Below are 144,179 nucleotides of genomic sequence, written 5' to 3' on the forward strand. Positions count from 1 at the left end.
CTGTTTTTTAGCTGATCTAAAACTATTTTTGACATAAAGGGACACTTTTGGTTGCTATGGACAATCTACAGTTTGCAGGGAGAAAGAAACGTTTTTATTATATAAAATGACATGCATGACACAGGACAGACCACTAGGGACAAGGGGGGTGTGTTTTTTTTACATACAGTACTGTAATCTATAAGATTACAGTATACTGTATGTATAGTGTTTGTTTACTTTTTTGAATTTGGCGCCGTTCTCCGTCCCCGTGCGTCGTAACGTCGCAGGGAACGGAGATCAGCGTCACACGGAGGCACTGTGTGAATCGAGCGAGGTCCTGCTCGCTCACACAGCGCGGTGGCATCGCTGGATCCAGGGACAAGGTAAGTAAAACTCCCTGTACATCCAGCGAGGCGAGCCCGAGTCTGACTCGGGGTTACCGATCCTAGCCCAAAAATCTCACCCCGAGTCAGACTCGGGAACACCGCCCAGGAGGTTAAGGTATATGGTCTATACTCCAGGGACAATAAGAAGACAGGGGGGGTCTGGGGGGGGGGGGGGGGGGAGACCCGACCTAACTCGGCTCTGCTGAGCGCCTCACCGGACCCATGGGTTTCCTCCAACCGCTGCTGCAGACCATGAGCGTCCGGGCAATCTCAATAGGGACCGCGCTGTGCTTATACAGCATGTCCCCCTTAGAGTCTTCTGCTCAGCAATCTCCCAGCCGTGTAGGACTCCCTCTGACCGTGCCGCCGTTCAAATTTCCCGCACAGCGCGGCGCCTCACGTGGGGACGCCGAGTCACTGGCATATGTTGGGTTCTGGGCAGGGATGGATCACCCGCTCGATCCTCGCAGTACCCGGCCTCTCACTCCGGTGTCTGCGGGGCCTCGGAAGACCGCGTTGGAGCCTCGTTGCGGCGGGTGTCTCCTGGAGCCATGGAGCCATCCGGCACCTCCCACCTCACTCACGTCACGTCCTCCCCATCGGCCCACTACCTGTTTACTTTTGATCTTTTTCACCCCGTAGCAGAACTTCTCTTGTGGCTAGTAAAATAGTGCTTATAAGACTTCTAACTGCACTACTAGTGGGGATTTTCTGCTGACAACGCAAGTTGTTTGTTTGCTGTCCCACCTGTTGCCATATACTGCAGAGACACAACTATTGGAACTTTGGGCCTTGGTTGTTGTAATGCCCCTTTTACCGGACATGCTGAAGTCCTTTGATCAATGACCATTCTGGAAGTAGCCTTCATTTGGCATCGGCAAATTACAGGTGCTTTGGGGAGCACAGCAGTGAGTCCGCTTCAGGCCCTGAGGAAACTCCCAAGTTCCTCCAATTCTTTTTCAGAGAAAGGTCTAACACAGATGCTTTATGTGGCCTGTCTGATGAAAGCAGAATTATCTGTATTATTATGTTTACATATCGATATTATTATTCTAGCCATCCTGAACTCTGATATGCCTTTTCCTACCTCTTCTTTTAGGGCTGCAGATTGCAAAATTGCCCATTTATGAACTAAGGCAGCTATTCTGCTCTTGCCTTCCCAAGGCCTTGAACTTGGTACCAACTTTTTTTTTTTAATCTGCTGACTCAGTATTGGGGAAGGTCACAAACCCTCTGTTCACAGAGGCTTCAGCACTTTTCTGCCTTGCTCAACACTTCTTTCCAGCTTGCCAAATTGTGGCAAAGCCGGCACCTGGCAGGATCTTTAAAATGTATATGAAACGTTAATATAAAACATCAGAGTTCCCCAATGCTTGCACAATTCAGCCTACTAGGCCTTAATCATAGCTGCAGGAGCCGCAGCAATAGCAATAATGCTTTTCAGCCCGAATAGGCGCGTTGGGTAGAGCAGTGTTTTTCAACTCCAGTCCTCGCGGCACCCCAACAGGTCATGTTTTCAGGATTTCCCTCAGATAAAATGGCTGTGGTAATTACTAAGGCAGTGAAACTGATCAAATCACCTGTGCAAAATAATGGAAAGCCTGAAAACATGACCTGTTGGTGTGCCCTGAGGACTGGAGTTGGGAAACACTGGGGTAGAGTGCAGTGAGTCCATTTTCAGTGTATGGCTACAGACTTGCCCTGTGATTTCTTAATGCACCTAATTCCTGGATAGTCTCCACTTTGGTGCTTTCTGAATTTGATGTCCTCTTTCTTAAGCATGCACAACGCTTTCCCCCTGCTTTGCAGTTGTTCAATAAAAGCCGCTTTAGGTAGTGTGTTGATAGAGAACCTTGTTTTGACGTTTTTCCTTGTTCCTCCATCCTGCACCTCCTGCCTGGCACGGCTCACACTCGGTACCTTGAGTCTTAGTTTGACTTTGTTTACCCTATTCCTATTTCATTAGCCTTTGCACTCCCTGAGCACTTCATACTGGAGGTGGCTGTCCCTTGTGTCCTGCTGCAATCTTCCCTGCCCCTAGGGGGTTTGTGCAGGGTCTCTTAACCAGCAGAGCCCACTCTTCTTTTTTTTTTTTTTTTTTTTTCTTCTTCTCTCTCTTTCTGTTTTAAAGGACTGCTTCTTTCATGGGTTCCTTATAAAAATTAAACCTCTATCTCTCTATTACCTATGGTGAAGCACTGCCTTGGCTCCCTCGTTCTTTTGGGACTGGGCATCGTGGAAGACCGTTCTCCTTGCTTTCTCCATGTGCTTTTTTTTTTCCCCTCCACCTTTTTTGTGGAAATTCGTTTTTTTTAAACTACTTCAGCCCTGGAAGGATTTGTACCCTTAATGACCAGGGTATTTTTTATTTTTTTTTGCAATATGGCACTGTGTTGCTTTAACTGACAATCGCACGGTCATACGACGCTGTATCCAAACAAATTTACTTTTTTTTTCTTCACCCCACAAATAGAGCTTTTATATTTGTGGTTTTTGATCATCTCAGCGGGTTTATTTGTTTGTGGCATGAAAATTATATATTTCTTCTACATATTTTTAGTTTTTTTTAAACTAGTAATGGCCGGCGGACATGGGCCCGCTGTACAGCTATGGCTATTTATTTGTGCAGGAGAGCCGACCTGCTGCCATATAACGACGTCGGCAAGTGGTTCATGGAGCTTCTGCCTGAGCCCATTCACCCATTAAAATCAAGTAATTGGGCCCGATTATAATTTTTTTGTTCCAAGCCAGTTTCAGAGGTGGTTGTTTAAACCTCCACTTGCTGCTGTTTAACTGGTTGTTCAGTTCTGTTGACCCTTGTGTTTTCCTGTTGATGCTGGTTTGTTGCCCATTCCTTGATTTATTGCTGGCGTATGCCCCATGGTCTATAAATCAATACTTGTATACTGTACCATAAAAAGAATTGGAATTTTGACATGCATGTAAATGCCATATCGAAGTTCAGTTTTGGACACAAGTCTCTTTGTTTCTGTGATCTCCTTACTTTTGTGCTCTCTCTCAGGCCACCCCCCCATAAAAAAGGGGGGGGGGTCTGCATGGTTATATACACACACACACCTAGGGCCGACTTGGTGAAGATTTTGGCAGTGGCCAATCACTTGAAGGTAGTGTGAGCCCATCAACTAGCTGTGTATTGTACTCAAATATATGGAATTTGCAGGTATGTCAAAACTCCTCCTATTATACTCTAGTTTACATTTTAGCAAAGGATGACTAAGTTTGCAAATAAGGGTTAAACCTGCATTTATTAACTAAAAAATCCACCCAATAAAGCAGTATTAACGAGGATGTAAACCCTGATGGGTTTTACTTCCTCCGTTGTTTCCTGCAAAGTTAAAAACAATGCATACTAGCCCATTATGTGCCACTTACCTGCACACAAAAGCCCCCCTGATGGCTGTATCCATCTTCAGCCCTCTTCCTTCCAGGGCTGTGGAATCCGGCTCTGACTTTCCAGGGCAGCCAGTCGCCGGCACGGTCCCTTTAGAAATGGTGCCCTTTCTTCAGTGCGCAGGCCCCGATGATGCCAGTGCAAGTGTATATGGTAAATATCTCCTAAACCGTGTAGGTTTAGAAAATATTTCCAGTACCTACAGGTAAACCTTATCAGTACGTAAAAGTGGTCAGTAACTAGGTTTAAAACCACTTTAAAAAGAAAATGATTAATTGCAGGTTACCATTTCTTGTGTATGGTGGCTGCAGTAGTGGTGTATAATTTTTTTTTAGGCTTTTTTTTTTCCCCCCTTTTATCATCAACTGGTGCTCCTTTTCACCACAAAGCTGTCCAGACAAAGTAGAAGTAACTAACACTAATGGTGGTGCTTTCAGTAGTTCACATATTTATTTTTTTAGCCTTTAGAAAAAAAACTGCTGTAACTGCTTATAAAGTGTTAGTTGGAACCCAGCTTCTATTTGGTAGTCAAATCCATCTAACACTACTCTTCCCCCTCTGAGTGACGATACTGCTGTCCAAAGGTGTCTGCTTTACTACATCATTCAGGATGCAGACACCCTAAGACAGGAAGGGTGTTGCTGGCTGGATCACCAGGTGAAATAAAGGGGGGGGGGGACAAATAATGCAGCCACCACATTTAAGGATTAGTAAGCTGTATTACTGTATATTAAATACCTCCGGGAAGATTTAGCAAGCCATTTTCAGACATCTGACTGATGCTGTCAGAAGCCATGCACAACTTTAAAAAATAAATAAAAAAATGTGTCGCCTTTATTCCTATTACAAGGAATGTAAACATCCCTTGTAATAGAAAAAAACCATGACAGGACCTCCTTAAACATGAGATCTGGGGTCAAAAAGACCTCCGATCTCATATTTACACTAAAATGCAATAAAAAAAATTTATACTTTTTTTTTTTTTTTTTTCCCCCCCATTTAAAAAAAATAAGAATAAATGGCCATTTCAGAGCTATGGGCGGAAGTGACATTTTGATGCTGCTTCTGCCGCCCCCCCCCCCCCTGCAATGAAATGGGGGGGGGGGGGCATTTTCCGCCTCATTTGTCTCCATACCAAGCAGGAAGACGGATCTTATCGCCTCCGCTGCTACAGACGTCTCCGGTAAGGGGTGGAGGGCATCTTCAGATGCAATCGACTTAGTTTAATTTTCAGTGTTTTCCTGCAGTCTGAATAATGAGAATCACTATAAAGGAAGGGGGGGGGGGGGGGGTGCATGTCTTTCTGATGGCTAGTGAGACCAGCTATCCCATTGTTAGCCAATACGAAGGAGTGGTATATTTTATGTATACACAATCGCAACCTTAATTTTACCTGGCGGTGTTAGCTTACCCTTCCCTAAACCAAAGCCTTTGTTAACTTACTAATTACTGTTATTTTAATATTCCATAATAATACAAAGAGCAAAAAGAAACTGAAAAAAGGTGCTGAATATTTATTGATCCCTGCTACCATTACAAAACAACACAGTTGCACCAAATTTTTGTATTGTTTAATTACTATTTCTGGCTTCTGTGAGTGCTCCCCCTGCTGGATGACTTGTAGCTGCGAGCAGATGATGCACTTGAAGGAGGAGACGCCATAGGTATCCCAAGCTCAACCACTTTAACACGTGAGGAGGGGCCTGAGCTGGTTGATATTCTAGAAGAACTTGAACTATAAATAAAGAAATATGATTTAAAAGAGTGCAGACCCAACATTGGAATAGCATAAAGTTACTTTACCACCACACTGATTATTAGACAGTACGCAACATTGGTAGCACACTGTAAAACCTCCAGGCACTAGAGCCATACAACTGAAAAATTATATTCAGTTGTGTATATTTTCAGCACATTGTTAAAATGTTATTACAGATACTTAAACTAGAAGTGCAAGCTAGAGCTTACTATACTTCAAACTGCTTCCACCCACATTTTAATGCCTAAAATAACTACCCTATAAAAGGAAGAGGTATAGAATTGCCTATTTTCAGAGCGCTTCTGTGCTAGTGGCCAGCTTCTGTCGAGAGGAGAAGAGCACAAACAGATGGAATGGCTGGGTGGTGACGTCACCCATAGGCTTACTATGGGGAATATGTTATCAGCTGTCCCTTCTCTCGCCTGAAGCTGGCTTCTGGGAGACAATCAAGTGAGCGGACCAGAGTACCCTGAGAAATGGGTAAATAAAGCATCTTTCTTCTACAGGGTAGTTGGTATAGCCCATGTACCCTTGAAAAACCTAGTGGTGGACCATACATAAGCCTAGTATTGGCAAGAAAGAGATGGCCAGTAAGCATCTTAGTGTGTGCGCACATACAGCCCATGATGGGGTCCATTTAAAAATGTTTACATGCAAGATTCACACCTTTTTACAATTGGTTTCAACTAAAAAAAAAATGGTGTGAAGGTTGTGTGAATCTTAGGTGAAAACGTCTAATTATTGATTCCAGTGAGTTTAATGTTCTATTTATTATGTTACTCTATTGCCAATACCTAAACCTTAAATGCATGCAAATGTTTTTTTTTTTTTTTGCCATTTATGATCAGAATGTCTATTATTTGTAGTTCTCTAACTGCAGCTCTTATTGCAGGCAGATAATGGTTTCCTGAGATGTGTGGGATTTCTTTTTTAAGCACAATCCAGGTTTCAGCAAGAGGACGCATTCTATACGAATGGCTACAGACTGGTGTTGTGTGTTTGTTTGTTTTTTTGGCATCTAAATGTACAATTTTTTTATGTTCCTAACATTTTTGCTCTGCAAATTTGCTTTGTTTTGTGTGGCATCTGTCCAGTTACTATTATGTGCACACTTCATAAACAGGCACACTAAAATCCATACGTTCTCGAATGTTGATCCCAAGGTCCTTGCCACCTGTATAGACTACATTTGATTCTAGCTCAAAGCTGTGCCGTACATAAAGAGCTGGACATCAGTGGTATAGTACCTTAAAAAAATTAAAGCTATTTAGAATTTTGGTTTTGTTCAGACCTTAACACATCCTACTTAATAGAAAAAATAAATCAAAAGGTTTGCTTTCCTTACCGTACAGATGCAATGGAACTTCGGGAAGAACCTGAACGTGAGCTTCCAGGAGTTGAGGAAGATGGAATTTCTAAACCAAACTGAAACAAATATTTCATGTTGATTAAACTCAGTAAGGTACTAAAAATATGAGCGATATACAGGTAGATATATTGTTTTTTGGGTCAGCATAACAGCCATCACACCGGCACTGGAATGGGATTTTACGCATGAGCCTTACTGCTAACGGCTATAACCGCAGGCAGTGATCACATGCCAAGAATCAGACTTTGATTGACTATAGTAGTACAACCAGTCTTGCCCTATACCTGGTTTGAATCTAGTCCCTCCTGAAATGACCAAGATTTGATCCATGTATGGCTGACTTAAATGATTCAACAGTGCTTAGCTGAGAGACGTACACACTGAAAAAAACCTGTCATGAAAATAAACATGTCGGCTACCTTTTGCTGATCTTTCTGAAATACATTTTTTTTTCTAATCTATCGAGGAACATAGGAAGTCTTATACTGTCAACTACAGGAGAATTGGACAATGGCAAACCAAAAAAATATAGGCCATATGAAACAAAAAAAAAAAATATAGGCCAGTCTAGGATAACCCCTTTTACTCCCAGAAAACTTCAGTTTTCTTTCCTACTGTACTAGCTTTTATGTTAGATTATTTTTTTAAGACCGCTACATCACTGCTTAAAGGGTCACTAAAGGAAAAAAACATTTTTTGCTGAAATGACTATTTACAGGGTATAGAGACATAAAAGTTAACTGATTCCTTTTAAAAATAGATTAAATTCAATCGTATAATGTACCTGCAGTTTCACTTTAGTTTTTAAACTGGTTTCATGTTTCTGTGAAGTAAAGAGACCCACAGAACAAAAACAAACAAATCCAGGGCAGTGTTTTGTTTTTAAAATGAATCTGATTGGTTCTGAGGAGTTTTAGACACACAGCTTGGACCACAGTGAAAAGCTGCCATGAGATTTTTCATAAGTGAGTAACTTGTATAGCGCAGCAAATGCGAACTTAATCGCCTCAAGGCGCTTGGCATCCAGAGTTGTACAGATCTTTCAGAAGAGGTGGGTCTTTAGCTTTTTCCTGAATGCCCGATGGTTTTCTTCCAAGCGGATGGTCGTGGGTAGAGCATTCCAGAGCCGTGGTCCTTGGACCGAGAATCTTCGTTCTCCTTTCGATTTGTAGCGGGATTTAGGAATTTGGAGAAGGTTTTGGTTGGTTGATCGGAGCATGCGCTTGGTGACGTACGGTTTTATTTTCTCGCTTAAGTATTGAGGAGCTATTCCCTGTGTACATTTGTGGGTGAGGCAGAGCGTCTTGAATGTCACCCGGTCCTGTACGGACAGCCAGTGGAGGGACCTCAAGACTGGGGAGACTGATTCCCACGGCTTTTTACCTGTTACCAGTCTGGCTGCCGTGTTCTGGACGACTTGTAGACGTGCCATCTGGTATTTTGGTAGTCCTAAGTAGAGGGAGTTTGCGTAGTCGAGTCGTGAATTGATGATAAGGAGCCAGACAAGCAGGAAGTGTGGAGATCACAGCAGAATTACAGCAACTTCAAAGCAAAAACGAACAATGAGAATATGAAACCAGGACTGCAGTAAGGTAAAGGAAGCTATTTAGCTAAAAAAAAAAAAAATTCCTTTAGTGATCCTTTAAGCTGATCTCTACATGGCACCTATCCCGTTGGCCTTGGAGTGCTGTACTTGGACCCCGCTGGGCTAACCTAGAAGTGACTTTTGGACCTTGGGTCTCATGTCGGGTGCTTTCAAAAACCTTTCGGATCTGCCTTGGATGCCATCATTTAGGATGCCACAGGAAGCAAGAGGAGCCCTCTTCAGATAACACAAGGTTAAAGTCTTTGAATGCCAATTCCTCACAGACGCTCAAAAAAAATGGTTTTCTCTTCCGTTCATGGACGGACACAGCAGCATCTTGACATATGGGTATTATCCTCCTGTTAGGAGATTGACTAGGCAGACAAAACAGCATGTTAAGTGTTAAAACACATCACACAGTACAGTGCCGCCCATCCCCTTCTCCCTGCATCTTGCAGCTCGGTTTTTTTCTGCCTAGCACAGGAGAATGACATGGCTCCCTGTGGATCCATGTGACCTGGGGATTTTTAATTGTTTTTATTTTATTTTACTTTTTTTTTATCCTGAGATCTACAATCAACTGCCGACTGGGTGACAGGCTCGATCCTTGTAGTCCCACCAGTTTGGACATCGAGCATGTGCCGGCCTTTTTAGCTACGCGCTGGGTCGTCCACGACATGCCCCCGTTGCTCCAGGGCCGGTGAGCTATATGCTCCAGGGCACACATATGACTGGGCTATATATTCGTGTCACAGTGTTCCGGGCCGACAGCCATGCTGCTTTTCCTCTCTCCCTTTCTTCCTAGGTTCTGGGTAGCTGGGACAGCTGCGGTATGGGGGTCCACCTGGGGGGCTCCATCCTAGGCTGGGGGCTGTGTGGCGGGTCCGCTCTTCGGGGGTACTTTTTTTATTGCCGTATATGTGGGGGGGACTGCCTTGGGGGGTCCTAGGAGTTCGCTGCTGTGTTTTTCTGTGTCTGTACTGCACTCGCGGCCGCCATTTACATGTGTTGGCGGCCATTTTCTTGTAGCTTGCATGCTCTGTTTACAGAGCGGTAGGTCGGCGGCCATTTTGGGTGATGTATTTGCCTCTAGTGGCCAGAATATTGGCGCGAACGGCTCCAGCACACTTCCTGAGGGACGGCACTGGGGAGCATTCTAGGAGGTGGACGCAGCTGTACGGTACCTGGTCAGGGTGGGGGGTCCCCTGTCTCTCTGCGGCAGCCAGGAGGGTGGTCTGTGTGTCTTGCCTTACATCCCCTGGGGTGTCAAGGGGTGGGTCAGCATGGCGTCGGAACCGGACGCTTCTTCCCCAGACATGCCTGAATTGTCAATTCGTGCACCTGCGATTTCTGTGGACGCTATGGCGGCGGTCCTGGAGGCCTTTGTTGCCAGGGTGGAAGCGGCGCATGGACAAAAAGGGGGTAAAAAGCGCCCCCTCTCGGGGATGCCTCTGACGCGGAATCGGGCCCAGCTACTGCTCCTGGCCCTGGTTCCAATGTGTCAGAGGATGCTGACCTCGACCGCTCTAGCAGTGACAATGACTCTGTATCAGGGTGGGCGCATGATAAGGCGCTGTTAGGAGCACTTGTCTCCGCCGTATCCATTATTTTCAGAGTATCCCGCACCGCGGTGATATCAGAGATGTCGGTCCCTTTTGGATTCTGTAAGCCGACTCGCACTGCTAAGGTGTTTCCTTGTGTTCCTTATCTGGAAAAGATTTTGTACAAGGAATGGGATCGGCCGCAAAAGTTTTTTTCTGCCCCAAAATGTTTAGCGGCCCGTTATTCCTTTGAGGAGACATTCCTGAAAAAATTGACTTCTCCCCCCTCAGTGGACCCCCCCTGTGTCCAGACTGAACAGGGCGACCATGTAACCTGTGGAAGGGGCTCCCGCCTTCAAGGACCCCGCAGATAGGAGGGCTGAGGCAGTGGCCCGCTCCATGTTCACGGTGGTGGGGTCATTGGTGCGACCGGTCGTGGCCGGAGCTCTAGTGTCTCAGACACTTACTGAATGGGCTAAGATGTTGCGTCAGGGGTTGGAGGTGCATCAGGCTCCTCCGAACTGTGTGGCGCTTGCCGACCAGTTGGTACAGGGCCTTAAATTTGTCTGTGAGTCAGCCCTGGATACGCTTCCCTTGCTCTCTAGAGCCTTGGTCTATGCGGTGGTGTTGCGCCGCCTGATCTGTCTGAAGTGTTGGTCCGCGGACCAGTCTTCTAAGACGGCCTTGCCCTTTAAGGGTGAAAGGCTTTTTGGGGCCTCTCTGGATGACATTATTAAAGATGCCACGGGAGGTAAGAGCACTACTCCCACAATTCAGTAAGGGTAAAGAGCCTTGCCGTAGGCAGGGGCCCTCTTTTACCGCCCACAAGCATTTTTTCGCCTACCCGGTGCTGCAGGTAATCGCGCCCAAGCCGCTAAGATGTCTACGAAGGGCAGAAGCGCCCCTGGTTCCACAAGCCTGAGGACAAATCTGCGTCCGCATGAAGGTCTGCCCCTGCCCGTCACTCGGGTGGGGGGCCGAATTCGCGGGTCGGTGGACGTCGCTCCTTTCCGACCGGTGGGTTTGCGAAAGTAGTTTCCTCGGGGTACAAGGTAGAGTTTCTCTCTTGCCCACCGAACAGATTTTTTCCCTCCAACCTCCAGCTTCCCGGGTCGGCGGGAAGCTCTGTTTGGGGCAGTTCAGGATCTGCTGGTGAGGGGGGTGATTGTTTCTGTTCCATTACAGGACCGGTTTCAGGGGTTTTACAATCCAATCCTTGATCTCAAGTCAACTGCTCTGTCAGAGTGCAACGGTTCCATCCGGGGGATTTCCTGGCATCCTTGGATATCAAGGACACATACTTGCATATCCCCATATGCTCCAAGCATCAGAGATTTCTGTGCTTTGTGGTCGGGGAAGACCACTTTCAATTTGTGGCCCTTCCATTCGGCACCGAGGGTTTTTACCAAGGTGCTCGCCCCGATTCTGGCCCTGCTGCGACAGCGTGGAATCGCTATTGTGGGCTACCTGGACAACCTTCTTCTGAGAGCCTCTTCAAGCTCAGAATTAGAGGAAGATCACCTGCCAGACCTGGGAATTCGGTTGGGTGCTAAATGTTCAGAAGTCGGTGTTAGTACCGTCTCAACGCCTAGAATACCTGGGGCTAGTCCTGGATTCCTCGGAGGCGAGAGTTTTTCTTCCCATAGAGAAACTACAAATGCTGCGGGCTGCGGTTCAGCGGTTGATGACCAAAAAATGGTCGTCGCTACGTTTTTGCATGCGGTGGCCTCCTTCGAGGTGGTGCTGTATGCTCAATTTCACACTCGAGTGTTACAAAAAGAAATTCTGTCACATTGGGACAAGTGCCCCTCGTCTCTGGATTGTCAAATCCGGGTGAGCCGCCTGGTCAGGTCCTCCCTAGTGTGGTGGCTGACGTCTCCGGTTCTTCGGGCAGGGAATTTGTTCCTTCCGTGTCACTGGATGGTGGTCACAATGGACGCCAGCCTCACTGACTGGGGGGGGGGGAGTGTGGGAAGTTCAGTCGGCCCAGGGGCGCTGGACTCAGGAAGAATCCCACCTGCCGATCAATGTCCTGGAACTCCAAACGATCAGGCTGTGCCTCTCCAAGTGGTCTCTAAGGCTACAAGGCCGTCCAGTTGGACAACGCCACGGCTGTGGCATATGTCAATCATCAGGGGGGCACAAGAAGCTCGGCTGCAGCAGCGGAGGTTGCTCACATCCTCAGGTGGGCAGAACGGACCGTGCCAGCTCTATCGGCCGCATACATTCCGGGCGTACAGAACTGGCAGACGGACTACCTAAGTCGCCAAACGCTGGACCAAGGAGAGTGGCCGCTACACCCGAACGTGTTTCAGATCCCTTCCCGGCTAGGGCGCATTCGACCAGGGAAATTGGTGCCTCTTGGGCTTTCCGCCATCAAGCGTCTGTTTCTCAGGTGTGTAAGGCAGCGACCTGCTCGTCAGTCTACACTTACTCAAAGTTTTACAAGGTTGATGTGAGTGCATCTTTGGATGCTTCCTTCAGCCTCAAGGTTCTGCAGGCGGCTGTTTGAGGTTGCAACTCCTCCATTGAGGAGCTCTGGTTTGTTTGGGGTGAAGTTTGTTTACTGCTGTGTTTTTTCCCTCCCCTCGTTTTTTTGACACTGCTTGGGGACGTCCCATATGTTAAGATGCTGCTGTGTCCGTCCATGAATGGAAGAGAAAATAGGATTTTTGTACTCACCGTAAAATCAATTTCTCTGAGTTCATGGACGGACACAGCACCCACCCCTCTTTCTTTGTTTGTACTGCTTTTCTACGAACTGAGCTGCAAGATGAAGGGAGAAGGGGATGTACCCAGGTGGGCCGCCCCCTGGGCGGTACTGTACTGTACTTAACATGCTGTTTTTTTTCTGCCTAGTCAATCTCCTAACAGGAGGATAATACCCATATGTCAAGATGCTGCTGTGTCCGTCCATGAATTCAGAGAAATGGATTTTACGATGAGTACAAAAATCCTATTTTTGTTACTTCACAGGCTCACACTCCAAGCCCAGACCCGAAACAATACAATTTTCCATTTTACAGTTCCTAAACCTAAAGAGGGAAGCTACCCCATTTTGGATTTCAGCAACTTAAATGCCTGCATTTGGACCCAAAAATTCTCCATGGAATCCACCCGGCCTGAATACACCATTAGGCACCTGAAATACGTTTGCTTATGTGCACAAAAACAATAACATAAAAACACCTGAAATATCCTGAAAATTAGCTTAGTTGTGAATCCAGCCTACTGACTTCTTTCTTTTCTTCAACTGGACTTTCTTGCAATTTATATTTTGTGTTTGTATTATGTTACACTGATGTGTTTGTTGCTGAGATGAATTTTAACTATAAAAATTGGTTTCGCTTGGCTTTTGCAACATATTTTTTTTTCTTAATAGGTGCGTTTTACATTTATAAAAGTGCAACAACATATGGAATTTGATATACTGTATTTTTCCTTCCATAAGATGCACTTTTTTTCTTATGGAGCGAATACTGACCAGGACCACCCGCCTCCACCATGTTAGAGTACTGGACAGCCGTCTCCCACGAGCGCCGGGTGATCCTGTCTTTCTGAGCCTGTCAGACAGAAGACAGAGCAGGCCGAATGGAGTGCAGCGCTGGCTTGAGCTGCACTCCATGTGATGACATCCTCACCAGACACAGGTCAGTTTCAGGCTTTATTTTATGGCACAGGTAAATATTTTAGTACACCATTTGGTTCAGAATACTTTTTTTTTCTTCTTGTTTTCCTCCTCTAAAACCTAGGTGCGTCTTATAAAGCGAAAAATACTGATAATAATTTTGTATATACTATATGGTTAGAGGACCTCGCTATTGCTCTAACATAAGCACTGGTAAACTTTGAGCAAGTTATCCATCACACATGTTTAGGGGAGCAACAGATATGCCTCTGGCCAGCTGGATCACCCTATGACCATATAGTCCCACTTCTAAGAATGCATTCTGCCGCTGTCACTAGAGAAATTCTGTGCACTCAGATTAGAATCCTGTGCCCTATGGCGGATCTGCAAATGAAGAAAAGCGACATACAGACATTTAACTGCCAATTGATTCAGATGGTATAGGTGTAACCCTGCTAGGTCAGATGTTTTACAAAACGTACAAACCTGTTGAAAGTACATCTGCAGTGGCACTGCCAGCTCAGGATTTTGCTCCATTGCTTGAGCCAGCATCTTGTTGACAGATCTGTTGAATTCTCGCAGATCGCGTACAGTAATATCTTTTTCATGATCGGTTTCTCCTTTGCTTTTTTTGGCCAAACGAATTTCTTTCACCAGTTTGGAGCACTGTGAGCAAATATTGCAAGTTAATAAATGTTTGATAAAAAGCTTAGTTAAGATACTTAGCTCTTATCCTGCTTTAAAATCTACTGTTTACAAATTTTGTTTTGTCACTTTTCATCTCAGTTTCATACGATATACTCAAACTAAAAAAGGAATTGGGCAACTTCAGATAGCCTTCTGTCCTAATTGATATTAGGAAGGCCTATCCAACCTGTGACCAGAAAAAAGTTGGAGATCCAATTTTTCTTTTTTATCCATTTCAGCAATGTAAGATTGTCTTTTGCACAACATCCAGCCACAACACTGCAGCAAGATGCTGCAGGGCACTCCCAGCACACTGACCAAGCTATCACCGACAGTTCTCAGTCAAGGCTTCCGATTGGGAGTCAGCAAGACGGGCTTCTGATTATGTGACTGCTGTGAAAGCCAATGCCCTCCTGGGCAATGAAACCCACTCAAAGGGCCTAAGGGGTTAAACAACAATACACTTTGAAAGAGAAAAGGTATCTGGAATATTATTGTCAATATGTGCCATATGCCTCTGTAGGAACTCAAAGCTCTTTTCGGGTGCTAGCGGTGTGGATTTAATGAGGTCACGTGACAACTTAAAAAAAAGAGGAAAACTCCCATTTTGCAGCGCTTTCAAATAGTTTTTAAGGCGCTTTGGAAGCGCTGCCTATTTATTTCAATGGGCAGGGGCGTTTTGGGATGGGCTATTTATAGCGCTCCCAAGCCAACCCAAAGATGCTGCTTGCAGGACTTTTCCTAACGTCCTCAACAGGCACCGCCTGGGTGTGAAAGCACTCATTGCACCAAATGGGAGGCAGTTTTCAGGTGCTTTTTAGAGGCTATTTCTAGCGCTAAAATGCTTGAAAACTGCCTCGGTGTGAAAGGGGTCTAAGGCCGAGCTGACCCCAAAACTAGCACATACCATTCGAAGGCTTGCACTCTGTGCAGCTATGTTAGCCATTGAAGTTGCTGAGCATATGAAAAGTAAAATACTTTTTTCACTTTCATACAGACAGCAATATAGTGTTGGGGTACATACACAACCAAACTACAGTTATATGTATGTCAGTAACCTAGTAGAATGCATCAGAAGGTTCTCCAATCTCAATTATTGGCATTCTGTGCCTATAGTCCTTAAAGGGGTTGTAAAGGTTTGTTTTTTATTTTCTAAATAGGTTCCTTTAAGCTAGTGCATTGTGGGCTCGTGTATCTTTTCCTTCTAAATGTTTTTTTTTTTCTTTGTGTGAATTTCTCACTTCCTGTTTCTCCTCAGTAAGCTTTCCACCATCATCCGAGCCAATCTGGCTGGGGGTTAGTCAGCGTGCTCGTCCCCTCCCTTGGGACTACATCCCTGTAGCTAAAATGCTACTAACAGTTTTTTTTTTTTACCTTTTATTTTTTTTATCCTTTGATTCCATGCACACTATAACCTAGTAGCATTTTAGTAGCTTTAGAGCCCTTTCACACAGTTTTTTTTATCACTCAAAATAGCGCCTAAAAAATGCCTCCCATGTCGCTGAAATGTGAAAGCCTTAGTGCTTTCACACTTGGGCGATGCGCTTGCGGGACCTAAAAAACAAAAAAGTCCTGCAATCAGCATTGTTTGAGAGCGTTGTATACAGTTTTTTTGATCCCCTTTGGGGTAAAAAGCACTACTAAAAAGAGCGGCGCTTTACCTCTAAGGCACAGGTGGCCCCAGTGTGAAAGTACTCTTAGGAGCATTAGCATTTTATTGGCGTTTTTGCAGTACATGAAGGAAAAAGCTAAAGAAAAAAAAAAATTAGCGTTTAGGCTTAGCATATTTTTCTGCTGTAAAAAAAAAACGCTCTAAGAAACTCTATAAAAACAATTATTTTTCCTGGTCCTAGAAGCTGAAGCTCAAAAAATGCTAATAGCCTAACATAGTGTGCATGGACAGAAAGGATAACACTATTCAGCTACTAAAAGCAAAAAAAAAATATATGCTAATAACAACTTCTAGGCGCTTAAAAATACGCATGTACTGCTAAAATGCTACTAGAAGCTGGGAGAAAAAAATATCCTTTTTTGAGCTTATGAAAAACATTAGTGTGCATGTAGCAACTTGGTTTAAAAAATGGCCATACCTACTCCAATCCGATTTAAAAAATGTCAGCTAGCGGGAAAGCCTACCTATAAAAATAAAATATCATCATTGTTGGTAAATGGAAAAGATATTGTACAATCAGATTGTACCCTGTGTGGCCAGCTTAACACGAGTTGGTTCTCCATCTTGGAAAAAAAAAATAAAAAGTGAATCATTTACTTTGTGTTATAAAATAGAAATGGTATCAGATGTTTCAATAACAGCCACTGATGACTTCATAGAGTGATCCCGCTGCTCGGTGATTTTGTACATTTTTCTTGGAAAGATAAAGGTATGAAACCCATACAGCCTCACTGCTGTGAACATGGAAGGTGAAGAAACACAGCTTTGTGCTTTTGTGAACATAAAATCACTTGAAACAATAAAGCTCCTTATAAGACATAACAGCTATACTTTGTACAGAGCATAAAACATGTTTCCAGTGCACAACTGCAGACATTAACCTGTTTCGTGACTCTCTCCAACTTGATCTTTTGATCGTCAGTCTCTTTGTTAAGCTGTGTGATGCTGGGAAGCATTTCATTCACCTTCTCCTGGTACGAAGATTCCTCTTTCATCATGCTATCAAAAGTGTTTTTCATAATCTGGAATAAAGTAACGCTGCCTTTAGAGATCATATAGACAGTGTTTTCATAGTTTTCAAAGCATGGTTTGTCTTTTAGCACGGAGAAGACATTTCATCAGTGACATCTGTACAGTTGGATATAATCCTCTAATGAAAAATGCTCAAACATCATAATTTTGAAGTTTAATAAATTCCGTTTTCGCTGGCTGTATAGGCCGATAACTACCCGAAAAAAAACACGCCTGCCCTGGGAAGTTTAAACTACATCCAAAAAAAAAAAAAAGACTAAAGCATAAAGTGCACAATAAATGTTTAACTAGCCAGTAGCATAAGATTAACCCCCTGGTGACAGCACCATCTTATTTGCGCATCAGATAAACATCAATAAAATAAAAAATCATTACATACTAGACCAAGGCCCACATACACTCACTGGCCACTTTATTAGGTACACCTGTTTAATTGCTTGGTAACACAAATTGCTAATCAGCCAATCGTATGGCAGCAACTCAATGAATTTAGGCATCTAGACGTGATGATGACAACTCACTGAAGTTCAAACCGCATCAGAATGGGGAAGAAAGGGGATTTAAGTGACTTTGATCGTGTCATGGTTGTTGATGCCAGATGGAATGGTCTGAGTATTTCAAAAACTGCTGATCTACTTGGATTTTCATGCACAACCATCTCTAGGGTTTACAGAGAATGGTCTGAAATAAAATAAAGAGAATATGTAGTGAGTGGCAATTGTATGGAGCAAAATGCCTTGTTGAGGTCAGAGGAAAATGGGCAGACTAGTTCAAGATGATAGAAAGGCAACAGTAACTCAAATAACCACTCATTACAGCCAAGTTATGCAGAATACCATCTCTGAATGCACAACACATCGAACCTTGAAGCAGATGGGCTACCGTGACAGAAGACCACATCAGGGGCCACTCCTGTCAGCTAACAGGAAAGTGAGGGTACAGTTCGCACAGGCTCACCAAAACTGGACAATAGAAGACTGAAAAAACATTGCCTGGTCTAATGATTCTTGATTTCAGCTGCTACATTTAGATGGTAGGGTCAAAATTTGGTGTAAACAACCTGAAAGCATGGATCTATTCTGCCTTGTATCAATGGTTTAGGCTGGTGGTGGTGTAATTGTGTGGGGGAAATTTTCTTGGCACACTTCGGGCCCCCTGAGCATTATTTATACGCCACACAATACCTGGGTATTGTTGCTGCCCATGTCCATCCCTTTAGGACTACAGTTTACCCATCTTCTTCTGGTGGCCCCTTCCAGCAGCATAATGCACCATGTCACAAAGCTCAAATAATCTCACCACTGGTTTCTTGAACATGACAATAAGGGTCACTGTACTCCAACGGCCTCCACAGTCACCAGATCCCAATCCAAAAGCACACCCTTGGGATGTGGTGGAATGGAAGAGTTGCATCATGGATGTGCAGCTGACAAATCTGCAGTAACTGCATGATGCTATCATGTCACTATGGAACAAAAGCTCTGAGGAATGTTTCCAATACCTAGTTGATTCGATGCCATGAAGAATTAAGGCAGTTCTGAGTATATATGCACCATGTAGGACTCTATGGCAAAATTAGTATGTCCTAGAATGCTCCAGCCCCAAGTGTGGTTGATCTCACACACGACCTCCCAGAACCAGCCGAAGTCTTGCTGTCAAAGCAAAAAATGGTGACAGCATCTACTGCTTCAGTGATGCAAATGGTCCTTAGGTGTTTCCTGTGATCCCACTGAACTCCAATATTAGGCTGGACGATAGTAAACTTACTTTCAAGTATTCTCTTGAAGTAGTGTATTGAGCACCAGGGTAATGGCATGATGCACAGCTTATAGACACATGCCCTGAGGAAGCCCAAATGAGCAAAACATGTCGGAATTCTGCCAAGCATGCCAAACAGGAATTATATGAGATGACTTTTTAATGTGTATATATTTTTTTGTCTATTTGTTGATATATACTATAATACATTTTTTAATGATGTTTCAAATAAATGGCAGATTTTTACTGTATCCAGTGTCTTGTGATGTAATAGCACCTTAAAAGTCCCAAATATTTTCCTGTTTTTGTTACAACATATGGAATTCGGTACATGAAGTGATTGGTGATCCATCCATACTTTATATTTTATCTCATGTGTCGGAAAACTTCTCAGAAGTGCTGATAATAGAGGAATGAAGCACCAAACAGAAACAACACTTAGAGCTTTTGGGGAGAGATAAGTAAACACTACAGATATATGTGCTTTGCTCAGATTTCATGACTGAGGTTTACAACCACTTTAAGCTATATTAAAGTGATTGTAAACCCATTTTTAAAACATAACAAACAAGTCACACTTACCTGCTCTGTGCAATGGTTTTGCACAGAGCAAGCCCCCATCCTCCTCTTCTCAGATCCCCTGCTGTCGCTCCTGGCAGACAGAACGTGGTTCAGCCCTTCCCTCCGCTCCATCCTCACTGGCTGTAATTGACAGCAGCGGGAGCTATTGGAGGGAGAAAGTGGAGAGAGCCGCTGCTCTTGAATGTTTTGTATTTTCCTACTTAGTTATATTTCATAGAATTTACTTTAACATTTTGTATGCTGGTGTAAATTTCTACATTGTTTTCTATTACTTCATTCTATTTTCCTGCCAACCCTGTTGTCCGCTTATAGTTCCTTACCTGCATATCTTCCTGTAGCTCCTTGATTTGCCTCCGCTTGTACCTATATTTTTCCTCAGCTGCTTTCTTCTGTTCTTCTAGCTGAAGTTTTTCTTCATACTCATCACCTTAGAGTAAGGAAATGCACTGGAGAGTTATGATTCCACAGCAGACATTTTTGTGGTGGGCAGCATTTTGTATATCAAAACATATACATTGTGATTTCACATATATTGGTGTCTGCAGAAGAGATCCACTTATAGTCACAACCCAATGCCATCCTCAGACCTTTGCCTGACTTAAAAAGTAATCCAGATAACATAACGCATCCTTTCTGATATCCCTAATGAACAAATTAAGCCATTAGGTAGCCATAGGTGCCTCTGTGTAGCGGATTCTGCTTGCTCAGCAGGGGATCAAAACTGAGCAGGCAGATTACAGGTCCATGTCAGCTCCGTTGTGTACAGCGGACACAGTCCCGCTCTCGTCTTTGGGGAAATTTGATGGAAACAGACCGCCTGTCTGTTTCCATCCAATGCCATCTGATCCGCCGGACAGATGGAAAATAGGACCACCATCTATCTGTTTTTTGCAGACAGGATCGGATGGCGGCGGGTTCAGCGGACATTTAACGCTCCATAGGGGAGACTGGAGGGTCCAATCAGGTTCGCCTGAAAAACTGACAGGTAAACCTGAGCAGGCAGCCCCCTGTGTAAAAGGCCTTAAAGGTCCCCATAGATATTGTGGAACTATGGCACAGCCAAGTCCATTTTGGTCATGGTTTTCAGAAAATACCACCAAGTTTCTGCATACCCAGGCAGAGATAGATCAAAAAAGAATGGAGCCTAACTAAAATAGCAGCAGCAGTAAAATAGCAGCTTTGGCCCCCTCTACCCTTCTATAAGGATTGCAATAGACACAGAGAGGCCATCCCATTTGCATGGCCTGCCCTATTAGACACCAGCTATCTACAAGTGTATTCTCCCTTGTGCAGTACCAGGCAGGTGCACATCTTTAACACATTTAGTTATCTCCTTAGTTTAGTACAGAAGTGTATGTAAGTTTTAACCACTTCAATACCAGTCACTTTTACCCTCTTTCTGCCCAAGCCAATTTTCAGCTTTCAGCACTGTCGCACTTTGAATGACAATTGCACGGTCATGCAACAAAACCCACATTTTTATCATTTTGTTCACACACGTAGAGCTGTGTGGCAGTGATGAGGTGACAGTATGAAAAAAATAAATATTAATTTAATTTTTTTATTTTATTTGCGTTTTTTTGTTTTGTTTGTTTGTTTGTTTTTTAGCACGCTTTGACCAGAGCAATACAATGTTACTACTCTGGGAAAGCAATCAGTATTTTTCTTTTCTTATTCTTATTTTTCTTTTTTTTTTAACACATTATGTTTGCATAAAGCAATGAATTTCTTGTTAATGGCAGAAGTACATTGACAAGATGGCCACACACAGATTATGCTTCAATGTTGAACCGTCGGATCAACAAAATTCACCAACAGTTATAAAGTGTGAGGGCCTGCCTTAACAACCTATTAGTTATATCCATATGGGTAGACCTTCACCCTACACTTCTGTTGGTTTTACTGGATTAGGCTCTACAAGCTGACTTACTTGATTCAGTAACTTTATTGAAGGATTTCCTGTAGGAGCTGTTACAGCCATTAATGACCTGCAGCGTGTTCTCCAGGGCATGAATTTCCTTTTCAGCCTTGCGGATTTTGGCATCCAGCTCATCACCGGAACGCTGAAGCTCCTCCTTTTCTTGTGCAGCCTATAAGAACCATCATGGAGACATTACTTAAACATGTTGGATGAATACTTTTGTTTACAGGATGGTAACGTAAGGTAATTGAGCTGTACTTAATAAATTTGACAAAGTTCTATATAAAACATAAATACAAATTTTTGTCATAAATAAACATAAATACTGCTTTTCATCAATGCATTGATTAAAAACTGACTGTGTGAAAGGACCCTAGAGTATCACTTTAGAACACCCCATTGTATATGAATACAAGTCCTGTACTGTACGCTTAGGATAATAGGAATTTTGTCTTACCTGTAATGTCCTTATCTTGGAGTACAGTAGAGAACACAAGCCTCTCCTATCTGTCTTCTATAGTCGCTCTTTATTGTTTGCATAAAAACTGGAGTCTCATGGAGTGTGTGGGGTTATTCCGTGCCATCTCACTGATGACATTTGAACCAATCTATAATGTTAGAGATTTGTATATACACAAGAAGTCTGCATTCTGGGGCATTTCTCCCTGTGCGCACATAGTCCTAAACCTTAATGCCATTCAGTACTGTCTAGCCATCCCATTTTTAAGTCTTTTATAAAGTTTAACAGGCTTCAGGCCGTAGGGCTGGATGGTGCACCTGTGCCTTCCACCTGCATGAAAAAATCCAGAATTTAAGGCTCAGAGGTTAAACACCCAATGTGCATGAGGAACACTGTTGTCTGAGTCACTGTCCTAGAACAGCTATAGAGATAAGGAATTCTGATACCTTTCTGACACCCATTTAAAGCATGCTTGTTCAGGTCTGTGACTCAAAATACCTAAGCCACACAGTGGGGCAACTAGCACTTTCAAGAAGAGGAGGACAACAATGGCAGCTTCATACTTCTTTCATGACAAAGTCATTATAAAGAAAACCTTTCCTGAAAAAAAACCGAGGCTGCCATTGCTGACTTTTTATTCTGCAAATGTAGATGCTTGGCTTCCATGTTGACTCCCTTTGTCGTCAATACTACAAATTACTAATCTAAATCATACATTCAAAAAGAGAGTTGTGACTTTTTTTTTTTTTGTACTTTCTTGATCTGTAAGAAAGAGCTATAAAGCACTGCAAAGCAAGAAGCAGAACCCACACTGAGCGCAAATGGCTGCTTCCACTTACATATGAAATTACAAACTATACATAAAAACAAAATTGACACATATAGGTAACATAATTTACATCAATTTGATCTCTTAAACACATACAGTATATTTAAAAAAAGACTAAGGCTAGGTTCACACTAGAACACGCAGCGGCTCACAGCAGGAGTTCGGTGCATCTCTATTCACTGTTTCTGCCTGGTTTTTGGGCTGAATTCGGACCTGACACGGACCATAAGACGCACAGGGCTTCTGTGCAATTTAGTTTGCACCGGAGCTGCTGCAGAGATGTGTGAACCGGCTCCATTGAGAGCCAGTCACAATCTTCTGCTATGCATCCAATTTGCATTGGTGTGAACCCAGCCTTAGTGTAGATCCACACATGTTCGGTGCGAATTTCCCCTCCGTTTTCACTGCAAATCTCCTAAGCAGCTGTTTAGCTACGATTTTAGATGCAGTTCAGATGTAAATTTTTGGAACCCGGCCGCCACATCCTTAACAACGGATGACTCGTCAGCGGGGTTATCTGTTGACAGCTGAATGTAAAAAAAAAAAAGAAAACATTGCCGGCAATAATAAATTGGTAAAAAAAACGCGTAGGAGTCCCCCCCCCTCCCTCAATTCATACCAGACGCTTTCAGGATTTTAGGGGAACCCCATGCCAAAATAAAAAATAAATTGTGGGGTCCCCCCCCCCCAAATCCATATCAGACCCTTAGATCTGCTATGGATTTTGAGGGGAACCTCCATGCCAAAATGTAAAAAATAAAATAAAAAATGGCATGGATCCCCCCCCCCCAAAATCCATACCACACCGTTATCCGAGCATGCAGCCTGGCAGGACAGAAAAGGGGGAGATGCGCCCGCCCTGAACCATACCAGACCACATGCCCTCAACATTGGGGGTGCTTTGTTAATGAAGACAAGGCCTCTTCCCCACAACCCTGGCCTGTGGTTGTGGGGGTCTGCGGGCAGAGGGCTTATTGAGATTTAAAAGCCCCTTTAACAAGGGGGGCCCCAGGTGCCAGCCCCCCCCCCATGTGAATGAGTATATTGTACCACTACTCATTCACCAAAAAAGTGTCAAAAATAAATAAAAACACAATAGGGGATTTTAATTATCTAGATATAGACTGGGCAGAAGGAACCACGCATTTGTCTAACGCTCGCCATTACATAAATGTTATGAAGGACAATTTCATGGGTCAGTTGGTGAACGCACCAATGAGAAAATGCATTTCTAGACCTAATGATTACTAACAATACAGACCTGATCACAGATGTAGAAGTATGGGGCAATTTATGAAAGAGGGACTACAGGTCAAATAGTTTCAGTATATATCACAGAAATAAGAAGCACAAGGGTAATACAAAGACACTGAATTTCAAAAGTGACAATTTCCCTAAACTGCGCTCTCTGCTAGACGATACTAAATTCTAAAAAAATCCTAGGAACAAAGAGCACAGAGGAAAAATGGGAGTGCTTTAAGAGCATAGTAAATAAAGGTATTGGCCAGTGCATTTTGGGAAATAAATTTAAAGCTAAAGAACTAAAAATCCTGGGTGGCTCAACTCCAATGTAAAAATGCATATAAAAGCAAAAGATAAGGCCTTCAAAAAAATACAAGGCTAAGGGGTCATTGTCAAAGAAAGCAATAAGAAATGTAAGGCCTCGTACACACGATAGGTTAACCAGAGGACAACGGTCTGATGGACCGTTTTCATCGGTCCAAATCGATCGTGTGTGGGCCCCATAGGTTATTTAACCTTAGATTAAAAAAAAGCCAAGTTGCTTTAAAATCAACCTATGGATTCCTAACCGATGGGAAAAAAAACGATCGTTAGTAGGCACGTCTATCGGTTAAAAATCCACGCATGCTCAGAATCAAGTCGACGCATGCTTGGAAGCATTGAACTTCATTTTCTTCAGTACGTCACCGCGTTCTGACACGATCGTTTTTTTAACTGATGGTGTGTACGCACGACGGACCATCAGTCAGCTTCATAGGTTAACCTAGGACAACGGTCCTTCAGACCGTTGTCCTCTGGTTAACCTATCGTGTGTACGAGGCCTAAGAGTGCAATCGGGGGCGAAGATAGAACACGAATGGCACATAGCGGAGGAGAGTAAAAAAAATCCCAAGAAATTCTTTAAGTATATAAATAGTAAGAAAGGGAGGCCTGAAGATATTGGTCCCATAAAGGATAATGAGGGGAATATAGTTACAAAATACGAAGAGATGGCAAAGGTTTTGAATATATTCTTCTCCTTAGTCTTCACAAAAGAAATGGGGGATAAAGTAACCAAGATGGTAATGTTCATTTCCATAGCACATCACAGGAAGCACCCTCATGGCTGATAGAGGACAGAGTAGGAAATAGATTTGAAAACGTAACATAAATAAGTCACCGGGACCAGATGGCTTACACCTGAGGGTCCTTAACCACTTAAGACCCGGACCATTATGCAGGTTAAGGACCTTGCCCCTTTTTGTGATTCGGCACTGCGGCGGTTTAACTGATAATTGCGCGGTCGTGCGACGTGGCTCCCAAACAAAATTGGCGTCCTTTTTTCCCCACAAATAGAGCTTTCTTTTGGTGGTATTTGATCACCTCTGCGTTTTTTATTTTTTGCGCTATAAAGAAAAATAGAGCGACAATTTTGAAAAAAAAATCATATTTTTTACTTTTTGCTATAATAAATATCCCCCAAAAATATATAAAAAAAATATTTTTTTCCTCAGTTTAGGCCGATACGTATTCTTCTACCTATTTTTGGTTAAAAAATCGCAATAAGCGTTTATCGATTGGTTTGCGCAAAATTTATAGCGTTTACAAAATAGGGGATAGTTTTATTGCATTTTTATTGATATGTTTTGCTTTACTACTAATGGCGGCGATCAGCGATTTTTTTCATGACTGCGACATTATGGCGGACACATTGGACAATTTTGACAAATTTTTGGGACCATTGTCATTTTCACAGCAAAAAGTGCTATAAAAAAAAGGATTTTTGTACTCACCGTAAAATCCATTTCTCTGAGTTCATAGACGGACACAGCCTTCATTGACCTTAGGGTTATGCTTCTTCCTACCAGGAGATTTAGGCAGAATTCTACAGCACTTAAGGTGTTAAAAACTTTCCTTCATGCTGCTCCTCCCAGGGGGCGTGGCTCCCCCAGGCATAACCCACACCCTGCTTTAGCAGCCTCAGTTCGTAACAAGCAGTACAAACAAAGGAGGGGTGGGTGCTGTGTCCGTCTATGAACTCAGAGAAATGGATTTTACGGTGAGTACAAAAATCCTTTTTTCTCTTTCGTTCATAGACGGACACAGCCTTCATTGACCTTAGGGACGTCCCCAAGCAGTGTCAAAAAAATTCGAGGGGTGGGAAAAATAACACAGCAAAAACAGGTTACACCCCAAACAAAAACCGGAGTTACTCAACGGAGGAACTCCAACCTTAAACTGCCGCCTGTAACACCCTGCGGCCAATGGAGGCATCCGAAGATGCACTCACATCCACCATATAAAACTTTGAAAAAGCGTGGACCGACGACCAGGTCGCAGCCTTACACACCAGTAACACAGAGGCTTGGTGTCGGAAGCCCAAGAGGCCCCGATCGCCCTGGTCGAATGCGCCGTGACCCGAAAGGGAGGCGCCCGCCCCTTCAGGGCGTAGGCCTGAAGCACAATCTGTCGGATCCACCTGGAAATGGTGGCCGACGAAACTGCCAGGCCCTTACTGGGACCGGACACAGACACGAACAGCGAGTCCGACATCCGGAACGGAGCTGTCGCCGACAAGTAAACTCGAAGGGCCCGAACCACATCCAAAGAATGTAAAGTGGCCTCCTTCGGGTTCTTCGGCTGAGGACACAAGGATGGAAGAACAATGTCCACATCCAAGTGAAAAGCCGAAACGACCTTAGGGAGAAAAACGGCTGCGGCCGCAGCACCACCTCATCCTTACAGGTGACCAAGCAGGGAGCCTTGCAAGACAAGGCCACCAGAACAGACAGACACCCGTCTGATCGAGGTAATTGCTACCAGAAATAAAATCACCTTTTGTGACAATAAAACAAAAAACCTCCCGAATGTCCTCAAAGGGAGCATCCCGAAGCACTGAAAGGACTAAATTCAAGTCCCATGGGGGTAATGGAGGGCGCACCGGAGGGGCCACCTGCCAGACCCCCTGACCCAACGCACGCACCCAGGAGTGCTATGCCAAGGGTCGCTGCAAGTAAAAAACAGCCAGAGCAGAAATCTGGCTCCTAACCGTACGTAAGGCGAGAGCCTGAACCACTCCCTGCTGCAAAGACAGCAGAATCCTGTACACAACGCATGTACGAGAGTGCCAGTTCATCTCCCCACACACAGAGAAGTAGGCCTTCCATGTATGAGGAAAAAACCTACGTGAGGTAGACCTCCGTGCAGGCAGCACGGTAGAGACCACCGAGCCCAATAGGCCTCGGTCCTTAAGCCCCTGGCTCTCAACAGCCACGCCGCTAAGGCCGGTGGCTGTGAAACAGGGTGGAAGATTGGACCCTGTAACAGAAAATCAATTCCCAGGGGAAGACGCTAGGGGGCGTCTGCCAGCAGACGCACCTGGTCCGCGTACCAGAAGCGACGCGGCCAATCTGGGGCAATCAGGACCGATAGAATCCCTACAGCTTCTACTCTGCGCAGCAGGCGAGGAAGAAGCTTCCGAGGAGGGAAGGTGTAAAGTAGGCGACAGCGACCCCAAGGAGCCACCAACGCGCCTGACGCGTCCGCCCACGGGTCCTTAAACCTGGCCACGAACCGTGGCACCTACCGATATAGAGACGGGACGCTAGAAGGTCCACGTCCGGAGTGCCCCACTTTCGGCACAGACCCCGAAACACCTGCGGGTGGAGAGACCACTCTCCTTGGCCCAGTGCAGTGCGACTTAGGTAGTCGGCTAGCCAATTCCGTATTCCCGGAATTTACCCGGCCGATGGAGCCGGAACGGACCCTTCGGCCCACCGAAAGGATGCGCGCGACCCCCGTCGCTGCAACAGAACTCCGTGTGCCTCCCTGATGATCAACCTACGCCACGGACGTGGTGTTATCGGACAGGATCCTGACCGGTCGGCCCTGTAGATCCAGGGACCACCTGGTAAGGCAAAGCTTGATTGCTCGGAGCTCCAGAACGTTGATCAGTAGGCAGGACTCCACCTGAGTCCAGTGCCCCTGGGCTGACTGGGTGCCCCAAGCGCCCCTCCCCAACCGGAGAGGCTGGCATCCGTCGTGACCACTGTCCAGTGGCCTGCAGAAAAATGACTTTCCGGCCCGAAGCACCGGAAACGCCAGCCACCATACCAGGGGAGACATGATCAGATGACTCAACTGAATCTGGTAATCCAGAGATGACGGAAGCTAGTCCCATCGTGACAGCAGTTCCCTCCGTAGTACCCTGGCGTGGAATTGGGCATACGGAACCGCCTCGAAAGAGGCTACCAACTGACCCAGAACCTTCCTGCAGAATCGCAGAGATGACCGCTTCTGGGTCGGCAACTGCTGCACAGCAGATAGCAGAGTCTGAAGTTTTTCCGCTAGGAGAAAAACACTCCCGCCCCGGAGGAATCCAGGACCAGTCTCAGGTATCCCTGAGACGGAATCAACCCTGATTTCAGGACAATCCAGAAACCAGCCGAACACTCGGAGAGCCTGACACGTGATAGACACGGCTCCACCAATGCAGAGCTCGAAGAAGCTCGTAGGAGAATGTCGTCCAGACATCCCATGATAACAAACCCCCGCTGTCACAGCCGGGCCAGTATCGGTACGAGCACCTTGGCGAAAACCCGCCGAATGGGAAGGACACCATTGAAAATGGTCCCCCCCGACCGCAAAGCACAGAATCTCTGGTGGTTTGAGGATATGCAGGTACACGTTCATGACATCCAAGGATGCCAGAAAAACCTGGCAAAACAAAACGAGGGACTTGAGGCCCAGGATCGACCGGGCCCCATCCTCCATGGGGACACAAACAGAATGGAGTAAAACCCAGAGACCGTTCCAACGAGGGAACTGGCACAATCACTCCCCTGACCAGAAGATCCTGGACAGCCCCTGACGGAGTCAACCGGCGAACCGGAGGAGGCCAGAAGCCGGAGGGAAAAAACCTGTTTGGCAGACAAGAGAGAAACTCAATCTTGTACCCCAAGGAAAACACTTCGCAATGCGAAGCCAGTCTCCCACCCGAGACACGGGCGGGAGCAGACCTTCAGGCGGAAGCAGGTATGTCCGCAGACTTGTTAGGCATGCGGTATCCGGTGCGCTGCTACCCCGCAGCGGGGATTCAAGCACCATGTAGACCTACCCCCACCGCACAGGGCGAGCGAAAAAACGCTCGGAGGTAGGCAAGGAGGGTCCTTGCACAGGGCGAGGTCCCTAGCCCTTCCCAAACCGTGGGAACAGCATGCGCTTACCACCTGTGGCATACTCAATGATGCCAGTCAGGGAAGACCCAAAAGGACCGTTCACCCTTAACGGTGATCACCAAGGCCACCTTAGAGGTCCTTCTTCCAGCTCCTGCAGCAGGAGCTTCGCCCTTTTAGTCGGGGCCTGCCAGGGCCCCGGCCAGAGCCGGCCTCACCGCCGAACCCACCACCGTGAATAGGGAGCGGGCCACGGCCTCCACTCTCCTATCAGCGGGATCCTGAAATGCAGGAGCCCCTTCCACAGGCAATGTGGTGGCCTTGCGCAGTCTGGACACAGGGGGGTCCACTGGCGGAGGAGAGACCTACTTTTTTTTTTTTTTTAAAGCCCCCCTCAAGGGGGTAACGGGTTGCAAAGTTTTTTGACAAACTTTTTGCGGTGCATCCCATTCCTTGTATAACATATAGTCCAAATAAGGAACACAAGGAAACACTTCAGCGATGCGTGGTAGTCTGCTGGTACTGACACGGAGGTGTCTCCGCCACATCCTCAATTTTTAGAGCCTCACGCACCGCAGAAACAAGAGCTCCAACAAATTCTTGCCAGCAACTGACTGCAGCAGAGTCATCCTCACTATCCATAAGGGTTAAAACCCGCAGCCTCTGACATAACAGAACCAGAAAAAAACAGCGATTCTGTGTCATCCCCAGAAGCAGGCTTCAGGGAGGGGGCGCTTTTTTACCCCCCATCCGGGCACTAGCTGCTTCAAACCTGGCAAGAAACCCAGGACAGCCAACATAACAGATGTGGCAGGGGGAGGGGCGGTAAGGGTTAACTCAGGCATAGCTTGAGTTCCATAGTGTCAGCGCTGAGTCACCCACCCTGCAAGGCAGGACAAAAAAACCCCACTGGTCACCTCCTTGCTGCTATTGCAGAGCATGGGGGGCCCCCGGTATTCACCACCCCACCCAGCTGCAGAGGGAGCTGAAAAACCTCAGGTGTGCTCTGATGTGCTGACTGTGATGTGTATTCACCTCATGGAAGATTCACAGCACTAAAACTGTAACAGCACTAAAACTGACCAGAGGCTGTGCCGAGTCATCTCAGGGAAGAATCACATCGTTACCAAGGAGATTTCCAAGACGGCCGCTGTCTGAGGTAAAAATTACCTCATAGAACACAGCAGCACTGACTGCTTTGTTACCTCAGAAAAGAATCACAGCGTTACCAAGGAGATTTCCAAGACGGCCGCTGTCTGAGGTAAAAATTACCTCATAGAACACAGCAGCACTGACTGCTTTGTTACCTCAGAAAAGAATCACAGCGTTACCAAGGAGATTTCCAAGATGGCCGCTGTCTGAGGTAAAAATTACCTCATAGAACACAGCAGCACTGACTGCTTTGTCTGTTACCTCAGAAAAGAATCACAGCGTTACCAAGGAGATTTCCAAGACGGCCGCTGTCTGAGGTAAAAATTACCTCATAGAACACAGCAGCACACAGCAGCACCCCCCAGAGTAACAACACAGTCCCCCTAACAACACACGGGCCCCGGTGGTAACAAAGAAAACCCAGGAGGCCCCCCTTCACAGCCACTACCCAGTCAGGGGAAGGAGGGAGAGGAAGGGGAGAGAGGAAAGCAGGGCGGACCCTCAGTCGACCTCCCCAGGGAAACCACCAGCCAGACCACTTACCTGAGTAAGGGGCCACTACTTACCTGTCCTGCGACTACCCGGCTGGAGGTATCCCAGACAGAACCAACGTCCGTAAACGGCATGGCTGTCGGCCAGACACACTGTGACAAAGCCATAGAGACCGGTCATATGTGTGCCCTAGAACCAAAGTTCCCCGGCCGCCCCTGGAGCAATGGGGCCTGTCGTGGACGTCCCAAAGCTGAGCTGAGGGCCGGCACACGCTCGAAGGCCGAACATGGGGGGACTACAAGAGTCGAGGACCCAGCCTGTCACCCAGTCGGCTGTTGATAGAAGAATCGCAGGATTCAAAAATGCAGGAACAAAATAATAAAAAAAGCGAGAAAAATCGCCAGAAAAAAACTCCAGAGTCCAGGAACTCCAGAGATAGCCTTGACCTCCTGTCGTTAGGCAGAAAACAAAACTGAGGCTGCTAAAGCAGGGTGTGGGTTATGCCTGGGGGAGCCACGCCCCCTGGGAGGAGCAGCATGAAGGAAAGTTTTTAACACCTTAAGTGCTGTAGAATTCTGCCTAAATCTCCTGGTAGGAAGAAGCATAACCCTAAGGTCAATGAAGGCTGTGTCCGTCTATGAACGAAAGAGAAAGGCACTGTTTACTGTGAAAATGACAATTGCAGTTTATGAGTTAACCACTAGGGGGCGCTGTAGGGGTTAAGTGTGACCTTATATGTGTTTCTAACTGTAGGGGGGAGGGGCTGGACGTGTGACATCATTGATCGTCTTTCCCTATATCAGGGAACAGACGATCAATGACTGCCACAACGAAAAATAGGGAAGGTGTTCACGACCTCACGGCTGGGCTTAAAGAGACATGTACAGGTACGTGATTGTGCCCAGCCTTGCCATTCTGCCGTTGTATATCGGCGTGAAGAGGTCCTTATCCTTAAGTGGTTAAGGAACTCAGCCAGGTGATAGCCAGACCATTGTTCCCAATTTTTGTGGAGAGTTTACTGACTGGAATGGTACCAGTTGATTGGAGAAAAGCCAATGTGGCACCAATATTTAAAAAAGGGCAGAGATATATCCCTGGGAACTACAGGGCAGTTAGCCTAACATCAATAGTCTGCAAGCTATTGGAGGGGATGTTAAGGGATTATATCCAAGATTTCAGTAATGAAAACGGTATCATTAGCAGTAATCAACATGTATTCATGGAGAATCGTTCATGCCAGACCAATTTATTACCTTCTATGAAGAGGTGAGCTGTCATCTAGATAAAGGAAGGCCTGTAGATGTGGTGTATCTGGATTTTGCAAAGGCATTCAATACAGTTTCCCACAAACGTTTGCTGTACAAACTAAGGTCTGTCAGCATGGACCATAGGGTGTGTCTGGATTGAAAACTGGCTACCGGAGCGAGTCTAAAGGGTGGGGATAAATGGTGAGTACTCAGAATCGTCTGGTGTAAAAAGTGGGGTCCCCCAAGAATTTGTCCTGGGACCAGTTCTGTTTATTTATTCATAAACGATATAGAAGATGGGATAAACAGCTCAATCTCAGTATTTGCAGATGATACAAAACTAAGCAGGGCAATAACTTCTATGCAGGATGTGGAAAGCTTGCAAAAAGACCTAAACAAATTAATGGGGTGAGAAACTATACGGCAAACAAGGTTTAATGCTGAAAAATGTAAGATAATGCATTTGGGTGCCAAAAATATAAACGCAAGTTACTCGCTAGGGAAAGAACCTCTGGGGGAATCTAGGATGGAAAAGGACCAGTGGCGGCCAGTGGAATTTTTTATTCAGGGAAACAGTATGCCAGCCCCCCCCCCCCCCCCTCCCGGGTTGGTCGGTCAGTCGACCGGTCGGTAGCACTTAACCGATCATCGGCTGGCTTCCCCTGCTCGCCGGCCTCCCATTCTCCTGTGGCCTCTCGTTTTCTAGGTCATCACGGCGGCGGCGGCTTCCGTTTCCTCCCTCCTCCTCGGTGGCCAATCAGGAGTCTTCTCTTTTCGGCCAATTGGAAAACGTGTTTCACACCTGCTTCTGATTGGTTGGATTGATAATCAGCGTGTAGATCCATGATCTCACGACACCGACCGATACCACCGATCCGAAAAAAAAAAAAGTTCTGCTTGCGCCAAAGGGTCCCGCTGTCTACCTGCTCCACTGTGTGACAGCTCTTAAATAGCTAAGGGGCTGGGCCACCTGGCGACATTACCAACCCAGCATGCCCCAGTCAGTGATATCACAAGGGGCGGTGCCACCAGGTGATGTCACTGGGTGACCCTGCCCCTTAGCTATTTAAGAACTGTCACATGGTGAAGGCAGACAACAGGGGCCTTCGGCATTTGCAGAACTTTTTCTTTTCTTTTTTCTGGTCAGCGGTGGCGTCATGATTGATGCTGGATCTACACTGGGGGACATTGTTTTTTAATAAAGGAATTGTCAAAAACTGTGTCTGTTTTTTTATTTTATTTTTTGGTGAATGAGTAGGGGTACAGTACACCCCTACTCACTCACAAGGGGGGGACCAGGATCTGGGGACCCACTTGTTAAAGGAGTAAAGCTCCTTTACAACTCTACTTGTCGTGTTGTGGGATTTTTTTTTTATGTAAATCGCAGTCATCATTCCGAGCTTATGACTATAGGTGAGCACAGGAAAACAATATAAATACCATTAAATGTTTCTGTGTAAAGATTTAAAGAAACCTTCAATCATGAAGAAAGTGTTGCTACTTGATGATTACATTTTTATTTTAGTTTCGACATGGTCTTTGTAATGTTGACTTTCATAACCATGGCCCAGATTCAGGTACGTTTGCGCGATATTTGCGGGGGAGCAGGGCAACGATTTTGCCCTGCGCCCCCGCAAATATTTTGCGCTGCCCTCGATTTTGCGCTGCCCGGCGTAAGCGCGCGCAATGTAAATGATCCCACCGGGGGCGGGAAGCATTTAAATTAGGCGCGCTCCCGCGCCGAGCGTACAGCTCATGCTCCGTCGGGAAACTTTCCCGATGTGCATTGCGGCAAATGACGTCGCAAGGACGTTATTTGCTTCAAAGTGAACGTGAATGGCGTCCAGCGCCATTCACGAATCACTTACACAAACGACGTGAAATTCAAATTTCACGTCGCGGGAGCGGCGGCTATACTTTAGCATTGGCTGCCCCTACTATTAGAAGGGGCAGCCTTGCGCTAAAGTTGCCGTACGGAAACTCCGTACCAGGCTTGCGCAGGGCCCGCGCAAGTTTGTGAATCAGTGGTAGTATGCAATTTGCATACTACACGCTGATCACAATGGGAGCGCCCCCTAGCGGCCCACGCAAGAATGCAGCCTAAAATCTGCGTGGCATAAGAGCCTTATGCCGCGCAGATTTTAGGCTGCAGTCGGTGTAACGAGGTTCCTGAATCAGGAGCACTCGTTACACCGGAGCAAGTAAGCAATTGTGCCGTGTAACCTATGGTTACACGGGCGCAATTGCTTCTTGAATCTGGGCCTTTCTGTGTAAAAAATGTGTGAGGAGACAATGTTCTACTGCAGCAGGCCATGTCTCACCAATGAATATCAAAGAGAATGCTGCTAGATCACAATGTTCATTCTATAATATAGCTGTAGGTTTGATCTTTTATTCGCTGCTTGTAGCCAGGAGTGAGTCTTGGTCATCACAGGAAATACCTCTACAGGGTCCAATAACAAGAATCATGGCTAACAACAGACTAAAAATGTGTTCCTTTATTAGTCCAACACAAATGGAAATAAGCCAGCTGAGTGTTCTGCCATGCTTCTCTTCATCACACTTTGTATATGGTAAGAGAACACGTTCTGTCTAGCATGACACGTATTTTATTATTATGCTGAAATTAATAATTACCAGGAATTTTATGTCCTAGCATGAGCCTCATCTCTGAACTATTCCGTAGGGTTTAAGCTGGTCATTCACTAGTGTTTTTTTTTCATTCAGCCAACGGTCTCTACCACATTCCTCCATTCACATACACTAGGTGAATGTCCCTCACTGGGACATTGCATTTGGCTGCAGCTGGCAAAAAAAATTCACAGCATGTCAAGGATTGAGGCCCTGTATTCACGGCCGGGAATCTGGCCGTGCATACAGACGGCCATTCAAAAGAACCGCCGTTCTTTTGAATTGCAAGAACGCGGTGACGTCATCGACTACGACGAGCCGGCGCTTGTCACATTCGATGCCATCACCGCCATCTTGCTATACCTCACACTAAACTTGTATGCTACCGCCCATGCGTCGAACTATTATCGAGCATGCGCGGGTTTACCTGGGACAGGTAAGCATACAGACGACCGATTTTCTCGGCAGGAAACACTCTGCTGGGAAGCCCTACGAGAAAATAGAGAGCAGGGTTCTCTATTTTCCCGTTGGGATTCTCGGCTGTTTTCCTGAGAAAACTGCTAGGGAGCATACACACGGCCGGGATTCCCGGCCAAATTCTCTCCTGGAAGTTTTCCTGCCGGGAAAACCGGTCGTGTGAACGAGGCTTTAGTTTCATCAAGCAGGGGCTGCCAAAGGCTGACCAAAATCCAGACGGTCCCTGCTGAACTGGCCAAATTTCAATCAGTGTATGGGCCAGCTTTAGTATTCTTATTATTTTCAACTTGAAGCAATGTATTTTTCCAAATCTTACCTTAATTATGTAATAAGCTTGTGATTTCTCCTCCTCTCCCTCTGGGGGCATCATTGCAAAAGTAATGATTTCAAATCTTTTTCTCATCTTATCAACTTTTGCAATTCTGTCATGGAGCGCAGAGCTAGACAAATCAAAGTAAGCAGTTAGAAAAATCTCTCCAGTTTTCAGGTATTATGCCACGTACACACGATCATTTTTTCGGCATGAAAAAAACATTGTTTTAAAAAAATGTCATTTAAAATGATCATGTGTGGGCTTCACATCATTTTTCGGCTTCTGAAAAACGACAACATTTTTTTTCGAGCATGCTGCATTTTTTAACGATGTTTTAACTGCTTGCCGACCAGCCGCCGCAGTTATACGGCGGCAGGTCGGCTCTGCTGGGCGAGATCACGTAGATCTACGTCATCTCTCCCAGCAGCCAATAGGGGCGCGCACGTGCGCTGCCCGCTCGCTCCTGACTCCCGCGCGCGTGCCCGGCGGTCGCGATCACCGCCGGGGACCCGCGATCGCTCGTTACAGAGCGAGAATCGGGAGCTGTGTGTGTAAATACACAGCTCCCGGTCCTGTCAGGGGAGAAATGCCTGACCATCTGTTCATACAATGTATGAACAGCGATCAGTCAGCGATCAGTCATTTCCCCTAGTGAGTCCACCCCCCCTACAGTTAGAACACACCCAGGGAACATACTTAACCCCTTCCCCGCCCAGAATATTGTAGATCATCCTATAATGGGATCAAAAAGAGCTGATGAACAACTGCCCATTATTAAAGTGAGATATCAGCTTATCTATGACCAGTCTAAGGTAAACATTTTTTCCCCACTATATTTTTGCTATACTTGTACGTCTGACTGTATAAATACCTTATACTTTGCCGCTCCTGTTCTTCAAGTTTGATCTGAGATTTCAGCATTTCTTTGTGCACGGCAATTTCTTGTGTCCGCTCCTTCATTGCAGATTGTAACTGCAACCTTCGCTTCGCCAGTGAGAAAACATCATCTGCTTTACTGTACAACATGTCCTTTAACCGCTTGATTTCCAGTTTCAGAATATTGTCTTCAACCATGAAATCCTAAAAGAATAGCAATTTCTTATTAGAATGTATCTTACAACCACCTGAGAAAGGCTTTTTGATAATGATTATGTTATATATACCAATAAGAGCATATTACACCCGAGTGTCTAATCAAATATTACAGGTGCCCACACAAATATATGTAATTATAAACTATAAATAGAAGCAGGGATTTTTTCCATTAATATACTATAAAAAAAATATTTAAATTAACCATTTGCAACCCAGTCGACTAACATTTCTCACATACATGTTAAAATCTGCATATTTTTGCTAGGAAATTACTAAGAAACCCTAAATACATATATATTTTCTGAAAGCAGAGGTCCTGGAGAATAAAATGGTGGTTGTTGCAATTTTTTTTTTTGCTCGATATTTGAGCAGTCATTTTTAAAATGCAAGTTTTCAGGAAAAAAATACACTTTGAGGAATTTTTGTGCACACAAACACCATAGAATACCCATTATTTTTTTGGGTAAAATATAAAAGATGATGTTAAGACTAGTAACATGATAATTTGTGTTGCTTTAAAATTGTGCATGCCCATGGAATAGCGACAAACTACAGTACATTAAATTATCCATAGGTGACCCTTGAAAAGCCTTCAGGTTACCAGTTTGGAGTAACATAGCAGGTATGGTGCTAAAATGATTGCTCTCACTTTGATGTTTGCAACAATACTTCACATGTGTGGTAGATCACCGGTTACACATACGTGCAGGGCCTACGTGTGCATTCAAATTAGCGTGTGAGCACATGGGGATGGGGGTGCTTTTAAATACATATTTAAAAAAAGGGGTTTGCACAGAGCATCCCCGATCCTCCTCTTTTGGGGTGCCATGGCAGCGCTCCTGGCTCCTCCCCTTCATCAGGTGCCCCCACAGAGAGCCACGTTCCCTGGGAACACCTGTGCGGGTGCTCTTACGAGTTCTGCTGCTGCGTCCATTGACGCAGACAGCAGGACTCGGCCTTACTCCCTGCTTCTGTGTCACTGGATTTGATTGACAGCAGTGGGAGCCAATAGCTCCTGCTGCTATCAATCTATCCAATGATGATGAAGACAGCGATTAGAGTTGCTGGGCTCGTGCTCATTGCTGGAACGGATGGGCTTAGGGATGAAAAGGGGGCTCTGGGGGCAGCACAGAAGGTTTTTCACCTTAATGCAAATGCATTTACAATCCCTTTAACTTCACTGCTGTTACAAGGGATGAACAACAGCTCTTGTAATAGCATGGGCAGTGACAGGTACTCTTTACTGAAATCTGGGTTCTATTAAGCTCCGCCCTCAAAAGAATTTGCAGTTGCAGTCATGATCTTGTTTTTTTGGATCAAAGTGGTTAAACTTACCACTTTTACATGTATCTTTTAAAAGGACATAAAAAAGATGACAATTTGTTCCCCCATCAACCATACACACGTTTCAGATGACTGTAATGGTAAAAATATTAAATAAAGAAACAAAAAAAAACAAAAGAGTGCTCAAGCACTAAACCGTGGATCATGTCATCAGGATTAGATCAAATAATAGATATTTGGCTAGACCCAAAACAGCTGACCAAAAGACATCTAGAAAGGTAGCAATGCAGAGAAATGGAAGGTGGTCAGCGATCAATGGGTTAAATGTGAGTGTAGATACCTCAATGGGACCAGAAAATGATGAACAGAAGACAAGGTTTATTTTCTTCCATACACGTCAAAAGTTTGTGATGGAGTTGTAATAAAAATTGTGAATAAAAAGAGCCTACAATACCACTGGAGGTCATTGAGGAGTTAAAGACATCCAGGAATTCTGGCTGTGGTGCACGGGGGGCATCAATGTCCATGCTATACCAAATGGAATCTGAAGGAGGATGAGGTCCACTAGCCAGAGGTGGAAATGCGGGCTGGCATAAATCTGGAGTTGCCGCGGACAGCGTAATAGTATGTGACCGCTGAAAGCACAGGGGAGGCTTGTTGGTGTTGCCTTGCTGACGCTGGTCATGTGAGGGACAAATCTGCTGACCGAACAACCATAGCCCGGTGCCAGAAGCCAGGGGAACTGATCTTTAGATAGAACGGGCTTGTGTGGATGATGGGCGATGTCTGCTGAAAGTGTGAAGGAGGAAGAGACCAGCGTGCAACGCAAGCTCGCCTGTTGCCGTGACGATGCGTTTCGCGCACATGTGCTTTGTCATAGTCTATAGCAGGGGTCCTCAAACTTTTTAAACAGGGGGCCGGTTCACTGTCCCTCAGACCGTTAGAGGGCCGGACTATAAAAAAAACTATGATCAATTTCCTATGCACACTGCACATATGTTATTTTGAAGTGAAAAAAACAAAATGGGAACAAATACAATATTTAAAATGAATAAGAACAATGCAAGCTCCCCAATCATCATTACATCATCATCATCATTAAAAAATCATCAGCTCCACCATCATCATCATTACAAAATCATCAGCTCCGCCATCATCATCATTACAAAATCATCATTACAAAATCATCATTACAAAATCATCAGCTCCGCCATCATCATCATTACAAAATCATCAGCTCCGCCATCATCATCATTACAAAATCATCAGCTCCATCATCATCATTACAAAATCATCAGCTCCGCCATCATCATCATTACAAAATCATCAGCTCCGCCATCATCATCATCATTAAAAAATCACGCGGGCCGTAGTTTGAGGACCCCTGGTTTAAACCCCCCCCCCCCCGCCCACCATCATTATCGTAAGCCAGGCCCCCCCCCCCCTTCATCATCATTAAAAACCCATCAGCTCCCCTCACCATCGCAAGCCAGCCCCCCCACCCCCCATCATCATCATCATTATTAAAATAATCTTTAGCTCCCCTCACAATATAGCCACCCCCCCCCCCCCCAATCATCATTAAAAATAAACTTTAGCTCCCCTCACAATCTCAAGTCACCCCCCTCCCCCCCCCCCAATCATCATCATCATCGTTATTAAAAATTAACTTTAGCTCCCCTCACAATCGCAAGTCACCCCCCCCCCCCCCCATCATCATCATTATCATTAAAAATAAGCCAGCCCCCCCCCCCCCCCCCCCATTGTAAGCACCTCACAGCCTCCTTACTGTTTTGTGCTGTGTCAGTCTGGCTGTCACGATGCTCCCCCACTGTTCTGGCACGCTGTGTTAAATGTCCCGCCCTCCTCCTCCTCCTAGACTAGCTTGTGTGACAGACAGCACGATGGCTTTATCACACGAGCTAGTCTTCTAGGAGGAGGAGGGCGGGACATTTAACACAGCGCGCCGGAACTGTTAACGCTGTGTCACGGAGATCTCCGTGACACAGCGGGATTGCTGTGTAACCGGTCGGCATTGCCTGTCAGGGACGGGCGGGCCGGTTTAAAGTCCCCCGCGGGCCGCATGTGGCCCGCGGGCCGTAGTTTGAGGACCCCTGGTCTATAGGCTTCTTAACAATATTAGATGTTAATTACCTGTTTTGATGTTCGGAACTTCTTCAGCGATTTATCAGACATGGTATTGAACAGCTTAAGTTCCTCCATTTTACTAATCAGATCTCCCTTCTCTTGGCCAGTTTTTTCCAGCTCCCTTTTAATGTACCGTACATCACCCTATAAAGAACAGATAAAGAACAAACACAAATATTACTCAGTCATAGTATTACATTACAAAAGCTTCCAACAGACTGCAGAAGGTGGTCAATTGTCAAACATGACACATGTACCTTTCGGTCACACTACTGGCTGTGAATTCCAGAGCGCTCTATGTACTTGTACGTAGTGATAACTGAATCGTGTTTTTGCATTTTTGTACCCCGTGTGTGCAGATTTGTCTAATCTGCATATAATAATATGCTAATTGAACTGTAATTGCCTAGATTCCTGAATGGATTGATTCCCATAAATCAAACAGATCTGTACAAATTTTTGGGCAATCAAATATTAGTAAATGAACAATTCTCTTGACTCGATTATCACTATTTTGCTACTTGGAGTGTTGACCAAGAAGACAGCACCTGTGTATCAGGGAGAAACAACAGCTATCAGGGTGACTTTTCTAACCTGCCCCATGGACTGTTCTTCCCGACATTGGCTGGCTGGCTTGAAGGCCACTCAAATATATAAGAAACAATCAATTAAAAGGGAGCTAAACCCTTGTATCCTTTGCATACAGAATGCTGCCATCTTAGTCTGTGTTTGATCTGCAGTTCCCATGGTGATGCAAATATGATCAGCTATGACACCAGCCTTTGACAGTTTGGTTGAGAGCTGAAATAAGCACACTAGTAACTGTAATGCCTTGTACACACGATAGGAATTTCTGATGAAAACAGTATGATGGAATTTTTTCATCAGAAATTCCTATTGTGTGTGGGCCCATAGGATTTTTTTCCATCAGAGAAAAAAATAGAACATGTTTTAAATTTATCTGATGGAATAAAATCCTATTGGAAATTCCGATCGTCTGTGTGGAACTGCGTCCGAGAAAATTCCTACGCATGCTCAGAATCAAGTCGACGCATGTTCGGTAGCATTGAACTTAATTTTTCACGGCTCGTCGTAGTGTTTTACCTCACATCGTTTTGTACGGTCGGAATTTTGTCTTATAGTGTGTATGCAAGACTGATGAAAGACAGCTTAATCGGAATTCTGATGAAAAATTCCATCAGATTTTAGTCCATCAGAAATTCCTATCGTGTGTACAAGGCATAAGGCTGCATTCACTCACACTACAGCGATTTGAATCGCGGGCAGATTTGCAGTGGATCTGCCCGTGATTTGACAGCGCCAAGGTGTGAATGACAAAACATGCAACGCCATTCATTTGAATGACACCTCAAATCGCGGTGCAGGTCTGTCGTGATTGTCGCGCGATAAATCGTGCTGCAATCACGGCAACCCGCATCGTGGAACGTGTGTCGCTCAAAAAAAAGTTCAGGAGCTACCTTTAGGCAACATGCGTCCCGCAATGCGGGTTGCTGCGGTTGCCACACGATTTATCACGTGACAATCGGGGCAGGCCCACACCCTCGATTTGAGGTGGCATTCAAATGAATGGCATCTCAAATGCAAGTCCCGCGTTTTTGTCATTCACACCTCCGCGCTGTCAAATCGCAGGCAGATCCTTTGCAAATGAGCCCACGATTCAAAAAGCTGTAGTGTGACTGCAGCCTTACAGTTCTCATTCACAGCATGCCTTGATTTTAAAGTGATTGTAAAAGGCAAGAATTGTATTGTTTAACCCCTGAAGGTTTTACCCCCTTAATGACCAGGTCATTTTTTGCGATACGGCACTGCGTTAATTTAATTGACAATTGCAACGCTGTACCTAAATAAAATTAATGTCCTTTTATCCCACAAATAAAGCTTTCTTTTGGTGGTATTTGATCACCTCTGCGGTTTAGATTTTTTTTGCAATATAAAAAAAAAGAAAAACAAAATATATATATTTTTTTAGAATGCATTAAGGAAAAAAAAAATCTGCCTTTAAAACTACTTTAACTGTTAAATAGATGGAACATGGAACCCTAAAAACAGTTATTGCAGCGTATATCTACAACAGAAGAAACTGCCATATAGTTGAGGTGTGAAACGTTCACAGAATGCAACTAATAAATAATGAATTCATAAAGTGGGGTAAAACTTTCCACAATATAAATCAATAGGATGACAGTACAGAATAATATCTAAAATGCTGGAATCTTGTAATACTCCACTGAACATTCACATATAAAGTTTCACCTGTATGCCATTTAAAAAAAAATACTAGTCATTTCTGTAACATTTGTATACCTGAAGCTTTTTGTGTTGGGTGTTCAAAATATTAAGAGAGGCTTTGCGTTCATCTAATGATTTTGTAAGTGCGGATACTTTTGTCTCCAAGGCGTGTTTCTCATCTGTGTTGACTTCACCTTTTAAACGCGATAGCCTGCGCTCTAGCTGCTGAATTTGGAACTCCTGTACAAAATAATAGACACACGTGCTTAAAAAAATCCCACATAGACACACACAGTACTAGGAAGAGTTAGGTGCAATATGTGTCCATTCAGATTGCTGCTTACAGGCTAGGCTACTTTCTTCCATCTTTATATGCAGAAACATGTCAATACACACCTAAAAACGATTTAAAGTACCAAATGCTCCTGTATGAGAATGTAAAAAAACGTATGAAACTGAATTGCTATGTGATGGGCAAGGCCCATAAAGTAAACCAAAATGTTTGGTTTTTGTACTCATTATCATAGGCGTGCGTATCCTATTGCATTAGGTTATGCACCTCAAAGCTCCAACACATATGCATGTGTGACATATGTACTGGCCTCTTCCCCACTATCCATCCTGAAACAATGGGGGGGAGCAAGGGGGACACGGGCAGCAGAAAAAAAGAAGACCAGAGACAGGAGGGGTGGCGGCGGTGGCATATATTGGTACCGATCCCCCTGTATTTTGCTCCTGTAGCAGCTGAATGTCAGGGAGAGGAGTAGAAGCCTACTTTCAGCTGCTGCAGGAGGAAAATACAGATCGGTTCCACTTTATCCCAGCCCCGCTGCTCTTCCTGTCCAGATTCTGGGTCTCGACAAGGAAGGATCGCGGTTTACCTGTCACCTGCCCACAATCGGCAGGTAGATCACGATTGGCTTGTTGCCAACCTCAGGATTAGGGTGTGCCCAATCACACCTGGCACACCCCCTGCGCACGATCTATGCTCATTATAAAATACTTTTCTCATATTCCATTGAGGGAGACAACTTAGCAAAAGTAAGCTAGGGTTATACTGTCATGTACTGCAGAAATAGACACGAGGCATATAGAAATCTGGAGGACAGCCCCCTTGAGGCTATAAAAGCAGTCCAAAAACTAGAGAAAATGGGGCATTATAGGGTGTAAAAGCATTACAAAAATTGTACTAGTTATCTCTAAACATATACAGACATACTCATGTCAACATCAACCGATATTTTACATCTTTAATACCACTCAAAGGGCACCTGCTACCTATACATATCTTTAAAATGTGATTTCAGGAAATTCAAAGAATGATCATTTAAAAGTTAAATTTCTTTAAATAACACGTTATAATCATGCATGCATTATAATGCAATTATAAACTTAAATACTTTATGGTAAATGTTACATACCCACATTGTCTTTTCACATGCTTGTTTATTATTAGGCTTTTTTCCAAGCTGCCTTTCTATATTTGAAAATATTTCAATTATGAAAAATGTCCTGCATGTGGTTAGCTTTCTCTAATCACACAGCAGTGGCATTTAAGGGATTTAATGGTTGAAAGCCAGCGTGGTTTTTGTACCTGATTGTAAATGATCCCCTGTTGCTTTAAAGCATGTAGGTCAAGTTTTTGCAGTTGACTATTAAGGTTTCTCAGCGAGACCTGACTTCCACTAATTTCTGATATCATGTGTTTTTCTTTTGTCTTGTATTCGTGCAGCTCCTGCGATTTCTTGAAATGCTGCTCTCTTATTTGTTTTAGCTGAGCTTCAAGATTCTGTGGGTACAAATGGCAAGATTAAAGTGGTCGTTTTGCACAGTATCTGAACAAAAGACATTTCCATTTCTTTGCAGTCTGCTTTAATGGGAAGAGTGTAATTCTATCACTGATTGTATTTAATATTTATTGCTCAATTTATTTATTTATTCTCGTACACATGCATGGTATGAACTAATGGTAATAGAATACATTTACGTAGACAGCTTTGACCTCAGTCATCAATTTCAAGCTTATTTCAAAAGGAAAATGTTTAAAACCCACCTATAGCAATCCATCAGCAATAATCTTTTGCTGTTCTGATGAAAATGAAATTAGATTAGTTGCTGTGAGTTGCTGACCCTTACCTATAACATTCTGCAGAAAATATGGCAGTCTACCCACGTATAAATTAGCCTCTGGATGCACAGTATGAATGTGTCCTCCAGAAAAGAGAGTATATACCAATAAAGTTTCATGCCGTGTACACGATCGGACATCCCAACAACAAAACCGTGGATAATTTTCAGATGGATGTTGGCTCAAACTTGTCTTGCATACACACGGTCGCACAAATGTTGTCAGAAATTGCGAACGTCAAGAACGTGGTCACGTACAGCACGTATGACAGCACAATAAAACAGAAGTTCCATACCAATTGCGCCACCCTTTGGGCTTCTTCTGCTAATCTCACGTTAGTAGAAGTTTGGTGAGAGACGATTCGCGTTTTTCAGTATTTGTGCTTTTCAGTCCGTTACAGCGTAATGAATGTGCGATCTCCATTACGAACGCTAGTTTTACCAGACCGAGCTCTTCCATCTCAGGCCCCATACACACCATAGAATCTATCCGCAGATAAATCCCATCAAATGGGTTTCTGCGGATAGATCCTATGGTGTGTACACGCCAGCGGATCTTTATCCGCAGATAAATCTCCCCTGGGATGGATTTCCAGCAGATGGATATTTGCTGACATGCTCAACAAATCCATCTGCTGGAATCCATTCCAACGGATGGATCCGCTCGTCTGTACAGACTTACCGGATCTATCCGTCCAAAGGGATTCCCCGCACGCGTCGTAATGATTTGACGCATGCGTGGAATTCCTTATATGACAGCGTCGCGCCCGTCGCCGCGTCATAATAGCGGCAACGGCGCGACACGTCATCTGCAGAGGATTTCAGCGCGGATCTTCTGAAATCCTCGAGAGGATTTATCCGCGGATACGGTCCGCTGGACCGTATCTGCGGATAAATCCTCTCGTGTGTATGGGGCCTCATACTTGATTCAGAGCATGCCTTGAATTTTGTGCTTCGGAATTGTCTACACACGCTTGGAATTTCCGAGAATGGATTTTGTTGTCGGAAATTTGAGAATCAGCTCTCAAATTTTTGTTGTCGGAAACTCCGACAGAAAATGTCCGATGGGGCCTACACACGGTAGGAATTTCCGACAAATAACTCCCATTGAACATTTGTTGTCGGAAATTCAGAGCGTGTGTACACGGCATTAGTATTAACAAATGCATATATCAATGTGTGCCATGACTTTTATTTGTTACAGAGATCTACTGTAGGAACCAAAGATTTAATCAGAAAGAAACAGATTCTCCTGGGCCCTCGCATTAGGAAGCCCATCGTGAATCGTGGGTCATGGCTATATTGCTCGATTTATTTTATATAAATAGTAAAATATAAAAGAGTGTGTCATGGCTATATTTTTTTTATATACATAGTAAATATAAAAGAGTGTGTCATGGCTATATTATTTTATATACATAGTAAATATAAAAACAGTGTGTCATGGCTATATTATTTTATATAAATAGTAAAATATAAAACATCAGCATAAAAACATACAAACTTTAAAAAATAAACCCATTATAGATTTCCCTTAATCGTAGAAACAATCATGCTGCCCTGGGTCAGGTTTGCCAACCTTCAGTAAATTTATGGATAGTTTGTAAACATCAGTGATTTTTACAACTGTCTGTAATCAAGGGCTGATCATTTGTCATGCTGTGTTGACTTTTTCAGTGTAAACCAGGCAAACTTGATATGGTTATTGTCTGTGTTTCCATATTATGCCTAATTATCAATTGTCTTAGTTTTTAATAGCAGTTCTGTAATTGTTCTGGTTGCCAGTAAAAAATGTGCTCTGTCAGTAAATTGTCCATGTTTTGTCAGTAACAAATGCTGCAAGAGGTTGGCAACACTGCCTAGGGTGCTAGAGCATATGCCTACTAGTCCAAGTCCTAAGCCCACTACAGACATATTAAACAAAAAATAAATCTTAGTGTTAAAGCATGCTTATGCCGCATACACACAATCATTTTTCGGGTTGTAAAAAACATAGTTTTTCAGGCTCTAGAAAAAACAAAGTTTTTTTCAACTTCATCATTAAAACGACGTTACCTACACACGATCCTTTTAAAAAAATGCTCTAGCAAAGCGCGGTGACGTACAACACGTACAACGGCACTATAAAGGGTAAGTTCCATTCGGATGGCGCCACCCTTTTGCTGATTTTGTGTTGTAAAAGACATTTCGCGCTTTTCTGTCTGTTACAGCGTGATGAATGTGCTTACTCCATTACGAACGCTAGTTTTACCAGAACGAGCGCTCCCGTCTCATAACTTGCCTCTGAGCATGCGCAGGTTATTTCACGTCGTTAAAGCCCACACACGATCATTTTTTACAACCCGAAAAACGACATAATTTAAAACGTCGTGAAAAATTAGAGCATGTTCAAAAAAAAATTGGGCCGTTTTTCAGAACCCGAAAAATGCTCTGAAGCCCACACACCATCATTTTAAATGACATTTTTAAAAAACGTTGTTTGTTACAACCCGAAAAATGATTATGTGTACGCAGCATTACACCTACATGGTAAGCGCCTAGCTAAATTTGACAAGCTTTGGGACACATGGTTGAGTACTTCTGGTCTTACCCCACTTGACCTGGTATTACACAGATTGTTGTAACCCCTCCCTCCCCACCCTATAGTACAGGAAGATAGTACCTTCCATCATGATACATATTTGGTCTCTTTTGCATGCAAGAATGATCATATTGTGCATGCTTTGTATTTCTTATCACTGTCATGTATGCTGTAATCTTTTATACATAATTGGTTGTATTTGTTGGAAACTGCTGTCTGTTTCCACTATTGTTTATGTACATTTGTTCAATGAAAAACTTTCTATGATCAAAAAAAAAAAAAAAAGCATGCTTACAAGTTAGTATTTACTTTACTTACCTTCCTGCTGTATATATTCCTAGTCCTACTAGCAAATCTCCTTACGAACTAGCACAATTAATATAGCGAGTTACTAACTGCTGGCCAGCAGATATGCCTCATCGCAGGAGGTGTCCTCTAAGGCCCCGTACACACGGTCGGACCGAACTGATGAGAATGGACCGAAGTTCATTTTCATCAGACCCAACAGACCGTGTGTATAGGCTATCGGTCTGTCTTCCTTCGGTCCAAAATGTTAAAACATGCTTCAAAACCGAACCGATGGACCGCTGCCCCATCGGACCAAACCGATGGTTAGTACAGAAAAGCATCGGTTCAAAACCCGCGCATGCTCAGAATCAAGTCGACGCATGCTTGGAAGCATTGAACTTCGTTTTTTTCAGCACGTCGTGTGTTTTTCGTCACCGCGTTCTGACCGGATCGGATTTTGGACTGATGGTGTGTACCGTACACACATCAGACCATCAGGCCACTTCAGCGGTGAACTGATGAAAACGGTCCGTCGGACCATTCTCAACGGTTTTGTCCGACCGTGTGTACGGGGCCTCAGAAGCCATGCCAATATTAAGATAGGACTCAAGACTTTTTTGTATAGCGGTGCCCAGAAAATGTAGTCTTTTGACTCCAGTTTGCTATTATTATTATTGTTTGTTTCCTTTTCAACATAGTAGCTTTATATCGGCATTGCCACAGTAGAACAAGGGACATGGGTTTTATTTCAGAAAGAGCACTGTAAGCATGAAGACTTCTTGAGGGATGTGGTTTTCTTTCTCAACCTGGTAAGGTACATGTTTCTCCAATGCATTTGTGTCCCAGGCTGTAAAGCTGCATGTGAGCTGGAAACAGTTTATTGGCAAACACATGAACACACACATATCGTAACATGCACCAAGCATCTATCATTGTTCTGATATCTCTAAATGAGGTTGTTTACATTGGACTACTGCATACCACCAATCTTTGTACTGCACTAATGAATATGCCGGGGAGCCTTACCTTCACCGTTCTCTCTTGTTCTTTCAGCATCTCCTCCATACGCTGTGCCCTTTCCTCTACACTCATTGCAGACTCAGTGACAACCTTCAGCTTTTCAGTCAGGCCTTTATTATATCCTTTTGACAGATCCAACCTGAAAATAACACATTTAGATGTGAAATCACATCACACTTTTAAATGATCATTTATATAAGAAAGTATAGAATTACGGTATAGCAAAAGCAGGCACATTATAATAATTCAGCACTGACCTTTCTTCTTTATTTCTGATTTCTTTCCTAAGATTGTTGACTTGAACTCTCATTACTTCTAATTCAGTGGCTGTTCTATCAACAGTCCCTTTCAGAGTATCCAGCTGTTAAGAAGAAAGAAAGTTAAAGCCGTTATATGTGGCAGATCGCAAAAAAAACCCCACAAAAATGTGAACAACAGCGAACAAGTTTTTTTTAAAGGGCAGCTTCACCCAGTACAACAAATTTAATATTGGATAGATGTACTATATACCAATACATATTACATGTGTTCCAATACATTTGGTTATTATTGTTTTTAGGCATCCAGAAACCCTATAGCAGTGATGGCGAACCTTGGCACCCCAGATGTTTTGGAACTACACTTTCCATGATGCTCACCTACACTGCAGAGTGCATGAGCATCATGGGAAATGTAGTTCCAAAACATCTGGGGTGCCAAAGTTCGCCATCACTGCCCTATAGCATTCCTACATCTGTGGCCCCTTTCCCTGCATTCTGTAGTCACGCCCCTCCCCTAAATTCTGCTAAATAGACAACTGTATTCTCCCTTAAACAAGGGAATGGGACATGCAGCTAAAAAAATCTTAGTGGTGTAATTACTGAAGGAATAAATCATTGAGTACGTACGCACTCATACAAGTTTAAAGTGGTTGTAAAGGCAAAACATTTCCTAGTATTGCCCCTCACCTCCTTAAATACTTACCTGAGTTCTGTATCATGTGTGTATAAGCTGTGCCTGTCTGCAGCAGCGCTGGTTTTCTCTTAACGCTCTCACAGGCACATAGACAGCAGCAGGAGACATTGGCTCCTGCTGCCAATTAAATCCTGTAAGGACAGAGCAGGGGGAGGGAGCGAGCCCGCAGGTGTGCCCCCCATAGTAAGCAGCAACCTATGGTGGCACACAGTAAAACTGAGATATTATTTTAAAAAGTTTATCCTTTACAACCACTTAAAAACGTTTTGGAATTACCTTCCAAGCCTACTATTTAGCTCAGTTATCCAACACTGATTTTTTTTTTTTTTAAAACAGCTTTTATTGAGTATTAACAAGTACAAAGTCATGTCAGACGATGTCATCAAAAACATCCGTACAATTATGGCAGAACAGGTACATAAGAAGCACATTGAATCTGGAAAGGTAAAGTGAACAGATCAAAAGTAACCACGTTCGTTAGGGCAATGGATCAGCCGGACTCACCAAAACATAAGGGAATGTAGGAATGTTCATCCGCTGACACCCGCAATCTCATAAGGACCGATGTATGTTCCTTTTTCATCCGTACACGGATGGATGAAAAAGCGGACTTGCGGTCCGCCCGTGTGAAAGAGCCCTTAAATGGCATACTGTACAGTGAGAAATGTATGTTCTACATGGGAACTGAGGGTGGTTTGAGGGTTGTTTGAAGTCACAAACCTTGTCTAAAATCTGTGTGTTGAGTAGTACCAACTATAGGGGATCTGCTGCCAGATACCTATCTAGTTCTATATGAATCTGTGGCAGCCCTTCAAACAGGGGCTGTGACTTCAAATACCCCTCTGAATTCCTGTGCAAATAAGTTGCAGGCCCTAAAGGCCAAGTTCACCTTTTCCAGAAAATATCCTATGCAGTCAAGGGGCCCCAGATACTAAAATACTAATGAGCTTTGTAAAATGCCCACCAATTGTATTGTCATCCCTGTAGGCCAGGGGTCTCCAAACTTTCTAAACAAGGGGTCAGTTTACAATTCTTCAGACTTTAGGGCGGCTGGACTATGGCCATTGGGAGTAGAAAATATCCTGACATCAGCGGGGAAAAAACAATGCCCTGTCGTTGGTGGGAGGAATTGTGCCCCATTGTTGATGTCATTGGGAGGATTCATTCCCCATCATTGGTATCATTGGGCCCAATTGTTGGAGTCAGTGTGAGGAATTGTGTCCCATCATTGGTGTCAGTGGGCCAAACTGTTGGTGTCATTGGGGGGAGTTGTGTCTCATTGTTGGTGTCAGTGGCAGGAATTATGCCCCACCATTGGTGTAATTGTTGGTGTCAGTGGGTCATTGGGAGGAATTGTGCCCCTTCACTGGTGTTAACAAGCCCAGTTGGTGTCATTGGGAGGAATTGTGTCCCAGTGTTGGTGCCCATGGGAGGAATTGTGTCCCAGTGTTGGTGCCCATGGGAGGAATTGTGCCCCATTGTTGATGTCAGCGGGGGGAAATTGTGTCCCATTGTTGGTGGTATCAGTAGATGAAATAGTGCCCCAAGGGCCAGATAGAAGCAATAAAAAGACCACAGTTTGGAGACCACTGCTGTAAGCCATTTGTGTGTCCCCGTGAGGCAAGGTCAAAAAATTTCCAGTTAACAATCCCCACATCCTTCTTTGTAGCTTTGATGTTGAAAATGCACTCTCAGCATTACAGGAGCAAAAAAACAATGGATTTTCACATCCAAGGAACACGACAGGATGTGGGAGTTTTTCATTCAAGCTTCCAGGGGACCTAAATAGCCTACAGAAATGACAATAAAATGAATGATTTTTTTTACAAAGGTGTACAGTTTTTTAGTATCTACTAGGACCCCTTGACTATAGAGAATATTTAAAGAAAAAGGTGAACTTAGACGTTAAACTGGCCATACACGAATTGGATGAAATTTTATTTATGAGTGGCCCTACCAACACCCCCCGGCTCGGCAGACTTTGATCTGAAGCTTGTGGGATCCGGGCAGAAATTTTCAGCCACGGGCACCATCAGAATACAAAAGATGGCATGGGAGATTCATCCATCTGCACTGTTAGCATGGATAGAGGAATCGTTTGGGGGTGAACTAAGGAAAACTATGCATGTATGGCCAGCTAGAGCACCCTGCCTATAGCTTCTGCAAACATGTTGGTACATCTATGATCCTCAAAGTAATGGATTTCTGGTAGTCAGGTCACTGGCATTAAAGTGTTTTCACAGCTAGCAGTACTCCACTGAATTACTCGTATCAGATAACGTTCAAGAACTTGGTGAATTTCTGTTGCTATATAGAAACTCCCAACAATATCACATCATGTGTGCTGTTTGTAAGCCAGTTCCATATGTTTTATCTCTGTCTATTTCTGATGTTACCTCATCTTGCAGATTGTTGCGCGCAGCCTCTTGCTCTTGATAGTCCTGTCTCAGTCTGACTGCTTTTCTTTCCACAATGTCAATCTTTTTCTCAAATTCCTTGTTATTTTCGATTTCACTGTTCAAGAACTGGATTTTCTCCTTGATTGTACTTTCTCTGTCTCGTAAGTCTTGCTTGACCTGAGCTAACAGCTAGTAAAAAAAAAGAAAAGATTAGTGTTAAGTAGCTGCATTCATTCAATAGCACACACACACACAATCTATAATGTTTGCAGGCAAGTGTACCGTGCTTGCAATCAGGAAATATTTGGCCGCATTTTATAGGATCGGTTTAGGGCCAATTTAGAAAAAAAGGAGAGTGAGTTGGCAAGCATGGCAGCAAATATGAAGATTAGCAGTAATCAGCAGGTAGGGTTTGCTCCCTGGGTGAGTTTAAAGTGGTTGTAAACCTCAGACATGAAATATGAACAAAGCATATCCCTCTATAATGTGTACTTGTCTGAAACCAGAGCGCTAAGGCCTCGTACACACGACCGAACATGTCTGCTGAAACTGGTCTGCGGACCAGTTTCCCCGGACATGTTCGGTCGTGTGTGCGGCCGACCGGACAATTTTCCGGCGGATCGGACAGGTTTCCAGCGGACAAATGTTTCTTAGCATGCTAAGAAACATGTGCGCTGGAAGCCTGTCCGTCGGACATGTTCGGTCATCTGTACGACTCACCGGACATGTCCGCTCGGCCGAAAGCCCTCGCATGCGTCGAAGTGATTCGACGCATGCGTGGAAGCATTGACCTTCCAGGGTCGCGCACATCGCCGCGTCATCGTCGCGGCGACGGCGTGGCCACGTCACCACGTTCGCTGTCCGCGGGAAATTTGGACTGATGGTGTGTACAGCCATCAGACCAAAATCCGGCAGCGGACATGTCCGATGAACACGGTCCGCGGACCGTTTTCATCGGACATGTCCCGTCGTGTGTACGAGGCCTTAGAGTCATTTCTGTCTGCTGCCTCATTCCTTAGCACACAGTCTGTGATTGACAGCCTCAGCTCAGTTCTTGTGTGTGGTGTGAGAAGGGGGTGGTCCTTCCCTCCAATCAGCTCTCAGAGCTCTTCTCACTGAGCTCTGCAGAGTGTAACTTCAGCTGCACGTCTGTTCTTTCTGGAAGCTCAGAAAGCTGTATAAATTCTGCACTTTAAAGTTGTTGTAAACCCCGTTACACCACTTGTACTTACAGGTAAGCCTATAATAAGGCTTACCTGTAGGTAATGTAAATATACTGTAATATAATGTACTGTAAAGATATTTACCATATACGCTTGCGCCGACATCATCGGAGCATGCGCATGCACACAGCCTGGCTCTTGGGCAAGCCAACATATGCGCCCCCATAGTAAGCAGCATCCTATGGTGCCGCACAAAGGAGAGAAGGAGCCAAGTGCACTAGGGGAGGGGGGCCACAGAAGAGGAGTTCCTCTTGCGCAGAGTAGGTAAGTAAAACATGTTTGTTATTTTTTGTTAATATCTTAGCCTTTACAATCACTTTAAAGGCTAGTCCACTGAAGGAACATTACAGAATTTTGAACTCCCAACTTTCACAAGAGTCCTCCAGACCCAGGTAAGGTTGTTTGTTTTTTGTTTTTAGCAGAAACATTATTTTTTAATGACTTTTTAATTATATTTATTACAGGTATTTAAATAGCACAATCATTTACAAAGTGCTTCACATCAGTCCCTGCCCTCAGACAGCTTACAACCTATGATCCTTCTCTAAGGTGCATACATACTCACACACTAGGGCCAATTTGAACAAGAGCCAATTAACCTACCAAAATGCGTGTGGAATGGGGGAGAAAACTCACATGAGTACAGGGGAGAACATGCAAATTCAATGCAGTCTTGACTGGGATTCAAACCAAGGACCCTAATGTTGCAAGGCAGAAATGCGGACCATGAAGAAGCTCTCTTGTCTCTTCCTCCCATGCTCGTCTCCAGGATTTCTCCAGAGCCTCTCCCATCCTCTGGAACTCGCTACCTCAACCTGTCCGGCTATCCCCTACTCTTGCTACCCTCAGGCGATCCCTGAAAACTCACCTCTTCGGGGAAGCCTATTACATATCCAACTAATCTTTTACCACTTCCATCAGCTCATTCCTCTCAGTTACAACCTTTTGTACCACCTGCCCCACCCTATTGGATTGTAAGCTCTTCTGAGCAGGGCCCTCTTAATCCTCTTGTATTTTATTGTATTATAACTGTATTGTCTCCCTTTTATATTGTAAAGCGCTGCGTAAACTGTTGGCGCTATATAAATCCTGGATAATAATAAAAATTTACTGCCCAAAGCGCTCTCTGGACAATGATACTGATTCATTGTGCATTTGGCAGCCTAGAGACACTAGAAAAGCAAATACAGGAAATAGGAGTGACACCTGACTGGCTGTGACACTTGGCAGAAAAATGTGAATCACAAGACAACCTGAACACAATTACAATTCCTTTTCCAAATAAGAAAGTTTACATATATGTATTTTAACTGTATGTAGTTGTTTGCCCTTAAGAGAAAGGTTGAGATGATGCAGTCCAAACTATTTCTGCCGTGCCAGCAATGATTGATGTGCATTATTCTAGCCAGTTTAACAATGCAAACCTAAGAGAATCACAGCAATTAATTATACGGAAACTGTAATATATATATTCAAATAACCAACATGCCTTCGCCACCCTAACACAATAGCAGTACTTAATGTCAATTCCTAAAGTGATAAGAAATGCTATGCACAGTAATCCAATGTACCAACGTTCTTTGGACGTCACCAAAATAATTGTGAATGTCAATGTATAATTATGTTGTCCATAGCTATAAAATGCAATCCAATGGAGGTGTTTATATATATATATATATATATATATATATATATATATATATACACACACACTGTACCTTATTTATTAGTGGTAGAGCAGGAAAAATTTAAAAGAGGTACACCTTTCCCATGTGTAACTGCAATGGTGCCAGTGGGGTATACATTGTCATCCATGCGACCACTTTGTGGCCCAGAGATGTGAGTGGTCCATAACTGGGCATGCTTGTTCTTTTTGACATTCTTCTGTTATACTGCATTTCATTTCCAAGCTATTCGTAACTTGGCTTCATTTCCACTGACGTTTTTACAGCCACTTTTCTGAGCGTTTTTTACAGCTTAAAAACGCCTGTCCATGTTATTCTATGGCATCATGCCCACATAGGCGTTTTTGAGCTGCAAATGGCATAAACGTTTTTGAGCTGTAAAAAAAACGCAGGACCAGGGCGTTCTGAAGCTCCAGAGTAGAGCTGTAAAAACGCCAGACGTTAAAAAACGCTCAAAAACGCGCAAAAACGCTCAAAAAATAAATAAACATGGACAGGCGTTTTTAAGCTGTAAAAAAGGCTAAAGAAAGTGGCTGCAAAAACGTCCATGGAAATGAAGCCTTACTGTCTTTGCCTGAAGGTCTGCAATCACAAAAAAGTGCGCTTGTAAGTCTCAAATATGGTGTGACAAAAAGTATTGCAACGACTGTCTTTTTATTCTCTAGGGTGTTAGAAAAAAAATATATATATATAAAATGTTTGGGGGTTTGTTTCTAAGTAAACTGTTTTTAACTTGTAAACACCAAATCTCAGAAAGAGGCTCGGTCCTTAAGTGGTTAAAATAATAACAGTGCCATCATCCTTTTACAGAAATAGAAGGGACAACGTAAATTAAACAATGTGTGTTTAGTATCACTTAAAATTAATATTCAGCTGATTTTTTTACCAGTGCATATTGGTCAATTTCTCTGTCCCTTTTCTGCATCTGATCGATGGTGTCCTCCCACTGCTGGATCAGCTGTTGTCTTTCTGAATGTGCTTTGCGGAAATCTTCAGCTGTCTTGTCCAGCTCAATCTGTAAAACAAGAGAATGCTTCCTGTATATCGTGTCTGAAAATGAAACTACAGTTGAATCTCGGATTACGAGCATAATCCATTCCAGGAGTATGCCCGTAATCCAAAGTACTCGCATTTCAAAGCGAGTTTTCCCATTGAAGTCAAAGTAAACGAAAATAATTTGTTCCGCATTGACTTCAATGGGATGCAAGGACACTTCGGTTTGTTTCCTGCACCCCATACCTCAGGCCAATGTTCGGCTTTTCTCGGCTCCTGCGCCCCCGTACCTCAGGCCAAATTAGGTACTGCAGGCCTATTTAGCTTGAATTCTGCTCGTCTTGCGAGTCAACACTTGCAAACCGAGTCATGCCGCGTACACACGGTCGTTTTTTGTGATGAAAAAAAACGTCATTTTTTAGCATGAAAAAAAACGACGTTTTTCAAACTTCATTTTAAAAAACGACGTAGCATACACACCATAGTTTTTTCAAAAAGCTCTAGCAAAGCGCGGTTACGTTTAGCACGTACGACGGCACTCTGTTCCATTCAAGCTTGCGTCCTAACTTGCTTCTGAGCATGCGCAGGTTTAAAACCGTTGTTTTAAACGTCGTTTTAGCTACACACGGTCATTTTTTATGACACAAAAAACAACGTTTTGAAAAACGACATAAAAAATTGAAGCATGCTTGAATTTTTTTTGGGCGTTTTTCAGAAGACATAAAACAACGTTTTCCCCACACACGGTCATTTTAATTGACGTTCTTAAAAATGTCGTTTTTTTTTCATCACAAAAAACGACCGTGTGTACGCGGCATCAGAATAAAAAAAAAAGTTGCCTGCAAATCAAAACGCTCTCAAACCAAGTTACTCTTAAACCAAGGTTCCATTGTACTGCTTAAGACATGGGTGCTCAATGTGTGGCCCACCAGCAGAACTACAAGTCCCATCTTTCCTCTATATTTGGGAGTCACGCTTGTAACGATCAGCCTTGCAATGCCACGTGGCATTTGTAGTTCTGAAACAGCTAGAGGGCCACAGGTTGAGCATTTATGGCTTAAAAGAATAATAAAAAATGATACTAATGCTAAAATACTGTTTAATTGTACATTATGGTGCATACAAAAAAAACATTCATCTCCATAAAATTCAGCTCAGTTGACTTATGTTTTTACAGCAACTCAAACCTGAGTTTTTCCGCACAGAACAAAACATGAGCAGAGGACTAAACAATTATACATTGCATTTAAAAACGTGTTTTGTAATGACACCACCCATGGCGCAGCATATGGACAGAAAGCAATATGTATATTAAAGATTGTCCATAACATGTACAAACCGGCAACTCGACAGCTTCTCCATAGAAAAATACGATTTTTGTACTCACCGTAAAATCCATTTCTCTGAGTTCATGAACGGACACAGCAGCCTTTGACCTTAGGGGATATAGTACCCTAAGGTCAAAGGCCCGTGTCCGTCCATGAACGAAAGAGAAATGTTATTGTAGCATTACAGCAGTAACATCATCCAAAAATCTGACGCGTTTCAGCCTAAGCCTTAATTAAAGATCATACCTGCGAAGTGATGGTCTCTGTTAGTTCATTGTCTAAATGTTTCCGTTTCAGGTTAGCTTCCACAGTCATCCTTTCAATTTGCAGTGATAATTCCTACAGAAAAAAACCATTCAATATTTACTGCCATTATACATTCGTCTACATACAGGTTATCATGAAAAAACATAAGTTGCTTACCCTAATTTTCCCTTCATCTTTTTGAGAGTATTTCTGAATGGCAACAGAATCTTCGTCCTTACGAGCAGATTCCTTCAGCCAGTCTTCCAGATCCGTTTGGTTCCACTTGAGTTGACATTTCAGTTTCTCCAGTTTCTGAGTGGCCTTGAATATGTTATTCTAAATAAAATGATTAAGAGGTATACAGATGATAACTATAACCTTGATGTTATAAACAATTAAGGTGTGTTTAATTAACGCATTTGCTATGTTTCTTTTCAACAGAAGCAGACAGTTTATAGCATAAAGAAAACAATGTACTGTATATGGACTTTGAATTTGTTTCTTCACATACCGCCTCTTCCACTGCAGAAGGCTACAACATTTCAAGGTATTAAGATATCCATTATTTTATTTTTCGATTATAGCTTAATGATGTGCTTTACATTAAATCACATTGTATAGACACAATAGCGTATTTCTTTAGTGAGCTCCTTTGTTAAAGTCGCTTTTACCTTGAGTTTATATTTACGTAGAACGAGAACAGAAATCTACATATAAAGCTTACTTCTTGATTATTTTTCTTTTCCCTCAAGGATACCAGCTCGTTTTCCAGACGTTGAATTTCTTGCTTTAGACGCCCCGTTTCCCTTTCAGCGAGAGTTTTAAAGTGTTCTTCACTTTCAATTTCTTTCTCTCGGGCCCTACAAAGAGACTGGAATAACAGTTTTTATATTAACGGCCCCTGCCTGTGTTCTTGGTTACATACGAAACTACTGTAAAATAAAATAAAAAAGCAAAGAGGTGTTTTGTGTAAATGTTTTTCACGTCAATGCTCTACTGCTTTCCACAGCTCTCAAAAGAGGTTTACCTTCAACGTTCGACCATGGCTGCAAATATTTCATCCATAGAATAAGCACAGAATTACAAAGAATCATTGAGATGTTAGCTCCTTGGTAACTGTTGGAGGCCATTAACATTAGAGCGATGCAGTACAGAAAAAAAAAAAAAATTGGTTTCAAAATGAAATTTTTTGTATAGCCAAATTTTTTTTCCCTAGTTTTGGATAGAGTAGGGAAGGGTTTCAAGCACAACGAAACCCTCCCATTCTTTACAGCTAATTCTTTATTGCTACTGGGCTGAATGTTTGCAGTCACGGACGATACATATTTTGTGTATTAAGTTACAGCATATTATTCTATCATGTACAGTCTGTCACACAGAAGACAAAACTGCACAGATCCCACTGGTGACATGGATATTGGAGAGAAATCTATGTACTGGTTGGCAGATCTCATCGTTGACATGAATACTGGAGAGAGAGGGCTCTGTGTACTAGGGGGCAGATTGTGCTAGTGACATGGATACTGGAGAGAGTTACGTGTACTGGGGGGGGGTGTCAAATCATGGATACCTGAGGCCCCCGTACACACGTCCGAGAAACTCGATGAGCAAAACACATCGTTTTGCTCGTCGAGTTCCTTGTGAAGCCGCCGAGGATCTCGGTGAGCCAAGTTTCCTCAATGACTAATGAGGAAATAGAGAACATGTTTTCTATTTGGCCCGACGAGATCCTTGTCGGTTTCCTCGGCCAAAAGTGTACACACGACCGGGTTTCTCTGCAGAATACGGCTCCGATCGAGTTTCTGGCTGAATTCTGCCGAGAAACTCGGTCGTGTGTACGGGGCCTAAAAGATAGCTATGTGTAATGGTGGGCAAATCTCACTGGTGACATGGATACTGGAGGGAGAGCTAAATGTACTGAGGGGCAGATCTAATCGGTGACAAATCCCACTGATGACATGGATATCTGAGAGATAGCTATGTGTAATTGTGGGCAAATCTGAGGGGCAGATTACCCTGGTGTCATGGATACTGGAGAGAGCTATATGTACTGGAGAGTGGCTCTCTCTGGTGACGTGGATAATAGAGAGAGAGAGAGCTATGAGTACTGGGAGCAGATATCTCTGGTGACATGGATATTGCAGAGATAAGTGTACTGGTGGGTAGATCCCACTGGTGACATGGATACTGGGAATAAGATGTCTCTACCTGGGGGAAGATCCCACTGGTGACATGGATACTGAGAATAAGATGTCTCTACCTGGGGGAAGATCCCACTGGTGACATGGATACTGAGAATAAGATGTCTCTACCTGGGGGAAGATCCCACTGGTGACATGGATACTGGGAATAAGATGTCTCTACCTGGGGGAAGATCCCACTGTGACATGGATACTGGGAATAAGATGTCTCTACCTGGGGGAAGATCCCACTGGTGACATGGATACTGGGAATAAGATGTCTCTACCTGGGGGAAGATCCCATTGGTGACATGGATAGTGGGAATAAGATGTCTCTACCTGGGGGAAGATCCCATTGGTGACATGGATAGTGGGAATAAGTTGTCTCTACCTGGGGGAAGATCCCACTGGTGACATGGATAGTGGGAATAAGATGTCCCTACCTGGGGGGAAGATCCCACTGGTGACATGGATACTAGGAATAAGATGTCTCTACCTGGGGGAAGATCCCATTGGTGACATGGATAGTGGGAATAAGATGTCCCTACCTGGGGGAAGATCCCACTGGTGACATGGATACTGGGAATAAGATGTCTCTACCTGGGGGAAGATCCCACTGGTGACATGGATACTAGGAATAAGATGTCTCTACCTGGGGGAAGATCCCATTGGTGACATGGATAGTGGGAATAAGATGTCCCTACCTGGGGGAAGATCCCATTGGTGACATGGATACTGGGAAAAGAATGTCCCTACCTGGGGGAAGATCCCATTGGTGACACGGATATTAGGGAGTGAGGTATATTTATTGAGGGGGTCAATCTCACTGGTGACATGGCTACTGAAAACGAATGTGCTTGATTTCAGATATCATTGAGAAGTGAGCAAAGTGGGTATTAGGGGCTGGATGCTATGAAGAGACCAATGTGTGTGGTTGGGGGAGGTAGTGCCTCACTGGTGGAGCATGCTCTATTTATCTAAATTCACTGGAAGACCAAATCTATTATTGAAACCAGTCTCTATAACTTCCTTATAGAACTATTATTATAGATGCTTTGTCATGATGAATTTTGCAAACCCTTCCCCCTTCCAGTTTGAGGGAAGAGTCATGTACACGTTCTAATTTAGTGTTTCTAGTGCTTCAGATATTGAAATTACCTGAGTATAGTTGAGTTCTTGCCTGACATTCCTTAGGTGGTCAGCCATTGCTTGTATTCGGTCATCCATTTCTTTTAAGTGGTTTGACAACTGCAGCCTCTCCTTCTGTTTCCTTTGCAACTAGAATTGAATGGTACATTTAAATGGAGGCTGTTAATCATTATAACATCTTCATCAGTACCACAGACAATACTTAGATTTGTAACATTATCAGTAGAAATATTAAGTCTAATAATTGGGAACACGGCTGGGCTATATTTTGCTTGCATTTAACAATATAACAATAAAACAAAAAAAGTTTAAAAAAGGCTAAATACATGTAAAAACACGTTGGGCCAGATCCACGTACCTTGGCGCATCTATACGTCCGGCGTAGCGTATCTCAGATACACTACGCCGCTGTAACTTACAGCGTATTTTCCGTATCCACAAAGAATTTGCGCCGTAAGTTACGGCAGCGTAGTGTAACTGTGTCGGCGTAAGGGCGCGCAATTTAAATGGATGAGATGGGGGCGTGTTTTATGGTAATTCCTATTGACCCCACGTAATTGACGTTTTTTTTGAACGGCGCATGCGCCGTCCGTAGGGGTACCCCAGTGCGCATGCTCCAAATTAACCCGCAACAAGCCAATGCTTTCGACGTGAACGTAATTGTACGCAAATCCCTATTCGCGAACGTTTTACGCAAACGACGTACACGACGGAAAAATTCGACGCTGGCCCGACGTCCATACTTAACATTGCGTACGCTTAATATAGAGCAGTGGTAACGTTACGCCGAAAAAATCCTTACATAAACTATGTAAAAAAAAAACGCAGGGCGGACGTACGTTTGTGGATTGGCGTATCTAGCTAATTTGCATACTCAACGCGGAAATCAACGGAAGCGCCACCTAGCGGCCAGCGTAAATATGCAACTAAGATCCGACGGCGTACTAAGACGTACGCCAGTCGGATCGAGCCCACATTCAGTCGTATCTTGTTTTGTGGATACAAAACAAAGATACGACGGGGCATCTTAGAAATTACGCGGCGTATCAATAGATACGCCGGCGTAATTTCTTTGTGGATCTGGGCCGTTATCTTTAGTTTCCTAGCCTGCACTAGGATAGCTTTGATAAGAATGGCTGTGACTCTTTCTGTTGCACTTTGTAAAGATGCATTTTTTATATATTTTTTTATTATAAGTCAGTATTCCAGCAGGTGGTAGGTAAGTGGAACAGTCTGCAAAGACTTGTAACAGGGCAGGGAAATACTCAAGCAGTACTGTCTTTGCAGCCACAACAATAGTCACAATCTCCTGCTGTGAAGCTTTTGGTTAACGTATCCATGTTTCCAATCATGTGACAAACATACATCCCATTTACAGTGTTAAAGTCAGGCAGAAGCTTCACAGCAAAAGATAATGGTTACAGTTGCGGCTGAGAGATAGATAGGAGCAGCAGGAAGCTCAGGTTACACCACAGTACTGTCTTAGGTCCCTTTCACACTTGTGCGACTTCAAAGTCACACGATTTTGCCGCGATTTCAGGGAATGCCTGTGTAATTGGCATCAAAATCAGACAAAAGTAATGCAGGGACTACTTTGAAGTCGTACTAATATGAATGGTTGTCATTGGAAATCATGGGGAACGACTTGTCATGCTACTTTGCAGTCCCATATCGTGGGACAAGTTGTACAAGTATGAAAGGGGCCTTAGGCAGGGGTCAAGTCCTGGGAAAAAAAAGTGTGGGAACTCCCACCCAAGAGCCACTCCCCCACCAAAAAAAAAAAAATGATACGCTCATATGCATAATTACTAAACCGCATGTTTGTTTTTGTTTTCGATCCACTGTACCTTAGTAATCCTTTATGTTACTGGCCACTTCCTGTATATGGATTCATCAGGTAGTGTTTGGGTATTCCGTCACTTCCTCGATGCCGCAATGTCTCCTGGGAGCTTTTGTCATTGTTCCCAGGAGACATTGTGGAGGTCTGCCGCAAGTTCTTTCCAAATCCCGCTATAACTCCAGCTGGGCATCGCCGCTTAGTGAAGGATTGGCTCGGGCGGCTCGGCTGCTCTAGTCCTGCAAAGGAAACTGCTGTTGTGAAAAAAGTGCAGGAACTCCGTTCCCACGCGTTCCCGCAGGACTTGAGCCCTGGCCTTAGGGCTTGTTACACTTGCAGTCAGGTGAGCGGTAAAAATAGGTGCTTGTGCTCAGTTTTTACTGCCCTCTGGCTACCACAGCATTCCACAGCCATTAAACTTGACTTCCTGACCGCAGCAAAAAAAAATAAAAAATTCTCTCTGCTGCGTTTGCCAGGTAGTACTGCCACCAAATGTGACCCCGTAAATGCCCTACAAGCGTATGCAATGCACATACTTGCAAAACATTGGTGCGGGCTTTAGAGGCTTAAGACAGGCAGTGAGGAAGCGACATGTCACCTCCTCACTGCCTGTCAAATGCCTCTGAAAAGTGATTCACCATGGAACTTGCACAGTGAGACGGCAAAGTCTGTCGCATAGCTCCCAACTGTCCCTGATTTGGAGCAATGTCCCTCTTTCCCCCTCATTTTGGTCTGATCTATATATATAGTTGTGTATAAAATGTACTTTTTATCTTTCAAAAAGTGTTTCCCAGTGCTAAACCTTTCATTCAATTTCTAAATTTCTGCATTTATAAATTTTAAATGGCAATATAAAGGAATAGTAGTGCTAAAAAAAAAAAGCCCTTGTGGATTTAAATGAACTTTTTTGGGATTAATTCTCCTTTAAGGGGGTGTGACAGGGGGGCGTGTCCTATGCCTACATACGTTTGCTAGTAGGTGTCCCTCATTCCCATCTCAAAATGTTGGGAGGTATGCTGTCGCAAGTTTAAGCCTAGCCTTACACAGCCCCTCAACCTGTATCACAGCAGATTGTGGCTACATTCACACAGACCTCCTGTGCTTGTTTAATATAATATGCAAAGACAGTGGCCCGGATTAAAGAAGCAATTGCGCCTGTGTAACCATATTTACACAGCGCAATTGCTTACTTGCCCCGGCGTAACGAATGCTCCTGATTCAGGAACCTTGTTACGCCGACTGCAGCCTAAGATATGCGCGGCATAAGGCTCTTATGCCCGCATATCTTAGGCTGCATTCTTGCGATGGCCGCTAGGTGGCGTTCCCGTTGTGCTCAGCGTATAGTATGCAAATTGCATACTAACGCCGATTCACAACGTAACGCGAGCCCTGCGTACGCAGTTTACGTTGTTTCCGTACGGCGTCTTTCGCGTAATGTTACGTATACCCGTCGTTCCCGCGTCGCAAAATTTCAAATTTACGTAGTTTGCGTAAGTGATTTGTGAATGGCGCTGGACGCCATTCACGTTCACTTTGAAGCAAATGACGTCCTTGCGACGTCATTTGCCGCAATGCACGTCGGGAACGTTTCCTGACGGAGCATGCGCTCTACGATCGGCGCGGGAACGCGCCTAATTTAAATGATTCCCGCCCCCTACGGGATCATTTAAATTGCGCGCGCTTACGCCGGGCATTTTGCCGGCGCGCCCACGCAATTTACGGAGCTACTGCTCCGTGAATCAAGGGCAGCGCAGTAAATTTGCGGGGCGCAGGGCAAAAACTTTGCCTTGCGCCTCCGTAAAAAAAGCGCAAATCTACCTGAATCCGGGCCACTGATCACAGGTGCAATGCTTTGCAGGCTCCTGTGAAATAAAACAATAACAACTATTTTTTTATTTTTTATTTAAATGAAATTAGCCTTTAAACTTCCATTTCAACTGTAGCTTTGGTCACACTTGTGCAATGCTGGAACACACTCAAAATTTCGTAGCACACAAAAACGTGCATCCTTTTTGTAATAATTAATGGCACCCCAACACATCTTGCTAAAGTGCATGAGAAACTGCATGACAGAACACATAGTAACAAGAGACCATGCGTTTTGGTGTGGTGCAGATAAAAAAAAAAGGGACATGGCAACGTAGGAACCTAGGCAGAATGTACCTACATTTACATGTGTTTACTCACATTTAGAGTATCTATTCGGCTCCTAGATGTGCAGATTTCTGTAAACGCAAGTCACCTAAATACACCTGGATAAGCAAACAGGTCCTGCTCTCTTTTTTTGTCCGGCAGTTTTCCCGTAACGAAAAACTGCGATGGAGCATACACTCGGCCGGGATTCCCAATGAAAAGCTCTTATATATGCATGCCACACTTTTCAGATATTTATTTGTAAAAAAAATTGAAAACCATTTATCATTTTACTTCCACTTCACAATTATGTGCCACTTTGTGTTGGTCCATCACATAAAATCCCAATAAAATAAACCCAAAGATGCTACTTGCAGGACTTTAACGTCCTGCCAGCGCAGCACCCTAGAGTGAAAGCACTCAGGCTTTTACACTGGGACTGCAGATGAGGCATTTTTCAGGCACTTTACAGGCGCTATTTTTAGCGCTAAAGCACCCAAAAAACACCTCCACTGTGAAAGGGGACTAAAGTCATATTAAAGTCTTGGGGTTTTTTTTGTTTAAAAATAACAAACATGTCATACTTACCTGCTCTGTGCAGTAGTTTTGCACAGGGCAGCCCAGATCCTCCTCTTCTCGAGTCCCTCGTTGATGCTCCTGGACCCTCCCTCCTGTCTAGTGCCCCCACAGCAAGCAGTTTCCTATTGGGGCACCCAAGCCAAGCTGCTGTTCTGTGTGTCAATTCAGACACTGAGCCATGGCTTGGCCCTGCCTCCTTTCTCTCCTCATTGGTTCACTGACTTTAATTGACAGCAGCGGGAGCAAATAGTGCCTTCTTCTGTGTCTCAGCCAATCAGGAAGGAGAGTCCCAGACAGCTGAGGTTTTCTTGCAACATCGCTGGATCGAGATGGGGCTCAGGTAAGTATTAGATGCTGCCAGAAGGGTTTTTATCTTAATGCACAGAATGCATTTAGATTTAAAAAAAAAACACCTTCTGCCTTTAGAACCACTTTAGGGTAAAAAAAAAAAACATTCTGAGTACTTACCAGAGCCTGATTTTGAACCAGCACTGCACGAGAGCAGCAGCTCTCTCAGGATTCTCCTTCTTCATAAGCTCAGGGAGAGCAGTGGGAGCCATTGCTGCCAATCACAGTCAGTGAGGAGAAAGTGGGGGGAGGGACCAAGCCAAGCTCTGTGTGTTAATGGACACACAGAGCGTGGCTTGGGAGTGACCAAACACTAGTGCCCCCATAGCAAGTGGCTTGCTATGAGAGGACTTAGCAGGAGAGAGGAGAAAGAAGGGCCAGCGGGGGACCCAAGAAGAGGAGGATCGGGGCTGCTCTGTGCAAAACCCCTGCATATAGAGGGTAAGTATGCCATGGCACAAATCAGTGATCACATGTAAGTATTCCATACTGGAGTACAACTAAACCCAGCCTGAGACCACCTCTTCCAATCAGGCCAGGGGACGGTACACCGAACCGTGCCTGAGACTACCTCTTCCATGCAGGCCAGGGGACGGTACACTGAACCGTGTCTGAGACCACCTCTTCCATGCAGGCCAGGGGACGGTACACTGGACCATGCCTGAGACCACCTCTTCCATGCAGGCCAGGGGACGGTACACTGGACCATGCCTGAGACCACCTCTTCCATGCAGGCCAGGGGACGGTACACCGAACCATGCCTGAGACCACCTCTTTCATGCTGACCAGGGGACGGTACACTGAACCATGTCTGAGATCACCTCTTCCATGCTGGCCAGGGGACGGTACACCGAACCGTGCCTGCGACCACCTCTTCCATACTGGCCAGGGGACGGTACACTGAACCATGTCTGAGACCACCTCTTCCATGCAGGCCAGGGGACGGTACACTGAACCGTGCCTGCGACCACCTCTTCCATACTGGCCAGGGGACGGTACACCGAACCATGCCTGAGACCACCTCTTTCATGCTGACCAGGGGACGGTACACTGAACCGTGCCTGCGACCACCTCTTCCATACTGGCCAGGGGACGGTACACTGAACCATGTCTGAGATCACCTCTTCCATACTGGCCAGGGGACGGTACACTGAACCATGTCTGAGATCACCTCTTCCATGCAGGCCAGGGGACGGTACACTGGACCATGCCTGAGACCACCTCTTCCAGGCAGGCAGGGGACGGTACACTGAACCATGTCTGAGACCACCTCTTCCATGCAGACCACAGGACGGTACACTGAACCATGTCTGAGACCACGTCTTCCATGCAGACCAGGGGACGGTACACTGGACCATGCCTGAGACCACCTCTTCCATGCTGGCCAGGGGATGGTACACTGGACCATGCCTGAGACCACCTCTTCCATGCTGGCCAGGGGACGATACACCGAACCATGCCTGAGACCACCTCTTCCATGCAGGCCAGGGCACGGTACACTGAACCATGTCTGAGACCACCTCTTCCATGCAGGCCAGGGGACGGTACACCGAACCATGCCTGAGACCACCTCTTCCATGCAGGCCAGAGGACGGTACACCGAACCGTGCCTGAGACCACCTCTTCCATGCAGGCCAGGGGACGGTACACCGAACCATGCCTGAGACCACCTCTTCCATGCTGGCCAGGGGACGGTACACTGAACCATGCCTGAGACCACCTCTTCCATGCTGACTAGGGGTCGGTACACTGGACCATGCCTGAGACCACCTCTTCCATGCTGACTAGGGGACGGTACACTGAACCATGCCCGAGACCACCTCTTCCATGCTGACTAGGGGTCGGTACACTGGACCATGCCTGAGACCACCTCTTCCATGCTGACTAGGGGACGGTACACTGAACCATGCCTGAGACCACCTCTTCCATGCTGACTAGGGGACGGTACACTGAACCATGCCTGAGACCACCTCTTCCATGCTGACTAGGGGTCGGTACACTGGACCATGCCTGAGACCACCTCTTCCATGCTGACTAGGGGACGGTACACTGAACCATGCCTGAGACCACCTCTTCCATGCTGACTAGGGGTCGGTACACTGGACCATGCCTGAGACCACCTCTTCCATGCTGACTAGGGGACGGTACACTGAACCATGCCTGAGACCACCTCTTCCATGCTGACTAGGGGACGGTACACTGAACCATGCCTGAGACCACCTCTTCCATGCAGGCCAGGGGACAGTACACCGAACCATGTCTGAGACCACCTCTCTTCCATGCAGGCCATGGGACGGTACACCGAACCATGTCTGAGACCACCCCTCTTCCATGCTGACTAGGGGACGGTACACTGAACCATGCCTGAGACCACCTCTTCCATGCTGACTAGGGGTCGGTACACTGAACCATGTCTGAACACAGTACAGGGGAGCAAACAACCTACACTTTGGGGGTGAAGCTTAGTGGGCACAGTACATACACCCCAGTGTGAGAAGACCCTAAGAAGCCAGGTACTAGGTAGGTATTAGGTGACCTATGTGAGTAGGTGAAGCACAGCTAGGTCTATGGCTGGGAATAGGGTGAAGGAGATGGTATGCAGACATTCCCCCCATCCATACCTCTTCCTCCAGAGATCTGTTCTCTGAATTGGCCACAGGGATGGCCAGGCCATCGGCCCAGTGCAGCTCTGCCAGAACTTCCCGGCTCATCCTCCCCGGTATGTGTGTGCGATACAAGGAACGAGCGATCGCTGTGATAGCCCCGGCCACACTCCTCTCCGGCTCCTGTGTGTTGTAATCAGCGCCCTTAGCAACCAGTGTGTCACCAGGAAGCGGCCGAGCTGTGAGCCGCCCCCTGTCATTGACATCCCCGCACCCGTCCTGATACGCGCCTCACACTGAGCTACTATATACCTTCTATATACGGCTCACACTGTAAGTGGGGGGCCACACACTGCTGGGGGGGGGGGGTGTCAGGACGGCGGGAGGGTTTAAGAAGCGACAGGGTGACAGGCAGCGGAGGCGGCAGGTAACACACAGCCTGGCTTTGCAAGGGGGAGGGGGTGCGAGCCGTACCCGAGTGACACCCGTCGGCACACCCGGGACCCGGCCACAATGATCCCCTTCTCTCGTGGCCGCCCCCTCAGTTATGTCTACAGGTGCTGTGCATGTTCTGCACTGATCATCTGAGCCCTTCCAAGGTACATTATGGGTCTGAAGGGGGGTCTGCACTGTAGGAGGGGGGTTCTGTAGTGTAGGAGGGGTCTGCACTGTAGGGGGGTCTGTAGTGTAGGAGGGGTGTGCACTGTAGGGGGGTCTGTAGTGTAGGAGGGGAGTCTGCACTGTAGGGGGGGGGGTCTGCACTGTAGGAAGGGGGTCTGCACTGTAGGAGGGGGGGTCTGTACTGTAGGAAGGGGGTCTGCACTGTAGGGGGGTCTATACTGTATAGCAAAAAAATGTGGAGAGAACAAGAGAGTCCTCAGAATGCAAAAAAAGGGGAGGGGTCAACCACGGCTTATGGAACAAATATTTTTTGGTTGAGTATAGCGAGATGAACTGTGTTAGTTAGGATTACACTGTTTTTCCTGCATATATTTTAAAATTGAAGTATGTATTTACCCCCCACATTTCAATAAAGCCTCTTATTTATATTTTTGTACCATAAGCCGTAGTTGACCCTTCCCCTTTTTTTGCATTCCGAAGACTCCCTTGTTCTCTCCACATTTTTTGCTATACAGGTTTCTGCTACATGGGGCAGGTATCCCGTCTATCACTGACGAATCGGCTGGTACTTTATTAATTAATTCCTCTGGTGAGAGTGGATTCTAGGATTCTTTCCTTTATTTTTTTTGGCCTGTACTGTAGGGGGAGTTGGGGGGGGGGGGGTCTGTGTAGCATACAGGCGTCCAGAGCTGTGGGGTGTTGTGTAATGTAAAGGGGTCCAGAGGTGCAGGGGATTGTATAATGTAAAGGGGTCCAGAGGTGCAGGGGATTGTATAATGTAAAGGGGTCCAGAGGATTGTATAATGTAAAGGGGTCCAGAGGTGCAGGGGATTGTATAATGTAAAGGGGTCCAGAGGTGCAGGGTGCTGTGTAATGTAAAGGGGTCCAGAGGTGCAGGGTGCTGTGTAATGTAAAGGGGTGCAGGGTGCTGTGTAATGTAAAGGGGTCCAGGGGTGCAGGGTGCTGTGTAATGTAAAGGGGTGCAGGGTGCTGTGTAATGTAAAGGGGTCCAGAGGTGCAGGGTGCTGTGTAATGTAAAAGGGTCCAGAGGTGCAGGGTGCTGTGTAATGTAAAGGGGTCCAGAGGTGCAGGGTGCTGTGTAATGTAAAGGGGTCCAGAGGTGCAGGGTGCTGTGTAATGTAAAGGGGTCCAGAGGTGCAGGGGGCTGTGTAATGTAAAGGGGTCCAGAGGTGCAGGGTGCTGTGTAATGTAAAGGGGTCCAGAGGTGCAGGGGTTTGTATAATGTAAAGGGGTCCAGAGGTGCAGGGGTTTGTATAATGTAAAGGGGTCCAGAGGTGCAGGGTGCGGTGTAATGTGCAAAGTAGTGACAAAGAGATATTGTAAGATGCAGGGGGCACAGTGGGGTGTTTTTACATTTTAAGGTGGGGGGTGCCAGATATAGGATCCGCCCCGGGTGCCAAATGCACTAGGTATGCCCCTGCTGTCATCACACTTGGCTGCTATATACCTTATATACACGGCCCACACTGCCGTCATACACCGATTTAAGGGCGGCCATACACCTTTCCATACACAGCATGGAACTGCCCGGCCATACACCGGGGATATATATATATATATATATATATACACACATACACAGTGGGGAAAATAATTATTTGAACCCCTGCAGATTTTTTTAAGTTTGCCCACTTACAAAAAAATGAAGGGTCTATAATTTTGTTATCATAGGTGTATTTTAAATGATGGAGACAGAATATCAACCTAAAATGCTTTAAAACACAATACAACAAATGCTATAAATTAAGTTGCAGTTCAGTGAGTAAAATAAGTATTTGATCCACCAAGTACTAAGTCATGTTTTGCTTGGGGATCAAATACTTATTTTACTCACTGAACTGCTACTCAATTTATAACATTTGTATCATGTGTTTTTTTTCTGGATTTTTGGTTGATATTCTGTCTCTATCATTTAAAATACTCCTATGATACAAATGATAGCCCCTTCATTTCTTTATAAGTGGGCAAACTTACAAAATCTGCAGGGGATTAAATAATTATTTTCCCCACTGTAGATACACTGGAACCGTGCAAAAGTGTTAGGTGTAAAAAAATTCTGTTAAGTAAAAATGCTTTCAAAACTATATTATTTAATTTATTTCTATCAACTTACAAAAAGTGAGTGAACGGAAGAAAAATCTATATGAAATCAATATTTGGTGTGACCTCCCTATGTCAAACCAGCATCAATTCTTCTAGGGACATTTGCACTTTTCACTTTTTGTAGGGACTCGGCAGGTAGGTTGGAGAACTAACCACGGATATGTCGATGTAGGCTGCCTCAAATCCTTCTGTCTCTTCTTCATGTAATCCCAAACACCAGACGCATTTCCGTTCAGTTCCATGCGCGTTTTTTATTCACTAAAAATGCATGCACAGTGTTTTCCATGTATTCCAATGGCTCTAGTTTACACCATGCAGTCAGTTTCTGGTGCAGAAACTGACCAAAAACTGACTGCATGGCAGGGCTCGACAAATCCTGGGCGCCAGGTCGCCATGGCGACTAGAAATGGTGTCCTGGCGACTTGGCTTGGAAAGTGGGCAAAAAAAATAAAAAAAATTTTGTGAGCTGGCGCCATCTGGTGTGAGCCATTGGTATTACAAGTTATTACCACCAGATGTGTGATCTGGCACCATCTGGTGGTGGCCGTTGGTATTACAAGTTAAGCATTACAAGTTAAACAGCAATTCTAATGTCATTTTTCACTATTTTTCACTGCCATCTTCTTCCCTCTAATTAGAAACCCCAAACATTATATATATTTTTAATTCTAACACCCTAGAGAATAAAATGGCGATCGTTGCAATACTTTGTCACGCCGTATTTGCGCAGCGGTCTTACAAGCGCACTTTTTTGGGAAAAAATTACACTTTTTTTTAATTCAAAAATAAGACAACAGTAAAGTTATCCCCATTTTTTTTAATATTATGAAAGATAATGTAACGCCGAGTAAATTCATACCCAACATGTCACGCTTCAAAATTGTGTCCGCTCGTGGAATGCCGACAAACTTTTACCCTTTAAAATCTTCATAGGCGACGTTTAAAAAATTCTACAGGTTGCATGTTTTGAGTTACAGAGGAGGACTAGGGCTAGAATTATTGCTCTCGCTCTACCAATCGCGGCGATACCTCACATGTGTGGTTTGAACACCGTTTACATATGCGGGCACTGCTCACGTATGTGTTCGCTTCTGCGCGCGAGCTCGTCGCGACGGGGTGCGTTTTCTGGCTCCTAACTTTTTTAGCTGGCTCCTAGATTCCAAGCAAATTTGTCAAACCCTGCTGCATGGTGTGAACTATAGCCATTGGAATACATGGAAAACACTAAATGCATTTTTGTGCAGAAAAATAGCGCACAGAACTGCGTCTGGTGTGAACTGGCCCTTTATGATGTTGAGATCAGGGCCTTCCAGGACTCCTTGTTCTTCTTTATACTGAAGATAGTTGTTAATGACATTGGCTGTATGTTTGGGGTTGTTGTCCTGCTCCAAAATAATTTGGGGCCAGTCACACACCTCCATGATGGTATGGAATGATGGATACATGTCTGCCTGTATTTCTCAGCACTTGGTGATACCTACACTATATTGTTAAAAGTGTTTGGACGCTTGCCTTTACGAGCACATGAGCTTTAATGGCATCCCAGTCTTAGTCCGTAGGGTTCAATATTGAGTTGGCCCACCCTTTGCAGCTATAACAGCTTCAACTCTTCTGGAAACACTGTCCACAAGGTTTAGGAGTGTGTCTATGGGAATGTTTGACCATTCTTCCAGAAGCGCATTTGTGATGTCAGGCACTGATGTTGGATGAGAAGGCACCGGAATCAATGCTAGTGCTTTTATTTATAAAGAAGTGGATACTTTGAAATGCATCACCCCATTGGCCAGTGGCTTTCCTGGCTACCTGAGGTCACTTGCGGTCTAATGGCTCCTGCGTTTCACGCTGGTTGATGCTGTGATTCACTGGCGCTTCCTGATCCATCCACAAGCCTACCAGCTACAGGATTACCATCCACCTTTCAGACGTGGCAGATGACATCAGCTATCAAGGCCGTTGATACACAAATATTAATTTATATCTTCTTTTTATGTAAGTTGCCAATTGGCCTTAACCACTTCAGCCCTGGATCATATTGCTGGTCTATGACCGGGCCACTTTTTGCGATTCGGCACTGCGTCGCTTTAACTGACAATTGCGCTGTCGTGCGACGTGGCTCCCAAACAAAATTGGCGTCCTTTTTTTCCCACAAATAGAGCTTTCTTTTGGTGGTATTTGATCACCTCTGCGGTTTTTATTTTTTGCGCTAAAAAACAAAAATAGAGCGACAATTTTGAAAAAAAATAAATATTTTTTACTTTTTGCTATAATAAATATCCCCAAAAATATATAAAAAAACATTTTTTTTCCTCAGTTTAGGCTGATACATATTCTTCTACATATTTTTCATAAAAAAATCGCAAAAAGCGTTTATTAATTGGTTTGCGCAAAAGTTATAGCGTCCTCAAAATAGGGCATAGTTTTATGACATTTTTATTAATATTTTTTTTTTACTAGTAATGGCGGCGATCAGCGATTTTTATCAGTACTGCGACATTGTGGCGGACACTTTGGTCACTTTTGACACATTTTTGGGACCTTTGGCATTTTTATAGCGATCAGTGCTATAAAAATGCATTGATTACTAGAAAAATGCCACTGGCAGGGAAGGGGTTTACACGGGGGGGGGGGGGGCGAGGAAGGGGTTAAGTATGTTCCCTGGGTGTGTTCTAACTGAAGGGGGGATGGACTGACTTGGGGAAATGACTGATCGCTGTTCATACATTGTATGAACAGACAATCAGGCATTTCTCCCCCTGACAGGACCGGGAGCTGTGTGTTTACACACACAGTTCCCGGTCCCCGCTCTGTAACGAGCGATCGCAGGTGCCCGGCGGTGATCGCGCCCGCCGGGCATGCGCGTCAGGGGCGGGGGCGCGCGCCCCTATTGGCTGATCCGCGAGTTATACGGCGGCTGGTCGGCAAGGGCCAGTTCACACCAGATGCAGTTCCGTTCAGTTCTGTGTGCTTTTTTTCTGCACAAAATGCATGCACAGTGTTTTCCATGTATTCCAATGGCTCTTGTTGGCTCTAGTTCACATTATACAGTTAGTTTCTGCACCAGAAACTGACTGCATGGTGTGAACTAGAGCCAACAAGAGCCATTGGAATACATGGAAAATACTGTGCATGCATTTTTAGTGCAGAAAAAACATGCACAAGAAACTGTACGGAACTGCGTCTGGTGTGAACTGGCCCTAATGCCGCGTACACACGATCATTTTTCGGCATGAAAAAACGACGTTTTTCGGCATGTAGAAAAAAACGAAGTTTTTCCAACTTCATCATTAAAACGACTTTGCCCACACACGGTCATTTTTTAAAAATGCTCTAGCAAAGTGCGGTGACGTACAACACGTACGACAGCACTATAAAGGGGATGTTCCATGCGGATGACGCCACCCTTTGGGCTGCTTTATCTGAATTCCTGTTAGTAAAAGACGATTCACACTTTTCTGTCTGTTACAGCGTGATGAATGTGCTTACTCCATTACGAATGGTAGTTTTACCAGAACGAGCGCTCCCGTCTCATAACTTGCTTCTGAGCATGCACAGGTTTTTAACGTCGTTTTAGCCCACACACGATCATTTTTTACAACCCGAAGAACGATATAGTTTAAAACGTCTTTAAAAAATGCAGCATGTTCGGAAAAAAAAATTGTCGTTTTTCAGAACCTGAAAAATGATGTGAAGCCCACACACCATCATTTTAAATGACATTTTTTAAAAACAACGTTTTTTTTCATGACGAAAAATGATCGTGTGTACGCGCCATAAGACTTTCAATTTGTATGCAATCAGGCAGGTCTTTGCACTATATGGTTTTGGTAAATCTAAAGACAAAAATCTGCAGAAAACCTAATAGTGTGTATGGGGCTTTAGTCTGGGGCCCCCTTATGTTCCTTTCTATTTTTGCAGAGTCTGCTTTACTCTTTGGGGACTTGCCTCTATTGTTGCAGAGATTTCTCATGAATTTTATGGACTTTATGACCTGTTACATATGGTCTTTGGACATTGTTTCTTATGGTTTTTAACCAGTTGGCACGGAGCGCACGCAAATATGTGGCCTCTCGGCGGCCAGGCCTTGGTGCTGAGCAGCCGCAAAATTGCCTATATTAGTGCCAACAGTGCTCTGCCGAGACCACGCACCTTGCGTGCTCCCGGCACAGTGACTGGCGGCTCACGGAAAGTTCCTGCTTGCTGCCTGCGATCAGGAATTTTCCGATCATGTGACCGCCATGACAGTTAATCATGGTGGTCACATGGCCATAAGCCCTGCCTAGCCTCCTGGCATTGTAAACCCCTTAAAGGGCCGTGGGAGCTGGCACCAATGGTTTAATTATCAGGACACTCTTTGCAACGCCATTCCTTTCCCATTTAGACATAGGCCTTCAAGCAGGCCCGGACTGGGACAAAAAATAGGCACAGGCATTTTAGACTGAGCAGACCGGGGGGGAGGGGGGGGATGCGGCGGCGGCTGTTAATGATGGGATGTTGGGTTCCAGCACCCTCACCCTGCACCTCTGGACCCATTTAAATTACATGGAACCCCACCTCTGGACACCTTTACATTACACAGCACCCTGGACCCCTTTACATTACATAGCACCGCACCTCTGGACCCTTTTACATTACACAGCACCCTGCACCTCTGGGCCCATTTACATTACACAACACCCTGCACCTCTGGGCCCCTTTACATTACACAGCACCCTGCACCTCTGGAACCCTTTACATTACACAGCACTATGCACCTCTGGGCCCCTTTACATTACACAGCACCCTGCATCTGTGGGCCCCTTTACATTACACAGCACCCTGCACCTCTGGGCCCCTTTACATTACACAGCACCCTGCACCTCTGGAACCCTTTACATTACACAGCACTATGCACCTCTGGGCCCCTTTACATAACACAGCACCCTGCACCTGTGGGCCCCTTTACATTACACAGCACCCTGCACCTCTGGACCCCTTTACATTACACAGCACTCTGCACCTCTGGACCCCTTTACATTACACAGCACCCTGCACATCTGGACCCCTTTACATTACACAGCACTCTGCACCTCTGGGCCCCTTTACATTACACCACACTCTGCACCTCTGGGCCCCTTTACATTACACAGCACCCTGCACCTCTGGACCCCTTTACATTACACAGCATTCTGCACCTCTGGGCCTCTTTACATTACACAGCACCCTGCACCTCTGGACCCCTTTACATTACACAGCATTCTGCACCTCTGGGCCCCTTTACATTACACAGCCCCCCACAGTTTGTTACACAGACACCCCCCCCTAACAGTTCTGGACCCCCTGAATGTTACACTGGGGGGAGATGTGACATGCGGGCCACAGTGGGCCACCGCAGCCCACCGGGAATATGCCCTAAGGCCAGTCCGGGCCTGCCTTCAAGTGATGCTTAGGCAGGGGTTGGCAGTGTGTTACAGTGGAGTGACTGAAACCCTTGATCTCTGTATGGTTGAGGTGTGGTGTGCTGATAGTTGCTTTGCCTCCGTGGGTTCATTGTAGGGGATGTTTGGATATTTATTTTTTTCATAAATAATACGGCCTATGGCCTGGGATGTAGACGGTGAGCCTATGACCAGGATTATGACACAATATGGCAGAGGGTTCCATCAACAACAGAAGAGTGGCTGTCCTTCCAAGAAGAAGCTTGGCAGGGACATAGGGTCCTTTCACATGGGCGCCTCCGTTTTGTGTCATCCACTTGCTCAGTGGGGGATCGCTCCGCTGAACACCGCTGAGCCGGCAGATGACAGGTCCGTCTCGGCTTGCTGAGCAGAGCGGACTACTGCTCTCCTCTATGGGGAGATCGGATGACAACGGACTGCATGTCCATTGTCACCTGATTATATCTGAGCCTCCAAACGGATGGAAAATAGGATCACCATTCGTCTGGATTTGGTGGACCGGAACAAATCAGATAGCAGCGGGTGTCATCGGGCATGTCACCGCTGATATCCGCCGCTCCATAGGGGAGAATAGAGGGTCCGATCAGGTCAGCATGAAAAACTGACACGCGGACCTGATTGGAGCACCCGTGGGAAAGGGGCCTTACAATGTTATGCCGCGTACACATGATTGGAATTTCCGATGGAAAAAGTCAGATGGACTTTTTCCATCGGAAATTCCAACCGTGTGTATGCCCCATCGGAGAAATTCCATCGGAAGTTCCAATGAATTCTATCGGAGTTTAAATATAGAACATTTTTAAATTTACTCCAATGGAATTCGTCAGAATTCCGATGAGCCTTTGGTCGGGCAAAAGCCAGATCGCGTGTACGTGGCATTAGGTTTGGATTTGCATCCAGACTCACATTCCAGGCTCCCAATATTCTGTCTTAACACACAACTTGGCACCAACATCTGTCCAATTGTACGCCCCCTTACATGCCCTTTTTTGATAATGGAGCAATTCACACTTCGGTGTTGTTGGATTGGTTGGCTGTGCAATCCCAACCTCCTACTTGCACATTTAGATGCATTTTGCGAAGGTCCTAGACATCCCATAGGGCACTTTTAAAAGCCAAGGATCATGGTCGTGCGGTATATACGTATAATTTTATCATGAATGACAAGATTGGGAATTCCTTGGATTCTCCACTCCTACGTTTACAGTTGTTCCTCCAAATGCAATCACTTTCTAACGTATGCAAGAGAGCCCATGCTTCTGGGTATGAAATAAGACAAATTTACAACAGTAGCTGGCAGAAGAGGAATTCTCTTGGGTAGCTGTTATAGCTTTGCCAAAAGCCTAAAAAACAATTCCACTACTGTTGGCACAAGTTTTTGTCTAAGTCCTGCCTCCAACATCTTGTGCTCAGCATGGGTGGTGTGGGCCAGCTGTCGATAGGATTCATTGAAATCTCTATGCATTCTTCCCCTATGCACACCTGTGCTTTGTTTGTTGTTGTTTTTTAAGCACAGCGCAAAACATATTAATAGGACTTAATAGATCAAATTTTTACTTTGATTGACAAGTGCAATGCAATGCAGGCTTAGAAACACTATCATCAGTGCTTTAAGTGGGCCAAAAGAGGTGCCGGTACTCTATTAGGCGCCGGGGAGGAGGAGCCGGAGGAGGGTGAGTGACGGGGCCGGGGGGCCGTGAGGAGGGAGCAGGAAGTTTTAGCGCCGCGGCCGCTGCTGCTCTGCATACAAGGGCCTGATACTAGTATGAGGCTGAGGTGACCATCATTTTTTAATTAAAAAATAGCAGTTTAAAAAAATGTTTGTTATTTTGAGCTTGCCTTCTCTGACTAAAGGAAAAAAAAACAAAAAAACATTGAGGTCCTCAGCTCAGTCCAACACCCCCCCCTCCCCTCCCCAATACACAATACTTTCTTACTTTTTGCAGAGTTTTTACTGTATACAGTAAGGCAGGCCAGGCCCAGGCGCAGCAGCAGGCTCCTCGTGAGTCACGACTTGTTCTCTGACTGGCGCCGACAGTCACTCTCGCTCCCTCCTCCCCTCTCACCTCCGGCAGCCGGCGTGACGTCACGCGGCGCACGTCGGTGGATTGAACCAAATCAATCCTCCATGGGGGGGCGAGGAGACGCACAGGAGGAACGGGAGCCAGCCAGGAGCGCACGCGGCAGCCAGTGAGTCGGCGCCAGCGGGCATACAGTTTAGTGACTGCGCTGTCACATCTGGGGGGGATTTTACCATACCCGTCCCCCCCGCATTATTTCCTGGGGGGATGCGTCCCCCCCGGTTCCTACGCCCATGCCTGGGGCTGCGTTCCGGTACGGGAAACCCACGTACTGGGTGCATGGAGAGGTGCTGGTACTCTCCAGGGCCATTTTTGGAAGTGGCGGTACTGAGTACTGCCGCGTTCCGGCCCAGTTAAAGCACTGACTATCATGAAAAATTGTGTATGTTCACACTATTGTGGGTGTTTGTGAGTGCAGGAATAACACCTGTTCCTGCACCAGCAACCGCCTGCAGTCAAAATCCACGCATCTGAAAATGCAACCCGTTTGAGAGTGTGGAAACCACCGGGAAATCGCATGGTGCAAAATGATGCAGGAAACTTTTTCCTGCATAAAACACAGGCACAGCCACCGATTCAAGTGAATGGGCAGCTGTGCCCATGCAAACGTGACTCGCAGGGCTACAATAGTGTGAACCAGGCCCTAGGTGAACGGCCATCTATTTGCCCTTTGGTAGCGGTGGAGACTCCTATATGCACACTGGGTTTCTGACGTGGAATTTGAGTTTTCACCATATACTGTATGGCACGGATTGATATTTGCACAATTCATAGACAAGCACATAATTTGGACACTAATTTATGAGTATAATTGTGTACTATCACATTATATATTTTTATACATAGTTTTGGTATTATTTTTGTTATTTGATTAGTATTTCACTTATAGGATTGTTGATGTTCTGCTTTGATTGTTGGTGATTGTAGGGATGCAAACCATTTTTCTAAAGCGAGTACGAGTACCGATAGTTTTTTAACTACTCGCCGATACCAATTACTGATACCTGCTGGGAACTGTTTTGTTTACACTTTAGCTGTCAGCAATGGTACAAATCATTAAAACGTTTTTTACAAATTACTTCTTTTTTTGTGCTTTTTTCAATGTGAAACATGTAAATATATGTTAACGGTGTAAAAATATTATTGAACAAAGCAAACAAATACATAAAACATATAATTATTAATAGTTTTGTTTATAAAACAGAAGTAAACAAAAAAAAATAAGCAGAAAAATAATAATTACATGGAGAAGGAGAATAAGGAGTTAATTAGGGCTGATTAGAATCAATTAGGGCTTAATAAGGGGTCAAACAGAGGAACATTTAATACAAAAAACTTTATTTCACTTGACATGTTGCTTTAAACTGACTTTGTCTGCAGATCGAATTTGTTCCTTTCGTCTATACATGAATAAGCAGTAGAATACAAAATTAAACAATGTTTATTTTTTATTCTTTTGTTTTAGCAACATTGTCCAGCTGTTTTTATTTTTTTTTTTTTTTTTATAGCTTTTTTTTTTAATAGCTCCAATTATCGGGACTTTGTTAACACTTCAGCTGTCAAAGGGGAAACCCGCTGACAGTTGAATAAGTCATCGGACATTAAGGAAGCTGCGGCCCCCGTCCTTAACAACCGGTAATTGCCGGCTTCTTTTTTCCATTTGTTTCCATTTCAGCTGTTAGTAGGGGAATCCCACTGGCAGTTGAAAGAACCGAGCCTGAAAGTATCGGTTTCGGGTGTCAGAGCATTTGCACGAGTACCGATACTTGTGCAAATGCTTAGTATCGGCACCAACACCATATTGTTTTTGTAGTATATTCTTATGAAAGTTTGTTAACTTTGTGTACTGCGGTATTATTCCTTTCTTATTTTTATTTAATTATCATAATATTTCACCAACCAATAGCTGAGCATGAAGGGTTTTATGCATTAATTTGGCTTGGCTTGGGAAAGATCCTGATCCTATGGTCAGGATCCACGCAGGTGCCTGGACTGGCATTTGGCTCACCCTCTCAGTGATCTGCTGAAAGCCCAAGCCAGCCCAATGCTCCAGTGAGCACTGGAGGGGAAAGCAGAGAACCGCTGACTAACAGTCAGAGTGGAGGGGGGGGAGAACTGAGAGATCAGCAGTGTTTGATCGTTCAGTTCTCATTGCAGAGCCAGTGAGGAACAGATGCAGCATCAAATCAATGTTGCATCCACCTAGGTTAGTATAAGTGTTTCTTTTTTTACTTTTTAAGTCCACACTTTTCTTTTAAAGCATCTGTCTACACCTGCCCTTATTAAGTCAGTTCTATGGTATCCTTACAGCTATTCCTACAGGAAAAATAGGCACAACATACAGAAACACAGCCAGCATGTAGTCATGTGAAAAGTAAGTGTACCCCATGGAAATGTTTTACTTTTTCAATATATTTTGACCAGGCAAACTGATCTTGATTCAAATAAAACCTACATATAAATATAAAGATAATATACTTGAACGTCTGACATGTAAAATTGACATGGTGTATTTATTTTCATAGTCTAAATATATGAAAATGGAGAATAATCATATGGAAAAGGTAAGTGCACCTATACTTTTAACTCCACTGTAATTAGAATCCAGTGTTCCAAATTAGGTGCCAATGATTTGAATTTTCTTGGGGAGTATGCATATGTCACATATCTTATTTAAGCCACAGACATCTAGGGTCTGGTGTTCTCTTCACTATTGATGTGTGTGGTGTCATCATGCCATGATCAATAGTGCTCTCTAAGGCTTTCAGAAAGAAAGTTGTAGATGCAAGGGATTTAAAGAGGTCGCCAAATAATTTGAAATCAATCATTCCACTGCAAAGGAGATAATCTACAAGCAAACAATTCAATATTCTCCCATGGGACTTTTCACAGCAAAAAAGAAAATGCTTGGTATTTGACCAACAAATTTTTTTTCCCCGTACTCACTGTTATAGCGTACATAGAAGATTCCGGGGAATGGGCGTTCCTATGGACAGGGAAGGTGATTGACGGCCGGCCGTGGCACGTCACGCTTCTCCGGAAATAGCCGAAATAGGCTTGGCTCTTCACGGCGCCTGCGCATAGCCTGTGCGCAGGCGCCGTGAAGAGCCGAGACCTACTCCGGCTGTCTTCGGGGAGCGTGACGTGCCAGAGCCGGCCGTCAATCACCCTCCCTCTTGCTAGGAACGCCCATTCCCCGCGGCAGACGGAATCGTCAATGCACGATATAACCGTGAGTACCGGGATAAAAAAATTAAGACCGGCATAGTGTAGCTCGCGCTACTATGCCGGATTTTATGCTGCATTGTTGTTAAGGAGGGTGAACCACCGCTTTAAGGATTTTCCTAATTTCAATATGTTGGTAGAAAATCTTAAAGGGGTTGTAAAGGTTTGTTCTTTATTTTCTAAATAGGTTCCTTTAAGCTAGTGCATTGTTGATTCACTTACCTTTTCCTTCAATTTCCCTTCTAAATGTTTTTTTTCTTTGTCTGAATTTCTCACTTCCTGTTCCTCCTCAGTAAGCTTGCCCCCATCATCCAAACCATTCTGGCTAGGGGTTAGTCAGTGTGCTCGCCCCCTCCCTTGGGACTACATCCCTGTGGGGAGACGCAGTGAACTTTCATTTAGTGCTATTAGGGATGAGGCAATGTACAATTCTGTGTAGACAAATCTTTTTGGATAGATAATCTACATGTGGCCTAAATTTGTACAGGACTGGCCAGCCCAGCAAAATTAGCCCATAAGCTGACCGTTGGATGCTAAAAGAAGTCTCCAAGAATCTCAAAATGTAATTGTGGATGTTCATGCAACTCTTAGGCCCCGTACACACGACCGAGTTTCTCGGCAGAATTCAGGCAGAAACTCGATCGGAGCTGGATTCTGCCGAGAAACTCGGTCGTCTGTACACTTTTCACTGAGGAAGCCGACGAGGAACTCGTCGGGCCAAATAGAGAACATGTTCTCTATTTCCTCGTTGTTCAATGAGGAAAGTTGGCCTGCCGAGATCCTCGGCGGCTTCAACACAAAACTCGACGAGGAACTCGATGTGTTTGGCACGTCGAGTTCCTCGGACGTGTGTACGGTGCCTGAGATAAGTTGGGGGTCAAAATGCATTTTCACGCAAAAAGAGCTTGCACTAATTCAGCCTGCACAAGAGGTGTGCCTTTGCTGTCCCAAAAGAACATTAGGGAAAAAATTAAAGTGGTTCTAAAGGCAGAAGTTTTTGTTTTACCTTAATGCATTCTATGCATTAAGGTAAAAAAAGCTCTGGGTGCAGCTCCTACCTCAGCCCCCCTATACTTACCTGAGCCCCATCTCGATCCAGGGATGTGTATGAGTGCAGCGGCTCTCCCAGGTCTATCTTTCCTCATTGGCTCACACATCACATCAATCGCGGCTAGTGAGCCAATGAAGGGAGAGTGGGGGGTGGGGCCGAGCCATGCTCTGTGTGTGAATGGACTATGTCTATGAAGAGGATGGACTATGTCCATTCACAGGAGCATGGCTCGGGAGCGAGGCTTGCTGATGAGGGCACTCAGCAGGGGGCGGAGAAAGGATCAGAGCTGCTCTCTGCAAAACCATTGCACAGAGCAGATACATATAACGTGTTTGTTACTATTATTTTTTTTTTTAAATGCCAACTTTTACAATCACTTTAAATTCACTTTAAATTATCTATTAAACATATAGACAAATACTAGGCCATCTGGAACAATATGCGGATCAGGCAAAGGTTTTTGTTGTTGTTTGGTCACAGTAACAGAAGGCATGCTTGCCTCAATAAGAATAGATAAGGGAAGTAGATTAGAGAAGGGAATTGGTGTTGCATTGATGCCGTAGTGGGGTAAGCTTCTCTTGGTTCAGGATTTAAATTTGGTGGCTTAGTTTCCCAGCCCAATTGCCTATATTGTTTTTATTCCCTTAGTGCGCACACATATTTAGGATCTGCCAATTATCTTTTAGAGGCTTATTAATAATTACTGGTATAATCTTCACTCCTGTCATCACCCTTCACAGAGTTACACTGGGTTCACTACTTACTAATTATTTGTAACTCATTACTCTCATTACTGTCATAATTACATATACATATTTTCTTCCCAGATACCCATGTCTGATGAGCCATATTTCTTTATTATTTTTTACCACTGTTATATTTATGCACTTCCCAACACTGTCCGATGCTGCATCTTCATATATTGCCACCTGGTAAGTGTGGTTGGTTAACCATCTACATATATCCATCTTCCTTGATATTTTCCTTCTCTGTTCAGAGTGTGGTTTATTATATTTATATATTCCATAGGAATTCCTGTCGCATCTGCTCCCGATGAGGGGAGACATCCACGAAACGCGTCAAGCTATGTTTGATGTCACAGCTACACCATATATGGAATTTTACCTACCTGCTACCTATCATGTTTGATGATGCTGCCAATATACAACTCAGTATATTTCTACATATTATGTCAACACAGATACAAGTATTGGGCATGCTGCTGTTGGCATCTGTAGACCATGCCCCCTTATGCATTTACATCAATTACCATGCATTCGCTATGATTATGTGATGATATGTATGTACTCATTTATTCATCATGCTTATGCCTTGTGCATGCTATATGTATATATTATATATGAAATTATTCTTCGACTGGCTCTATATCTATGTTACGAATAAACCATTTTATAACTATTTTTACCTCTGCATTTCAATTGCTTAATTTAAAGTCCCAAATTCCCTTCTCTTATCTACTCGAACCAGGGATGGAGGCACTCAATTGTGCTTAATTCAAAGTCCCAAGATCCCCCCTTCATTGATTTATGCTTAGGGATGGAAGCAATTGAAAAGTTGGACTGGAGTTATTTTGAAGTGGGTACCCACAAATATCTTGCAACTTAAACATTTTGCATGGAGAAATGGCCATAAACTTCACCGAGTTGACATCAGAGACTAGTGAGCAGTTATACAAAAGTAGTCATTTCTGCTAAAGGGGGCAATACTGGCTTTTAATGCCAAGGATGTACTTACTTTTTCCACAAAACACAATCACATCTATTCATATTTTGGTTCAATAAATTATTAAAAAGGTGCTAACACCTTACATTTGCACGAGTATTGGTACTCGTGCAAATGCTCCGATACCTGAAACCGAACCTTTCAGGCTCAGTTCTTTAAGCTGTTAGCGGGGTTCCCCATTTGACAGCTGAAGTGTATAAACAAAGAACGAAAATTGGAGGTGTCAAAAAAAACCCACAGCCGGGCAATGTTTATCAACAACATTGTTAAAACAGAAGGATAAAAATAAACATTGTTTCATTTTGTATCCTACTGTTTATTCATCCACAGATCAAAGGCATGAACTTCAATCTGCAGATGAAGTCAGTTTAACCACTTAAGACTCAGACCTTTAGGCAGCTAAAGGACCTGGCCAGTTTTTGCGATTCGGCACTGCTTCGCTTTAACTGACAATTGCGCGGTCGTGCGGCGTGGCTCCCAAACAAAATTGGCGTCCTTTTTTTCCCACAAATAGATATTATATTTTATATAATATTTTTTGCGCTATAAACAAAAATAGAGCGACAATTTTGAAAAAAATGCAATATTTTTTACTTTTTGCTATAATAAATATCCCCCAAAAATATATTAAAAAAAACATTTTTTTTCCTCAGTTTAGGCCGATACGTATTCTTCTACCTATTTTTGGTAAAAAAAAATCGCAATAAGCGTTTATCGATTGGTTTGCGCAACATTTATAGCGTTTACAAAATAGGGGATAGTTTTATTGCATTTTTCGAAAAAAAAAATTTTTTTTACTACTAATGGCGGCGATCAGCGATTTTTTTTTCATCACTGCGACATTATGGCGGACACTTCGGACAATTTTGACACATTTTTGGGACCATTGTAATTTTTACAGCAAAAAATGCATTAAAAATGCATTGTTTACTGTGAAAATGACAACTGCAGTTTGGGAGTTAACCACAAGGGGGCGCTGAAGGGGTTAAGTGTGACCTAATTTTTGTTTCTAACTGTAGGGGGGTGTGGCTGTAGGTGTGACGTCATTGATTGTGTTTCCCTATAAAAGGGAACACACGATCAATGACGGCGCCACAGTGAAGAATGGGGAAGCTGTGTTTACACACAGCTCTCCCCGTTCTTCAGCTCCGAGGACCGATCGCAGGACTCCAGCGGCGATCGGGTCCCACGGTCACGGAGCTTCGGACCAGGTCGCGGGCGAGCACCCGCGACTCATGGCTGGGCACTTAAAGAGGACGTACCTGTATGTGCTTGTGCCCAGCCGTGCCATTCTGCCGACGTATATGTGCAGTGGTTGAAGTTTTTTTGTTGTTTTTTTTTAACCCCTTACTAACCCTAGTTTACTCTAATCAGTCCTAAATAACTCCTTATTCCTTTTCTCCATTTAATTATTATTTTCCTGCTGATTTTTTTATTTATTTTTTGTTCACTTCCACTTTATAATCTAAATTTTAAATAGGTATTTTTTATTTATTTTTTGCTTTGTTTGTTAATATTTTTACACCTTTAACATATTTTTTTTTTTTTTTAGATTATAATTCTTTTTTTAGTTTAAAACAAATCAGTACAACACATATATATATAAAAAAAAAATACATAACAGAACATTATTACAAAACAACAGTCACAGTCCATCTTATTATTATACATCCCCTTTAACCTTGTTGTCAAAATCAAACATATATCTCCTTCTTACGTATCTCTCCCCTTCCCAAACATCCCTGAGAGAGAAAGAAGAAGAAAGGGAGAGAAAAAAAAAAAAAAACAACCCACCCTACTTCCCTCTCCTCCGACCCTTCTCCATATTCCTGTGGTTTCTCATTAAATCCCACATATACCCAATCCAAGTTCCCGGGCTCCTTCTATACCATTCAGCCTTATCCCCCTTAACCTTCCTCCCTGTGGTCCATATAGGACTTCCAGGGAGTCCAAGTTCTTAAATATTTTTCCCTTTTATATTGTGTTGTCAGGACTAACTCTTCTAATTTGCTTATTTCCCTAACTTTACCTATCCACATCTCCGCTGTTGGTGGAACTGGTGACTTCCACCTCTTCGTTATACAGGCCTTAGCGGCATCTAATAGATGGCATATAATCATTTCCCTATAGGCTTTTTCTGGTATTTGGTTTAAATGCAGAAGATAGAATTCCGGATCTTCCGGAATCTCATAATCTGAACAAAACTGTAAAGCACTTTTAATCTCTGCCCAAAAACTCCTTAGCATTGGGCACTCCCAGAATATATGTAGCATCGTTCCTTTGCTTCCCTGGCACCTCCAGCATTTATCTGATACTTCTGCAAAAATGTTGCTTAACTTTTCTGGTGTCCTATACCATCTTGTGAAGATCTTATAGTTTGTCTCTTGTATTCTCACACATATTGATGTTTCGTGTGTTCGCCTGTATATGCATTGTCGCTGTACCGAACTGAAGGTCTTCTCCAATTCCCTTTCCCATTCCTGAACGCACCTCAGAGGGCAACCTCCTGATCGTACTAATAACTCATAGCTTATTGAAAGACTATGTAGTAATGTTCCTTGTACCTTTAACATATATTTACAAGTTTCAAACTGGAAAAAAAAAACAAAAAACAAAAAAAATGTATTTAATTTATAAATAACTTTTCAATGCTTTGTACCATTGCTGACAGCTGAAGCGTAAACAGTTGTCGGTATCGGTATCGATGCAGGTATCGGTATTTAGTATCGGCAAGTACTAAAACAAAAATGTATCGTCGGAACTCGTACTCGCTATAAAAAAATGGTATCAGTGTATCAAATATTCAAATATGTTGAAAAGTCAACAGTTTCCATGGAGTGTACTTTAATTTTTTACATTTATTTAGTTGGTCTTTATAATGACAGCTTTTATCTGTTGAAAGTGATTATATGAAGGAAGCATAGAGGGAGAACAGCCTAAACAGCACTGGAGTATAAATATGACTATGGACAAAGAGAGCTTTGGAGGAAGTAAATTAACATATCCAGCAGATGGTGCCAAAAGACTGTATAATGTATCATTTATATGCAATGCACCCAAATATGTCTTGCCTAGTTATTATATGAAATATGTAAAATGGTGTAACTAAAACCATTGGCTATTATTTATGCTATATGGGCATGCATTTGAAGTTACAGAGCATTAGGAAAAGATTAATAATAGTAATTATAACTATGCTGGAGAAACTTGTAGATATTCTAATTAAACTGCAATTTTTACATTTCCACATTTTTATTCTCTTATAAGGCTTGTATTATTAAAAAGAAAAAGAAGGAGGGGGATTGAAAACGCCATTTAAATCTGTCCCAAACCTGGACAATTCAGACTAAATTTATGATAACAACGTGTATGCAGAGGTTTATTTTAGTTCTCTTCGGTTCAGTTCAGTTGCTTTAACAGGGTTCTTTCACAGGGCATTCAGTTCAATTCAGTCTCTTTTTATTTTGGTAAAAAAAAAGGATCAAAAACGCATACGCATGTCAATTTTTACATCCGTTTTTATGTCCGCTGACACCTGTTTTTCATCAGTTTTAAAAAAAGAAAAAAGTAACTGAACTGCACAAAAAAACTGAACGCCCAAGTTGTTGGGTAAAAAACGGATGTAAGCGAATATCGTCCACTAACATCCGTTTTCCGGCCATTTTTTTAAACGGAAGAAAAATAGGGTTGTTTTCCGTCTCAAAAAAACGGAACTTAATGGAGTCGGATGTCAGCGAATGATCATCCGCTAACGTCCGCTAGCCCATAGACATACACATATGTCCGTTTATCATCCACCAATGGATGGGGGAAAAACGGACATATGGAACGCCTGTGTGAAAGGACCCTAAGGCCCCTTTCACACAGTCAGACCGTTCAGGTCCGCCTGTCAGTTTTGACGGCGGACCTGAACGGCCGCTCCATACATGCCTATGGAGCGCCGGATGTCAGCGGAGACATGTCCGCTGACATCCGACCCGATCCGATCTGCCAAAATCAGATGTATGGTGATACGTCCCCAATCCGTCCATAGGAATCAGCGGCACTGCACAAGCCCCTCCCCGCTCATTGAGCAGAGAGGGACTTGTAATCCGCCGGCTCAGCGGAGATCAATGGAGAGATTTCTCGCTGAGCCGGCGGGAGCTGGCGGACTCCATAGCGATGGAGTCTGCCTGATGTGGAAGAGGCCTAAGCCAAAATGATCAGTAGATCCAGAAATATAGGCAGTGAATATTATATGTAAATTGCATGCACAGTTCCGGACCAGAGTGGGCCAAGACCATCCAAGTGCCTGCTACAGTGTCTTTGGGCGGTGCCAGCAGGGGGCTGGTCTGATGGAAGGGGTGCCTGAGTGTGTCGTATGGTGTCATGGCGCTAGGGAGCCATGCGGACTGGCCAGAGCTTCATGTGCAGGATTGGAGAAAGGTAAGCCGGGAGCGGAACTGTCAGTGCTGTTTGGACTCAAACACACTTGACTACCCTCTCCATGGATTGCAATGCCTTCTGCAGCCTACTTTCTCTCTTAGGCTTAGTTTACACTTCAGAAATGGTCCCCCCTGTCATTCTTAATTGGCAATATATTCAAGCGAATGGGGCTGCACTGCAACCACGAGCCACATGCTAGGAACGCTGTTGCAGTGCAGTAAACCCAAAAAGTAAATTTGAGCCCTGGTTCACACTGGGTACGATTTGGAACGATTTGAGATGCGATTTGACATGTCAAATCGCATCTCAAATCGGCGGCAATTGTCAGCAATGGCACTGTCCTAATCAGTGCGACGCCGCATCTGCGATTTCAAAAAGTAGTTCCTGTACTACTTTTTGCGATTTCGGGCCGCGATTTACATTAAATTGCGGCCAAAATCGCGGCAACATCGCGGCCTCCTAAATGCCTGTACAAATCTCTGAGAAGAAAAAAAAGGACCCTGCCTTTCAAAGTGTCCAAAATATGTCCAAGCAATGGACATGAAATTGTCCATAATGTCTTGGTATGCTGAAGCCTTAAGAGTTCCCTTCACTGGAACTAAGAGGCCAAGCCCAACCCCTGAAAAACAACTCCACACTAAAATCCGATGGGTTTACTTTTGCTTTAAAGTTCATGTGTGTGTAAAGGCAGGCTTCCTAATGCTTTTGGTAATATAGTCTATATAATGAATGTCTGCTGCCCATCCAACAGCAAACTAGAATCAATCATAACAAAAACCCAGCATCTGGGTCAAGGGTTATGTAGAGAAATAAATCTGGGACTGGGATGCCATTACAGTTCATGTGCGTGTAAAGGCAGGTGTCCCAATACTTTTGGTAATATAGTGTATGTAGGCATCTAGAGGGCAGGGTCTGCTTGTGATACAAGATGAAGGAATGCTAAGTTCTTGCCCAAGCCCAAAGAAAACGAATGCTGCAGCATAATATACCTCACCTCCTTCTCATGGACCATTTAGGCAAACCTACCTCACCAAAGCCATTCTTTTTAATAGGTGTTTATTTAGGTATTTTGCACTTTGATTAAAAAAAAAAAACAGCCATCCACACCACGATATGTCAAACAGCAGCAGACTGTGCAGAGCCCACTAGATAACACACTAGAATTCAAACAGACATAGACATGGCACCACATATAATCACCCACTCTGCTCTACCCCCTCCCCCACACCCACAATTAGTTATACCCCCCGTTTCTTAACATAAGGTACCAGAAAAGGACTACTAAAAAAAGATCATTGGGAATTAGGCAAGTCTTGTATTTCTGCAAAGTTGAGTTTACCAAATGACAGACTTTCTGTACCATAGGAGTAGCACTGTTCCAATGCAACAGAATAGCCTTTCTGGTGTAGAAAAAGTGAAACATAATACTGTACGACTTTTAATTCATTGAACAAAATCATTGGGGATTCCCAGAAGACATACCTCAGGTTGGTGTCAAGCTCAGGTTGGTGTCAAGTAGGGTAAAAAAAAGTCACTCCAGAAGGTAGGGTGAGAACAAGTCCAAAACATATGCATCAAATCAAATGGGGCCTTTTCACATCTAGGGCAACGGGCTCCATAAGCAATACGAGGCAATTTAGCAGAAGTGTAGTGAAGATTATGGATAAACTTAAACTGACAGATGCCATTCTTAAATGAGGTATCCCTGCCTTCTCTCCTAAGGTAGACTGAGCCTCGACTCTACACCAGTGTTTCTCAACTCCAGTCCTCAAGGCGCCCCAACAGGCCACGTTTTCAGGCTCTCCATTATTTTGCACAGGTGATTTGATCCGTTTCACGGCTGTTTCGTCTAAGGTAAATCCTGAAAACATGACCTGTTGGGGCGCCTTGAGGACTGGAGTTGAGAAACACTGCTCTACACCTTCTAAAGCCCCGTACACACGATCGGAATTTCCGATGGAAAAAGTCAGACGGACTTTTTCCATCGGAAATTCTGACCATGGGCCAGATCCACACAGAAATGGATAGGCGCAGCGTATCAGAGATATGCTACGCTGCCGTATCTTACCTGGCTTTAAATCGAATCCTGGAAGATTTTGCACTGTAAGTTACGGCGGCGTAGTGTATTTCTGGCGGCAGAATTCAAATCGGCGATTAGGGGGCGTGTTTCATTTAAATGAAGCGCGTCCCCTCGCCGAATGAACTGCGCATGTTCCGTTTCGAAATTTCCCACCGTGCATTGTGCGAAATGACGTCGCAACGACGTCATTTTTTTAACTTAGACGGGAATTACGTCCATCCCTATTCACGGACGACTTACGCAAAAAAAAAAAATTTCAAATTTCAACGCGGGAACGACGGCCATACTTAACATGGCAAGTCTATCTATACGCCGCAAACTACCAGCTCTAACTATACGCCGGCAAAAGCCGACTAGAGACGACGTAAGAGAATGCGACGGCCGCGCGTACGTTCGTGGATCGTCGGAAAAAGCAAATTTGCATACCTGACGCGGAAAACGACGCAAACTCCACCCAGCGGACGCCGAAGTATTGCATCTACGATCCGAAGGCGTACGAAGCCGTACGCCTGTCGGATCAAACCCAGATGCCGTCGTATCTTGGTTTGAGGATTCAAACTAAAGATACGACGTGGGAAATTTGAAAGTACGCCGGCGTATGAGTAGATACGCCGGCGTACTCTCACTATGGATCTGGCCCCCGTGTGTATGCCCCAATCGGAGTAATTCCATCGGAAATTCAGATGAATTCCATCAGAGTTTAGATAGAGAACATGTTCTCTTTTACTCCGATGGAATTCCGTTGTAATTCTGATGTGATTTGAGGTTCGATCGTGTGTACGGAGCTTAAGATGGTAGATCCCCCGTGAGGCTTTGAATCAGCAGAGCCCACAGCACTTACAAGACAATCATATACTATATGTAACCTAGCTTTCCTACCAAAGACCTCTCAAAGGTTCCCTTTTCTCATTGGTCAGAAAGAATGTTTATAGTCTGGCCACAGTTCTACTTTACGCTACATAAGTGTCTGCTGGAAACTTCCATACAAGCTACGCACTAATCCCAAGGAGGTTTTACTAGCGGTGATACTAAAGGTATTCTTCTGCCTTGGAACTGGCATGCAGCTTGTGAGTTGGGCAATGACGGCTTCCTTCAAAAAGTTATAATGCCGAGCAACAGAATCACTTTAAACCGTACCTCCAGTAAAATTGTTGGATTCACAGTTGAAATACTTTCCCTTTTTTACAAGCTCTCTGTAACATATTTTTGCCATTGTATTGATAACAGAAATTTATAGATACGCCAAAAGAGGGTGCTCTCAGAAATGTGCACTTACAGTACACTGCCTCATTGTAACAACTGACACATGCCCTTACTAAGCTTTATGGTTATTCACTTTGCAGTCTTTACACATTTGGTAAATCAAGCACAATGAGCCATCCGACTTATAGGGACTTTACTAAAGGTAAATAGGCTGTTCACTTTGCATAGGAATTTTCACCTAGCTTAGTGAATGTGGATCATGTGGAAGCAAATATACAAGTGTATACTTAGGCCCCGTACAGACGGGCAAACATGTACGATGAAAACGGTCCGCCGGACCGTTTTCAGCGTACATGCCCGCCCGGAGATTTCTGTATGATGGCTGTACACACCATCATACAGAAATCCGCGCGTACACGATACGCGGCGACGAGGCCGCGCCGTGGCAGCGACGATGACGCAGCGACGTGCGCGGCCCTGGCAGTTCAATGCTTCCACGCATGCGTCAAAGTCATTCGACGCATGCAAAGGATGGCGGCCGCTCGGACATGTACGGTAAGTCTGTACAGACGACCGAACATGTCCGACGGGCAGGATTCCAGCGGGCATGTTTCTAAACATGTTTAGAAACATTTGTCTGCTCGAAAACGGTCTGGCGGGCAAATGTACGCTGGAATCCTGTCCGCTCGGCTATACAGACGACCGAACATGTCTGCTGAAACTGGTCCGCGGACCAGTTTCAGCAGACATGTTCGGTCGTCTGTACGGGGCCTTAGAATCACATTTATTAAGCTTAGAGAAACTTCCCATGCAAAATGAGCACCCTATTTGTCTTTAGAAAGTCAACCCCATAGACTTGCATCTCTTTTGAGGAATTGTTTCGGGAACTACTCACATTAACAGAATCCTTTCTATAGATAGGTCAGGATATATATGCCCTTGTATCAATGCTGTATCCTGGCCTAGGCCAACAAGGCCAAAACCTAGGGCAGCACTTTGCAGGGGGCAGCATGAAAGAGTCCCCGCCGGCTTGTGCTACACTGTTAGTGTAGCGCCATTCTTATAGGGCGGACTGGGCTGAGAGGCAAATTAGTATAGCGCCCCCATAAAGCGGCCGCACTGCTCCTGGTATGTGGGCAGCTGACATTCCGCAACTGTGGGAGGGGGGTGCTGCTTCTAATTTTGACTGTCCTATTATCCTGGACCACAAACCTTCCTCACTGTGCTATATGTTTTTATGTTTTCTGCTACACCATTGCCATGGTTATATGGTTATAACTATAGGCAACACTTTTTTTGTCCCATTGCAGAGATTTCCCTTCACTTCCTGCCCCATAGCTAAACAGGAAGTGAGAGGAAATCTATGCAAATTAAGGGAATTTTTCCCTCAAAACTAGTGTGCCCATGTGAAAATTTCAGGGCAGGTCTTAAACTGAAAGGGGTGTGGCCTTGACAGGAAGGGGTGGGTCATATTTAAATTAAGGGGTGCATGAGTTTAGTCAGGCCTAGGGCAGCACAAAACCTAAATACACTACTGCCTTGTATATATTCATACTTATTGATGGAAAAAGAAAGATGTTTTCTAAAACAGAAGTTTGTATATAATATTACAATACAAATATAAATGTTGCCGTACTGGCCCTGTGGCCGCTGCTCTTATCATTGTCTTGCACTACTGACCAGGAGTTGATTTACTAGAACTGGAGAGTACAAAATTTGGCGCAGCTCTGCATGGTAGCCAATCAGCTTCTAACTTCAGCTTTTTTAATCTTGCTTAGACAATAAAACCTGAAAGTTGGTTGGTTTCTATGTAGAGCTGCACCAGATTTTGAAACAGTTTTAATAAATCAACTCCCGTATGTCACTGGTAATACCTTGTTGTTTATATTGCCTTGACATGATTGATATTTTGTTGATACATTGGTTAAACAGATTTGGGCCATCTGCCTGTACACTGTATTTGCACTTTTTTTTTACAACAAAATAAAACATATTGAAAGAGAAATTAGCATATATTTTAGTTTAGAGGCATATTCTAAAGGTGTAACACCAATCCATTAAAAGACTTAAAGTCTTTGTTACCCCAACACTTTATATTCCCGATATGTACCTGCTGTACCATGTACTTGTATGACAAAGTATCCTGTTCTCTTTGTATTGCTTCCTTTATGTGAAATCCTTGGTGTTCCTGCTAGTCCCCTTGCTTTCCTATTAAAACTGACCACACTAAGCAGGAGAGTAGTCAGTTCTCTAGCTGTTCTGGGAACTCAGCCTGCTGTCCTCCAATGATCAGACCTGTCCTGACACACAACCCCCCACCCCACTGCACAGCCATTCATTGGGTGCTCAGTGTGCTGCTGCTTCTCCTCTCCCAACTCTTATGCAGCTGAGAACATAGGGAATGTGATCAGTTATAAAAAGGTAAAAAAGGTATTCATAATGTTTTTTTATATCTCTATAAAAACATTTTGCTTTTCACTTCTATTTTTAACTGAATGGGTTGTTTTACAAGGTGATCATTTACAATCACTTTAACTACAGTTTGTTTGAATAGACAAAAAAAAGAATAGTACCAGAAATGGCTAGAAAAGAAATAAACAGGACATTGTTTTGGAAAAATGTTCAAAGTTCATTGGAACTGACAATGATACATTTCTCCACTGAGCTTGAATTATTTGTGTTCAGTTCAAAGCATCAAAGAGGAGGGAGATGGAAGACATATCATCATTCATTGGCATCATTCTTTTGAAAAGACTTTCAGACTGTTGTTTGTATAATAATTATATTTGCTGGACAAGGAAAGCTTAAAGCATTGTTCCGCCTGGGAAAAAAAATACAAATTAAAAAAGTCAGCAGCTACAAATACTGCAGCTGCTGACTTTTAATATAAGGAAACTTACCTGTTCAGGGAGCTACGTCTATACAATTGGTAGCACAGCAACGTTTAAAGACAGGGCAGGATACAGACAGCTTGGAATACTGCTAGGACAGGAACACAGGATATAGGAAACTTAGCAAGGGCAAGGTTTAACAGGAACATATTAACAACAGCTTGTGATACAGGAGCAGCATGCCTATGGACATAGAACCTGTGCTTCTCTAGCATCAGGAACTGCATACTATAAGGCCCCGTACACATGTCCGAGGAACTCGACGGGCAAAACACATCGTTTTGCCCGTCGAGTTCCTTGTGAAGCCGCCGAGGATCTCGGCGAACCGAAATTTCCCATTGAACAACGAGGAAATAGAGAACATGTTCTCTATTTCCTCACCGAGGTCCTCGTCGGCTTCCTCGGCCGAAATTGTACACACGGCCGGGTTTCTCGGCAGAATTCAGCTCCGACCGAGTTTCTGGCTGAATTCTGCCGAGAAACTCGGTCGTGTGTACGGGGCCTTAGTAGGAAAATGAATATGGAATGAGGAGCCTGAATCAGGCAAGATGAATGCAGCCTCAACCTCCTACACGGCACACCTGAAAGTAACCGGTAAGAGAGTCTGGAGTGTGGGAGGATCCAAGAGAAAGCAAAAAGAAAACAATCAATAGGTAAACAGGAACACCTAAAGAAGCCAGCAAGAGTAGTTATGCCCTGTACACACGATCGGTCCATCCGATGAGAACGGTCTAACGGATTGTTTTCATTGGTTAACCGATGAAGCTGACTGATGGTCAGTCGTGCCTACACACCATCGGTTAAAAAAACGATCGTGTCAGAACGTGGTGACGTAAAACACAACGACGTGCTGAAAAATATGAAGTTCAATGCTTCCAAGCATGCGTCGACTTGATTCTGAGCATGCGTGGATTTTTAACCGATGGTTGTGCCTACTAACGATCGTTTTTTTTTCTATCGGTTAGGTATCCATCGGTTAAATTTAAAACAAGATTTTTTTTTTTAACCGATGGATAAATAACCGATGGGGCCCACACACGATCGGTTTTGTCCGATGAAAACGGTCCATCAGACCGTTCTCATCGGTTTGACCGATCGTGTGTACGCAACATAAGAGATCAGAAGAAGTAGGGGAAGTAACAGCGGCAGTGGGGGATTCAGCCATAGAAAAGCAAGCATGGAGACCAGGAAACAGCAAATAGTAGGCTGGCAGATGAAGAACCAGGAAGCAGATGACTGTTAGACAATTGCATAGCCAATATACAACTTTTAGATGACAGCAGACAATCCAACAAATTAATAACTGATGGACAGCTAACTGTTGAATGACTATCCAAATAGAAAAGAAGGTCAAAAGTGTAGACCAAACATACACTATCCAATCAATAACAATGATTTTTGTAACTGTTTGACTGATGCAATTTGAAAACTGATGTTTTCCAGTACTTGAAATAAGGTAACCTACACTAGAGGTACTTAATGTAGTCAGCCTTTTATAAAGAGGTACATGCTTTAAAATGCAATTAAACCCTAAACCAAACATTTTATATATGGCAGCTTACCAAACCTTTTCACCAGGTGATCTGGCAAGTAACACATCTCCTGCATTAAAGTGCACCCACTCTGGGTGAAAAAGCGCAGGGGGCACCTTTGGACAGCAGCATTGTAAATATGGGGAGAGGGAAGTGTTCTAACAGATTTAGATATACTCAAGGCTCTTTTTCTCAGAAAATAGGTGCATGAACTCAACCACGATCCCCCAAAACCCCCTCACACACACACACCCCCCCCAAACCTCATGACATAGTGGGTTAATAGTGTGGTCAAATTTCACCATCAGTGGGAGAATCTTAAGGGGCAATAAACACCATGAGTGCATTACATACAGATCGCAGTGTTGGGGTGTGGGGGTACACATAGAGTGCAGAGTTTGGGGGTGAGCTACATAGAGAGTACAGAGTTCAGCCTCCTTCCATAGCCGCCTACCTTTGCATCCCCATTTACATCTCACTTTCACCCTTCTTCATCTCTGACATCTCCAAAACAACCCTCCCCACCTCCTCCCTCCCTCTTAAAAGCTCCACCATCGCCCACATGTCTTACTTTTGTTGCACCCAACCAGCTCTAGTACTTTTTGCACACTGTAGGTGGCTTCACCTCTCTCACTTGCAGCGAGATCATCAATGTCAACAGACTTACCAGCCGACTCATCAGATGAAAAAAAAAAAAGCCTAAAAAAGAAAACCATCACCTCTAATGCCGCGTACACACAACCGTTTTTCGGGTTGTAAAAAAAAATAATTTTTAATGGTCTAGAAAAAACAATGTTTTTTTCAACCCGATTATTGTTAAACCGGCCTTGCCTACGCACGATCGTGAAAAAATGCTCTAGCAAAGCGCGTTGACGTACAACATGTACGACGGCACTATAAAGGGGAAGTTCCATTCGGATGACGCCACCCTTGGGGCTTTTGCTGATTTTGTGTTAGTAAAAGACGATTCACGCTTTTCAGTCTGTTACAGCGTGATGAATGTGCTATCTCTATTACGAAAGCTAGTTTTCCCAGATTGAGCGCTCCCATCTCATAACTTGCTTCTGATCATGCATGTTTTTTTCACGTTAAAGCCCACACACGACCATTTTTTACGACGTTAAAAACGACAACGTTAAAAACTACGTGAAAAATTCGAGCATGTTCAAAATTTTTAATGCCCATTTTTTACGTCCTAAAAAATGCCCTGGAGCCCACACACGATCGTTTTTAATGACGTAATTTTTTACAAACCGTCGTGTGTACGCGGCATAAGAATTGTTAAGCTGAAATATAATAAATGTTTTCTTTTGGGTTTAATATTGCTTTGAGTATGAGAATGATTGGGGTTGATTTACTAAATGCAAATAGACTGGTTCCCTTTGTAAGGGAAGTTGCACTTGGATGGAGAATATTCCCGAGAGCTTAGTGAATGAGGGGAAATGTGCTGGTGTTTGTCATCCCACCAAAAATGCTATTTTTTTAATTTACCTTCCACGTGATTGGGTATTCACCACATTCACTAAGCTCCAGGGATAATTCCCTCGCAAAGTAAGCAGCCTATTTGCTGTTAGTAAATCAACCCCATTGGGATATAGCAGTTGTCACATCCTCGTAGCTTTCTAGACCGCTTTATTAAATGAGCCTGCATGTTTTTTTCCCATAATAACTACTTTCTAAATGGTTCTCCTCACTTCTTTAACAAACCTTAATTTCACAATGCCTGCTCATTACCTTCCAGACTTCCAACTATGCCATGTAAATGTACAGTATGATTTAATCAGAATGAAAAATTCACTGCATCGCAATGTTCAGTATAAATATGACCCTGTATTGCCACATTCTATTGCAGGTCCTGCTTGAATAAGAAATCACAGAATCTCCGCAAAACATGTATTTTTAATGAAATTTGTTAACAATTAGGCTTAATTTCCATGGACCTTTTTACAGCCACTTTTTTAGCCTTTTTTACAGCTTAAAAACGCCTGTCCATGTTTTTTTTTTGTGAGTTGGAGCTCAAAAACGCAGCGGTAGCGTTTTTTGCACGTTTTTTGAGCTTTTTTTGCGTTTTTGGGCGTTTTTGAGCGTTTTTAAACATTTTTTAACGTCTGGCGTTTTTACAGCTCTAAGGCTGGAGCTTCAGAACGCACTGGTCCTGTTTTTTTTTTGCAGCTTAAAAACGGCACAGCCATCTACAGCTCAAAAACGTCATGGTGGGCATGAGACCATAGACTAATATGGAGAGCCGTTTTTAAGCTGCAAAAAAAGCTCAGAAAAGTGGCTGTAAAAACGTCTAAAAACGTCCATGGAAATGAAGCCTTAAAGAGGAATTTCAGCTTTACATACAACAAAAAAGTACCAAAATTTTGGTGCATATTTACACTACAGCAAGCAGTTGCTGCAGATTTGTCGGCTGCACCTTCATGATGCAAAGCTCCCATTCCACCACATTCCAAAGGTGCTCTATTGGATTTAGATCTGGTGACTGTGGAGGCCATTGGAGTACAGTGACCTCATTGTCATGCCCAAGAAACCAGTTTGAGGTGATTTGAGCTTTATGACATGGTGCATTATACTACTGGAAGTAGCCACTAGAGGATGGGTACACTGTAGTCATAAAGGGATGGACATGGTCAGCAACAATACTCAGGTAATCCGCGGTGTTTAAACAATGCTCAGTTGGTACCAAGAGGCCCAGAAATGATCCCCCACACCATTACACCACCAGCCTGAACCATTGATACAAGGCAGGATGGATCGATGCTTTCATGTTGTTTATGCCAAATTCTGACCCTAGCATCTGAATGTAGCAGCTGAAATCGAGACTCATAAGACCAGGCAATGCTTTACCAATCTGGCATTTTCATCAACACAACTGCCTCTCACTGTATATTTTCTATTTTTCTGACTATTCTCTTTAAACCTAGAATGGTTGTGCATGAAATGCCCAGTAAGACAGCAGTTTTTGTAATTGTCAGACCAGCCCGTCTGGCACCAACAACCATGCTAAGTTCAAAACCACTTTGATGTGATCACCCCTTTCTTCCCCATTCTGATGCTCGGTTTGAACTTCAGCAAGTTGTCTTCACCTCATCTAGATGCCTAAATGCATCGAGTTGCTGCCATGTTATTGGCTGATTAGCAATTTGTGTTACCAAGCAATTGAACAGGTGTACCTAATAAAGTGGCGGGTGAGTGTATATATACCATATTATTAGATCAAAATAACACAAATAACATACAGCCATACAGCTTGCGTTATTACCAACTTTAACAACAAAATATTGTCCCCTTTCAGATGAAAGGGACAAAGACCACATAACAAGAACCATGATGAATGGTGGGAGGGCAGGATGCTCTGTTCTTTTTGAAGTCCATCGCCGACTGACAGTTTTAACACGCACTTTCTTTTCTTTTGACAGGTACCAGCTTGTGCCAGGGCCATTATCAGTAACATATGACCTCATCACAACCAACCAGTGGTAAGCTTATAACTGCCAAAATATCTGGACATTTTTATTGGTCTGCCACAGTCTGCAGCAAAAAGAATTGGCTACCAAACCAACATGCAGGAAAAATACAACAGTGGCAAAGAAGCTGGGCTAAAGTGAGGGATAGCACAAAAACATCCATCCTGCAGGTTATTGCACCTTTCAAGAATTGTCAAGAATTTGGAGGGGGCATTGATTAACTATGCATTTAAAGTAGAAAGGCCCTTGTACAAAAATGTTCCAGTGACATGATTATTATGAAGAACGCATTGTCACATGTAGACATGTAAATAGTCTTAGCACAGTTTATTGCTCTAATCCATGAAGCCATGAGAAACATACATAACAGTTTGTGTACTCAACTGCATCATGTCGTTATTTGAAATTCTCTGCAAGCTATAATATTGCTAGCATTTCTGTTACTTGAATTGGAAAAGATTCAGTAAAAACCCAGCCAGTGTGACCTCTTTCACTTGTGTACATTATAGGAAGGGAATATCTCTGTGTTTCACTTGGACAGGCTGTTCCCAGCTCTTAAGCTCAGTTGAGCATCAGTGCCTCTCCAGATTTGATGCATTCAAAACACAATGAGGGGAGGAGATCAGCTGAAGAGTGGAGAAGCAAATGATGCAGACATAAAACAGGGATCAATCCTTGAGAGACAGACACTGATCAAAAACTCCTCCACATCACATTGTACAGTGGCAAAATGAACTCTTCATGTGGAAAGTAATGACCAATATCCTGTGTTATCCAGAGATTTAATGGCTTAAGACCTTATTCATGAGAAGACACTTGGCCTTCATCCACAGGCTAGCCATGGAAGGTGAAGCTCTTAGAGTCCTTTGCTGTCATATCATTTATTGTGTGCCATAGTTTTTTTGGATGTGTAAAAAATGCTGAAAGTTCTTGAGATGCTTAGTCTAAAAAAAATAAAAAATAATAATCTGTTAATGACCAAGACTTTTTATCCGAGTACTGTTTAATACATTTCAGGGAGATTACACGTAATGTCATTTGATTTATTTTTGTCAGGGTAATCATGAAGTGGTAATTTCTGCACAAGGAGCGAGAAGAAGAGAGAAGTCTTGTACAGAGGCGGCCACGGCTTCTGAATCATAAAAAGGCAAGAGGGGAAAAAAAAAAATCCCCTTTTCTTTGATTTTTGATCTTTGCATGTGTTCTCCCAATTCCAGACATAACACAAAAAAGGGCCATTAATGTTTTTAAACACTGGCCTGAGATAGAAAACATTGTGCTAGATTAGTATTATTTGCACAAAAGCAAATTACTTTAAATTTGCTGTTATTTTTTTTTCTTTTGTTGCAGATACATAAAAGCATATATTTTTTTTCTTTGCTAACATATGCCTGTCTGGGCAGAGTGAAGTACATGACAATTGAGTAAAATCCATTATCAAATAGATATAACAGCCTTTTCAACATGTCTCTACTTGGAAAAATGTTTCACTGTTTGAACAATGAAGTTAAAAGTCATTTAGCAGACTATTAAACAAATAATAATAAAAAAAAAAGACACGGAGCTCTTCTGTATGTACATAGTTGTACACAAGGAACATAAGCTCATTAGACGGGCATTAAGATATGTACATTGTACTAACACCACAAGAAATATAAGGTTCTCCATACAATAGGCGATTTAAAAAAAAAAAAAATGATGAGAAATAAGAATGCATTTGAATCATATAATGCTGCTGGGTAGGTTGCAATAACAAGGGTTTTACAAAATCTTTACACTAAAAAAAGTACATTTTATTGGATGTTTAGGATAGGCGCACAGGTTCAGACTTTTACATTAGTTTCAAGGAATATAATAAAACTAGAAAAAAAATGTGTATTATTAATCAAAACAACACCATAATTATACTAAATATTATAGAAGTAGTAATAGTGAAACATCAAACTTTTCAAAATATTAAAATAATGAACATATAAACGTATTAAAATCTAAATGATAAAAAAGATGTAAGTAATTTTGCCTGCAAGCTGTGGAAACACATAAGCCACGCATTGTTAACACAACAGTTCACTGCAATGTATGTACTACATTTACCAACAATATGTAGTGTACTGAATGGGCTCTTCATGCTTCATGGCTCCTCTCTGTAAGCCTGAAAGCTATTTTATATTTGAGTATACAAGAATTGCAGATAGTATAAATGTGTCGCAGAGCTGAAGAGTGTCCTAAAAGCACCAGAAATGTATGAATACAGCATACTGCAGCAAACTAGCTTGAATGCACAAATGCCTATGACTGAAGGAACAGCAGACCTCACGTTACCCGACCAAGTAAAAAAAAAAAAAAAATTGTTAGTTTTTTTTTTTTAAGAAAAAATCTAGTTCAAGAAGTAAGTTAAGATTCTTCTTATCATTTTCATGGATATGGGTCAGGCTAAAATGAAAGAATTTCTAAAAATGTCCTGACCTTACTTTACCTATTATTTCCTGTAACTGCTGCTAAATGTGAACTCAAAGTGCAAGCAAAAACTAGCAATCAAATTAGTTTTAAAAAGAAGGTGACCTATATAGTAATTCAAAAACGTAAAAAGCAAACACTGGATCTTCTGGAATTTAATGAAATTAGAGATATTAAAATTGTATTAATACTGATATATATTATGTTGAATGAAAAAAAGGGGTGGGGGGTGACAACAAGTGAAAGTCTAGGTGCTATCATCCCAAATAAAAAAATACTATGAAAACTATAACTTAACAAAACAGGGTCTTTATAGGATGGCACACATGGATACAGATTAAATACATGTTTAAAAAAAGGATTTCCAGATTAATTAGAACATACACATATTAAAAGAATCACATGTGATGCTAAATGCCATACACAATTTTTTATGAGCTACAAAAATGACCACTTATATACACTGCTCAAAAAAATTTTAAGGAACACTTTTGAATCAGAACTCCTGGGATATCGATCTGGTCAGTTAAGTAGCAAAGGGGGAGGGGTGTATACAGAGGGGGTTGTTAATTAGTTTTAGCTGCTTTGCTGTTAATTGAAATTAACAACAGGTGCATTAGATGGGCAACAATGAGATGACCTCCAAAAACAGGAATGTTTTTTCAGGTGGAGGTGTCTGACATGTTCCCCCTACTTTTCTGACTGTTTTTCACTTGTTTTGCACTCAGCTAGGGTCATAGTCACTACTGGTAGCACAAGGCAATACTTGGACCGTATAAAGTTTGCACAGGCAGTCCAACTCCTCCAGGATGGCACATCAATACGTGTCATTGCCAGAAGGTTTGCCGTGTCTCCCAGCACAGTCTCAAGAGCATGGAGGAGATTCCAGGAGACAGGCAGTTACCCTAGGAGAGCTGGATAGAGCCATAGATGGTCCTTATCCCATCAGCAGGACCGTTATCTGCTCCTTTGTGCAAGGAGGAACAGGATGAGCGCTGCCAAATCCCTACAAAATGACCTTCAGCAGGCTATATGGAGGTGGCCTGAGGGTCACTACCGGACACTGTGGAGCTCGATTGGCATTTTCCATTGAACACCAAAATTGGCAGGTCCGCCACTGGTGCCCCATGCTTTTCACAGATGAGAGCAGGTTCATCCTGAGCATACGTGACAGACGTGAAAGGGTCTGGAGAAGCCGCAGAGAACTTTATGCTGCCTGTAACATCATTCAGCATGACCGGTTTGGTGGTGGGTCAGTGATGGTCTGGGGAGGCATATCCATGGAGGGACGCACAGACCTCTACAGACTACACAATGGCACCCTGACTGCCATTAGGTATCGGGGTAAAATCCTTGGACCCATTGTCAGACCCTACGCTGGTGCAGTGGGTTCTGGGTTCCTCCTGGTGCACAACAATGCCCGACGTCATGTGGCGAAAGCATGCAGCCAGTTCCTGGAGGATGAAGAAATTGATACCATTGAATGGCCCCCACGCTCACCTGACCTAAATCCAAAAGAACACCTCCGGGACATTATGTTTCGGTCCATCCGGTGCCACCAGGTTGCACCTCAGTCAAGGGACACACAAGAGGAATGCAGGTCTCCACCAGTATCCACATAAATCAATCTTATGGGTGGTTTAGCCTAGAGAAAACACAGTGGAGATTTACTAAAACCTGAGTATTCAGAATCTGGTGCAGCTGTACATAATAGCCAATCAGCTTCTAACTTCAACTTGTTTGTAAGGTTTGACAATAACACATGGAAACATGGTTTCTCTGCAGAGTTGTACCAGATTTCTGCCCTGTATTTTCTGTTATTGTAGATTTATTTTGGTTTGATTAACTCTACCTACATTCTAGCAGGTCACCTCTGTTTCCCTGCATACCTTTTGTCAGGAAATTTCTATTTTTTAAACACCATGGATGCAGGGACGTGCGGTGAGGTCAGTGGCTGGTGAGGCATTAGCTAGTATCAGAGCCAGATACACACAGGTTACATACGCCGCAAACGTTAGAGCGAGCGCAACATTTCTAGCACTAGACCTCCTCTAACTCTAAACATGTAACCTGTAAAAAAATGTAAAGTGTCGCCTATGGAGAGTTTTAATTACTGAAGTTTGGCATCATTCCAAAAGTGTGCGCAATTTTAAAGTGTGATATGTTAGGTATCTGTTTACTCTGCGTAACATAATTTTTTATAGTATACAAAAAATTGGGCTAACTCAAATGTTTTTTTTTTATTCATGAAACTGTTTCTTTCCAAAGAAAAATTGCTGCGCAAATACCTTGTAATATAAAAAGTTGCAATGACCGCCATTTTATTCCCTAGGGTGTCTGCTAAAACAATATATATATATATATATATATATATATATATATATATATATATATATAATGTTTGGGGGTTCGGAGTAATTTTCTAGCAAAAACATTATGATTTTTACATGTAGGAGAGAAGTGTCAGAATTGGCCTGGGTGGCAAGGGGTTAATTACCATAAGTAAGTAATATACAAATAATTATTTTATATTGTTTTTAAGGTAATTTAGTATATTTTTATAAACTGTACTCAAGCAGGTAGCTTAACGGACAAATTACTGAAGTTTGAAGATATAACTTCAAACCAGTAATTTCACAGTAAATAGATAAATATTAAATTATTATGTTATAACATATAGCATAATAATATGTGATTTAGCTTGATTAAAACAGTATATTGTCAGCAGCAAAAGATTCTCATTCTCCCTCTTAACTGTGTGAGAAAAACATGGAATTATGTGTAAATCTTATACCCATAAACCCATGTTTTTTGTTTTGTTTTTTGTAGATAAGAGGGCTGATGAGCTGGTTTTCTAATTTATACTCAGAACCAAGTGCAAGAGTGAAAGTAGGGGATAAAATCTCAGGCCTCGTACACACGACCAAGTTTCTCGGCAAAAACCAGCAATAAAATTGCTGGGAGAAATTTTTTTGCAGAGGAAACCGATCGTGTGTACATTTTCGTCAAGGAAACTGTCGAGAAACTCGACGAGCCAAAAAGAGAGCAAGTTCTCTATTTCCTCGACGGGAATGGAGAAACTTGCCTTGTCGAGTTCCTCGACAGCCTAACAAGGAACTCGACGAGGAAAACGATGTGTTTCGCCCGTCGATTTCCTCGGTCGTGTGTACGAGGCTTCAGAGCCATTTCTCATTCGAAACGGGACAAGACAGGGCTTCCCATTGTCGCCTATTATTTTTATTTTGACAATAGAACCTTTTTTAAGGAAGATACGGGCAAATACAAATATTAAGGGGATAACAACGAAAGGAGAAGAACAGAAATTAGAGGCATACGCGGATGATTTACTTTTCTTTATAACGTCCCCGGTATAGCTTATAGCTCTGCCATCTTTTTACTGGCAGTACTAAGAGAATATGAAAAACTGTCCAATTTTAAGGTTAACTATGGAAAATCAGAGACAATGGGCATAGAAACAAAAGCTGCATTACTGCATCAGATAACTACGCAATTTGATTTCAGATGGACAGATTCCTATATAAGTTACCTAGGGACTAAGATAACGAGGAACTTAACTATGTAGCATTGGCCAGGCGAATAAAACTAGATTTATTGAGATGGGATAAGGAAATCTTTACCTGGTTCGGGTGTACAAACATAATAAAGATGAATACGTTACCGAGACTTCTGTATTTAATACAGACTACCAATCAAGATCCCCCAGAGTTTTTTAAGATGTGGGGGAGGGAGGAGGGGAGAATGCAACCAGTTTTCAATTTTCTTTTTTTTGTTTGGAGGAGGGAGGAGGGTGGTGGGTAACACGGTAAAAGGGTCAAAGGGCAAAAGAGAAGTGATATGGAATTAAGGAGATAGGAAAATTACAAGACTGTAATAATAATTTATTTTCTTTTTCTGTATTGGCGGAAATAAGTAGATGATACGAAGTGCGATAATTGGTAATGTGAAAATTGTGAAAAAGGAAATAAATAAAAAATAAATAAAAAAAAAGGAGGGCTGGGCTGGAAGGTAGCATTTGTCTTTTAGACACATGCCCCCTTCTATGACACTGCAGTGAGAGGCGTGCCTCCACTGCAGTTTTTCTATTGGACAGCTGGGGCCAATGGTACTTTACCATTGGTCCAAGGCTCCAAACTGTCCATTGAGCTCACTGCCTCTGACAAGAAGTGAGAGGCACTGTAAGCTCATCCTCTCAGTCTGCTGCAAACAGAGTGTGGCAGCTTGTATTTAAACTGGCTGCTCTGTATGTAGCTTCTGACATCCTCTCAGCTGTCCAAAACGGGGGACGTTTTAGAGCATTCTAACTGGTCATCACCGTCACATGGGTGGCACCGACCATTCAACTGCCGCATTGCCTATCCTGTAAGCTATGAAGATGCCGCGTGGACGCAGAGAGGGTTTCTAAGCCCCTGGGCTCCTGGTGAGGATATGCCGGGGCTTAAAACCGGAGATTGCAGCGGTCCAGGTCAGTGGGACCTGGTAGGGCAAAGAGGGGGACCTGTGTAAGTTCACCTTACAGATTTTTCTGTAAAGGTGAACTTACACTTTAAGCTTTGCCTTAACTGAACAACTTCAAAAAAACTGGAAGCTGATTGGTTTCTATGCTTAAAATATTAAAATACAGTAATAAAGATCATGACACTATACAAAATATTAATATATAAAAAATAAAAATAAAAAGAGAGAACAAAAATAGGGGAAAGACAGTATAATTTTTGCCCTTAGTTACCAATCAGGTTTCATCCTTTAGTCTCTGAGGAAGCAAAACAAGGAATCTGATTGGTTACTATTGCCAACTCTGCTTTTGTTACCATTTTCTTTTCTCCATTTTTTTTAAAACGCCATCAAAGTGTTCTTCCCCCTCACTGATGGAAAGCTACATCTTTTCATTTTTTGTTCACATTTTTCTTTCTACCCTTTTGGATTAACCTGACCAAATATTTAAACGGTGGAAGAATTCACAATTCATACAACTTCATAGAATTCATTGCATTTATTATTACTGACATTATTATTAATTGATTTATTTTTCTTAGTGTTTAATAGCTTCATAATTACAGCTAATAGCTACACCTCATATTACAGTATGTACTTTGCTTAAAATATTGTGCAAGTCTATTCTGTACCACTGGCATTGCCATCAGTTGATGATTTATGTTCACTGTTCATGTTGTTTGATCTAAAGCTTTGTCAAACAGAATGTTTGTTCAACATTTAAAAAGCCTTTCTTCAATATCTTGGGGGAAATGTATCATGTGTGGGAGTAATAAAGTAGTCTTAGATATTTGCCTTGAGTAATTTTCTGTTCCTTGATATTTGTGTGAGATATTTATCTAACATTGCAGTTTGTGAAAACAAAGGAGGGCCAGTTGTTATTACTCATCAAAGCTTCCATATCCAAATTTTGTGTGGCAAACTGAATGTTTATCATTTTGGTTATGGTTTGGATGCGTCTTGTTTCACAAATTACTGGAATTCTGCCAGTTTCTTGCTAGGGAGAGGACTATGGGCCAGATTCACAAATGAGATACGACGGCGTATCTCCTGATACGCCGTCGTATCTCCGTTTCTATCTATGCGACTTATTCATAGAATCAGTTACGCATAGATAGCCATAAGATCCGACAGGTGTAATTGTTTTACACTGTCGAATCTTAAGATGCAATACCGCGGCCGCCGCTGGGGGGAGTTTGCGTCGTAAACCAGCGTCGGGTATGCAAATTAGGAGTTACGGCGATCCCCGACGGTTTTTTCGCATTCGCTACGTCGCCGCTAGTCTAGTTTCCCATTTTTGGTGCCTTAACTTTACACAGCAATCGTATTGCTGTGTAAAGTATGGCCGTCGTTCCCGCGTCGAAATTTTAAAAATAACGTTGTTTGCGTAAGCGTCCGGGAATACGGAATTACGCTACGCCGTTCAAAAACATGACGTCACTTCGCGCAAAGCACGGCGGGAGTTCGGAAACGGAGCATGCGCGGTAGGTCCGGTGCGGGAGCGCGCCTAATTTAAATGGCACACGCCCATTTGAATTGGCCTGCCTTGCGCCGGAGGCCGCCGGCGTAGGTTTTCATCGCAAGTGCTTGGTGAATCAGGCACTTGCGATGAAAAATTGCGGCGGTGTAACGTATCTACGATACGTTACGCCGCCGCTGCCCTACGTGAATCTGGCCCTATGTAACCATTAAAATAGAAATCACTTTTATTTGCATTTATAAGAAGCAGTAAAACATGATGATGAATTAATAAACATGTTTTTTCTCATTAAAATGTACATTTTTAGGATGTGCATATACAAATGTGCAAGTAAAAAAAGTTTGTTGTTAGATGTTATACACTAAAATATACATGACAAACTTGTCAGTCTTTACTTAGAGTAATTTGTTAGAGGCATTACTGATTTTTCTTGTAAGATCAAGCACCATGATGCCCAACCTAAGGTCCTTTGGCATTTATTGTGTGGCTTTCGATGACTCTGCAAACAGTCACCCGTATTTTCCTTACTTAGATGTTGAGGACAGTGACGGAAGCATGTTCTTTGGAAGGTTTGTTGTATTTCTTTCAAACTAACTTACTTTTTTTCTGTGCTGTCTGTCCCTTTTTTTTTCCCACTGATTTTTATAATGCACTTCTTTTGAGAGAAATATTACATGTGGCACCAATAATAGCAGTGATCTCCAGTAGTTGTGCATAGTGTCTTCAATCTACAAGCATTTCCCCAGTCTCCAACCACTCCTATAGCATCGTCTCAGTCTCTGATTATCTCCTGTAGCATGCCTGTAGTTTTTTTTTTTACCATATCCTGTAACATGTCTGTAGTATCTCTGACCATCTTTTGCAGCATGCCTATGGTCTCTAACCATCTCCTATTGCATCTTTGCTATCTTTGTAGTATCAAATGCACTGAATATTATGTGCTAACCTTTGTTGATGTCAGGGGCTGAAATTGAGGCCCCCTATATTAAATGCTTTAAAACCCTTCACCTGCACCATTGTGTATTTCACCTGCATAAGATGTGCATTGATCACATACAGTCAGTGGTAAGGTCAGATAAGGTCATCTAGAGCCCAGGAACAACATACCAAACTGCGCCCCCCTCCCCCAAGATGTATGAGTATTATGTGTCAGCAAAAAAAAAAACCTCCCCTGAAAAATGACTAGCACTAATATGCATGCTTACCCCTAAGCATAAATGCCCCCTCCTTCCAGTATAAATCTGCCCCCCACCCTGCTGAAATCCCCCCTTCCAGCACAAATCTTTCCCTCCCCCACAATTCCCCCTCCATGCTCAAATCCTCTCTCTCGCCAAATCCAGCCCCCCCCCCCAATGGCGCCTCTTAGTACAAATCCTCTACCCCTCAAATCCCCCCCAAGTACAAATGCTCTACCCGAATTCCTCCTCTCAGCACAAATTCTTCCCCAATCCCCCCTATTAGCAAAAATCCCCCCCTCGCCAAATTTCCCCTCCTAGCATAAATACTCCCCAATCATCCCTACTGGCACAAATTCCCTCCCCGTCTACCATATCACCTCTTCTAACACAGACCCCCCCAAATCCCCCCTCCTAACACAAGCCCTCTTCCCTCATGCCCCCTCCCAACACAAATCCCCAAATCACCATTCCAAGCACATACCCCTAATTTTCCTTCCTAGACCAATTCTTAGCCCCTGCCATCTTCCATAAGGGACGCAGGAGCGCCACCCCCCTTATCTTTATGTGCGGCTCCCCTAATCTCCATGCAGGGCGACGGACGCATACATTTCTATGAGTTTTGTTTTGTTTTTTGAAGCACATGATTAAAACCTGAGGCTCTAATTTGCTTCAAAAAGGTTTGGCTCGGGACGTAGAGCACTTCCCCCAGAGCCCACTCACTTGTGACATTAGCAGATCAAAATTCGCTATTGTCTTTTGGCTTCTTCTCCCGGGCCAATCAGGAGAGGAAGCAAGTCTTAACCTTGACCTGGATGGGGTAAGTGAGGACCTGGCGGGGGAGTTTATTTGCACCCCCTCACACCAAAAAATAGACCACCAGCCGCCACTGACTATTACCATAAATTGTATCTGCTTAAAGACATATGAGAATCATCACCTGATCCAAATAGTTGTGATGAAAAATTATATCTGTGGGCACTATATGATTTCTGGAAAAAAAACTGAATCTGCCAGATTAGAATTTTTTTAGTCCATTACTACTGTTTTTTGCTTAATTTTGTTTTATTGTTAATTTTCAAACAGAAAAGCAAGCATGATAACATAACATACAACAAACCAACATAGTGAACACAATGTCAGGATCATCTTCATCTTCTAGTTTACTCAAAATGTAATATGTAATATTAGTAAGTTTCAAAATACATATTAAGCTCTATCAATGAGATACAACACAGCGTGGGGTATTTCACTGTTATTTATTATTGGAATTTTGCATTGCTATTGTTTTTCCCAACAGGGTATGTCCACCGGGTTCTCCTCCTACTTCATAGCTATATACATGTATGTTCTGGTGATCTGAGCATGCACTTTTAAAAGATATTTTACAAGAAAGATTTTCTTGACTGTAGGCCTACTCTGATGTCTACAGTATGTGTAGCTTTATGTCATTTATTGCTGAGTGGCAGTCCAGCTAGCTCACTACAGCTCTTTTGTTCTCGCCAATCCTAAAATAACCTGTAAGTCTCTTTATGTGAAGACTGGATGTAGTTTTTGAAGGATGTGTAGTTCTATGCCTTCAACCTTCAGCATCTGGTGCTTGCAGATTATGTTATAGTTGCAGTGATGTTGGCGCACTGGGAATCTTTTTTTGATAATGATAAATGTAAAACAGTTTATCAAGAAATATTACAAGGAAATTCACAAAACTGGAAACAAAAGTTTTGTAAGTAAAAAAAAAAGATTTAATAATTAATATCAATTGATCAATGTCTAAACATTGTATGTCATGTGGCATGATTGATTCTCTGCTGCAGAAAACCATGGGGTATTAAAGCTAGATGAGTCAAAAAGACATGTTGGAAATTCTCAAAATTCTTACCTGATTCCATAATGTAAATGTAGTCATAAGCCAGGTGTAAAATTCTAGTGCTCATTACTATGTTGTCATTGAAAACAATGGAACACATTCCAAAAAATTCAGCTTGATCGTGTTTTATGCTGATAGAGGTCTTTCAAGGTTGTTTCTGACCACCAATCGTACAACATACACTGCCCAATTGATGCCTTAACCTCTCAAAAGTGCATTTATCGGTTAATGGTCATCAAATGGTTATCTCAAGTAAGAATAAACTTGCAAGCTTGGCTGGGGTGGTTACTATACTGTCACTTTAACATACAGTACAGTACTTGCTACCTTGTAGTACAGTAGTTCGTTTTGTGCTGTTTTAAAATAAAGTGGTATAATCTGGAGTTCCCCTTTAACATCTATATCAATGCTCATTTCAATCACATTGCCAGTGATTATTGGGTAATATAAGGCTAGTGCCCAGGTAAGTTTCCCTATATCCAGTTATCTGCTTAGACAGTGACTCCTTTTAAAAGTGACTATTACCATAGTGCTGTAAAATATAAAAAAACATCTTAGCAATTGATGTTTAGCTTGGTGATTGTTGGCTATTTTCATAAACTCTATGGGGCAGATCCACATACAATTGCATGGGCGCAGCGTATGTGAGATACGCTACGCCGCTGTAACTTACTTTTTAAAGCTTTGAATCCAGAAAGAATTTGCGCCGTAAGTTACGGCGGCGTAGTGTATCTCTCGCGCCGTAACGGCGCGTAATTCAAATCGGCGAGTAGGGGGCGTGTTTCATTTAAATGAAGCACATCCCCGCCCTGAACGAACTGCGCATGCGCCGTCCCTAAATTTCCCGCCGTGCATTGCGCTAAATGACTTCGCAAGGACGTCATTGTTTTGACGTGGACGTAAATTACGTCCAGCCCCATTCACGGACGACTTACGCAAACAAAAAAATATATTTTCAAATTCGACACGGGAACGACGGCCATACTTAACATTGCGTACGCCACCAAATAGCAACTTTAACTATACGCCGAAAAAAGCCGAATGGAAACGACGTAAAAGAATGCGACGGCCGCTCGTACGTTCGTGGATCGTCGGAAATAGCTCATTTGCATACTCGGCATGGATTACGATGGGAACACCACCCAGCGGACGCTGAAGAATTGCATCTAAGATCCGAAGGCGTACGAAGACGTACGCCTGTCGGCTCTAACCCAGATGCCGTCGTATCTTGTTTTCAGGATTCAAAACAAAGATACGACGCGGGAAATTTGAAAGTACGCCGGCGTATCAGTAGATACACCGGCGTACTTCCTTTGTGGATCTGCCCCCTTGTGTTGAATATAGAGATTATTTTCCGATACTCTTTTACAAGTAATTTCACTTAGCTACAGTAGTTTGTTTGCATATCAGTAATAGTTCAAATAAAATGCAAGCAAGAAAATGTGTGCTGAGTACACCAAAGTTTAGCCCTCTAATATGATTATGAGTGCATGCCCGTTTCATTAAATAAATGTACTTTATTGTATATCAATAACATGAACAAAGATATTTTTAGAATTGATCTTTAATGATTCAAATAATAGGATTTTCTTTGTCGACCAATACATCAAAAGAAACCTAATCTTAAACTGACCACACTTCCAGTTACAATATACTACATTTATAGGCTCTAAGGACTTGAGACCTCAGGAATAATATAATCCCCACATGTAAAACCAAAAGGTCAGGTAGTTACTCAGAGTGCTGTAACGACCCCTAAAATAGAGTGTCAAATCCAATTAAATATTTCCTGCTGCCAGAAATGCTTAAACAGTGCTCAGTATTTGCTGCTTCACAGGGTACTAAAATATGCAAACACAGAGTCACGTCAGAAGAAAAATATGTTTTTTTTTAACTAATCTTATAATTGTGCGAGGCTAGCACTTTAACTCTGAAAAGCAGAATTGGAAACATGGTGCAAAATATTAGAATTCAAATGAACCAATAAATATATATTAATATATATCAGCAGGACTCTCTAGTATTCCATTAAACTCGGAAACTAGAAAGGATTTAGATTAATTTGGTAAGAAGGCAGGTCAGAGCGTTTACAACAGTGGTATAGAAATGTATAGAGATGCAAAATTTTTTCGAGAGAGCTGAATTTGTACAAAATGCTGACTCCGACTGTCACAGACGTGCTTTGGCTAAATCCAGTGGAGAGATAGGAGGTTTTTCTAATTTGCTTTCCCTCTATTTTAATAATAGCTGTGCATAAGTAATTTATGAAAGGCCGACCAGGCAGTGGCCAACAGAAAATTAAACTCATTTTTATCTGAAAGCAGGTGGATTTCTATATATCATTAACATGCATAGAATTTCCACAATGTTATTTCTCATACTGATGGAATGTAACCAAATAATATGAGTTTTTTGCTTATGCACGAGTGAAATTTTTAGATAAAAGTGCCAGCCCCAATGGCAATTTTCTGCAAAACGAAAACTAATTCTCTGAATCTTCTTATTACTGGAAAGACTCATTTGGCTTGCATTGGAGGCTGACATAAGTGACTTTAGGATTTTACTAACAGATTAGATGAGATGGGACGCTTCCTGTAATATCATTAGAGAATGGAACAGCCCAACTAGAATCTGAGCTGTTTATTAAGGCATCCAGACCATGCAAACCGTTTTCATCTTAAATCCCCCCATCCCACCCCTTCCCTTTCCTCTCCCCCTCACTTTACAAAACTACATTAAAATCTATATTTTTGGATTAAAAGCACAAACTACAGCAAAAGTTTACAGGAAAGCCAACCACACACAAAAAGAAAAGATACAATTTCTTGACTGCATTTTTATTTAAATGTGTATTGACTAGATTCTAACTAATTATGATTTTTAGGAGAAGTAGTTCTAGCCTACATTACATTATTAAGCAAGACACAAATTCATCTATTTTAACTACTCAGATTCAAACTCAGATTTTATTTGCACACATTTGCAAACACACATGGAAGCTTCCATATGTATTTGCAAATGTATTCAACTAAATCCTCTTTTTAATTATTATTATTATAAAGGATTTATATAGCACCAACCGTTTACGCAGAGCTTTACAGTATAAAAACAATTGAATCAGATTAGTACGTTTTTTATTTTATTTTTAATTTTTTTGCCGGCTAGCTTGAAAGTGAACTTGGGCTCCCTTTTTATTGTTCTGTATATTACCCTGCCCATGTGCACTTTTCACTATTTTTCTAGTTTCAAACAAATGTGATCGCCTGTCATTGTTGCTTTTTTGGATTCGGTGTAGACACACACTGAGGCCTCGTACACACGACCGGTTTCCTTGGCAGAATCCATCAAGAAACTTGAATCCAGAGGAAACCGGTCGTGTGTACATTTTCGTCGAGGAAACTGTCGAGAAACTCGACGAGCCAAAAAGAGAGCAAGTTCTCTATTTCCTCGACAGGAATGGAGAAACTTGCCTTGTCGAGTTGCTCGACAGCCTAACAAGGAACTCGACGAGGAAAACAATCTGTTTCGCCCGTCGAGTTCCTCGGTCGTGTGTACGAGGCTTGAGTGTGAAATCCAAGAATGGATCCATGGAATCCGTGAGTCAAACCCTTTCTGAATCAGAGTTGAATAGCACGGATGTTAGTTTTTTTGTCATCTTTGCCCATTCAGTTTGTGTCCGGTGGATCCGTGATAGCTCTAAGGGCAGCTGAATGTAAACGAACTTGTGTCCATTTACATCAGGCTACCTCTGATCTGTCATGTTTAGGTTTTTCTTTTCTGGACCTGGATGGATTTGGAGGTAGGCAGGGTCTATTTATATCTGGACACCCCTTGGGAGCTGCATGGAAAACTGACAGGTGGGCTTGATCAGAAAGCCCATGAGGAAGGACCTTTATGCCCCGTACACACGATCGGAATTTCCGATGGCCTAAAATCCGATGGAATTTTTCGTCGGAATTCCGTTCAAGCTGTCTTGAATACACACTGTCAGACCAAATTCCGACCGTCCAATATGCGGTGACGTAAAACACTACGACGAGCCTAGAAAAATTAGGTTTAATGCTTCCAAGCATGCGTCAACTTGATTCTGAGCCTGCATGGGTTTTTTCTCTGTCGGACACAGACCTTAGGAATTTCCTATCGGTTTTGTTTCCATTGGAAAAAAATAAAACATGTTCTATTTCTAAACACAGACGGAAAAAAGTCAGATGGGGCTCACACACGATCGGAATTTCTGATGAAAAAAGGCCATCAGACTTTTTTCATCTGAAATTCCGATCGTGTGTACGTGGCATTAGACTACCCTGCCCTACTGCCAATCGCTCCCACTGCTATCAATCTGTCCAATGCATTGAGGTGAAAAGTCTTACGGCTTTAGAACCACTTTAATAACATATTAATGATTACAGAAGTTACATTCGATGTTGACGTTTAAATCTACCTGGACTAACGGAGGGGGGGGGGGATTTTGTGCTACATACAGTATAATAATATTGGAAATCCTGCTATACTTCTGAGTTCATATAGTACTATACATGCAGACTAGGGAGATGAGCTTCGAGTTCGAGTCGAACTCATGTTCGACTCGAACATTGCCTGTTTGCCGAACAACGAACAATTTGGGGTGTTCGCGGCAAATTCAAAAAGCCGCGGAACACCCTGTTAAAGTCTATGGGAGAAACCTAAAGTGCTAATTTTAAAGGTTAATATGCAAGTTATTGTCCTAAAAAGTGTTTGGGGACCTGGGTCCTGCCCCAGGGGACATGTATCAATGCAAAAAAAAAAAGCCTGTGAAATAGCGCATGTTTCATGGAATATGAACTGTCTCTGCACAAAGTGTAATTTCTGAAGGAAAAAAAGTCATTTAAAAATCACTCGTGGCTATAATGAATTGTCGGCTCCCGGCAATTCAGAGAGAATTCATTCATAAAAAAAAAAGCGTGGGGGTTTCCCCAAAATAAATTACCAGGCCCTTCAGGTCTGGTATGGATATTAAGGGGAACTCCACCCCAAATTTAAAAAAATAAATGGCATGGAGTTCCCCCAAAAATCCACACCAGACCCCTTATCCGAGCAGAACCGTACCAGGCCACATGCCCTCAACATGGGGAGGATGTCCCCATGTTGATGGGGACAAGGGCCTCATCCCCACAACCCTTGCCCGGTGGTTGTGGGGGTCTGCGGGCGGGGGGCTTATCAGAATCTGGAAGACCCCTTTAACAAAGGGGACCCCCAGATCCTGCCCCCCTATGTGAATTGGTAATGGAGTACATTGTACCCCTACCATTTCACTAAGGAAGTGTAAATAATTGTAAAAAACACACACACACCGTGGAAAAAAGTCCTTTTTAAAAAAAATAAAAATAATCCAGTGGTAATCCACTCTCGATCCCCGCTCCCCACTCAAACATTGTCGGTATCCAGCGACAGGATGATCTCCTCTCCGCCGGGGTCCAGCGATGAGAAGATCATCCAGGTCCAGGATTCAGAGCGCAACATCGCCGGCTGCCTGTCTCCACCGGATACCACTGGATACCGACAACGTGACTTTTTTCCACAATACGTGTGTGTTTTTTACAATTATTTACACTTCCTTAGTGAAATGGTAGGGGTACAATGTACTCCATTACCAATTCACATGGGGGGGGGCAGGATCTGGGGGTCCCCTTTGTTAAAGGGGTCTTCCAGATTCTGATAAGCCCACCGCCTGCAGACCCCCACAACCACCGGGCCACAACCACCGGGCAAGGGTTGTGGGGAAGAGGCCCTTGTCCCCATCAACATGGGGACATCCTCCCCATGTAGAGGGCATGTGGCCTGGTATGGTTCAGGAGGGGGGCGCGCTCTCTCGTCCCCCCTCTGTTCTGCGGCCAGCCAGGTTACGTGCTCGGATAAGGGGTCTGGTGTGGATTTTTGGGGGAACTCCACGCCATTTTTTTTTATTTGGGGTGGAGTTCCCCTTAAAATCCACACTAGACCTGAAGGGTCTGGAATGGATATTTTGGGGGAAGCCCACGTAATTTTATTTTTTTTAATTGAAGGCGGGGTTCCCTTAATATCCATACCAGACCTGAAGGGCCTGGTAATTGAATTTGGGGGGACCCCACGCTTTTTTTTTTTTTATGAATGAATTTTCTCAGAATTGCCGGGAGCCGACAATTCATTATAGCCGCGAGTGATTTTTAAATGACTTTTTTTCCTTCAGAAATTACACTTTGTGCTGAGACAGTTCTAAGCACAGGAAACATGCGCTATTTCACAAGCATACTATACACCCCCTCTAGGTACGAAATTTAAAGGAATATTTCACTTTTATTGTTTCACTTTAAGCATTATTAAATTCACTGCTCCTGAAAAAATGTCCGCTTTTAAAACTTTTTTTTGCATTGATACATGTCCCCTGGGGCATGACCGAGGTCCCCAAACACTTTTTAGGACAATAACTTGCATATTAGCCTTTAAAATTAGCACTTTAGATTTCAAACGTTTGAGTCCCATAGACTTTAACGGGGTTCTAAAGTTCACACAAACTTGGTGTGTTTGCAGGTTCTGGTGCAAACCGAACAGGGGGGTGTTCGGCTCATCCCTAATGCAGACCAAAGAGTGTGTGAGCATAGATTAGATCATTGCGCAGTGTTTAGATAAATTGCTAATTTTAAAATGGTTCTAAAGGCAGAAGTTTTTTTTTGTATATTATATATATATATTTGCATTGAGATAAAAACCTTTCTGTGTGGAGCAGCCCCCTCAGCCCCCCTAATGCTTACCTGAGCACCATCTCGATCCAGCGATGTCCACGAGTGCCTCGGCTGTCTGGGACTCTCCCTCATGATTGGCTGAGACTAAGCAGCGATGCCATTGGCGTCTGCTGCTGTCAATCAAAGTCAGTTAGCTGCAGCTTGGCTTGGGTGCCCCAATAGCAAGCTGCTTGCTGTGGGGACACTCAACAGTTGGAGGGGCCAGATGCTCTGGCCAGGAACCCGAGAAGAGGAGGATCCGGGCTGCTCTGTGCAAAACCACTGCACAGAGCAGGTAAGTATAACATGTTTGTTATTTTTAAAGAAAAAAAACAAGATTTTAGTATAACCTTAAGGATTTATTTCTACATCACCTGACTAGGATAGTGTATGGACATGACAACATTCCATAGCATGCAACATATAAAGTCAGTAAAAGGTCAGGAGTGCAGTTGCAACTATTGTGGTTTACCCCTGCCCCTTTACTTCCTCCATATTCTCAACTGTTCCCTATCCCCAAGATCTTGGTTGTGCCTCCATATAAGTACTGCATGTGTTCTTTTCAAGAGGCAGATTCTAAACTCTTCTTAGGATCAAAAAGAGATTTTATAGCCCATAGGTGGGAACAGATACATTTTCTATTTAAACCGGAGGTCCAGCAGTGTAAAAAATGTTTTTAAAGTCAGCAGCTACAAACACTGTAGCTGCTGACTTTTAATAAGCACACTTGCCTGTCCAGGGTGCCCGCGATGTCAGCCGCCCGAGGCCGATCCGTCCGATCGTCGATCGTGTGCTGGTGCTGCCATCCTCACTAAAGGAAACAGGCAGGGAAGCCTTGCGGCTTCCCTGCCCGTTTCCTACTGTGCATGCGCGAGTCGCACGGTGCTTTGTGAATGGGCGGCTGCCTTCTGGGACACACGCAGGTCCCAGAAGACAGCTTGCCCCATTTCCCAGGAGGCAACACGAGGGGGATAAGAGAAGATCACAGCGGAATAGTAAGTGCCAGATTAGGACGATCTGCCTAGCAACAGCCATTTTTTGGCTATTTTTTTTTTTTTTTTTAGGGTGGACCTCCGCTTTAAGACAGAGGTCTTGCGTTTCACACACCCAAGGCTACAAAAGCAGTGTGGGTTCAAATATGGGACCCCTTTTACTGAATGCTGCATACGAGTGAAACGTTTAATTTATCGGTACAACTGGACATCTAACTACAAATCAGATGGATTATTAAGATGTGCCAAATTGACGGTGTATCTGCTTATTACATTTTTTATTTACCTTTGCACAGTTTGGCTTCAATCACACAGACATAAAAAAAAATCCATGATAAAAGTTTTTTTTTTTAACCACAAATATGTAGAATACATATTGGCCTAAACTGATGAAGAAATTTCCTCGACAAGCCTAACAAGGAACTCGTCGAGGAAAACAATGTGTCTTTTCCGATGAGTTCCTCGGTCATGTGTACGAGGCCTGTCCCTCTTTTCTCCTCATTTGGTCTGATCTATACAGATGTATATAAAATGCCCTTTTTATCTATCAATAAGTGTTTTCCAGCACTAAACCTTTCATCTGCTTTCTAAATGGCTGCATTTGTAAATTCCAAAAGCCAATATAAAGGAAGAGTAGTGGTAAAAAAAAAAAAGCATTTGTGGGTTTAACCAATCCTGTTTTTTTTTGTACAATTCTCCTTTAAGGGGGCGTGGCAAGGGGTGTGTCCTATGCCTGAATACTTTTGGCGATAGGTGTCCCTCGTTCCCATCTCAAAAAGTTGGAAGGTATGTGTACCATGATTTCTAACTGCAGCCTTGGCTCCATGCACACTACATAGGCCATAGTTTATAGTCCTTAGTCCATCTTGGGAGTGAGCAAGAGGGGGTGACTATGTTCCTGATTTAATGGATCAGGGTATCATGTAAACAAATATGTTTTGCTTATATGTGAGATGTGTGGAAGGAACTACTTTCTGAGTGATCTATCATGGTCATATAACACTCTGCTCCTCTGTAACCTGAAGTTCCAACACAAACCTCTGACTTATTATCCGTTGCCTTGTTCTAACGCACTTTTTCTCTAATCCCCACAATTCATTCTAGCCATAGAGTCAGACATGAAGACACAATCTTACTATTTCTCAATATCTTTTGGATCATGTTCTTCCAAAAGAGGATCACTCTATTTGCACAAGTAATTACTATTTTGGCAATGGAAGAAGGATGCAGGCTTTCCTTTAACTGGCGTATCTAAGGGAAAGCAATAGTGATTAGACAAGGTTTTCTAACATACTTTTACTCTTTGTTCCCTGAGAATGGTCATTCAGATATCTTGTGCACTGGCTCAAGCGTTATATTTTGTCCATATATTTTCCATAGGAATTTGAAGAGCTTCCCAGTAACATAGAAACATAGAAGATGGACAACAAATAATAATACCAATTGGTCCATCAAGTTTTTTTTTTTAACCTTTTTGTATGTTTATATATCTATGATTGTTCCAATAATGTTTAAATTCCCTTACTGTTGAATGATTCATTACCTCTGCTGGAAGTCTGTTCCAAGTATCAACTACCCTTTCAGTTTTGATCTTTCCTTGTGCTAGTTTGAGGTCATGTCCCAATTTTTTTGCTGAGCTTAATACTGAAAGTATTGCTTTCCTGAATATTATTCACAACCTTAACCACTTCAATGCCGGGCTTTAAAACCCACCTCCTTCCCGGGCCTATTCTGGCACTTCTTTCCTACATGTAAAATTCCTCATTCTTTTGCTAGAAAATTACTCAGAACCCCCAAACATTATATATGTTTTTTTAGCAGACACCCTAGGGAATAAAATGGCGGTCATTGCAACTTTTTATCTTGCACCGTATTTGCGCAATAATTTTTCAAACGGCTTTTTTTTGTAAAAAAAATGGTTTCATAAATTAAAAAATAACAAAACAGTAACGTTAGCCCAATTTTTTGGTAAAATATGAAAGATGATGTTACGCCGAGTAACTAGATACCTAACATGTCACGCTTTAAAATTGCGTACACTCATGGAATGGCGCCAAACTTCGTTACTTAAAAATCTCCATAGGCGACACTTTAAATTTTTTACAGGTTGCCAGTTTAGAGTTACAGAGGAGGTCTAGTGCTAGAATTGTTGCACACGCTCTAACGCACGCGGCGACACCTCACATGTGTGGTTTAAACGACGTTTACATACGTGGGCGGGACTTACGTGTGCGTACGCTTCTGAGCGCGAGCTACCGGGGACAGGGGCATTTTAATTTTTTTATTATTATTTTTTCTTTTTTATTTTACTTATTTCTTTATTTTTTACACTTTTTTTTACACTTTTTTTTTTTCAATCGCTTTTATTCCTATTACAAGGAATGTAAACATCCCTTGTAATAGGAATGTGTGTGACAGGTCCTCTTTAAGGAGAGATGCGGGGTCAATAAGACCCCACATCTCTCCTCCAGGCTGGAAAGAATGAGATCGTGAAAAAAAAATTCACAGATCTCATTCAAACTAGCCGCAATTGCGGTTTGTTTACTTACGGGGACCCGGGCGTGACGTCATCACATCGCGCCCGGGCCTCCGACGGTCATAGAGATGACTGGTGACCAGATGGTCACCAGTCTTCTCTATGGCAAACATCCGGCGGACGGCGATCATCTCTCCGGGCCCCCAGTGGGACGGGAGAGCCCGGAGAAGCACCGGGAGGGGGGGATGTCCCCTCCCGTCGCCTGTAAGAACGATCTAGCGGCGGAACCGCCGCTATGATCGTTCTTACGGTGCGCAGGATCGCCGCCGCTAAAAAATGATATCTCAATGATGCCTCCGGGTGCAGGCATCATTGAGATATCCCCCCGCAAAGCCCATCACGTCATATGACGTCCACCCAGGATAACAGGTCCCCGTTTTGGACGTCATATGACGGCGTGCGGGTGTCAAGTGGTTAAAGTGATTGTAAAGTCTTGTTTTTTTTTTCATAAAAAATAACAAAAATGTTATACTTACCTGCTCTGTGTAGTGGTTTTGCACAAAGCATCCCTGATACTCCTCTTCTCGTGTCCCTCTTAGGCTCTCCTGTCCCCTCCCTCCTGTCAAATGCCCCCACAGCAAGCAGCTTACTATGGGAGCACCCAAGCCGAGTCACAGCTCCCTTTGACCATTCAGGCACAGTGCCCCGGTCTGGATCTGCTCCCTCATTCTCCTGATTGGCTAACTGACTTTGATTGACAGCAGTGGGAGCCAATGATGCAGCTGCTATGTCTCAGCCAATTAGGAGTGGAGTCCCGGACGACTGAGTCACCCGTGGACATCGCTATACAGAGATGGGGTTCAGGTAAGTATTTTGGCGGTGCTGGAATGGCTGCTGCTCCCAGAAAGCTTTTTACCTTAGAATGCAATAAGATTAAAAAAGAAAATCTGCTTTTACAACTCCTTTAAAGCGGTTGTATAGGCTAAACAAAAAAAAAAAATTCTGCCACCTGTAAAGGAAAAAGCATAATGAGCTAGTATGCATCGCATACTAGCTCATTATGAAATACTTACCTTGGAACGAGGCGTCGGTACCGCTGCCGGTCCACGCCGAGGGAGGTGACATTTCCTCTCGGTGTGTCTTCCGGGTTTTGCGGCTCCAGCGCTGTGAGTGGCTGGAGCCGCAATGGTGTCACTCCCGCGTTTAGGATATTTTTTTTTTACCTACAGGTAAGCTTTATTATAGGCTTACCTGTAGGTAAAAGTAAAAAAAAGAAAAAAAAAACACGATACACCCGCTTTAATGTATTTAAAGGTATAATCTTGCTTCCCCCATCCTTTCCCTTATTTCCCCAAGGCTGTATATATTAAAATGGAAGTAAACCCTTTTTTTGCATTTGTACCTATAGGTAAGGCTTATAGTAAGGCTTACCTGTAGGTACCGTGAATATCTCCTAAACCTGCACTGTTTAGTTATTCACACTGCATGCAGCTGATGATGTCACCGGCGCATGTGCTCTGAAGGGACAGCATACCCGTGCTGTCCCTTCAGAGCCCTGTGTCATGGTCCATGACTCCCACACACATGCACGGGAATGACGTCATTGTGGCGCAGACAGATGGCTGGAGCACGCACACTCAGAAAGAAGACCGTGTGAACATAGAAGCCCTCTCAGCAGTAACAGTAGGCTGTTGGAGGGCTTCATTCCAAGGTAAGTATGTCATAATGTGCTAGTATGCTATGCACACTAGCACATTATTCCTTTACTTAAAAATTGGTGCGGTTTACTACCACTTTAAGTCTCCTGATATGTTTTTTTCTCTCAAACTTTCAGCACTTTTGTTGCTCATCTCTTGACTCTTTGGATTGTATCAATATATTTTTATAAGTGAGGTCTTCAAAACTGGACACAGTATTCTAAATGAAGACTAATAATAGATATACGCTGATAAATACGGTATATTAGGCTTCATTTCCATGGACGTTTTTACAGCCACTTTTTTTAGCCTTTTTTACTGCTTAAAAATGCCTGTCTATGTTTTATTTATTTTTTGAGCTGAATATAAAAAACGCAGCAGCAGCGTTTTTGCGCGTTTTTGAGCGTTTATGCGCGTTTGAGCGTTTTTTAACGTCTGGCGTTTTTTTACAGCTCTAACTCTGGAGCTTCAGAACGCACTGGTCCTGTTTTTTTTTTTGCAGCTTAAAAACGGCTCAGCTATCTACAGCTCAAAAACGTCATGGTGGGCATGAGGCCATAGACTAACATGGAGAGCTGTTTTTAAGCTGCAAAAAACGCTCAGAAAAGTGGCTGTAAAAACGTCCATGGAAATGAAGCCTAAGGCTGCATTCACACCTAGGCGACAAAACGCCTGAAGCGCGACGCTACAATACGCTGGAGGGGAGAAATAACATGATTCTCTATGGAGATGGTTCACATCTCCACGCCGAACGCCTGAAGCTCAAACAAGTCCCGGACCCTTTTTTGTCGCGGCATATCGGGCGGCTTCGTTGTTCTCCATACCCGACAATGACCTATACAAAACCGCGGTTAAAACCGCCATGTTTTGTCGCGGCAAATCGTGGTAAAGAACGGCGCAATTTGTCGTGGCAAATCGCGGTAAAAAACGCCGCAAATCGCCTACGCCTAGGTGTGAATGCAGCCTTAGAGTAACAGAACCCTCTTTCTCTTGCTGGTAATCTCTCTAGTGATGCACCACAGACTTCTATTACTTTCCCCACTACCAGCTCACACTGTTTGCTCAATATAAAATCATGATTTAAGCACTCCCAAATCCTTTCTCTCTCTGTGGTTTTGGCCAACATTGTACCCCCCAATGTTGTACTCTATTGGAATATTCTTTTAAATTGGAGTGGTATACTAAGGGGTTTCTGTGCTCCATTCTCGAGCATTGGATCTGATAAAAAGTTCACAAACTGCTCTAGTGTGACAGCGCTTGGATCACCAATGTGGGTGTATATTTAGCCTTGTAATTTAACATTTTATAAACATCTAATATACAGTTAGTAGCATTAAGCTTCAAATGCATTAAAGCGCATACTGTAAGTGTGAAGATGATCTTTAAAGGGGGCGTGGTCTGGAGTCGCATGGAGTAAGACGTGCTGAGTGAGAGCTCCGCTCGTGGCTGATCCTTTTCAACAGAATCCTGGGGGAATCCTCCCTACCAACCGACCGTAGGCACATCCACCCCTTCCCCCGATACTCGGGACCAACATGTCGCCCCCTAAGAGACCCGGAGCCCTTGCTAAGCAGGACAAAGGCCGGCATGGTGAGCGGGACACGGGGGAGGAAGATGGCGCCGCCATGCTGCTGGGGGGAGAGGACCGGCCTTCTGGCGATACCGCCCGGGTCCTGGAAGCTATAGCTGTCTGCCAGACTTCCCTCACCTCCCGGATCGAAGAGGTGAAGGTGGACATGCACAAGCTACGCGAGCGGGTGTCGGAGACGGAGCGCAGGCTTGAGCACGTGGAAGATGGCCTACACCCGCTCCAGGTCTCGGTGGAAGGTTTGCAGCATCAGCTGCAGGCGGTGCTCTCCAAGCAGGACGATATGGAGAACCGCCTTCGAAGGTGCAATCTACGCTTTGTGGGGCTACCTGAGCGGTCTGAAGGAGCGGATCCCCCTACCTACCTTGAAAACCTGCTCATCAAAACCTTTGGCAGAGAGGCCTTCTCCCCCACTTTCGTTGTGGAGCGCGCCCATCGTCTAGCCGCCAAGCCCCCTCCTGAAGGTGCACCCCCGAGGACTTTCATTGCTAAATTGCTCAATTACCGTGACCGGGATGCTGTCCTCAGACTCACCCGGGAGAAGGGGAATATCCCACTTGGTAACCTCACCATCGCTGTCTATCCGGACTTCTCATCGGAGGTTCAGAAGAAAAGGGCGCGCTTCACGGAGGCGAAGCGGCAGCTTCGGGTGCATCACCTTCCATACGCCATGCTTTTTCCTGCACGGCTCCGGGTCGTATGCGACGGCAAGGCTCAGTTCTTTGAGGACCCGCAGGCTGTTCTATCCTGGCTGGAGCGACGAGAGGGCGCTGGATCTTCTCACACCTGAACACCCGTCCCTTGCCTGACGTGCTGGCCATCCGTCCCACAGCGCCTACCTTGATATTTCTCCTTGGTATCGCTGTCCCTGCACCTCAGACTTCCTAACCGTGAGTTGGCCGTGCTGCCTTTGGGCCTGCCCCTGCCCCCTTATCCTTGTTTGCCCTTGTGGCCAGCTCGCCCCTCACCTTACCCCCCCAGACGTTGCTTCCCCTACCTTGAGCCACGGGCGGCTCACCCACACAGGTGTCCCACATAATCGGATACCCCCTTGCACCGATGTGTGCTCTTCAGTTTGGTCGCCCCCCCTGATCGCGCTGGTTGTCCTGGACTTAGGGTAATGTCATCACCCCTGGCAACCACCGCAAAGCCGAGGTTTCCCTGGCCGGCCCCTATCCCCAGACTTTCGGTGGGTGGTGGGGTGTTAAACCTGCTATGCCGGTCCAGTGCTCTTGCAGGACTTGGTTCTCATACTGACCAAGAAGTTGTTATTTATGTTTTGTGTTTTTTTTTCCTTTTTTCCTTGCAAATGTCAATGTCAATGTGTCACACAACTATTACTGAATACTTTTCTGTGCTTTTGCTCATGTTAGACGGTCCCTTCAGTGCCCGGTGGGCCTCGCACCTCCCCCGGTCGGTCGCTGGCGAGACCCCCGGGGGACGTGTGACTTCCACCGGATACTCTATGCTTCCATATATGCTTCCTATAACTGTGTGGAGGCGCTGGTGTTCCCTGATCTGCTGGCCACCTCCCGGCTTTTGGGAGGGCGGCCTTTCAGTCCCTGCCCACATCGTACCTACACATGGCATCCCTTAAGGTGGTGACCTGGAACGTGCGCGGACTGGGGGACCGCGTTAAACGCTCGGCAGTCCTGTCACATTTGAAATCCATGCGTGCAGATGTTTCCATTTTGTTAGAGACACATTTAGTGGGGCAAAAACAGCTATGCCTCAGGAAGGCCTGGGTGGGGTGGGTATACCAGGCCCCCCACACCTCTAACTCCCGCGGGGTGGCGGTGCTGGTGGCAAGATCACAGCAATTCCTACTCCATGAGTTACAGTCAGATCCCCAGGGCCGCTACTTATTTTTGCATGCCACCATCGGGGGCCTTGAGGTACTCCTCCTTGCCTTTTATATCCCTCCCCCCTTTCAATTTGAGGCCCTTCAGCGTGGGGTAGCTTATATGGCTCTACATCCCTCAGTGCCTGCCATTTGGGCAGGTGACTTTAACATGGTCATTTCCCCGTCCCTGGATAGACTGGGTCCAAGCGCCCCGGCCGGTCCCTCGTCGGGGACCACTAGATTTGGTAAGTTTCTAGCTGAATTCGCCCTGACCGACACCTGGCGGCATAGGCACCCGACTCAATTAGGATTCTCCTGTTTCACCCCCTCCCGCGCAGTAATGTCCCGCATAGACCTTATCCTTGTAACCCCCTCCCTTCTCCCGCATCTCTTTGAGGTAGGTTTTGACTCTAGGTCGCTTTCTGATCACTCCCCATACTGGGTCAAACTCAAGCTCCCGTCGCCCCCCGTGGCCCAGACCTGGCGCCTTAACCCCTTCTGGTTGAGAGTCCTCCCTGACCTGGACACCATTGGGGCTGAATGGGACCGCTTCTTCACCACAAATAATGGCTCTGCCGCGGCGGGTCCTGTTTGGGAGGCGTTTAAGCTTCATGTGCGCATGATTCTATCCTCTCGCATCAATAGACACAAGGCCTCGTCCAGGTCGCTGCTCCGCCAAGCGGAGGAGCGGCTTGGGACCCTCGAGCGAGACTTCCGCGCCGACCCGTCGGATAACACCGCCTCCCAACTTCGGCTACAGATTAGGCTAACTGACCAACTTCACCTTGAAAAAGCACGCCAGGGTATTTTTTTCAGTAAGCAGCGTATGTACGAACACGGAGAGCGAGCCGGTCGACTCCTTGCCTATATGGCACATCTGGAACACAAGCCCCCTGTGGTTGTGTCCCTCCGGGCGGCGTGCGGGGCTCTACTATCGGACCCTGACCAGGTGGCCGACGAATTTAGGTCGTTCTACTCGAAGCTATACGCCTCCACCTCACAACATACCGCGGGGGAGCTCTCCACTTTTCTGCCGGATGTTACTTTCCCCACGCTATCCGCGGACCAAGTATCTATGCTTGAAGCTCCCATCACTACCGTGTGTGTGGAGACAGCTATGGCAAGCCTTCCCACTTCCAAAACCCCGGGCTCCGACGGGCTTCCCCTCGAATTCTACAAACACTTTCAGGACACTCTCGTCCCCAGGCTGTGCGCGCTCTACAATCATGTCTTCGATACGGGCACGCTCCCCTCCACCATGCGCGAAGCTCTCATTGTGCTTATCCCCAAACCTGGCAAGGACCCCTTACTCCCCGAATCCTACCGCCCCATCTCACTCCTTCAACTGGACGTGAAAATCTTAGCCAAAATCCTCGCCCTGCGTCTCAATAAAATTATAACTAGTCTGATACACCCTGACCAGACTGGGTTCATGCCCAACAAAAACACTGCCTTCAACCTTCGCAGGCTGTACATGAACCTTCAGGCTCAGCATGCGGAGGTGGGCGCTAGAGTAGTAGTTAGCCTAGACGCTGCCAAGGCCTTCGATTCGGTCGAATGGGAATACTTATGGGAGTGCCTTGGCAGGTTCGGGTTCGGCCCTCGCTTTGTGAAGTGGCTTCAGCTTCTTTACCATGCCCCCACGGCGCGCATTAGAGTCAATGGTAGAACCTCCTCTCCCTTTCCCCTTTCGCGCGGCACTCCCCAAGGTTGCCCTGTTTCGCCTATGCTGTATGCCCTCGCCGTGGAGCCCCTTAGTATAGCCCTGCGTTGCCATCCTGGGATTAACGGGCTGCGCTGCGGTCGGGTTAATGAGATACTTAGCCTATACGCCGACGATATGCTCCTCTACTTATCGGATGCGGGTCCTTCACTCCAAACAGCTCTCCAAGTTATATCTCAGTTCGGGGAATACTCGGGTTTGCAGATCAATTGGTCAAAGTCACACATCCTTCCCCTGGACCTCGGCCCTCCCACTGCGGCGCAGGCTACCCTTCCACTGGTGAGAACGGACGTTATCAAGTATCTGGGTGTCCTTGTCACTAGGTGTCCCCAAGACTATATACGCCTCAATATAGAGCCACTGTTTCACACTCTGAAAACCAAAACACAAGCATGGTCCCGCCTCCCCATCGGAGTCATGGGCCGCATAAGCCTTGTTAAAATGATTCTCCTCCCTAAGCTACTTTACGCCTTTTGGCATGCCCCGCTGTATATTCCCCCCCGTATTTTTAAATCCATGGAATCCATTCTCAACTCATTTATATGGGGCTCCTCCAGGCACAAGCTGCCGTGGCGGGTTCTGAAGTGCCCCTCCAGTCAAGGCGGCGCCTCGGTCCCCGATCTCTTTCTCTATTATGTGGCATCTCAGCTCTCCCACTTTTACTATATTAACCACTCGGACAGGGGGCGCTACCTAGCCATGGTGTGCTCAAAGGCCCCTGGCCCGGTCTCGCACCCCTTCCAGATCCTCTTCTGCGTGCCCCGCGGCTTCCAACGGTCAGGCGACAGGAGTCAAACACTCTTTCACCACCGCAAAATATGGCAAACCGCCCTATCGGTCGGCGAGGCGCCGTCCCCGCACTCTCACACACCCCTTTGGGATAACCCTCTCTTGCCCGAGCTGGCTACGGTCCCAGACCGTGGTCTTTGGGTTAGGAGCGGAATTATCTACCTCACACAGGTTGTTGCTAACGGTTCGGTCAAGACCTTTCAGTCCCTCAAAGACACCCACTCTCTACCAAACCATATGCTCTTTAGGTATCTTCAACTCCGCCATGCACTTGCCACCCAATTTGGCACTGATATCCCAGTACTAGAGATCCCGCTGCCTGTCGACATTGTGCTGGGTTCGGACCCCAAGAAACTGATCTCACAACTCTATTTATATCTCCTCGCACCCTCGGCGGCTGCCACTCTCCAGCGGACAAAGTCCCGCTGGGAACCCGTGCTGGGGGCAGTGTCGGTGGAGGACTGGGACGAAGTTCTCGCTAATTGTAGAGTAGTTTCCCCCAAAATCTCCGACCGCCTTACCCAACTCTATATCCTACACCAGTCGTACTTAACCCCATACCGCATCTCGAAATATAGACCGGGTAGCAATCCCAACTGCCCGGGCTGTGATTTTCCCAACGCCTCCTTTTATCATCTCATCTGGGACTGTCCCTGTGTGCAAGGGTTTTGGACCCAGGTGGTCCAATTTCTCCACGATCGTATGGGTTCCCCGCTCTCCCTCAGCCCCCGTCAATGTTTACTTGGGCTCTTTTCGCTGTCTGAGGCCGAGAAACATCTTAATGTCTTTTTGCAAGAGACACTTTTCCTGGCCAGGCTTCAGATAGCGAAAACGTGGATGCGGGGCCCCCCCCCTACCCTTCAGCAATGGATTAGAGCCGTAAATGCTCCTTTGCCCTACAAAAAGCTTCTCTATGTTCATAGGGGTTGTCCCGACAAATATCATAAGGTTTGGGATAGATGGTTGGGTGAAGCCTCCACCTGTGTTGCCCCAGATGAATAAAGCTCCGTACTATTTACCTCTCCATACCTCTAGGACCCGACTTGTATGCTAGCTATGACCCCGGTTGTGTTCTGCAATTGCACGGATGGTTAGCCCTTTATTTTAATATTCTACTGTATCTAGACGATTGATAATTGGCATTGTACTTTATCCTTGCTTGTGGTGCATGTTGCACCGTTTTATACCCCTTTTTTTTTGTAACACGTTTATATTATGCTCAATAAACGACGTTTTGATTTAAAAAAAGAATATGATCTTTAAAAAAGGCAAAATTGGCACAAATCTTGTGGCAGTTCAGCAGATATCTGTGGCTGCCTAGATTGGCCCAATTTGGGTGGCATCATGTATTATTTGATATGCTTATCCCTGTCTTTAGCACTGTGTAGTAGGTATGTTATGCCCCTAACAATGGCTTGAAGATACAGTAAGAAGCACTGACATTGTCTATCTTGTTATTCAAAGAGAAATTTATTAGATTTTAAGTGTTCATTATAAACATTTATAAATCTATGAGAAGTAATGTATACTTAACTTATTTCTAGATTATGTACTGCATTTTTAGATTAAAAGCAGCTGCAATAATTTTGATAAAATAAATAAAAAATACTTAAAAAAAAACTAAAATCAGTTTGTCATTTTGGAGATAGTTGTTTCAGAAAAAAACACAAACAGCATGGAATTTATTATAATAGGTTTGGCACAAATATAAAATATACTCTAAGCTGAGCTTTAAGTAGATTATAAACATTTAATATAGAGTGTTATCATAATATTCAGAGCATCCAAATTGCAGACTTCTGTCAGCCACTTTCAGGCATGTTTCTGAAGATCATCGTTAATTCTGCTGATTTATGGTAATGCTGCTGCACTATCACGTGGACCATCAGACGCCACTAACAAGCTTAGCATAAGCTAGCACTGAAATGGGTTGAGGTTTAAATTTCTGCAACAATTATAAACGAGAGGAAAAAGAAATCCCACTTCAGCAAAATAAAAAGTGCCTTTCCAAACAAGTCCACATTAAACTGAGCAGCTGTGTTCTTAACTGCTTCTTGACCAAAGACACTATAAAAAAAAGCCATGCGCAGTTCAGTTAAAACAAACACTTGACTTATCGAACCTGCATTTTACTCTATTATTATGAATATACATTCTTACATATGTAAAAAAATATATCAAACCACTTAACTGTAAACTACAGTATGATCACACAAAACGTGAAGTTATTAGTGACATAATACATGTTAGCAAACAATAGTACCAAGTCAAGTTTCAGGAAAAGGGCAAGTTTGCCTAACAATAGCTGAAATAGTTTTAGAAAACCTTTTCATTTGCCAGTATTTACAGAACAGCATTTACAGAAATAACTGGCAAATATGAATGCCTATAAAAAATGCACTGGTGCATAATCAGTGACCAAAAAGTCTGTTCCCTGAGACCCAGTTATTGCCCCATTGGACCTCAGCACCTTGGAGAGCAAAGAGAAAGGTGGAGCCAGGCTATCGGTCACAGCCCAAGTGTCAAAGTAAACTCTGCCATTGCTGTGATAGTCATGCATCGGCAAACAAAGGGAGTGGTAAAGTCTACATTTGCATATCAATACCATCAGTATCTTTTCTGCTTAAGCTGCATGCTATTGGGGAAGAATGAGTGCACTTGAAACATCATATTTAGATGCTTTGTGCACTGGTGCACAGTCATGTTGGAACAGAAAGGGGCCATCCCCAAACTGTTCCCACAAAGTTATGAGCATGAAATTGTCCAAAATGTCTTGGTATGCTGACTTAAGTGTTTCCTTCATTGGAACTAAGGGGCCAAGCCCAACCCCTGAAAATAAACCCCACGCCATAATCCCCCCTCCACCAAATGATTTGGACCAGTGCACAAAGCAAGGTACATAAAGACACGGATGAGCGAGTTTGGAGTAGAGGAATTTGATTCAACTGCACTGAGTCCTGACCTCAACCTGATAGAACACGTTTGGGATAATTTAGAGTGGAGACTGAGAACCAGGCCTTCTTGTCCAACATCAGTGCCTGATTTTACATTCCCATAGACACACTCCTAAACCTTGTGGACAGCCTTCCCAGAAAAGTTGAAGCTGTTATAGCTGCAAAGGGTGGGCCAACTCAATATGGAACCCTACGGACTAAGACTGGGATGCCAATAAAGTTCATGCGCGTGTAAAGGCAGGTGTCCCAATTCTTCTGACAACATAGTGCATCTTTCCACTTTTTCAGCCCAAAAAAAAAAAAAACAATTGCAACTTAACTTTTTTTTTTTTCTTAGAATGTTCTCTTCTGGAACTTCCAGCAAGGAAAAATTCTACTTGATTGTTATGAGGAGGGTTGGGAAGCTGCATTTACCATAATTAATCCTGTCTATACTGTACAGAACAGAGATTATCTCATCAGTTGTACTAGATTTGAACACGGTTTGTCTTATAAAAATATTAAAGGTTGAGGAGCTGGGCTTCTTCATTGTATGTTAATGAGAAGTGGACTCAGTCAGTCCCCAGCACAGCTATTGGGATATGCTGTGCTACTCGAAAAATGCCTGCAGTCATCCATGATATCTTCTCCTGAGAAAAATCTAAAAAGGAAGAAATATTTAAAAATGTTTTTAGGTATGTTGTGTGAATAAGAACAAATAACAAAGGCTCCATTCACACTTGTATGGCTCCAAAGTTGCGCCGACTTTGGAGTGAAACTTTCGTGCAACTTTGGAGGGGCACAACTTTTATACGACTTTGAGCAGTGATAAAAGGGCAACTGTTGCATTGTATAACATTCAGGTGCAACTTTCATGTAACGTTTGAGGGTTAACATTGAAGTTCATGCCCATCAAGTTGCATGAAAGTCCGACCAAATTAGTGGCTGAACTACTTTGAAGTCACTACAACTTTATGTCATGAATATATGAATGGTTATCATTGGAAAAAGTTGCATGAAAAGTCACACAAGTGTGATTAGAGCCTAAGGGGCAGATCCACAGAGAGAGTACGCCGGCGTATCTACTGATACGCCGGCGTACTTTCAAATTTACTGCGTTGTATCATTGTTTTGAATCCTCAAAACAAGATACAACGGCATCTGGGTTAGATCCGACAGGCATACGTCTTCGTACGCCTTCGGATCTAAGATGCAATTCTTCGGCGTCCGCTGGGTGGCGTTCCTGTCGCTTTCCGCGTCGAGTATGCAAATTAGCTATTTCCGACGATCCACGAATGTACGAGCGGCCGTCGCATTCTTTTACGTCGTCTCTAGTCGGCATTTTCCGGCGTATAGTTAAAGCTGCTATTTCGTGGCGTATAGTTAGACCTGCTATGTTAAGTATGGCCGTCGTTCCCGCATTTAATTTGAATTTTTTTTTTCATTTGTGTAAGTCGTCCGTGAATCGCGGGATGGACGTACTTTATGTCCAAGTCAAAACAATGAAGTCCTTGCGATGTCATTTCGCGCAATGCACGGCGGGAAATTTAGGGACGGCGCATGCGCAGTTCGCATCATTTAAATGAAACACGCCCCCCTACTCGCCGATTTGAATTAGGCGCCGTTACGCCGCGAGAGATACACTACGCCGCCGTAACTTACGGCGTAAATTCTTTGTGGATTCAAAGCTGCCAAAAGTAAGTTACAGCGGCGTAGCGTATCTCACATACGCTGCGCCCATCTAATTGTATGTGGATCTGCCCCTAAGTGGGGTTTTCTCAAATTTGACTGCAAAAGTAGAAATATACTTTAGGTGAAGCTGCAGTCCAAACTTAATATTGGTCAAGGATAGAGCAGGGAGATTCTAATATGTTATTGCTGTCGGTGTCCACATTTAGGATTTTTACCCATGCTCCCTCTTTAGTAATAACTGTCAAATTTTGGATTTACATCATTTTGTCTTTTAGTGGTTGGCATTATCTGGGACAAGGTGTGAGGGTGGTCTCCCCAGTAGGAACACAGACAATAAAAAAACAGACAAAGGTTTTACCCTCCCGCTCTATGAAAACTGAAAAAATAACATTCAGATGTTATATATGCTAATATATATAATTCCACACATCATCATAGTTAATTAGTCAAGAGGCAAAATCCATTTGTACTCTATCTGATTACATCCTTGTACTTGGCTTCCTTGTAAAATGTTGGCGGTCTCTACAAATGCGAACCTGGTAATAATCTCAAGTAAGGGTGAGCACTACATGTGTTGAAGCCCTTGCTCCAGCATAACACAGCTTCCTCTCCAATATGTCATTCTCACACCTCCAAACTCAGCACCAAACAAACATGAAAATCTGCTACTGTTCTCCCCATGCACTCCATTTTCTTCCAATCTGAGAGCCATTTGTGAGTATAATTGAAAATTAGCAGTGCAGCTGTTTGAAGAGAGTAATTTATCATGGCACATTGTTCACTCGTGACACTTTAGCCCTGGCTCTAACAAGGCAGTGGTTGCTGGGGGTTGAGCTAGAGAAAGTGATTCGGCTGCAATGCTGCGTTTCCCCTGCTTTGTTGCTAATTGTAGCCTCTTTTTCTCCATTGAATTGGGAGTTGAGTAAAAGAGCTTGTTTGCTCTGTACAGCCAGGCTGCCAGGACTGCTCCAGCTATTATCACAAGATACTCTTGATCTTTTGAAAAGCAGGAAATAGAATTTTTCTCCAACAGGGAAAGTAATTTGTGATGCGTCCATTAGTTCTTCATTAAAGCAAGATTAAATTGCATGGCAAATCACATCTGTGTTTGGATGATTAAAGGGTGGCATTTTAGAGGCCAAAACTAATTACTAGTCAAAATGAATAGGAGTGAAAAAACAGTCATGTTTTTACATTAGATAGTGTGGTTTGTAATTAGATTCAAGCTAATTCCACTATTTCTTCTCTTTTAATGAGACGAGCCTGTCCTCATCTTTTTCTAGGCCATGCTAACAGCCCAAAATGTATAATTTTGATAATACTAAGAGTTTACTTTATTGAAATTTCTATGCTACCTACCACAACCGGTCTGTCTAGTGCTACTTCTTGTTTGAGGAGCTACCAGTGTGCTGTGCCAATGGCAAGCTCCAAAGGGAGTACCTATTACACACTGTAATTGGGTCATTGTAACTGATTAGGAACAATATTATTTTAATGTATTAATAGGTACACAAAATCCTTTGCTGACTTGGAGGCAACAATCCATCAAACCTACTATGAATGACAAAAGAAACAGATTCCCAGGGTAAAATAATAATTATTTAATTATTAATTATTAATTATAATAATTATTGTAAGGTTTTTGCAGGGCTAGTAGTTTCAGGGTAGAAAGGGACAGCATTTGATGTTCATCTAAGTCACAACAATAGACAATCACAGTCTGCTTAAACTAATAACCCAGAAAGAATTAAATGTTACCATGTTTTTATTGAACACACCATGTAAACAATCACATTGCAGGTGGAAAAAAGCATGTGAACCCCTAGACTAATGACATCTCCAAGAGCTAATTGGAATGAGGTGTCAGCCAACTGGAGTCCAATCAATGAGATTAGATTGGAGGTGTTGGTTACAGCTGCCTTGCCCTATAAAAAAACACACACCGGTTCTGGGTTTGCTTTTCACAAGAAGCATTGCCTACTGTGAATGATGCCTGGCACAAAAGAGCTTTCAGAAGACCTACGATTAGGAATTGTTGACTTGCATAAAGCTGGAAAGGGTTATAAAAGTATCTCCAAAAGCCTTGCTGTTTATCAGTCCACGGTAAGACAAATTGTCTATAAAAGGAGAAAGTTCAGCACTGCTGCTACTCTCCCTTGGAGTGGCCGTCCTGTAAAGATTACTGCAAGAGCACAGCGCAGACTGCTCAATGAGGTGAAGAAGAATCCTAGAGTGTCGGCTAAAGACTTACAAAAGTCTCTGGCATATTCTAACATCCCTGTTAGCGAATCTACGATATGTAAAACACTAAACAAGAATGGATTTCATGGGAGGATACCACAGAGGAAGCCACTGCTGTCCAAAAAAACATTGCTGCACGTTTACAGTTTGCACAAGAGCACCTGGATGTTCCACAGCAGTACTGGCAAAATATTCTGTGGACAGATGAAACCAAAGTTGAGTTGTTTGGAAGAAACACACAACACTATGTGTGGAAAAAAAGAGGCACAGCACACCAACATCAAAACCTCATCCCAACTGTGAAGTATGGTGGTGGGGGCATTATGGTTTGGGACTGCTTTGCTGCGTCAGGGCCTGGACGAATTGATATCGTCGAAGGAAAAATTAATTCCCAAGTTTATAAAGACATTTTGCAGGAGAACTTAAGGTCATCTGTCCACCAGCTGAAGCTCAACAGAAGATGGGTGTTGCAACAGGACAACGACCCAAAGCATAGAAGTAAATCAACAACAGAATGGTTTAAACAGAAGAAAATATGCCTTCTGGAGTGGCCCAGTCAGAGTCCTGACCTCAACTCGATTGAGATGCTGTGGCATGACCTCAAGAAAGCGATTAACACCAGACATCCCAAGAATATTGCTGAACTGAAACAGTTCTGTAAAGAGGAATGGTCAAGAATTACTCCTGACCATTGTGCACGTCTGATCTGCAACTACAGGGAACGTTTGGTTGAAGTTATTGCTGCCAAAGGAGGTTCAACCAGTTATTAAATCCAAGGGTTCACATACTTTTTCCACCTGCACTGTGAATGTTTACATGGTGTGTTTAATAAAAACATGGTAACATTTAATTCTTTGTGTGTTGTTGATTTAAGCAGACTGTGATTGTCTATTGTTGTGACTTAGATGAAGATCAGATCACATTTTATGACCAATTTGTGCAGAAATTCATAACATTCCAAAAGGGTTCACATACTTTTTATTGCAACTGTGTATATATATAGATTTAGATATCTATCTATCTATCTATCTATCTATCTATCTATCTATCTATCTATCTATCTATCTATCTATCTATCTATCTATCTATAAAATACACATATAGATATATCTATATCTATAGATATATCTATAAATATAAATATAGATATAGATATCTATATCTATAGATATATATACATCTGGTAGAGACAGGTCAATAAATACAAGGCAAGTTCACTATTTTTACTTGTATATTTATTATTAAGTAGTACACAAGTTTTCACTGTCATTAAAAAGACTCTCCCTATAAATATTTTATCCTAATTTATCCCCACTAGAAACCCAAGAAACCCTTAATAATCATATATATTTCCAGGTTTTATAAAAAGCTTAGGCCTTTCAAGACATTAGTCAAACATATACATGAATACATAAAGAATGCTAAATATCCTAAGCTTTATTTCAGTGTGAAAATAGTTGTTAAACGTGCAAATAATAGAAGAAAGTGCCAAAAGGCAAATTTAAATGACCGTTGTCATCGGTTAACCGATGAAGCTGACTGATGGTCTGATATGCCTACACACCATCAGTTAAAAAAACGATCGTGTCAGAACTCGGTGACGTAAAACACAACGACGTGCAGAAAAAAACGAAGTTCAATGCTTCCAAGCATGCGTCGACTTGATTCTGATTCTTGATGCTTTTGCATACTTACCATCGGTTTTGACCTATCGGTTATCAGTCCATCGGTTAAGTTTTGAAGCAAGTTCTACATTTTTTGTCCGAAGGTTAACTGACCGATGGGGCCCACATACGATCGGTTTGGACCGATGAAAACGGACCTTCAGTCCGTTTTCATCGTTTTTGACCGATCGTGTGTACGTGGCCTCACAGTCATAGTAGACTGGAGATAACTGAATCTTACCCTAAAGCACTTCAGATTTTCTCATTGGAACTATGTTTGTATATACCCATGATCCATTTTTTGTTCTCAAACATTTTCTATTAAAAATTGTATGTGACAGAAGTGCCCCCCCTCTCTCCACGATTTGCCCTTTTAATAATGACATTGATTGCTCTGGTCAGAGATCACTAATATTTAGGGCATAAGTAGGGGGCAACAGCAAGTTAACTTTGCTGCTATCCTTCCAAACTTTTTAGGAAGAATAAACATACTAAAAGGTACATGCTCCCTCACATGTATTCCTATTGTAAGCTCTATCAAGATAATAAAGAAGACTTGAAGGGAGTGCAGTCCCATGCCAGGAAATGTATTTTTAATTGTAAAGTTCCTAGACAAATTGAGACTAATGCTGCGTACAGACAACCGTTTTTCATGACGAGAAAAATGCAATTATTTTAATTGGTCGTGATAAACGGTTGTGTATGTTCCAGAGCATTTTGCTAGACGAGAAAAATGGGCGTTAAAAATTTAGAGCCTGCTCTATTTTTTCTCGTCGTTTTTCACGTCGTTCTATTTCACTTCGTGAAAAACGGATGTGTAGGGTTTAACGAGGGGGAAAAAAACGCGCATGCTCAGAAGGTAGTTATGAGACGGGAGCGCTCATTCTGGTAAAACTAGCGTTTGTAATGGAGATAGCACATTCGTCACGCTGTAACAGACTGAAAAGCATGAAGACTGAAAAGTGCGAATCGTCTCTCACCAAACTTTTACTAACACAAAATCAGCAAAAGCAGCCCAAAGGGTGGAGCCATTCGAATGGTACTTCCCCTTTATAGTGCCATCTTACGTGTTGTACGTCACCGCGCTTTGCTTGAAATTTTTTTTTCCATGATCGTGTGTAGGCAAGGCAGGCTTGAGAGGAATCGCGTTGAGAAAAACGTTGTTTTTTCCATGACATGAATAACGGTCGTGTGTACGCAGCATAAAGGGAGGGCTGAACTTTCTGTTTTACAGTAGCAAATTGTTTAAATGGAACACCATCTTTTCACTAGATAAATATAATGGCTAATATTTTTCTACCATGACTACTAACACTTGCAATTACTTAGCCATCAAGGCGAAATGTCCCTATATAGGCCATACTCTCACATTTTGAAGTAACCTGAATTAAGACCCATCTATCCTGGAGCCCATTTAGTTAGCCAATTAGTTTCTATATATGGTGGCCATAAGATGCTTATGCATGTCCATCTTGGTGGCAAATTAATTTATTTTTGGATATGTGTGCGTTGTCCCTGACCTTACAATATATATATATACACGTGAAATTTAATGGCATCCCAGTCTTAGTTTGTAGGGTTCAATATTGAGTTGGCCCACCCTTTGCAGCTATAACAGCTTCTTCTTGGAAGGCTGTCCACAAGGTTTAGGAGCGTGTCTATGGGAATGTTTGACCTTTTTTTCAGAAGCGCATTTGTGAGGTCAGGCACTGATGTGGACGAGAAGGCCTGGCTCAAAGTCTCCCCTCTAATTCATCCCAAATGTGTTCAGGTTGAGGTCAGGACTCTGTGCAGACCAGTCAAGTTCCTCCACCCCAAATTCGTTAATCCATGTCTTTATGGGCCTTGCTTTGTGCACTGGTACACAGTCATGTTGCAACAGAAAGGGGCCATCCCCAAACTGTTCCTACAAAGTTGGGAGCATGTCCAAAATGTCTTGGTATGCTGAAGCCTTAAGCGTTCCCTTCGAAGCCCAACCCCTGAAAAACAACCCACACCATAATCCCCCCTTCACCAAATGATTTGGACCAGTGCACAAAGCAAGGTCCATAAATACATGGATGAGCGAGTTTGGGGTAGAGAAACTTGACTGACCTGCACAGAGTCCTGACCTCAACCCAATAGAGATGAATTAAAGCAGAGACTGCGAGACAGACCTTCTGGTCCACATCAGTGCCTGACCTCACAAATGCACTTCTGGAAGAATGGGCACTCATTCCCATAGACACACTCCTAAACCTTGTGGACAGCCTTTCCAAGAGTTGAAGCTGTTATAGCTGCAAAGGGTGGGCCAACTCAATATTGAACCCTAAAGACTAAGACTGGGATGCCATTAACCCTTAGCTGACTAGCTTACGCAGATATACTGCTGCAGGTTGGTTCACCTGCATGAATCAACGTACCTGTACATCGGTCCGTGCAAAGAGGATAGCGCACGTGCCGGCAGTAGTGCCCGCGGGTGCTGCAGACTCGATATCTGCTGGCGACCCATGATCGCGGTGAGGAGAGGCAGAACGGGGAGCTGCCTATGTAAATAAGGCGATTCCCTGTTCTGCCTAGTGACATTATGAAGGAAAGTGATTAGCATAAGAATAACCATAAAATGCCTATTCTCTATGCATCTTTTCTATACTATGAAGTCTATATTGTTTTTTTATGTACACAACTGCTTTAAAAGTCCTTACTCAAAATGGCCACTAGGAACACCCCCTCCCAAAGAGTCAGGGATGGCTGAAGGTAAAGATGGTGTCTGCCCCCTACTATCCACGCATTAGAAGAATGAGGAAGTGAAGAGGGACCAGATAATAAACCAAGCTTTGACCATCAAGTTTTTGTTCTCTCCTTGTATTTCAGCCAATCAGATGTGCTTTTTAGACTGATAACATTTACATAATAAGGAAGTATGCTTTATCGTGCTGTGTGTAAAAGAGCTTGGCACGGCCTGTAATAAACAGGGATAAGGAAGTAGTTGGACTGCACAGACGTGTCAGTGTGTTACTCACAGCGTGCATATTTACACTTTACAATTTGGAACAGCAGTAGAAATCCATCTTAAACCCCTTTGAGGTTCAGAACCATCACAACATGTCATAGATCTACTGTTCCCAGTGATCGGGATCAGTGATCTCTGTTATGTTCCTGGCAACCCATCCCCCTACAGTTAGAACACACCCAGAGAACACACTGCCCCTAGTGTAAACCTTTTCCTTGCAAGTGTCATTTTTACATTGATCAGTGCATTTTTATAGCACTGATCAATGTAATAATGTCACTGGTCCCCATCTGTCATTTGGGGTCAGATTTGTCAGCCGCAATCCCGCTAAAAATCACAGATTGCACCCATTACCAGTAAAAACAATAATAAAAAATGTCCCTAAATGTATTCCTTAGTTTGTAGATGCAATAACATTTGCACAAACCAATCAATATACAACTATTGCAAAACATTTTTTACCAAAAATATGTGAAAGAATATATATCGGCCTAAACTGATGAATACATATTTTTTTATATGTTTTGGGATATGTATTATAGCAGAAAGCAAAAAACAATTGTTGTTTTTTTTTTTTTGTTTATAGTGCAAAAAATAAAAACTGAAGAGGTGATCAAATACCACCAAAGGAAGGCTCTACTTGTGGGTAAAAAAGGACGTCAATTTTGTTTGGGTACAATGTCGCACGCCTGCGCAACTGTCAGTTAAAGCGACACAGTGCTATATCGCAAAAAATGGCCTAGTCATTAAGGGGGCAAATCCTTCCGAATCATTTTGGGGGTTAAAGTTCATGTACATGTAAAGGCATGTAAAGGCAGGCATCCCAATACATTTGGTAATTATATATATATATATATATATATATATATATATATATATATATATATATATATATATATATATATATATATATAATAAAATTGTTAAGTTACACTCTCAATTATGATTTTTATCCATGTAGACCGGAAGACATATAAAAACACAATTTTTGTTTCTTGTGTATCAGCAGAGGTCTATAGAATCAATTAACTCTGCATTATGTATGGCGGAATCTAATGTGTTATCCTATGCATATCAGTAAGTGCATGCAGCCTTGTAGGATTTTGCCTGGTCCTAAATTGGTAAATCATTTCTGCATAGCTGCTGAAAACAGGCTGTTATATTATGTCATATATATATATATATATATATATATATATAAAGTATTTTTATAAACAATTTAGGAAATGTTTAAAGACGTAAAAACTTTGAAAGGCTTCCTCAGATGTGTTACATTATAATGCTCCATCTACTGGATACAATTATTATCACACATAAAATACAAGGGGGTTCTCATACAGTTGAAAGTTGCAGACAGACATCTGCTTGTATGTGTGCGTACCAAAATATGAGGTTTCTGTGATTGTTATGATTTACTGAAATTTTACAATTAAAACCAATATATATTGGGAGAAAAAAAAATTGCTGTCCATATCCAGTTGTTAGTTTTCAATGCAGATTAGATTTTTTTTTATAGCTGGTGCATAACTCTTCAGACACCTTTCTAATAGCATTTCTCCCTTACCCAATAGTGCTAAATAATTCACTAATTAAAACATTATTATAATAATAATATTCAAATATTTCGCTATAGCACTTTGAGTATGTACTGTGCTTTAAGGTACAAAGTAAAATGTAAAAACAATCACATATACTTTTTTTTTTAATCAATATCAACCCCATACCACCAGGTAAAGTGGACAAATTCTTGTGACCTTTCTTGTCTTGAAAAATTAAGTTCTCTGTAACTTTCCGTGCTATAATATTATCCTGAAAATTAGATAATCTGGCAATATAGCTTAACTTGTAGGGGCAGATCCACAAAAGTATTACGCCGGCGTATCTCTTGATATGCCGCGTAATTTCAAATTTTGCGCGTCGTATCTTTGTTTTGTATCTTCAAAACAAGATACAACGGCATCTCGGCTAGATCCGACAGGCGTACGTCTTAGTACGCCGTCGGATCTAAGCTGCAATTTTTCTGCGGCTGCTAGGTGGCGTGTCCGACGAATTCCGTGTCGATTATGCAAATTAGCTAGTAACGGCGATCCACGAATGTACGTCCGCCCGGCGCATTTTTTTTACGTCGTTTGTGTTTGGCTTTTTCCGGCGTATAGTTAAAGCTACTGTTATGAGGCGTACTCAATGTTAAGTATGGTCGCCCTTCCCGCGTAGAAATTTAAAATTTTTACGTCGTTTGCGCAAGTCGTTTGCGAATAGGGATTTGCGTAGAATGACGTCATCGTCGGAAGCATTAGCTTGTTCCGGGTTAATTTCAAGCATGCGCACTGGGATACCCCCACGGACGGCGCATGCGCAGTTAAAAAAAAACGTTGTGTACGTCGGGTCACGACGTATTTACATAAAACACGCCCCCATCACAGCCATTTGAATTCCGCACCATTACGCCGCCAATGATACACTACGCCGCCATAACTTACGGCGCGGATTCTTTGTGGATTAAAAAAAAATAGTTAAGGCGACGTAGTGTATCTTAGATACGCTACGCCCGGCGCATAAATGCGCCGCTGTACGAGGATCTGCCCCGTAATCTATAGTAACAAATGCTATATATTTCTCAGGCTTGTTGCCTCTTTTTTCCATTATGTTTTCCTATGACCCATATTGTTCTGAAATTCCATGGAATGCATACTAGTTCATCAAAAGGCATTGCTGGGATTTAGCACAACAAAAAAAATAAAATTAGTGGTACAGCTAACAGTGCCTGTGGCTATATAATGTTAAACAGTTGGCATTGCTAAACAGAGCTTAAAGCAGAAGTCCGCCCACCCCACGGAAAATCTAAAGTCAGCAGCTACAAATACAGCTGCTGACTTTTAATATATAGACACTTACCTGTCCAGGGAGTCTGCAATGTCAGCACCCCAGCCGATCTTCAGATCGGCTGTTGGGTGCAGCTGCTGCCATTGTCGGTAAGGGAACCCAGCAGTGAAGCCTTTCGGCTTCACAGCCGGTTCTCTACTGCGCACACATGAAGCGCGCTGCGCTTTCTAATTTAATTTCTAAGTGGTCCAGCACCATCTCTGGAAGTGGGGAAGGGGACCTGTTGAAAGGTTCCCTACTCCCCCCTGAAAGGTGCCAAATATGGCACTGGAGTGAGGGAGGAGATGAATAAGCGGAAGTTCCACTTTTGGGTGGAACCCAGCTTGAAGCCCACTCACCATATACACTGTGCACATATCCCACGATCCAGGTACCCACAAAGTATAAACTTAAATTATTTTGCCACATTGTGTCTCATAGACATGCTTAAACCTCAGAACAAGGGCTCATTTAAATAAAAGTACATCTTCCATATCATATGTATTTCTGCATGCGCAATTTGGACACAGGGTTAACATTTTGTCTGAACGTGCCTTAAAGTAGAAACAAAACCAAAAATCCTCAAGCTCTCAACCATGGACCATGGCAAGAAAAATAATAAAGGATGAGTAATGAACAACAAGACCCAGTGCAGCTGGCAAAGGACATCTGGAAATGTAGTAGCTTGTAGACAATTTAAAAGTAGTCAGCGCTCAATGAGTTAATGAAGAAATTACTGTCAAGTCAAAAGGGGCTCAAAAAATATGAAAACTGATTTATTCGTTCAATACTTGTTAAAACATGTGGAAAAGTAC

At 43.5% G+C, this 144,179-nt stretch overlaps 1 protein-coding gene and 1 long non-coding RNA gene across 3 annotated transcripts; one reads left to right on the forward strand and one right to left on the reverse strand.

Annotated features, from left to right (window-relative positions):
- Positions 1-5,271: 5,271 nt before the first annotated feature.
- On the reverse strand, positions 5,272-67,993 carry CCDC39 (coiled-coil domain containing 39). Of its 2 annotated transcripts, XR_005748639.1 has the most exons (21): positions 67,779-67,993; positions 60,270-60,389; positions 57,656-57,802; positions 57,109-57,267; positions 56,932-57,024; positions 55,251-55,379; positions 51,454-51,645; positions 48,361-48,464; positions 48,110-48,242; positions 43,682-43,876; positions 42,163-42,327; positions 39,844-39,981; positions 36,182-36,390; positions 35,314-35,437; positions 21,324-21,483; positions 19,714-19,820; positions 16,903-17,043; positions 14,149-14,328; positions 6,885-6,964; positions 6,681-6,786; positions 5,429-5,515 (listed from the first exon to the last, which is right to left on the reverse strand). XR_005748639.1 is itself a non-coding variant. In XM_040349433.1 (20 exons), exons 1-20 carry the CDS (start codon positions 67,866-67,868, stop codon positions 5,359-5,361), a joined length of 2,823 nt encoding a protein of 940 aa, XP_040205367.1. In that variant the 5' UTR covers positions 67,869-67,989; the 3' UTR covers positions 5,272-5,358. The 2 variants fall into 2 exon arrangements, 1 of the variants encoding a protein (XP_040205367.1); XM_040349433.1 differs by lacking the exon at positions 6,681-6,786 and having other exon boundaries at positions 5,272-5,515; positions 67,779-67,989.
- Positions 67,994-80,330: 12,337 nt separating this feature from the next.
- LOC120935337 lies at positions 80,331-81,832 on the forward strand. Its single transcript, XR_005748424.1, has 3 exons — positions 80,331-80,395; positions 80,547-80,585; positions 81,734-81,832. It is a non-coding gene; the product is annotated as an uncharacterized LOC120935337 (long non-coding RNA).
- Positions 81,833-144,179: the final 62,347 nt, after the last annotated feature.

This window comes from Rana temporaria, chromosome 4, assembly GCF_905171775.1.
Source record: "Rana temporaria chromosome 4, aRanTem1.1, whole genome shotgun sequence".
NCBI classification, from domain to species: domain Eukaryota; kingdom Metazoa; phylum Chordata; class Amphibia; order Anura; family Ranidae; genus Rana; species Rana temporaria.

Excerpts from the sequence above, each read along its gene's own strand:
- CCDC39 (XM_040349433.1), bottom strand. The coding sequence starts at position 67,868 with ATGAGCCGGGAAGTTCTGGCAGAGCTGCACTGGGCCGATGGCCTGGCC. Across the intron at positions 57,025-57,108 it reads AAGATGAAGGGAAAATTAGG|GAATTATCACTGCAAATTGA; the intron begins GTAAGCAACTTA and ends TTTTTTCTGTAG. Across the intron at positions 14,329-16,902 it reads TGGAGAGAGTCACGAAACAG|TGCTCCAAACTGGTGAAAGA; the intron begins GTTAATGTCTGC and ends ATTTGCTCACAG.